At 36.8% G+C, this 144,179-nt stretch overlaps 1 protein-coding gene across 1 annotated transcript; it reads left to right on the top strand.

Moving 5' to 3' along the window:
• Positions 1-29,374: 29,374 nt before the first annotated feature.
• Positions 29,375-108,408, top strand: CLVS2 (clavesin 2). The gene is made up of 6 exons (XM_012450051.3): positions 29,375-29,465; positions 29,933-30,876; positions 43,631-43,805; positions 84,757-84,867; positions 91,177-91,397; positions 98,900-108,408. The coding sequence occupies exons 2-6, from the start codon at positions 30,488-30,490 to the stop codon at positions 98,985-98,987; spliced, it is 984 nt and encodes a 327-aa protein (XP_012305474.1). The 5' UTR covers positions 29,375-29,465; positions 29,933-30,487; the 3' UTR covers positions 98,988-108,408.
• The last annotated feature ends 35,771 nt before the right edge of the window (positions 108,409-144,179 follow it).

Genomic DNA, 144,179 nt, shown 5'->3' with positions numbered 1-144,179 from the left:
AGAGGAAAAGAAGAGTGGGTAAGAAACAAAATGCTCAACTAGAGGGTTGCAATTTATCTCCAGAACCTGAGAAAATCAAATATAAGGTAATATATTTTCTTGCCCTGAGAGATCACTTAAAACAAAATAAAGCAATTGTATGAAACAAGTGTGAAGTCTAAAGAAAACAGAGTAGATTTTTCTTTCTTTTTAAATCCACAAGCTCAAAGGAAGGTTGATAATATGTGTGGTATTTGTAGTCAATAATAGAAAAACAATTTTAATAAGAGAAAAGAGGGTATAATGAGGAGTTTTTCTAAATGTACTATATAACATTGTAGGTTTAAATAGTTTCCATGAAAAAAATAGCATCAAATTATAGTACGCTTTTTAGTCAAAGCAGCTGGTCTCATGATTTGTATATGGTTTACTGAATTCACACAACTCAAAGAGCTTTTTAAGGCACCATGTGGTTGTTCTTGTTTCATTGCACTGCAATGCTCAATTGTCTGTACAAACCATAAAAGGTTCACAACATCTAATAAGTGGAGCTGATAAGATTTTAAGGCCTTCACTCTTGCCATCTTAGTGCTATGTAACAGAGTGTGTAAAATACAAACATTTGTTTTTTTCCTTTTAAGAAATGCTGTTGGGGAACCTTTGCGTGTATCACAGCAGCACTGGGAGGATGCAGTGTGGAACTCAATTGTGGGGAAGTAGAAGGTGAGGGATGCATTGACACCCACCACTTTAATGCCAGGTACTTTTCTTTTATCCTTCCAATTTTTATTTTAGGTTCAGGGGATACATGTGCAGGTTTGTTACATGGGTGAATTATGTGTCCTGGGGTTTTGTGTACAAATTATTTCTTCACCCAGATAACAAGCATAGTGCCTGATAGGTAGTTTTTCAGTCCTCACCTTTCTCCCACCCTCCCACCTCAAGTAAACCCTGGTGTCTATTGTTCCCTTCGTGTTCATGTATATTCAAAGTTTAGTTCTCACTTACAAGGGAAGACATGCAGTGTTTGGCATTTTGTTCCTGTGTTAATTCGCTTAGGATAATGGTTGACAGCATTTCTCCCCAAGAAAATGAATATTTCCTCAAGAAAAATGAAAACATATATCAACACAAAACATGTACATGAATGTTCAAAGCAGCTATTCATAATAGCCAAAATGTAGAAACAACCAAAATGTCTATCAATGAGTGGATAGATACACAGAATATCCTAACAGTAGGATATTATTCAGTCCTATCTAGGAATGTATGGATACGTGCTACAACATGGATGAACTTTGAAAACGTGCTAAGTGAAAGAAGACAGTCACAAAAGACCACATATTATATAACTCCATTGACATAAAATGTCTAGATTAAGCAAATATAACAGAGACAGAAAGGAGCTTAGTGGTTGCCTCGGGTGAGGTGTGGGAACAGGAGAAATAGAGGATGACTGCTAATGGCATGAATGATGAAAAATGTCCTGGAAGTAGATAGTGGTGATGGTTGCATGACCTTGTGAAAAACACCGAAGTGTACACTATAAAATGGTGAACTACAAGGTGTGTGAATTATATTTCAATAAATCTGTTACAAAAAAAAAATAAACGGGAGATGAAAAGGTAAGAAAGAAAAGTAAAGGCAGAAACTTTTGGCTTTTGCCCTGAGGAATGCATACTGGCTAACTCTAGTAGGAGAAGGGGCCTCTTCTGTCCCTCATCCAGACACTCATCTTAGTGTATTCTTTTTGTCTTTGGAGAAGCCCTGAGTCTGGCTGAGGCCAGCAGATCATAGAAATCCCTCTACAGTTCCCTCTGCAGGCTGGCTGGCCATTAAATAAACGGAGGATTGTGTGTGTACAGGCCTGCAACACATCCTTTGGGACTCACCTTCATCTTTCCTGAACTCCAATACAGCACTAATGTGACATATAGTGCACATCTCTTTCCCCAGCTGTCTGCATGGCTCCTTCTCCAAGAGTGAAGGGAGGAGTATGCTTATTATACAGATAGAGTCGATTGATTTCCATTCAGTGTGAGTCATGTTTGCTTTAATTGGTACATAATCAATGTCCTTTCTACTAAGACAGTCAGTATGCTCTTTTGATGAACTGCTTTTAATTTTGCTCTGGCAGTTTGTGGATAGATTCTCAAAGGTGATATTACCTTGTTCATCTAAAACTGGAAATTCTAGATTTATAGCCACATGGCAACGTTCTGACATTAAACTCATTTGAAGAAGTATAATACTAACATTTGAAATTCTCTATGCCAGTTTCTGTATTTCTCTAATTAAAGAAGGTAATACATAGAAAAATACTAATAAAACACAGAGTCAGAGGAAATGACCATTCAATTGATGAGTGAGTTTCTATCTAAGGTTGAATTATAGTGCTTAGAATTGAATTACTAAGAGAAGATTTAAGAGTGGGTTTCAAGGCACCATTTATAGTTGAGACAAATTGTTTTCCACTACAATTTTATTTAAGAATTAATCACAAAAACAAACCAATTTATCAGGATAGTGTGAAAGATGTTTCGTCAAACATCAATGGCTTACAAAGATTTTTTTTCTCCCACTTCGGTTTTAACTGAATACAGGTAAGTAAACTATATCGTTAGTTATATCGTCTGGGAAACATTTGTATGTTACATAGATTCTATCTACAATTAAATTTATTATCTGATTAGAGGATTTTAAATTTGAAAGAAATATTAAAATGATTTAAATAGCACAGCAAGTAAGAAAAATGTAACTAATATTGGGTCTCTTAAATCCTACAATTTATACCATGTAATTTGTAAAGCTATTTATTACATGTTTTAAATTAATACTATTATAATATTTACTTAATATATTAATTGAGCTTTTGCATTTCTTTAGAAACCTGCTATATTCTCTAAACAAGTAAGCCAAATGTTGTTATACATTAATTCAACATGTATTTATCACATGACTACCTAGACAAAGCCCTAACTTTACAGAATATATGCACACTAGGGAGCAAGACCAGAAAAAGAAAAGAAAAGAAAAAAATGCATTATGAGCCTGTATCAAAGTATGTCATGAAAAAGAAAAGAGAAAAGCAGGCACTTACAGTGGAACATGATAGATGATAAAATATAAATATCATATTATAAATAGCATTTTAAATACAGAGAAAGCGCACAGATCAAACTTTGGATAGGATAGGTGCCATATAATGGGGTTAATTTTATGTTGAGTTCTAAATGATTAGTTGTTACTATAGTGAAGAAGGGTGAAACTATGTTCCAGAATTAGTGAAGGAAGTATGGAACAGAGAATGCAAAGGCTAGGAAGCAAACTGTGCAGTACTTTTGTTTCCAAGGGGTGCTAGAAGACTGGTTTTGTTGAAGCCGAGTTTGTTAAAGCTGGGTGAATAATAAGATACATGAATAGCGAAGTAAGCAGGGGTCAGATAGTACTTGGGCTTAAAACTAAAGGAAATAGAGATCTGTTGAAGGGTATTAAGTAGAAGGTATAAAATTCACTCTGATTTGGAGGGCAGGGACAGACACCACTGTGACCAGGGTGATCATTTTACCATGTGATGTTCCTGCCTCAAATCAAACAATGGCTCCCATTCTCCTTAGGACAGAATCTAATGTTCTTATAAAGTTCACAGGATTCTGCCTTTGTTTCTTCCACTCTGATGACAAATAACAGCTACACTGGAACAGACTGTTTCATGTTAAGAAGATTGGCTTCCAGAACATTGAAAATGCTGTTTCTGACCTGGGACGGGTCTTTGGCCAATACCTACACATACTTTAGATTTCAACTCAGATGTTGCTTCCTCCAGGAAGCCTTCCTTGAAATGACCTACTCTAAGCTGGTTTTCATCTACTCTGTGTCTTTGAGATTCTCTGTGCCATCACTATTATACCATTGTCATCCTATAGCATGATTGCATTTAGATGTTTGTGTTCTTAAAAAAATTGAACATGAATAAGATATGTGTATGTGTGTATAATATAGGGAGTAAGAATAACCACGCCAGCACTGTTGGAGGCAGAAGATATAATTGCAAATTTATTTGTTTCTCTCCCTAGTGGTTATACACTCTGCTCAGTAAATGTTTGTTGAATAAATGAATTGGGATGGTATACAACTGAGGCAGTGAGTTCAATAGGAGGCAGTTACAGATATGTTGTAGGAACTGACCAAGGGAATGGCAGGAGAGATGGACAGAAGTGAGCTATGAAGGAGATAAAGGGAAGAATCAACTGGACATAGGTATCAGTTGTAAGGGATGATGGCAGAATATTGGATGACCTTCGGGTTTCTGCCTTGCATGATGGTTTAATGATGGTATTAGGCACTGAAATGGGGACCTCAGAGGCCAAGTACTTATGGAGGGTCAAGATGAAGACTTTGGCTCTATGCCTGTTGCATTTTGGGGCCTGTAGGATGTACAAGTAGAACTGTGCTCAAGACCGTGGCAGGTGGGTCTGCAGCTTCACAGGATAATTTGGCTAGAAATGTGGGAGTTATTGGCATAGGAATATCAGGGGAAGTATGTAGAGTGACAGAAAAGAGCTGACGTGGCAACCCTATTGAACAAAGCATTTTAGGATTGGGAGAAGAATAATGAAACTACAAAGGTGCAATGAGGTAATAATAATAGCTAACATTTATTGTGGGTTTACCATGTCCTATAGACAGTTAAACCCACAATAAATCCAAGCAAGTGCTGTGCCATTTAATCAATCTAACAATGCAATGAAATCTATTATATCCCTACTTCTCACTTTCTCTTTCATATTTTATAGCTTTCAAAGTAATATATGCTTATACAAAATTCAAAATGATATAAATATTTAATTTAGAAGGTAAATATCCTATGTAATCCACTCTATAAAACAACTTTTGGTAAAGCATAGTGCTTATTTCTGTAATTTTTTTCTACTCTGAACATTTATGTTGCTATCAACAATTCCTTTTTTTAATAATGTGTTACTTTTGTTGCAACTTACTTTTTCCACATGATTTTAACTGATTTACCTTATATTTTAAAAGAGTTGTCTGGAATTCTCCTGTATGGATACAGTAAGCAGGCCAGGTCATGCTGCAATGAGTAATCTTTACAGTAAAGAAAGTTAGGTTTGTAGGTAAAACTAGGTTTAGAGTAAAAGTATAAAGAGAAAATGGCTGAGTGGTGAAAACTGGACTCAAAAGAGAAAAGCCAAGTAAATATCATATTAGGGAAGCCTAAAGATGACAAGATAATGTGACAAGAAAGATGGGAAGATGAACAGTGCAAATGCTACAGAGATTAAGTAAGATTTACCAAGAATTTGTTGGTGACAACCGCTAATGCATGACTTCAATGTTAATGGAGTGAGTCAGAGGACACAGCTGAGGATGAATAGAGAACGGCTAAGAGGCGATGGTTACTTTAAACAGCTTTTCAAAATGTTTGAAGAGGAGATGGAGAAAGAAGGTGGTAGTTAGAGAGGTTTATGGGGTTGCAGAAGACTACAATCAATACTGTTTTTTACAGATGATAGATTTTGAAAACCTAAAGCTATTTTGATAGCTCATCAAAATATCTTCCTTTAATTTGTAATTGAATGACTATAAAAGCATCAGAGAAGATGGGTGATTACATTCCTAAAGATAAAAATTTATACTAAATAAATGTGTAGCACATAATTTGACCTTTATACAAAGGTCACTATAGTATGCATATGAATGAAGTAGCTATGATTTTTCATCTTAAAAGTTTACTGTGAAACATTTAAGATAGAAACAGATACAAAGAGTCCTACAAGAAAATCTTTATACTCACCATACATCCTAAAATATAAAATAGTGCCAGATAATTTGAACCCTCATGGGATATCTCTTTGATCTTATCTCTCTGCCTTTACCTGAATAGTTACAAATATTATGAATGTAGTGAATCCTCTGCAAGAGGAAGTCTAAGAATATATTCTCATTTTGTCATTTTCATGGAAGTAAGATGACAGCTAATAAAAATTAGTATAATGTTGTTTTTCTATTTGACAGTATAAAAATCTCAATTTTGAGACGGTTCAAAAATATATTTTTATACAAGTAGTTAAATGGACTTTAGAGGGTGACTTAAGCCATACCCACTAAGTGAATTTTCATGTCCCATATTATCCCTCCCTGACCTCCCCAGCCCCCCACTGTCCCTCCCTTAGTCCCTCACAACAGACCCCAGTGTGTGATGCTCCCCTCACTGTGTCCATGTGTTCTCATTGTTCAACACCCACCTATGAGTGAGAACATGTGGTGTTTGATTTTCTGTTCTTGTGTTAACCAACTGACTTTTCAACCAGTCTTTCTGGGCATTAATGTGAAAGATAAAGCTTATGATATAAGCTAAAACATTTGCTTCATCTGATGCTCCTAATTCCATATCATTTCCTTATTCTCATGGTGTCTAATATAACATTTTATTCTCAAAATGACATTTTCCAGGGTAAGTCTCATAGACTGAAGTGCTTGCATCTGAACTATGGTATTCATCTATTGGAAAAGACATGCTGGGTCTCACAGCAGTCTAAGTTAGGGCAGTGGACCAGGGATGTGAGATGGAGGGAGGCCAAGACAGGACATTATTTCAGACACATCAGTGTATATTAAGCTCATTGCTCTTCCACAAGGCACTCTTCATCCATCCAGTGATTTAAATCCTGGTCACACTGAGATCACTCTGTGCCAGAGTATAGCTAACCATTTCCAGTAAGGGTGGAGTGTTCGGTTGTGCATAGAGATGTCAGTAGTTTTAGTGTTCAAAGAGAAATAGTACAGTTTTATATAAAGAGGAATTTTTTTTTTTTTTTTAATTGCATTTTAGGTTTTGGGGTACATGTGAATAACATGCAAGGTTGTTGCACAGGTGCACACCTGGCAGTATGATTTGCTGCCTCCCTCCCCTTCACCTATATCTGGCATTTCTCCCCATGCTATCCCTCCCCAACTCCCCACCCCCCCACTATCCCCCCTCCCCCGCAACAGACCCCCGTGTATAGTGCTCCCCTCCCTGTGTCCATGTGTTCTCCTTGTTCAACACCCGCCTATGAGTGAGAACATGCGGTGTTTGATTTTGTGTTCTTGTGTCAGTTTGCTGAGAATGATGTTTTCCAGGTTCATCCATGTCCCTACGAAGGATGTGAACTCCTCCTTTTTAATGGCTGCATAATATTCCATGGTGTATATGTGCCACATTTTTCCTGTCCAGTCTATCATCGATGGGCATTTGGGCTGGTTCCAGGTCTTTGCTATTGTAAACTGTGCTGCAATGAACATTCGTGTGCATGTGTCCTTATAGTAGAACGATTTATAATCCTTTGGATATATGCCCAGTAATGGGATTGCTGGGTCAAATGGAATTTCTATTTCTAGGTCCTTGAGGAATCGCCACACTGTTTTCCACGGTGGTTGAACTAATTTACACTCCCACCAACAGTGTAAAAGTGTTCCTATTTCTCCACATCCTCTCCAGCATCTGTTGTCTCCAGATTTTTTAATGATCGCCATTCTAACTGGCGTGAGATGGTATCTCAATGTAGTTTTGATTTGCATTTCTCTAATGACCAGTGATGATGAGCATTTTTTCATATGTTTGTTGGCCTCATGTATGTCTTCTTTTGTAAAGTATCTGTTCATATCCTTCGCCCATTTTTGAATGGGCTTGTTTGTTTTTTTCTTGTAAATCTTTTTTAGTTCATTGTAAATTCTGGATATCAGCCCTTTGTCAGACGGGTAGGCTGCAAAAATTTTTTCCCATTCTGTTGGTTGCCGATTCACTCTATTGACTGTTTCTTTTGCCGTGCAGAAGCTGTGGAGTTTGATTAGGTCCCATTTGTCTATTTTGGCTTTTGTTGCCAATGCTTTTGGTGTTTTGGTCATAAAGTCCTTGCCTACGCCTATGTCCTGAATGGTTTTGCCTAGGTTTCCTTCTAGTGTTTTTATGGTGTTACGTCTTATGTTTAAGTCTTTAATCCATCTGGAGTCAATTTTAGTGTAAGGTGTCAGGAAGGGGTCCAGTTTCTGCTTTCTGCATATGGCTAGCCAGTTTTCCCAACACCACTTATTGAACAGGGAATCCTTTCCCCATTGATTGTTTTTTTCAGGTTTGTCAAAGATCAGGTGGTTGTAGATATGTTGTGTCGCCTCCGACGTCTCTGTTCTGTTCCATTGGTCTATATCTCTGTTTTGGTACCAGTACCATGCTGTTTTGATTACTGTAGCCTTGTAGTAGAGTTTGAAGTCCGGTAGTGTGATGCCTCCTGCTTTGTTCTTTTTGCTTAGAATTGACTTGGCTATGCGGGCTCTCTTTTGGTTCCATATGAAGTTTAAGGTGGTTTTTTCCAGTTCTGTGAGGAAGGTCATTGGTAGCTTGATGGGGATAGCGTTGAATCTGTAAATTACTTTGGGCAGTATGGCCATTTTCACGATATTAATTCTTCCTAACCATGAACATGGAATGTTTCTCCATCTGTTTGTGTCCTCTCTTATTTCGTTGAGCAGTGATTTGTAGTTCTCCTTGAAGAGGTCCTTTACGTTCCTTGTTAGTTGTATTCCCAGGTATTTTATTCTCTTTGTAGCAATTGTGAATGGCAGTTCGTTCTTGATTTGGCTCTCTTTAAGTCTGTTATTGGTGTATAGGAATGCTTGTGATTTTTGCACATTGATTTTGTATCCTGAGACTTTGCTGAAGTTGCTTATCAGTTTCAGGAGATTTTGGGCTGAGGTGATAGGGTCTTCTAGATATACAATCATGTCGTCTGCAAATAGAGACAATTTGACTTCCTCCTTTCCTAATTGAATACCCTTTATTTCTTTTTCTTGCCTGATTGCTCTGGCTAGAACTTCCAGTACTATATTGAATAGGAGTGGTGAGAGAGGGCATCCTTGTCTAGTGCCAGATTTCAAAGGGAATGCTTCCAGTTTTTGCCCATTCAGTATGATATTGGCTGTCGGTTTGTCATAAATAGCTTTTATTATTTTAAGATACGTTCCATCGATACCTAGTTTATTGAGGGTTTTTAGCATAAAGGGCTGTTGAATTTTGTCGAAGGCCTTCTCTGCATCAATTGAGATAATCATGTGGTTTTTGTCTTTGGTTCTGTTTATGTGGTGAATTACATTTATAGACTTGCGTATATTGAACCAGCCTTGCATCCCTGGGATGAATCCTACTTGATCATGGTGGATAAGCTTTTTGATGTGCTGTTGTAATCGGCTTGCCAGTATTTTATTGAAGATTTTTGCATCTATGTTCATCATGGATATTGGCCTGTAGTTTTCTTTTCTTGTTGAGTCTCTGCCGGGTTTTGGTATTAGGATGATGTTGGTCTCATAAAATGATTTGGGAAGGATTCCCTCTTTTTGGATTATTTGGAATAGTTTCAGTAGGAATGGTACCAGTTCCTCTTTGTATGTCTGGTAGAATTCGGCTGTGAGACCATCTGGGCCTGGGCTTTTTTTGGGTGGTAGGCTCTTAATTGCTGCCTCGACTTCAGACCTTGTTATTGGTCTATTCAGGGTTTCGACTTCTTCCTGGTTTAGGCATGGGAGGAGACTACTGTCCAGGAATTTATCCATTTCTTCCAGGTTTTCTAATTTATGTGCATAGAGTTGTTTGTAATAATCTCTGATGATGGTTTGAATTTCTGTGGCATCTGTGGTGATATCCCCTTTATCATTTTTTATTGCATCTATTTGGTTATTCTCTCTTTTCTTTTTTATTAGTTTGGCTAGTGGTCTGTCTATTTTGTTGATCTTTTCAAAAAACCAGCTCCTGGATTTATTGATTTTTTGTAGGGTTTTTCGTGTCTCTATCTCCTTCATTTCTGCTTTGATCTTAGTTATTTCTTGTCTTCTGCTAGGTTTTGAGTTTTTTTGATCTTGCTCCTCTAGCTCTTTCAATTTTGATGATAGGGTGTCAATTTTAGTTCTCTCCTTTCTTCTCATGTGGGCACTTATTGCTATATATTTTCCTCTAGAGACTGCTTTAAATGTGTCCCAGAGATTCTGGTATGTGGTGTCTTCATTCTCGTTGGTTTCGAAGAACATCTTTATTTCTGCCTTCATTTCAGTGTTTATCCAGTCAACATTCAGGAGAAAGTTGTTCAATTTCCATGAGGATGTGCGGTTCTGGGTTGGCTTCTGAATTCTGAGTTCTAACTTGATTGCACTGTGGTCTGAGAGACTGTTTGTTATGGTTTCTGTTCTTTTGCATTTGCTGAGGAGTGATTTACTTCCAATTATGTGGTCAATTTTAGAGTAGGTGTGATGTGGTGCTGAGAAGAATGTATATTCTCTGGATTTGGGCTGGAGAGTTCTGTAAATATCTATTAGGTTTGCTTGTTCCAGGTCTGAGTTCAAGTCCTGGATATCCTTATTAATTTTCTGTCTCGTTGATCTGTCTAATATTGACAACGGTGTGTTGAAGTCTCCCAGTATTAATGTGTGGGAGTCTATGTCTCTTTGTAAGTCTTTAAGAACTTGCCTTATGTATCTGGGTGCTCCTGTATTAGGTGCATATATATTTAGGATCGTTAGCTCTTCTTGTTGTATTGATCCTTTTACCATTATGTAATGTCCTTCTTTGTCTCTTTTGATCTTTGTTGCTTTAAAGTCTATTTTATCAGAGATGAGAATTGCAACTCCTGCTTTTTTTTTCTCTCCATTTGCTTGGTAAATCTTCCTCCATCCCTTTATTTTGAGCCTTTGTGTATCCTTGCATGTGAGGTGGGTTTCCTGGATACAGCACACTGATGGGTTTTGGCTTTTTATCCAATTTGCCAGTCTGTGTCTTTTGATTGGGGCATTTAGTCCATTTACATTTAGGGTTAATATTGTTATGTGTGAGTTTGGTCCTGTCATTTTGATGCTAGCTGGCTGTTTTGCCCATTGGTTGATGGAGATTCTTCATTGTGTTGCTGCTCTTTACCATTTCGTGCGTTTTTGGAGTGGCTGGTGCTGGTTGTTTTTTTCTATGTGTAGTGTCTCCTTCAGGAGCTCTTGTAAAGCTGGTCTGGTGGTGATGAAATCTGTGAGTACTTGCTTGTTCACAAAGGATTTTATTTTTCCTTCACTTATGAAGCTTAGTTTGGCTGGATATGAAATTCTGGGTTGAAAGTTCTTTTCTTTAAGGATGTTGAATATCGGCCCCCACTCTCTTCTGGCCTGTAGGGTTTCTGCTGAGAGATCTGCTGTGAGTCTGATGGGTTTCCCTTTGTGGGTAACCCGACCTTTCTCTCTGGCTGCCCTTAGTATTTTCTCCTTCATTTCAACCCTGGTGAATCTGATTATTATGTGCCTTGGGGTTGCTCTTCTAGAGGAATATCTTTGTGGTGTTCTCTGTATTTCCTGGACTTGAATATTGGCCTGCCTTGCTAGGTTGGGGAAGTTTTCCTGGATAATATCCTGAAGAGTATTTTCCAGCTTGGATGCATTCTCTTCGTCACATTCAGGTACACCTATCAAACGTAGATTAGGTCTTTTCACGTAGTCCCATATTTCTTGTTGACTCTGTTCATTCATTTTTACCTTGTTTTCTCTAATCTTCTCTTCTCGTTTTATTTCATTGAGTTGATCTTCCACTTCTGATATCCTTTCTTCTGCTTGGTCAATTCTGCTGTTGAAACTTGTACATGCTTCGCGAAGTTCTCGTGTTGTGTTTTTCAGCTCCATCAATTCATTCATATTCCTCTCTAAGTTGTCCATTCTCGTTAGCATTTCATCAAGTCTTTTTTCAAGGTTCTTAGTTTCTTTGCATTGGGTTAGAACATGCTCTTTTAGCTCACAGAAGTTTCTTATTATCCACTTTCTGAAAGCTGATTCTGTCATTTCATCACACTCATTCTCCGTCCAGTCTTGTTCCCGTGCTGGTGAGGAGTTATGCTGCCTTGTAGGGGGAGAGGTGTTCTGGTTTTGGGTGTTTTCATCCTTTTTGCGCTGGTTTCTTCCCATCTTTGTGGATTTATCCGCCTATTGACTTTGTAGTTGCTGTCTTTCTGATTTTGGTAATTTTAAGTCTGCAGCAGCTGAACTCATAAACCCCCTTTGCTTCTCCCCAGGTGTTCTGGCCCAGGGGTTTAGCACTTTTTGTTTTTCAGCTGTGTTGCTACCGTTTTCCCTGCCCACAAGGTGGCAGTCTAGTCACACTCAGCCTGCAGAGGCTTCGCTGAGCTGCTATGGGCTCCGCCCAGCTTCCGTGTGAGCTTCCCTGCAGTCCTGTGAGTGTAGTTAGAACTGCTTCCGCTATGCTGGCCCGCCCCTGTAGTGACGGAGTCTCTGTAGTGGCGGGTTGTCTTGGTTACGGAAAATTGCCCCGGGAACTGCAGGGTGTTTCCCGATAGAGGACGCCCCTCCCCCACAGAGCTGGACCGTCCCGGGTTCAGCCGTGTTTCCAGAGGGGCCCTCTTTGTCCTGTAATCTCTTGGCTTGCCTCCTTGCCACAGTTCCCCTTGCTGGCCCAGAGGGGACACAGTCTCGTTCACTTTGTTCAAGGAGCCGCTGCTCCCCGCCCCCCGTGCAGGCCAAGCGGCTGCTCCGGTCCAACCAGCGGCGCTGCGAATGCGGGGAGCTTCTCCGCGCAATTAAAATCCGCTGCCCTGTGTGCCGCTGCATCAGCTGAAGCAGCGGCTCTGAGATTCCTGGCGCTCCCTTGCCCGTGGGTCTCCTGGCTTGGCTCCCTGCTTCAGCTCCCCTTTCTGGCTCAGAGGGAACTCTGTCTCTCTCGCTCTGCGCAAGAAGCCACTGCCCCCCGCTCCAGGGCGTAGGCTGAGCGGCCACTCCGCTCAAACCAGCGGCGCTGGAGACCCGTGGGGCTTTTCCTCCTGTGAGTCTCCTGGTCTGTGGGCAGTAAAAGTCCGTCTGGAAATGCGGCGTCCACTCACCCTCTGCGCCTTCTCTCGGAGCTGCAATCCCGACTTCCTCTTAAGTGGCCATCTTGGATCCGATCCAGCAATTTAATTAGGAGGAATTTTTTTTACCAGATTACTTTTATTTTCCTTTTGTCTTTTAAAACATTCTCAATTATACTGTGATTTATTGATCTTTTTACAAACAAATGTAGCTTTTGATGCTGTAAGGGACCCATTTATTTTCTTTGGAGAAACACTATTTTTAGTCTCATAATCATCAGAAATCAAATCAATAGATACAGTCATGTCTTTTGAAACAAGTTTGTATCCACTACTGGAGAGTCAATGATGAACAAGATTCTATCCTTTTTTTGAAGAAACTGAAGAGCATTGTGGATGCAAGACAAACATAGTTGTACCTGCTGTTTTTAGTTCATTTAAGTCACAGGATATTTCAAAGGCTGGAATTATAATCAAAGACACATTTAACTCAAACGTCCACAAAATTTATCTGAACTTTCAACTCTTCAACTCCTTGGTTCCCTTTCATGAGACAGGGAAATGTCTTAAGAGTCTCTGCCCTACTTCCAAAACTAGTTACAGCAATCAGATAAGATAGGTCAGAAAATTCAAATGACTGCTTCCCAGCTGGCAGGCATCCTTATTGAGCTCCTATGCGAAGTCCCTCTAGAGTCCACTCTTTATATTCCACCCACTACCACTATCGCACAGTCTAACAGGCTACTCTCCTGCAGACATTTGATCATCTGACCTGACAGATGCAGTGCCATCACCATAAGGTTGATGTTGCTAATCAGTTCCTTCCTGCTTCTGTTTCTAGTATTGATAAAAGAGGGCCTATCTTTTACTGTTAAATATTACTGTTCTTTCTTCCCCTCTGTAGCGAACTGACTTTTCTTTTTTCTTTTTTAAATTTATTGTACTTTAGGTTCTGGGGTACATGTGCAGAACATGAAGGATTGTTGCATGTGTACGCACATGGCAATGTGGTTTGCTGCCTCCATCCCCCTGTCACCTACATCTGGCATTTCTCCCCATATTATCCCTCCCTGACCTCCCCAATCTCCCACTGTCCCTCCCTTAGTCCCCCACAACAGACCCCAGTGTGTGATGCTCCCCTCACTGTGTCCATGTGTTCTCATTGTTCAACACCCACCTATGAGTGAGAACATGTGGTGTTTGATTTTCTGTTCTTGTGTCAACCAACTGACTTTTCAACCAGGGTTGCCAGAGAAAAGATAGGATATCTAGTTAGATTTAGATTTAATTTAAAAATTTTAAATTATAAGTATGTCTCTAATGTTGTATAGCACATACTTATGCTGAAAATTTTTATTTGTTGTTTATCTAAAATTCAAATTTATCTAAGCATCTTTATTTTTTCCTCTGTAAATCCTCTAACATGACATTCAATAGCCTAGAGCCCAAGTGACCACTAAGCTTTTGGTCATTGGATGTTATTCAGTCTCTATCGAGTTTACAGCTCCCTCTGCTGGGAAGCCACGCCAAATCTTTGACTATAACTGAGGCTGTGAGCTTGGAGGGATGGATGGTACTGGGAGAATGGATATGTTGGTTATAGGGGATAGTGAGCAGATCACTCTGCATGAAGTAGGGAGTATTTTGAAGATTTGGGTTGAAAAAATTTTTTTACATTAATTGTTTTACATTTAAGAAATTATTACAGCCTTATGAAGTCAATTATTCTTTGACTAATTTTGAAATCATGTCAGTATTTTATTTCTTTTATTTCATAATAAATATATATCAAACTCTTTTGTTATTCCCTTGTCTGCCTTTCGGCAAACTTGAAGCTATCTTTAGTGCCCTGTTTTGTATTTTTTAGAGGATTACAAGATCAGAAGAAAGAAGTAAGATATGATATTCAGGGGTTATAGTTCTAGCAATAGACAATTTGAAAGCAGTAGTTGGAGAAAATTGCTACTAACAGTTTAATGATGTAATATTCTTATTACGTTTTGCCTTATTGTGAGAGTTGCTCATATGTTTTTCAAAGTGACTGGACAGGCATATGCTACAAAGTTGCTGAGTTGTACTGAAGTATTTATAGTAAAGATGCCTCTTAACTTTAGCAACCAAGCAGTATGAAAATGAATCGCTCACAGTTTGGCCAAGCTGATGGCCACTTTTACAGGGCAGAGTATCCTGGTCAATATATTATGATTGGGTTTCCCTCTGGTGGTCAGCAACAAATTATCCACAGTTTCTTGAAATGTGAAGAGAAACATGTATAATTCAGTGGGTGGAAAACTAAAGTCCTATTCTGGCACATTCATGATATATTCTCCTTGAATTACAGTTTTGGTGAACTGAGGAACAATATTTGTTGGATAAGGAAAGAAAGATGGAGCCCTAAAATTTCTCTGAGATGCTGATAGGCTTCAGGTGCTTATATGGTGGGGATTGCATTCTTTGGTCACAGAATTAGAGAAGAGACATGCTCTCAACCATGATTCTAGCAGCAGTAGATTCTGGGACTTGGCTGCATGTTCAGGTAGACAGGGTGCAGCCTCCAATCCTCATCAGGGTTGAAGAACATTCTGAAGTTGGTGGGCTCATGGTCAGCGTCTGGAAAAATTGTCTATTAATAATGGGCACCTAATTTCAGATACAAGGCAATGTTCTAGCTGTTACAGGTAGATAGGCATGAGTGGGGCAGCAGATGCCTCTCCCCCGACCCACTAGAAATGTCAGGTGATGATTCAGCAATGATTCCATTGCCTCTCTCAAAGTGATAAATTGTCATCCCGCACCACAGAGAGGCGATTTCCTGATGGCCCACACCTGTAAATATTAAAATGTTAATTAAAAGCAGATCCCAGGAAAAAGCAACTTCCTGGGCATACACCTTAAGAGACAAAAATGGTGAAGTATGATCTTTAAGGTAGGTTCCACCAGAAAAATAAAGAAAGCCTCAGATGGGCATGTGTCCAACTCCCTTGGGAAGTGTGCATGCTCACTTCCCAAGGGTAAGGAGGACTCTGCTCATGCAGGCAGCCCACCCTAAGGGAAGACTCATGGGAAAGAGGTGAGCCTATAAAAGTCCTAGGATCATGGTCAAATGGGGACTTGACCTCACTCTTTAACCTTCACACACCCTCTTGACTCTCTTCCAAGTGAACTTTCTTTCCTTTCCTGTTTTAAAGCCTTTTAAATTAACTTCCACTCCTGTGCTGAAACTTGCCTTGGTCTGGTCTCTTATTCTGCTTTATGCCTCTCAGTTGAATTTTTTCTTCTGAGGAGGCAAAGGCTGAAGTTGCTGCAGAGCCTATGGATTTGCTCCTGGTAACTTGGGGTAACTTAGATCTCTTCCACCACTAACACAGCCACAGAAAGAGCAACCAGAAGGAGCAAAGCAGAATAACAGATGGCTAGTCAGTATGTAATGGTCTGGGGCATGCTTCACAACTCAGTCCTGTGGATTGAGTCCACTGTGGCTCAGATATAAGGAAGTTTTCAGGTGCTGTTGGTGGAAGTCAGTGGGGTTGCACAACTTGGGCATCTAGAAACTGGGATCGTCCCCAGAATCTCAGGTCTGAAGAATGAGAGAGGAGTAGCTTGGGCAGAAGGTATTATATAATGTCAAGAGTTGCAGACTGGTAGCCCTGCATGTGTTTTGAATGTCTGTGCAGTATGAAAAGAAATCAGGACATGGGGAGGCTGAGCATGTTCTCTAGTTTGCCACAATTACCATCAGTACTTGTGGCGTCATGCAGGCAGCTTCATATCTTCAGACACGCTGCTGGGCCCTTAATGACATTTGGGGCTATTGGTTTACACTTTACTTTTGTTTTGGTTGATCTGGAAAGCAAAGAAGGACGAGAATCTTCTAATGCAGCCAATATTGAATTCAGCTATGCAAACCTGGGTCAATCAGAGGCAGAGAAAGTAAAGTTGCTGCTGACACTGCTAAAAGGAAAACTGTCATCAAAAGTACTGTTATCAAAGACATCTAATTATTCAGCCACAGAAACTAGCTAAGCCTCACTTCAATTGATGAAGCCGACACACACACTTTGTGAATGATCAATTGTGGTGTATTGCATATAATGTGTTGCCACTATGACTTGAAGGACTGAAGTTTGAAAATTATTGACCTTTACACATAAAACCGACAGTAAAATTCCAGGTTATATTCTTATAGCTCATTTTCCTTTTCCTGATAAACTTTTCTGAGTAAAAAAATACTGGATAAAGCAAGCTTTCCAGGGATTTAACAAAACCTAAAGGCCTATTTTCACTGTGGATTTTTGGATGATGTCCTCACGTGTGTTGATATCCTAAATATGTTGAGAAAACCTGATTTGAATGGTTAAGAAAAATGGGGCTGTTCCTGAAGGGTTGCTAAAGGATACTATTTTGGTATAACAGCATTGATTTGAAAAGCCATAGTATCACTGGTAGGGCTGGTCACTATCCTAACAGGTTCTGTTTGAATTTAGAGGCCTGTATACCAGAAAACGTGACTATAGCTATAGAATCCTAAAAATAAAGTTTTGGGAAATAAGCCTTTATTAGTTTAGATAATTTACCTGCTGTATATTCTACAGTAGTGAGCTGAAAATGAAGCAAAGGGGAGAGTTGCCTAGTACAGAGCCTGCATCATAACTGGTTCTCAAGAAATATTTTGTGAAAGAATAAATGCATTAGTAAGGGACTGAAACTCCATTTGTATGTTAAAACAACATATTTTTAAAATTTCATGTGAGGATTGAAACCATGACTTATATGAGTGATTTTTAAAGTGGTCTTTAACGTATAGCAGCCTAAAACATATGAAGAAATGTTCAACATCACTAAACATCAGAGAAATGCAAATCAGAACCACAGTGAGATACCATCTTACACAAGTCAGAATGGCTTCTATTAAAAAATCAAAAAACTACAGATGCTAGCCAGGTTGTGGAGAAAAGGGAACATTTCTACACTGTTGGCTGGAATGTAAATTAGTCCAGCCACCATAAAAAGCAGCTTGAAGATTTCTCAAAGAACTCAGAACTACGATATGATCCAGCAATCCCTTTACTGGGTATATGTCCAAAGGAAAACCAATTGTTCTACCAAAAAGACACATGTACTTGCATGTTTATCACAGCACTATTCACAATAGCAAAGACATGGAATCAACCTAGGTGCCCATCACAGTGAATTGGATAACAAAAATATGGTATATAGACACCATGGAAGACCACACAGTCCTAAATAAAGGACAAATGCATGTCCTTTGCAGCAACATGGATACAGCTGAAAGCCATTATCCCAAGCAGATTAATGCAGGAACAGAAAACCAAATACTGCCTGATTCTCACTTATAAGTGGGAGCTAAATGTTGAGTACTCATGGACATAAACATGGAAACAATAGATACTGAGAACTACTAGATGGGGAGGAAAAAAGCGGGGAAGGGTTGAAAAACAAACTATTGGGTATTATGTTCACTACCTGGGTGACTGGATCATTCATAACTCAGACCTCAGCATCACACAATACACTCATGTAATACACCTACACATGAACTCCTTGAATCTAAAATAAAAGTTCAAATTATAAAATGAAACAAAATAAAATAAAAATAAATCCCCTCCTCCTAAAAAAAGTAGTTTTTAAAAAATATGACTAAGGTTGTTATCTTAACCCATGAATGAATATCCAGCTGGACAGACTCAAGGTCTTCTTGTACTGTATAAGCAACACTAGTTGCCTAGTAAGCCAGAAGATAAACAGTTTGGAAAGACACATGGGTATCTGTAACTATTGCCAGAGAAAAAGTAAACCAATGGAAATCTAAGAGAAACACTTTCAGAGGACTATTTAACTGAAGTGCAAAAGAAATCACAGCAATTGATCACACATTGAGTCAAATGTCAAAAAGAATTACTTTAAATTTAATATATTTTATTTGTAGATCACATGATGTATTTCCACAAGGAAAACATGGCTTATATCTGGAACATATCAGGGTTTTTTTTTTTTTTTTTTTTTTGACCTTCATGAGTTTCACTTTTCTTTTACGTGTTTCTCTACTGGTGGCTTTTTTGAGTGCTTAATGCATGCTGGACATGAGGGCTATGAGGCAGGACCAACAGACGTATAATTTTCATGTTTCTGGAAACCTCAGAACAAAACTTACTTGTGCTTGTAATAAAAAAACTTACTTCCAACGCTTGTAAAGTTTAGCTAATCATGTTCCACTAAAACAAACCCAGGTCCTATTGGATGATTTTTAACAGAGAGGATGCAATAACAAGATTGTCAATATTTTCGAGAACAAAACTGCTCCTGAGAAAATGAAAGGGATTCAAGTTTGAACAGTTGGTATGAAAATATGTTACAACTGAAATTACATGTCTCAAAACAAGAGCAATGAGACAGAACTGACTTTGTTCTTATCTACTGATGAGACATCACCAACAGGGTGACATTTAGTCACAGGCATGTTTGCTGCCATTGACAAGCTTAGATATAATTGCCTTCATATAAGAAATGACAACTCTGGGAGAGTCAGCAAAATAACAGTTTTCCGTATGTTTATCTATTGAAGTGTCTTCACCCTGAATAGATGCTTTATGGGGGTCAGCATTGCTTATACCAAGCTGCTGCCCAGGGGGTGAGCACATGGTTGCTGATTATGTTAAAAATAGTTGAGGTTCTTATACATCCATCCAGACCCTCATTAGTTTTTGCCTGCACACATGCACACACATAGTTATGCACACATACCCCTCCCAAATCTTTTAGGGAGTGTTTTTCCTTGAGGTGACCCTTGATGATTATTTCAATCTAGTTCTACCTGTATAATTATGTTGGAACTATTGACCTATGGGATTAAATGACTCAAGCAAATTACATCCTTTTATGAAAGCCCTTATTAAAAGTAGAGTATATCATTGCAAAATAAAATAAACAAAAAATTAATATAGATCCATAAAATGAAAACTAGTAAAAATATTTGTATATAGTATGTATTATAATTTTAGATAAAACTCTTCAGACTAATAAGATTTAATATAATCTCCTCCTTATTACTTCTCAGAAAGAAAGGAGAGCAGTACAATTTCCACTGCATCTAACTGGATATCTGGAAAGCATTTCTATCACAAAGGGACTCGCTAGATCAATTCTCTATTACTGGTTTCTTTGAAGGTGTGATATTATTGATAACACAACACTAAGATGAAATGAGAATTTGCCAACTACATCTGCAACATCTGTTCTATGCAGTGCTTTTAAAGGTAATACCCTCATTTTAATTAACTTATCTGTGGTTCTACCTAGATACGAAAAAAAGAAAGAAGAAATTGAAGTAAACATCTGGAGCTAAGCCGTTTGCCCATTAAATACAACAATGACAATGATGATTGTGAATTATTATAATGACAATGATGTTTGCCAAATTATTATTTCATTATTCTTAATGTTCCCCTGTGTTTAGGAGACTACTAGCTATAAACCCTCTAATACAGCCAGCCTCCCCAGAAGCAGAAGCCACTATGCTTCCTGTACAGCCTGCAGAACCATGAGCCAAGTAAATCTCTTTGATTTATAAATTACCCAGTTTCAGATATTTCTTAATAGCAATGCAAGAATGGAATAATACACAAAACTTTACTACTCAATCTGGATTTTGATATTGATACAGAAAAGAGTCCGATCTGAGAATTTGCCAACTACATCTGCAACATCTATTCTATACGATGCTTTTAAAAGCAATGCCCTCATTTTAATTTAACTTATCTGTAGTACTACCTACAGATAATTTTGGAATGAGCTGTCATTTGTCTGTGGGTGATACTTGCAGGTGATGAAATAAATAAGCATTGAAAAAATAGATACTAAAGGGAAAATTTAGAAATATGTTTTAATGCTTAAGTAAAATTCTTTGTTGTTGTTATGAACATATGAGCTCCCAGTAGTGATTTAATAATGCAGACATAGTTTCTTTTGGTGAAATAGTTTCTAAATTATACACATAAATATAGGTACAGATGTAGCAGGAAGCATATTCTAAAGTTTTTGATGCCCTTAGATATATTAGGGGCACTGGTCTTTTGGGTCTGAGGGCTAAACAGAGCTTATAGGAACTAAGTGTGACTATAAAAGGGTAACATGATGGATCCTTGTGTTGACTAAAAGGCTCAGACTCTTTTTTGTATCAATATCCTGATTGTAACACTGTTCCGTAGTTTTGTGTGTTAGTGCGTTCTTGCATTGCTATTAAGAAATATCTAAACTTGGTAATTTATAAAGAAAAGAGGCTTATTTGGCTCATGGTTTTGCAGGCTACATAGAAAGCATAGTGGCTTATGTTTCTGGGGAAAACTCAGGAAATTTATAATCATGGTAGAAGGTAAAGCGGTAGTAGGTGTCTTACATGCCAGGAACAGAAGCAAGAGTTAGAGGGAGGTGTACACACTTTTAAATGACCAGACATCATGAGAACTTACTATCAGGATAGTATGAAGAGGGATGGTGCTAAACCATTCATGAGAAACGTGGTCCCATGATCCAATCACCTTCCATGTGAACATGGCCCCACCTCCAACATTGGGAATTATAATTCGAGATTTAGTGGGGACAAAGATTTGAACCATATCATTTTGTAAGATGCTACCATTGGGAGAAACTGGGCTGAGGGTCCATGGGATCGCTCTATATAATTTTTAAAAACTGTAGTGAATGTATAATTTTCTCAAAATAAAAAATTAAATAATAATTCTTAATTTTAAGTTTAATTTAATTACATTTTAAACCTATAAATCTTTTCTCATACTTTTGGGATCAGCTGTCACTTGTCTGTGGGTGATACTTGCAGATGATGAAATAAATAAGTGCTGAAAAAATAAATACTAAAGGGAAAATTCAGAAATATGCTTTAATGCTTAAGTAAAATTCTTTGTTGTTGTTATGAATATGTGAGCTCCCAGTAGAGATTTAATAATGCAGACATAATTTCTTCGTGTGGAATAGTTTCTAAATATCTTGTAATTATACACATAAATATGGATAGAGATATGAAATTATAATCTCTGACATTAAAAAATTGTCTATCAGTAATAAGAAAATTTGGAAACTGGCTTAAATTATTCTCCAGTCTCATAAGAAAAAATAATCAGTTTAGATATTTTGGAGATCAATCCTCCGGCTGAGGATGTCTAGAAGTGACAATGAATATGAGCAAATCCTGCTTAATGATAGCAGACAGGTACTATGGTAGAATCAGAAGACGTTTAGATGACATAAGTCCAGTACTTGGGGCCAAGAAATATGGGACTAAGTGAAAAGATGAAACCTACATTTGTTGGTGTACCTGAAAGTAATGGGGAGAATGGAACCAAGTTGGAAAACACTCTTCAAGATATTATCCAGGAGAACTTTCTCAACCTAGCAAGACTGGCCAACATTCAAATTCCGAAAGTACAGAGAACACCACAAAGATACTCCTCAAGAAGAGAAACCCCAAGACACATAATCATCAGATTCACCAAGGTTGAAATGAAGGAAAAAATGTTAAGGGCAGCCAGAGAGAAAGGTTAGATTACCCACAAAGAGAAGCCCAACAGACTAACAGTGGATCTCTCTGCAGAAACCCTACAAGCCAGAAGAAAGTGGTGGCCAATATTCAACATTCTTAAGGAAAATAATTTTCAACCCAGAATTTTATATCCAGCCAAACTAAGCTCAGAAGTGAAGGAGAAATAAAATTCCTACAGAAAAGCAAATTCTGAGAGATTTTGTCACCACCATGCCTGCCTTACAAGAGCTCCTGAACGAAGCCTTAAATATGAAAAGAAAAACCTGGTACCAGCCACTGCAAAAGCATACCAAATTGTAAAGACCATCAGCTCTATGAAGAAACTGCATCAACTAATGGGCAAAATAACCAGCTAACATCATAATGACAGGATCGTATACACACATAATAATATTAACCTTAAATGTAAATGGACTAAATGCCTGAATTAAAAGACACAGACTGGACCATTGGTATGCTGCGTTGAGGAGACACATCTCATGTGCAAAGACACACATATGGTCAAAACAAAGGGACTGAGGAAGACTCACCAAACAAATGGAAAAAAAAAGGTAGGGGAGTTGGAAGCATCATGCTACCTGACTTCAAACTATACTATAAGGCTATACTAACAAAAACAGCATGGTACTGGTACCAAAACAGATATATAGACCAATGGAACAGAACAGAGGCCTCAGAAATAATACCACACATCTACAACCATCTGATCTTTGACAAACCTGACAAAAACAAGCAATGAAGAAAAGATTCCCTATTTAACAAATGGTTTTGAGAAAACTGACTAGCCATATGCAGAAAACTGAAACTGGACCTCTTCCTTACACCTTATAAAAAATTAACTCAAATGTTTTAAAGATGTAAATGTAAGACCTAAAACTATAAAAACCCTAGAAAAAACCTAGGCAATACCATTCATAGGCATGGGCAAGGACTTTATGACTAAAACACCAAAAACAATGGCAACAAAAGTCAACATTGACAAGTGGGATCTAATTAAACTAAAAAGCTTCTGCACAACAAAAGAAACTATCATCAGAGTGAACCAGCAACCTACAGAATGCAAGAAAATTTTTGCAATCTATCTATCTGACAAAGGCCTAATATCCAGAATCTAAAAGGAACTTAGACAAATTTACAAGAAAGAAACAAACAACCCCATCAAAAAGCTGGTGAAGGATATGAACAGACACTTCTCAAAATAAGACATTTATGCTACCCACAAACATAAGCAAAAAAGCTTATCATCTGATCATTAGAGAAATGGAAATCAAAACCACAATGAGATACCATCTCATGCCAGTTAGAATGGCAATCATTAAAAAGTCAGGAAACAGCAGATGCTGGAGAGCATGTGGAGGAATAGAAATGCTTTTACACTGTTGGTGGGAGTGTAAATTAATTCAACCATTGTGGAAAACTGTGGTGATTCCTCAAGGATCTAGAAATAGAAATTCAATTTGACCCAGCAATCTGATTACTGGGTATATACCCAAAGGATTATAAATTATTCTACTATAAAGACACATGCACATGTATGTTTATTGCAGCACTATTCACAATAGCAAAGACTTGGAACCAACCTAAATGCCCATCAATGATAGACTGGATAAAGAAAATGTGGCACATATACACTGTGGAATACTATGCAGCCATAAAAAAGAATGAGTTCACGTCCTTTGCAGGGACATGGATGAAGCTGGCAACTATTATTCTCAGCAAGCTAACACAGGAACAGAAAACCAAGCATAGCATGTTCTCATAAGTGGGAGTTGAACAATGAGAACACATGGTCACAGGCAGTGGAATATCACACATTGAGGTCTGTTAGTGGGTGGGGGGCAAAGGGAGAGATAGCATTAGGAGGAGTACCTAGTGTAGATGATGGGTTGATGGATGAAGCAAACCACCATGGCACGTGTACACCTATGTAACCAAACCTGCACATTCTGCATATGTATTCCAGAACTTAAAGTATAATAATAAAAAAGAATAAAGTAATAAAAAGCATAGAATAAACTGCTGAAAATAATTAAAGATAAGTGGAGAAAATAAATCAGGTAGAGACAAATGGCTATTACTTTGAAAGGAACAATGAAAAAATTAACAGTTAAGTTTACTACAGAAATAAGAGAAGTCAGAAAAATAGAAATAAAATATGTAAAGTATTAAAAGGAAATAGCTGCTAATTTAGAATTCTATATCTAACAAATATTTTTTAGAGTAAAAGTAAAATAAAGTGACTTTCAGATAAATAAACAATTTATAACCCTCAGATCTGTACTAAAGGACACATTACAATGTGTTCTAGTGAAGAAACAAACAGATCAATACCATATGGAAACTCAGAGATACAGGAAGGAATAAAGAGTAAAAAGGATATGTGTGGAGTTAAATCTAAAGCATTGATTCTCAAATTTCAGTGTAAATTAGAATCACTCAAAGGGCTGTGCAGAGACTTTGTGAGTTCCTGCATCTTAGGGAGAGCTTCTGATTCAGTATGTCAGGCACGGGAATTTACACTTCTAACAAGTTCTTAGGCAATACTAATGCTGCTGGTCTGGGACTTACACTTTGGGAATCACTGAGGAATACTGGTTGTACAAAAAAAGGTGGAGTTTAAAATTTATATTGAATCACAATCTACTCAAATGTGAAAAATTAATTTGTGTGGCAATGGTTGCCCTGTCCTGTAGGGAAAAAAGATGATCTTTTCAATAAACAGTCTCCATAAAATGGGACTGAGTAAACAGGTTATTCATATAGAGAAAAAAATTACTTGATCTCTTTCTCATGTTATGCACAAAACAGTCCGGATGAATTGCCAGTCTAAATGTGAAAGGCAGTAACAATAAAACTTCTAGAAGGTATACTGGAGAATAAATATCTGAGTAATTATGGGATATTCTAAGCAGGACCCAAAAAGTACTGTTCATAGGAGAAAACCTGAATTACTTAAATATTTAAAATTATGTTGATTAATAGACAAGGCTAAGAGAGTGAGGAAAAAAAAGCTATGGACTGGGAGAAGATATTCACAACATGGGCAACTGACAAAGGTTCATATTCAGAATCTATAAAGAAGCTCTACAATTCAATATTAAAGCAATCAATACCCCACTATAAACATCAGCAACATCTCTGAAATGATGCTTCAAATAAAGGATGTACCAATGGCCCAAAACAATGTGAAAACTTAACCTCATTAGTAATGATGGGAAAGCATACCCAAACCATAATGCAATAATACCTTAGTTCAAAATCAGAATGGATAAAGTTAAAATGATAGACAATAATAAGATTTGTGAGAACATGGCACAGTAAAAACACTCATCTATTGCTGGGGGGATGGTGAAACAACCATTTGGGAAACAGTTTGGGATTATTTACTAAATTTGGAGGTGCACATCACACATGACCCAGAAATGTTCAATCCTAGGTCTCTCCATGTGCACCAAAAGACATATACCAGGATGTTCATACATCACGATTCATAAGAGTTCCAAACTGAAAACAACCCAAATTTCCCTCCACAGTCGAATGGATACACATATTGTAGCATGTGTATAAAAATGCAATTCTATGCATCATTACTGAATATGAGAGAACTACATACAACAACATGGATGAATCACACAAAGATAATATTGAATAAAAGAGGTCAATGATACCATTGTATGTGAATGATTACATTTAAGTTCAGAAATGGAAAAACTAATTGTAGTTGTTTAGTTGGTAAAATTAAAGAAAACAAACAAGGATTATTTTAAAAATAAAGACCGTGTGGTTTCCTTTGTTGTAAAGAGGCCAGTGGTTAGGAGGGGCTGGGAGGGGGCTTCCTGGCTGCTGACAATGCTCAGTTTCTTAACCTGATTGGACACTTACATGTGTGTTTGGCTTGTAATATAGAAGTGAGCTGTACATATTTATATTGTGCCCCCTTTTTGTGCATATATGTTATTTAACAATAAATGGAATAAAATGTTTTAAAACATAAACTACTTACTCTACTCATTTTAAATTTAGCAGTAAACCAAGCTTTCCTTTCTAGTTGCTTGAAAACACCTGAAGCCCTTGATTTAATTATTTTTCCAAAAATGCTTTAATTAATCCTTTGTTTAGTTAATTTATTCTCATATTCCAGTTCCTACATTGCTTTGCATTAATTTGGCAAGGTAAATTAATATTGAATGAAAATCAAATGCTCTGACGTCATTTGAATAAACACCTTGTTTAATTTTAGATGGCTTTGTATATTTATTTTGTTTTCAGAACTGCGTTCAAGTATACAAGTAGAGAAAGAATAATAGTATAATCACTAATAGTTTGTAAATATGATTTAAAAATCTTATATGTACCTAACTGATGTACTCCAACAATCCTACTGGGTGACAGAGACTATTTCTATCTTATGTTTATATGTTAACATAAATCTATTTGAAGCAATTCTATTATTGGTAAATAATAAATAATAAAAATGCCATCCTTCAATATTGGTTGTATCATACCCTGGGCAAGAAAAATAAATTTTATTTTATAAATTCCCTTAAAAATATAGTCTAATATGTCCATCTCAAGGAACAAGCAATTGGTTTTTCATCAAGGTGAAATATCTGAGTTTTAACTCTATTTACAGGCTAACAAGTTAGCTGACTATAGTTCCATGGCAAACTCCTGGCTTAGAAATAGTGTCATGGAAAACTCCCGGCTTAGAAATAAAGGGTTTTGTCACTCAGGCATAGCGGGCAGTATGAGCATCTGCATAACTTGCACTGGCCACCTCAGCTCTGATTCCTACAGAGCTAAGAAGTGATACTGGCATAAACAGTGGGTGGCATTACAGTAGAGTAGCTCCTAGTTTAGGGAATTCAAATAAGCCTGCCTATCCTTTGGTCAGGAGAGAGAGATCACAGCTTTCAAGGCTTTGTTTCAGATGGAGGTACTATCTCTATCATCCAATATCTCCCAAGATTATTTACTGTACAAATACCCTTGAAAAGATAGTCTAGAAAAAAGGGCAGTTATAGTGCCTTGCTCATAAGACATGCAGAAACAGACCAGATCCAGGGAGAATTGTCTCTCCATGGTGGTGATGACTAAAACCTCCTCATACAGTTGATATGAACCATAAATTTTCTTCAACCTATAAAATATTAGACAAAAACTTTTTTCAAAATATTTTAAATGAAAACCAAAAATTTACATTGCATTCGTAATGCTTGAGAGAGTCATAATCACTTAAAATCCTAGAAGGACCTTATATATAGTGCATACATGTAACACACACATATTAACACATGTATACACACCTAAGTGGTTTGTTTTTTGCCTTCCCCATTTAAAACATATATTCCTTGAGAATAATGACTGTGTGTGTGTGTAATTTATTGTCTTATTCCGGTTTCCATATTAATTTGCATTAATTTAATTAATAAATACTCTAGTTCTGCCATACAACCCGTTTCCTTCTTTCTTCTTGTTAACACCATCGCTGTTAGAATAACAACAAAAAGTGTGCCTGTATTTTGAGGGTTCTCATAGTCATCAGAATTGAAAATGAGCAGATAAGAAATGTCAAGTTAACATGACAAAATGTGCTTGTCTTCAAGAACACCTCCTATTCACAGAATCCAGAAAAATGCCCCACACCTAGTGGGACTCAGTAAACATTAGTTACATTGAGTTAACGTTAACTTCAATTCGATACCCCATTCTACAGTTTGTAAATCAAAAGTTGTTCTTAGTAACGTGCTCAGTAATACGTGCTGTGCTTTGGAAATAGAAAATATCCCTTTCCTTCAAATCCATAGATAGTCATCTGAAGCGCAAGGACTCTTGTTCATTTATAATAATATGCAGATGCATACAACTGAAGGAAGGATGGTATGTGTTTCTAGAAATATTTTCTTTATTATGAGATATGAGTGAGGTGCCTTTTTTTCCTTTTGAGAATTATGTTTTGTTTTTGTTGTTTTTTTTATTTGCCCCAGCGCTCATTTTCATCTTCTTCAACAGGAAGATTGTATGGTTGAAAACCTGTTATTCATGTAAGTTCCTCCGGAGGCTTAATCATCAACACATTGCCTTGGAACCACTCTGGTCTTTTCTAAATTAAATATCTGTGTCTACAACAAATGCAAAAAGTACAAAATGTTTCCGTACTCCTTCTACATCAAAATTGCCTCCTACAGGAACTAGAAGATGCATGTCAATGTGAATTACCGTCTGCAACTGCTACTCTCCTGGCCGCTCTGGGGTCTTGCACACAAAGGGTGAGAGAGGGGCGTGGGGAGGCTGGAGAGCATCGCTGCCCCGCCTGACCCGGCGACGCCCGCTCCGCAGCCTGCTGGGGAGTGGGGACTAGGAGCACGCTAAACTTGGAGCTCGGGATATTTCCAGGCCACCCAAATTGCCGTCCTACCCTAGCGAGGCAGAGAGAGGAGCGGAGTGCGCGCGCGAGCTGAGTGAGTGCTTACGTCGCAGCGAGATCTGTGCTGGGATAATTAGAGAGGAGTTGGGCTGAGCCGAGTCCTCTTTCAGCAGCAGCAGCCGGAGCCGCCGCAGCAGCCCGGAGGGGCGCGCCTGACTCGGACCGCTCGGGAGAGCCCCCCGGAGAGGCCCGCGCGGCTCAGCAGCCGCCCCGCTGCGCCCACCGCCCCGGCTGCTCCGGAGGGCGCACAAAGGCGGTGGCCGCCCGAGTGGCCTTCTCCATCCAGGCGTTCGGGTCCCGCTCCCCACCTTCTCTCCCGAAGGCAGAAATGGCAGGGCCAGGAAAGGACCTGGGACAGCGGTGGCTCTAACCCTGCGATCCCCACCCCTCCTGCTGGGAGAGGAGGCGGGCTGCCCGCGGAGGATGTGGCCGCGGCCGCTCCCGAGCGCATCTTCGGCCCGGGTCCCCGCCGCCGCCCCTCTTCTCTGCTCCTTCCATCCCGCCCAGAGGAGTTGATGCCGCTGTCGCCGCCGCCGCCGCTGCTGAAGCCGCGGCTGATGGATGCCTGGGAGTGTCGCATTGCTTAGCGACCCCGCCTCCGGGTTTGCTGGTAGGAGCGGCTGCTCTTTCTTCTTTCTTGCTTTAGGGTTTTATAGAAAAGATAAGGACATTTTAAATTTTATTCTCCACAATGCCCTCCCCTTCTCGTTTTTGAAATGTGCGTTCCCAGAGAGATCCCCGGTCCTCTACCTCCCCCTCCCCTCTTTTCCCCCACCCCGCGGCAAGTCCGTGGAAATGAAGGGCTAGAGGAAGGCAGAAGTTGGGGGTGGGGTTGGGGGAGCCCACGCTGGTACCAACGCCACCAGAACCCCTACTGGTGCCTTATGAGATCACGATGTATCTCAGAGGGGAGGTGGGAAGGTGCGTTATCTGCACAGTCTCCACCTAATTGGATCACAATAATCTTAAATAAATCCCACAAATATGTCTTTTAAAAATAGCTTCTTTGAATAAGTAGAGGGAGAAATAATCTTTCTCCCCGATCTTTCTCTCTCTCTCTCTTTCTTTTTGGCAAAGATGATCTCTCTCCGCCTTGGAGCTCAGCGCTGAAGAGCTACCTTATTATTAATCACAATTTCCATCGCCACCCCTGGCAGGCGTATCCTTCAGTAGGGACTGCAGGAACATTCACAGTGCAGGGGCTGAGATGTGCGTGGGGGTTGTTTTTGTTACATCTTGGAAGAGAAGAGAAGAGGACAGTACCGAGATCAGAACCACCCGTGCCAGGTGGGATTAGGGGTGATTTGTTAGGAGAGAGAAAGTACAAGAAGAGGAGTGCGGATCCCTTCAGGGGTTCCCATCTCTTTAAAGCAAAGGGAAGAGGGAGCCAAAGTGGGGTGTTGTATTTTAGGGGGCGGGAGAAGAAGTTTACATCCTCCCTCCCGGTAAAGCTGGGGGAAAGCAGGAGCAACAGGGCACTTGATTGGACACCAAGACTATTAATTTCCTGTACGGGAGAGGAAGCAGGCAGCAGGAGGTCTGGGGGCTGGAGTGTGGTGGTGGTGAAGGCCAGATTTGCTTTGGGACAGTCAACTAGGGCTTCTGAGTGAAGGCTCCGGAACAGGCAGAACAATGACTCATTTGCAAGCTGGTCTCTCCCCTGAGACCCTGGAGAAAGCTCGCCTGGAGCTCAATGAAAACCCAGACACGCTGCACCAGGACATCCAGGAGGTGAGGGATATGGTCATCACCAGGCCGGACATTGGCTTTCTGCGCACGGATGATGCTTTCATCTTACGCTTCTTGCGGGCTAGGAAGTTTCATCACTTTGAGGCCTTCCGCCTCCTGGCGCAGTACTTTGAGTACCGGCAGCAGAACCTGGACATGTTCAAAAGCTTCAAGGCCACCGACCCTGGGATCAAGCAGGCGCTGAAAGATGGCTTCCCGGGGGGCCTGGCCAATCTGGACCACTATGGCAGGAAGATTCTAGTCCTTTTTGCTGCCAATTGGGATCAGAGCAGGTAAATCTGAAATCCAAACTTGTATTCTCCTTTAACTCTCCCATTTTCCAGAATTTACCCCGAGTAGTGTCGTGATTTTGTAGATTTGATATTTTTGTTTATTTGGCTTGGAGAAAAGAGAAACAAACTAGGAGATGAGTTTTTGGTGGGCACTCTGGGAAGAGACGAGGGCTTGTATTTTTACTTTTAAAACTTACTTCACTAACACCCAGTTACTACTGCAGCTTTAAGGTTCGACCTTAACCATATGATTGCACCGAGATCTAAATTACTTAACTTGTAAATAAAGCTTCTAAATGTTTCACCTTCTGAATAAGTTTATTGGGCTGGATAAACTAGTATGAAAATGGGGACAACTTTTCCTCCTTCTTCCTAAAAAATTTCTTAAACTAGACCCATCATCATGGCCATCATCATCATCATTCTCTCTTTGGTACTGACTTTTTTATCTTTTAAGAGTAGCCTAGTGTTCGACCAACAGCAGGTAGTTTTGTTGCTTGGGAACTTCTCTGCTTGGTGATGTGTAGAAGAAGGAATAATATGATGTGTGTCCCTTCAATGAAAGGGAGAGCTGTACTCTGTCACTGAGCATGTCGACACTGAAAATGTACACTGACTGGTGTATGTGTTCTACACCTGCCACTAATCTGAAGAATCTGTTTCCTGTCTGATGTGATTTTTCATCTTTTGGAAGGAAGTGGAAAATGTTCAGATGTGTCAGTTGGTGGACTTTTTGAGCTCATATGCTATTTAATAGAGGAGACATAATCTTCTTTTTATCTACATTATATAGAACAATGTAGACAATAACACTTCTGTATCCTCAATCGGAACTGATTTTTCAGACTGAAAGATGTGAGAAATTATAAAAGGCTCTTGTGTAAGGTAGTTTCAGTTAAGTTCAAAGTTAAATATATTTCATGGGACTTAAAAATGCTACCAGAGCTATGAATCATAAGAAGATTCTTGTTAAAACATTGGTGTATTTTTAGTTCTGTGAATGGTGACTTTCGATGCATCTAGTTAGTTTAAATAATCTCTGGAGCCACTGTGCAGACATTTACAGTTACTGAGAGGTCTTGTATGTCTTAGAGATTTCCAGATAGGTTTCTGAGTCTTGGTATCTTGGAATGCAAATTAACATTTTTATTTTTTTTCTCTAATTTTACTGTGTTTTATTTTTCCCTGTAATTCTAGGTTGAGAAGCACTCTGTTTTTTTTTTTTTAGGTAAATAGAAAGACAGACTACTACCTGAAGATTCATAAAGCTAAGAAACTCATACAGTTAGCTATTGAAAGAGAATGGAGTTTTGTTACTTACTTTGGTCAGTTAATAGAGATCTTACTCTACTTTTTATCATGTAGCTTAAAATTCTAATGAATTATGACATTTTATTCATTGACTACAATATTTGTTTAAAAATGTTTTTTTCATCATAAAAGTAAATTGTAGGGTCATGCAAACCAATGACTGTGAATAACAAAACTGAAAAATTTTACTCAAGGAAAAACTAATATTCTGTATGTCAGATTGGAACTTTGTTAATTGAGCTATAGTGAAATGGAAACTATGGAAATTTTATATTTATATAAATCTTGAAGTCTGTTAGAGATATCATTATGGAGGCAGATTGCATTCAGAGAGGCATACATATACATCAGACCTATTTTCATTTATTTCTATAAGTGCACTAATATTAATAATAATTCATAAACCTAATTAAGATGAAGTCACTTATAGTTTTCATATATATGAGAAGATAATAATTCTGAATTTATTAAAGACACTTTTAAAGTTGTCTGTCTCATGCTTCCATATACAGGGCAGGTAACTAGTAATCAAATCCTCTTCCTCTGGAAATCTACAATGGAAAGGGAGTTAATAATTGGTATATAGAATTACATTTTATTAAACTTACACATAATCTTAAATACTAGAATGTATATTAGAACAAAATGAGAAGCTGTGTTCTGTAGAAATATCCTGTCAAGATGTCTAGACTTATAATTATGAATTCTATATCTATGGTTGGCAATAAACAGGTATAATCAAGAAGTTATAGCACAACAAGGCAAAAAGGTATACAAGTGATTTAGAGCTTAGATGAAATTTCAGTTAAGTATATTAAAAAAAAATAATTCTCTCTTCCTCCCCACCTCCCCTTTATCCCAAATCGACATAACCTAATGACAGGGATTAGTGACAAACAGATCTGTCCTCTTGGCACCTTCTATAAACCTTTATCACTGGAGCATGTGCATAAAAACTTCCTTGGCTCCTGCTCTGAAACTCAAAGCACAGCTGCCTTTCTGTTAATGCCAGGATGTTACCAACCCTTCTCAACCTGAATGCCCTTCCTCTACCCCAAAGGCTCCTTGACTCCTACGGAAATCTGCCTCTTTCCCTAGATGTTTACATTACTATTATTGCTCTTTTACTTAGGTGGATATGGCACATGCTAGGTCCTCTTGTCCCTCATCCCTCCCCTGTTCTGTGAGTCAGATGTTCTCACTTTCCTGACCCTGATCCCACCAGTCCAGTGCTACCTGGATTTCTCCAGAAGACTGAATGTCTGAAAATAATCCTGACAATATTCTTTGAGTTGTTAAGTGAATCACTTGGCTTTCAACAACTTTCTTAAAAAGTAGCCTGTTTTAAAGAAACAGTGTGTGAGAAGTGTAGATGATTACATAGGTAAATTCCAGACATGAAGTAGAAGAAAATGCCTCCATTTATTTGGAAAACAGATTACTTGTAACTTTCCAACTACAAAAGGAAAAGCAAGATTTTATGAATTTTGAAAAAAAATTGTAAAGACCCCCAACAGAATTGATCTAACAAAAAAGACTATGTCATGTTATTATATTTATTACAGCACTTGAACTAGAGTAGATGCTCAATAAATATTTGAGTTGAATTGAGTTATGCATTTGTATAAAAAGAATTCTGAGTAGAGAGTTATTTGATATATGCTTTCTCCTTTATCAAATTTGTAGGTGAGTTTTCTGTGCTCCACAGGACACTGAAAACAGTAAAATTTTGTGAGACAGTGACTATAAATAAAATAGTGTCTGTTTCTGCTGCAATATAGTGCAGGTTATTTTTAGGTTATTGTAAAGAATTGGACGATCTCCAAAGCCTTTTTGAGAGACATGGCATCATTAAAAAGACTAATGTAAAATCATAATATTTATAGTGTACCCACCTTCTAACAAATCTAAAACAAATGGAAATACTCAAAGGTCAAAATGACTTTCAGTGTGGTCTGTGGTTCTTTCAAAAAAGAATAGGGCAGGCCCAGATGGCCTGGTACATTTATTGAGCTGTACCTTGGAAAAGATTCATACAATTTTATCTCCTTTTAGATTGCCTTACATAATTTCTGACAACAAAAGTAAATGCCATGGAATTAAAAACGATTTCATTGTTACACTGCATCACGAGGAGGCCTTCATCCTCCATGCATTGCAAGCTCTTTTCCTTCCTAAATGGTAGTGACCTGCTTAGGACTCAGCAAATACCTTCAAATGGTCCACACGATCTTATCCATAGAGTGTGAGGATAATGTGCCATAAAACTAGCAGAGATAACAATCCTTGAGGAAAAGAAGCATGGAAAGAAAGTACCTGGCATTCTAGGTGCTAGAGCATGCAAGCAGGTATCTAAGAAACTGAAATCCACTGTCACATAATTGTTGGAAATATTCATGAGTGAAATTCTGTCACCTGAAACATAATGATGATAGGAAGTGTGAGAGTTCACTTGTAAGTTGTGAGCCTGCAAGTCGTATTTTACTTCTCTAGATCTCATTAGAAGTATGTAGTTCGCTATACTTTAGTACAGCAAACAACCATTTCTCTGGAATATGGTTAATAGTATTAGAAACAGTAATTCTCAGTAACTCTCTGAACTTTAGTATAGCAACCATTTATCCAGAGTCTAGTTAATGCTCATTCAAAAACAAACACAGTTAGAACCAAAATGATTCTTAGTATGATGGCAGTCCAGAAAGCACTGACCACCTTGCATGGTCTTTGTCTTATCATAGTGGACACTGATTACCACTTACAGTAGTGAAGCTCTGGAAGGGACAGAAAGCAGAGTGGTCAGATATTGCCATAATCCTCTAACTTATCCTGGAATTTGCCCAAAAAAACTTGTCAGTTTGCTTCTATTGTGTGGATTTTTCATAAAAAAGAAAACATTGTATAAATGGTAGCTATTTGTGGTTCAGTTTGAATTACAATCATGCATCTATTTACTGAAATAATATGGCCAATATTCAGAATAGAAGATTATGGTGATGATAGCTTACAATTTAAAACATAGCCATAGACTACACTGATGTGCATTAATGCCAATCATAAAGCTATACTCATCTCTGGAATTGTACTAAAAAATAAAATAAAATAAATATAAACAGGAATAGATTGAAAGAGTCAAGGGCAATTATCCAGATAATTATGGTGAAATATTCGTGCTCAGCAACAACAAAAAAGCAAAAAAATAAAAAAAGAAGTTAATTTTTCAACTTGATTTTTCAAGAATTCTTTTCTCAGTTTGTTAACATATTAAATAATTCCCAACTTTTTGCTTCACATTGTCATACCTAGCGGCACAGTCAGAAGCCCTTCCCTTAAAAATTTTGGAGGCATTGCTATGCTGTCTTTTGGGTGAATACTGGTTAGGGCAAAACCACAAATGGCAGGTGTGTATTTCATGCAACTTCTGTCCCAGCAGAGCTTCCATCTTGCTTCCTTTCAGGGAAACTCTTTACCAAATCCTCTGGAAACTGCAGCTTATCCCAAACTGTACTCCTGTACATATCATGGAAAACAGGGAGGAAAAATGTTGTCCTGAGAAATGTTAGAGGAATATTGTGATGAATCTCTGTAAAAATAGGACAATCTCTAAAAACTGGGGCAATTATGCAATAATTAGTAAAATAAACCTGAAATAACAGCAAAAACTTCCAGTGCCAACTTTCAGTAGGACATTGACTAAGTCTGGTCTGAGCCAAGCTATTTTCATGTTTCAAAAGCAACTTTAAACAAGATAGAGAAGCAAAGGATTTGAGGTTACTACAGTGTCTTGAAAGGATGCCTCAAAAGAAATGTTTAAAGATATTTTAAAACATGAGTCAACAGTTAGAACATTAACAAGTTATCCTTGGTAAATTAATACATTTCCTCCTTTCTGAGGGAAAGATTAAATTCTCTTACTTTACTGAGGGCAGGTACATCGATGTCACTATTATAGTAAGTGGAGTTATTAACATGAAGGAAAGGATACTCTGGTATGTGGGATTCTTATTATATCATATAACAAACTGAGTGATTAATATTTTAGTCAAATTAATTGCAAAAATATACTTTGCTTGAGCAATTGCTAGGTACATAGAATTTTAGTAGGTGCTAGGGGCAAATAAAGACACATACTTTGTATTATTAAGTGATATGTAACCTCCCTGGGAAGAAAAAGCATGTAAAGCTGAGTAACTATCAGAAGTCATAGGCAGTTAATGAGGATACTGTTTACCAATGCTAGAAGTTGGGGATGGACGAGCAGCTGTGGGCTACTCGGTGTTGTGTAGGAAAAACAGTGCCTGCTTGTTTAACTGAATTCAACATTTATTGTTCCATTTTCATTCATTATTCATTTTAAAATAATTCTACTATCTGTGTTGTAGCAATTAAGTACTTTGCTCATGATCACACAACTAGTAAGTGAATTAGTAACTTTTTTTGTGTGTGTAGACAGTTAGCAACCTAAATCTAGGAAAAGACAAATGTCCAAAAAAATCAAGCTCTGATAATTAAAGATAATTCCATCTATGGTTTAGAAAATCTTGATTAAATGTCACAAATACAGGCAGTTAGGAACAGAATGTCAAGGTGGAAGAATAAACTTTCTGAGGGCAAAGACTTTACTAACTAGATGTTTGGTTAGCGTTCCTGGCCCTGATAAAAAGAGTTGCCTTCCAGATGTGTTTGTATTCTCCCAGTACAGTTCTGTTTTATTGTATTTTATAGTTTTGGTGGCAATAGTGCAAAAGTTTTTTCTTTACTCATCTTCTTCAAAGAAAAATATTTGGCCCAAAGATGTTTTATTTCCAGTGATTCTCTTGTTCTTGCTCACCTACATTCCTGCAGCAGTAAAACTGAAGCAAGGCTCAGACATCTAATCTTCTGTGCTCAGTGATACAAGCCAGAGAGATGAAATTTCAAGGGTTCATATTTCCTCTAGGGAGGTGGATTTAGCCATTTCTTATTGAGAGTCCTAGGATGTCTTATTGCTTTTCCTCTACCAAAGCTGCCTACTGTAGTGAGGCTGGACGGTGCCAGGGTATTGACTTCCTGATTTCCTGTCATCTGACATACATATTATGCTACCATGAAAAAGCAGACCAGGCCAGGCACGGTGGCTCATGCCTGTAATCCAAGAACTTTGGAAGGCCAAGACAGGTGGATCACCTGAGGTCAGGAGTTGGAGACCAGCCTGGCCAACATGGTGAAACTCCATCTCTACTAAAAATAAAAAAATTAGCCAGACCTGGTGGTGGGCACCTGTAATCCCAGCTACTTGGGAGTCTGAGGCAGGAGATTGCTTGAACTCAGGAGGTGGAGGCTTCAGTGAGCTGAGATTGTGCCATCGAATTCCAGCCTGGGGCAACAAGAGTGAAACTCCATCTCCAAAAGAAAAAGAAAAAGCAGACCAGCTATCTATTAATCAAACTCTGTTCTGAGTAGGAGGCACCATGCGGAGGAAAAGAGTACTGGTCCTGGTCTATGTGGCATCAGAAAGACTTGACCTCTAACCTAGGTTCCTCTTTTTCCTATGGTGATTTTGAGCAAACTTTAATTTTCTTTTAGACCCTCTGTCCTCATCTGTAAAATAACAGGAAGAAATCTAGCTCAGAGACTTTGCAATTGTTTTGAGATTAAGATAATGCATTTGAAATTGCTTAGGAAACCTTAAACTATTACCCAGATAGACATAATATTATTATTATTACCACTCAGTAATATAAAACACCTAGAAGGGTTCATCAGCTTTAGCACTAACAGTACCCTGAGGCATTAATAAAGGTAATTCTTCTCCTTTTTTCCCTCCCCCTAGCACCTTCTACTATGAAGTGCTTCAGACATTAGAAAATGTGGCTTAATGAAAACTGAGGAGTGGGAGCAACCTTAATGAAGAATTTAATAATGGCTGATTGATTTAGTGATAAAGGGAAATTGCTGGTGTCATACTACTCAATCCGATGCCAAGATGCCAATTTTTTTCTTGTTATGCTGAAAAGGTTGAAAAGTAGAGAGAAATGACCTATTTGTCATTAAGTTGATCTTTGCACTGATTGAAAGCTGTGGTAGAGGAGGAGACACTGTGAACCCCAACAAAGAAGCATAGGTCAGGTAGTCACCAAAAAAACTGCATGGCCATAAGCAGGAGAAGAAGCTTCTCTAATCTAAAAAATTGAGAGGGCCCCTGGTTGCAGGCAGGGTGCAGCCTCTCCACAGTGTGGCAGGACAAGGCTCTTGTCCTCTTTCTGGTCCAGGAATATGTTTTGTATTGCCCTTTGGGCTGTCAGAGAAGCCTTAAGTGAATGTTATAATTTTAAAATGATGCCATTATGGCACTTCAATGACTGTTGTAGGTAAAATAAAGCAGCATGGTCTATGTCCTTGGGAAATAATTGGATTTTAACATACACTATTGTATACCTATAGTGTGCAGGGCACAGTATTTGGTGCTGAAGATAGAAAGTGGTATCAAACAGTGAAAGAGTTTTAAGCTAAGCTTATATGTCTGGGGCTATAGAACAAACACTGAAGCACTAGGATTTCAGATTAGGAGAGAGAGAGGAGGCTGAGGTATCCATCAGGTAAAGACAATTTTGCAGAGCAGGGCAAGCTGGTGGTGGGCCCAAAGAAGGGTAGAACTTAGGTGAGGTGAACAGGAAGGTGGGTATTCTCTATGGATTTAAATGAAGATAAAGCATCTGAGTGTACCAGCTTGTTGGGGCTTGGATATGACAAGACCTTGATGACTGGGATGAGCCTGTGCATGGGTGTACAAAATAAGAAGTATGGTTATTAAGGGAATGGTGCAGTTTTGAAAGAGCCATGGGGGAGTAGCATTGTGTGTAGGACAATTTTTCAGGCCAATTAATGTTTTAGGACAATTAATCTCACAATAGAGGGTAGGCAAGATTTCTGGAAGAGAAAGATGGGAGAGAAAGAAAAAGACACACAAGTACTATTATATTAGGAAATAAAGCTAAGACTCTAGTAGAAAGAGTTATATGCCAAAACTGTATAAATATAAAAGGCCAGAAAAATATTTAGGACTTGGTGAATAAATGTGGAGGGAAAAAGAAGGAATATTTGAGAATGACTCTTCGTTAATTGATTAATGTAGGCAATCCCAGAAGAAAATAGGAGGCACTAAATTGAGTTACACTAAGATATTTCAGATAGCAAGGAGTCACTAAGGTGCTGATGTTCAGATGGGAACTAGAAAGATGAGGATGTTGCACAGGACTGACACAAGCTCTGGGGACATCGAGCCGTCACCAATGTATTGGCCAAGGGGATGAGTGCATGATTCGGTAACTCTAGGAGCTACTATATGATGACAACGGGGGAACAAACTCTTATTTCTACATTTGGATGATTGCAGCAGGGAACCAAAGATTAAAGATAATAGAGTGACCAGAAAAGTGGAAGGAGAAAAAGTTCAATGTAGCATCACAGAACAAAATAGAAGAGTTTCAACAGCAATGATCACAGCAAATATTTATCATTTCTATTATATGTCAAGGACTGTTAAAAACTTTACATATATTATTTTGTTTCATTTTTGTCCTCACAACAATTCTATGAAGTTAAGAGTAAGTGGTTAAAAACTACAAAAAGCAAGTATAGAATATGTGATTGTTGAAAGAGCAAAAGTCATACAATTGTAGCAGTCATAGAAGTTAACATTTACTGTTTGCTGGGTGATGCCCACTGGGCTATTTTACATTCTGTTCTACGAAGTAACTATTAGTATCACCATTTTAATAAGAGAAAATGGAGGCTTAGCAAAGTTCAGTAACTTCAAGGTGTGTGAGAACAAGCTAAGATTAGAAGAATAATCAAAGATCCCCATTTTTTTTGTTTTGTTATTTGTTAATACCTGTGAGTTTTACATTAAAAAGGACTTATAAGTTACATAAATGTGCCCAAATAATTAATTCATGAATATATATCCTACTCTGCAAGGAAAACTGATTTCATAACTGAAAAATTTCAAGAGGGATTAGATGTTTTCCTTCTGATTGCATAGGTAGTACCTAGTTGCTGTGGGTATCAAAGTCTTCCCCATATGTTGTCTCTGTATTCTAGCAGCTTTGATTCTTTTCAAGAGCAGTGGTCTACATAATCTGGTGTCAGTTGTAAAATTTCTTATCTGTGTCATGATTTCTTCTTACTACATGCTACACAGCATTCTTTTCATAAATTCAAATTTTACTTAATGCTATTTTGGGAAGCACAATCAGGAGTCAAGAGCTAAAATGATGTGCTAGTTTTGATTTATGGCTTTCTTTCAGCTTACAGAGAATAATAGCAATGGTGGAACTCACACAATTTCAATGTAAATCCCAAACATGACCATGTAGAATATTTCCTTGTAGTGACCTCTAATTTGTATATTATAACAGTTAAAATAATTTTAAAAAGGAGAGTATGGCAGGAGTCCTGAAGAGATAAAATTAATAGATGCTGCATTTCTTTGGAAGATATTTTACAGATTTTGGCAAGATCCTGTGTAGTGCTGTTCTGCTGAGGAATAGCCTGCTGAGCTGCTAATGATAATAATGTGACATGTTTGTCAATAGAGGACTCGAGTTAAGTCAAGAATGGTTTTGACCTGCCCATTGAATGCAGTTAGCGAGTACATTTTTATGTTTCTTTTTCTAAACTTCTACATTAATATGATTTATATAAAATCGTTTGATTCTCTTCTTAGAGCCAGATACCGAATTCAAAAAAGGTGGTTAGACTTATTTTTGCAAATTTTGCAAACCGACTTTTCTTTATTGCTGTTTTGGGATTTGCCTTATATTATTTCCTTTGGAATAATGATATACACATAAACATTTATGTTGATTTTGAAACAGTTTAGGGGAACCATACTTCAGGTGTGTTATTTAAACACCTTCCCTCTTGTTTTCAGTCCTTACTGGTACTTTGATTAATCTTTACAATGTCTCATCCTTCCAAAGCTGATTTCAAATTCAAATTTTATTTAATGGCATTTTGGTATTAATGCTCTTTGATTTCTTATGGATAATATAAGAATGGTGAACCTCATAATGAGGGAAACCTTTGAAGTTGGACTTTTCAAATTCTTAATTTTCTTTACCATGATATTATTATGAATTTCAGAAAGTAAAACTTTTTTTTTTTTGGTGGGGGTCTGAATTTCAACCAGAAATACAGTCTTCGCGTTTCAGCTTTCCATTGTGTGTGTTTATAGTTTCAGTATCTTAACAGTGTGTCAGGCCATTATGTTTAAAATGGAGGTAGGCCAGCCATAAAGTGACTTTTAAAGGTGTTCAGCCACATATGTTTCAGAGATTTAATAACAAGTACATAGTAGAGCTCTATAAAAAGTTTTATTATTTTATATATTCGGGTAGTTTCTTGGATGCCGTATCCCTAGGCCTTTGGGCTGTTGCCTTTTATAATAGTAATAGGCTATACTAAAGATCATCATTTCTGATTTGTACTCTGCCTAGTACACTATATGGATACCATTGTAACAAAAAGTATGCTATGTGTGTATTCCAACCAACATTTACTGAACACCTGCTTATATCTAGTATTGTGCAAAGTTGTACAAATATTTTCACCTGAGTCATCTCTTTGATGACTCTCTGGCACTGGCTCCAACCCTCCCTTAACCACAGCCAGTAAGATAGTGAGAATAGCATGAGATAGGGATAGTTAACTGATCCTCAGAATTATAAATCAGTGACATATCTAAGACCGTATGGCTAATGAGGCACAGGGCAGAGATTGCATCTTGAAGTCTTCTGACACTATGCCCTGTGTTTGATTAATGCTAGGGTTCTAAACAAGATTATCTTCCAAACTGCTGATTTTACAGATGAAGAAATTAGGTCCTGAAATGATGAGAAGTTGCCCAAAGTTCTAATGTTAATTATTCTTTCCTTTCTGAACTACTATGCTTTCTCCTAGCACCTCCAAGTGGTTTTAGAAATAAAAACAGACCTACTCCCTTGTATATCTTCACTGTATCATACTGTCTTCCTAATGAGCCCATCATTTCCACTAAATGGGAATGATTTCCACTTCTAATCCACTGTCCTCCCCATCCTACCTCTTCCCTGAGGTCCAGATGTTTTTCTCTAGCTATTCCTGAAATCTCCCCTGAATGTCTCAGGGGAAAAATCTTAAAATGCATTGAAATTGTTAACTTCATAAATTTCTTCCATAAATTTTCTGACTCCTCTCAAAGTACTGGTGTTTCTATGAATTCCCTTTTTAGAATAATTATCTGATATTTCTCTCTGCTCTGACTGCATTACCTCCTTCGCTTCCTTGAACTTAAGTTCTATATGCTTTTGATTCCAGAATTTTCAGTTTTGAGCTCTCTCCTCAATTTAGGATCCATGTTTTTCAGAAGCTTGCTTGATATATCTCCCTGGGTATATATACTATATGTTTCTCAAATGCAATAAGTTCTATTCAAAACTTGTATTTTCAGCCATTTCCAACAGTCTCTTGTTTTTGCAGTATTGACATTGATTAAAAATTTTCCATGTATTCAGGCTCCAAAGCTAAAATATTTGTGTGACTTTTTATTCTTCCCTAATCTCAGTTCTCACATTGTCATGGTATAATAAGACTGTCTAAAATGCCACTCAAATTTGGCTTCTGATTTTTGTTATTGGTTCCATTCTGTTCATTGAAGCAATGTCTTAATCTCCAGCCAGTGTCTTTCTACTGTAGTCAAGTCCCTTTTACAAGAATATAAAGAGCATTTATTGTGTTGCTGGAATGTTCCAGTAACTGTACTAAGGTGAAAAGCAGAAAACAAAACAAAACAAAAATCCAACCCTCGAATTTGGATGGCTTGTATTATAGTAGGTAAATTTCCATGACTTTTTCTACTTTTAATTATATTTATCTCCCTCTCTTTCTATCCCTTCCACCTTTCCTTTTCTTTATGATACAAACTCAATACAATTAATTTGAATTGAGTAACTTTTATCCATAGCTGTCGTGTACAGTGTTCTCATTTATTGATGATACTCACTCAAATCTCATTCTCAGTTTTTTCAAATATGAAGATATGAGATGTCAGTATTACTGGGGCATTATTGAACCACTCAAAAAGTGTGATGCCTAGTTTTGGGTTAGTTGAATGAGATTTCAGAAAATCATAAGAAGGCCTAGAGGTAATTTCAGAAAATCATAAGAAGGCCTAGATGTAAATTAAATGATTATAAAATATGAGAAAGCATTGCCATTTGTTTGGGCAGAATACATGTTAAATTTGATTATGTTCCTCGAGTACATATAAATTAAACCTGTGCCTAAAATAAGTTTTTAAACAAAATTATTTCCTTAAGATTCTGAAGGTATTTTAAAGTGAATTTTTAGTGTGCTAGAAAATATTTTATAGTTTCTTATAAAAATGGTTGTCAGACCTAATTTAGTACTTTTCTGTTGCGGATAGGTACACACTGGTGGATATATTGCGTGCCATCTTACTTTCTTTAGAAGCCATGATTGAAGATCCTGAGCTTCAAGTGAATGGGTTTGTTTTGATCATAGACTGGAGTAACTTCACTTTCAAGCAAGCCTCTAAACTCACACCAAGTATGCTGCGATTAGCTATTGAAGGCCTACAGGTAGGATATGCAAATTACCTACTTCCTTGGTCTCTTGTGTTTGACTTCTCTTGTCTAATATGCTAGAATGACAAGATGTCTTACTTACAGAATAACAAAACCAAAAAAAATTGTGGTTGTTGAGCACAAACATTAAAATACTAACTGAACAAAGGATTATAGAAGAAACACTGAAGGATGAGAGTTTGTGACACTAGTACAGTGCTCACTGTCTAAACATAAATATGGGTAATAAACTGAGATTTTTAATCTTGAAAATCAGAACAAGCAGCATTGTTTAGATTGTAATGATTAGCTATTTAGGCTTGTTTTTTGTTTCTCTTTTCCGTGTATATTAATTAGCTAAATATTTGCTTCATTATTTCATTTAACCTGGTGAATTTGGGATCTGATCAGCAATATGTTCAGCTGTTGGAAAGTCGATCAATTTGTTTTTTGGTCTCTAAGATACAAAGACCATCTTTCTGAAATTTTCTTTAGATTTCATGGTTTTTTTTTTGTGAGTAGGAGGGGCTGTCACATGGAATTTATATAGGAATAGTGCTTCTTCCAGTGAATAATATTTAACTACTTGGGAATTAGAGGATGGGAAATATATTATTATTTAGTGGTCTGTCATACATCTGCTTTTGTCAAGTTGTTTTTAACTTCCAGGATGTCCTTCTGTTCTCTCTCTTTGCTTTATGTTACTTTGCATATAATACTTAATGGAATTGATTTTAAACTTGTAAGAAATATTTGCAAGTTAATCCTTGAGTGACGTCATTCATTAGACCAGGGCGTTAATGCTGAATAAGCATAAGTCATCTAGATCTTTACTCATTAGTAATTTCTGACTGCATCTATACACACCTAAATCGATGACAGCTGACCTCCTAAAAATGGGCCACTTTTCCAGGTGCTGGAAATCTTTGATTTCTGCCTCTGGACTGAATAAGACACACTGATGTTTCTTCTTCATATAGGTTTTTCCTGATGTAGGCTTCCTGACTTGCTCTTGGTGAGTCAGCCTTGCTCCTGTCTTATCCTAAACAATGTTTTTTGAAAACGCCACAGGAACAGTTAATACAGAATGGTAGAGAGCACAAGATAATGCACATTTGCAGATGTACATGTCATATAGAATTGGTCCTAACTCTGCCCTATTTCCAGCAATGTATATGATGTTCTTCAGTGTGTGAACAAGATTGGTTACCACCCACTGTGTTACCTAACACAGAATAGTAACCTAGCCTTTTATAATTGTTGTCCCTATTTAACCTGTGTCTTCTCTTTGCACTAGGGCTAGGCTAGGCCTTCAGTTCCATGAAGGACTGGAGAACTCATGTTTTTTTCCCAAGAAATTAAAAAAAAAAAACTTAAAGAATAGACTCAGTATCTTGCTATTTTCCAACCTATTTTATGGAGTTATTTAATAATAATGTGATAAGTCATTGCAGGAGAACAAACTGACAACTCGGAGATGTTTGGGAGCTTCCTTGTTAGCCGTAACCACTATCAGAAGTTTTTTAAGTGCCACATGTAAGCACCACAGGAACTACACCTAGATTAAGCCTCTGTGCATATGTCTAGAGAAGAAAATAATCCCCATCCCTGCATGGGCCTGTGTTGGCTGCACATTTTGAGCTGCCTTCTCTCTGTTCCCCACAAATGTCTCAGTCTCTTTCTCCTTTTTCTCAGAACACAAGACAGGGTAAGCAGGATTGATTTTTCCTGATTCCTAATTAAGAATCCACCTACAAGAAGAAAGCTCTTCCTGGGAATAAATTTGATGTGTTGCTAACCTTTAAACTCATTTTTGTTTTCAGTTGAAATTAACTTTTTAATGCTATATAGTTACATCTATACCTATGTCTGTGTCTATATCTGCATCTGTGTCTACATATGTGTATCTAAAAACAATGGTAATTTTGAATAAGAATATAGAATTGCTAGAAATGTTCTGCTGTAACATGCATGATCTCATATTTAGTCTCATAGTGAAGTAACACTTTCTGACTTTTTGAATCAAGTTTCTATTTTACTTTGCATTTACTATGTGAGAAATATTGTGTACCACTATATGTTTCATTCAGAATATAAATAAACATTTTTTCAAGATCAATGTATGACCACAAAATGTTTGAAGTAAAGATACACACAGAGTTTTAGGTTGCTAAACACAGTCACAACCATACCAAGATCACCAGCTCCACAACAGTAATAAAGCCCTTCTAGTTAACCTAGTCAGGAAAATGAAGAAATGAGAAGATTTTAAATAAGTCAGTTAGAACGTATGCTATAATTCTGCTATCATGTCACTTTTATTTAGGCAAACATACAAAATACTATAGGGAATTGAACTAAAAATAAGAAAGGCTACCAGTCTGACAGCTAGAGAGAAAACTTATGTGCATTATAAATGGGATGTAACTCTGTTTTGAAGACTCCTTGTCTCTCTTCCTCTTGTGTTGGCCATAACCTATCAATCCAAATCATGAACCTGCTTTTTTCTTAAGCAAAAGAGTATTTAAAGTGACCTGGCTAGAGATAGCACTCGATACCTTGTATAAAGATACAAGAACCACTATTATAAGTCCATACATAGATATAGTATGAGATGAATTAAGAGACAATGTGGAAGGGTAGAATAAAAAATGTTCTATAGGCAGACAGATCAGGATGTGGATGGCAACCCTGCCACACATCAAATACTTGGGCACTTGTTTGAATCTCAGTCTACTCATTTATACCAATTTTCAAGTTTTATCATATTAGAAATGATACATCTTGTACCTAGCAGGTAATAGCAATGGTTAAAATAATTGATGTGGATCAGCTCGTTTTTTTCAGGTGGCATATTTTTCTGGATGTGCACTGCCTTTCTCACAAATCAGTGACTACATAAACCGTGATGAATTAAAGTTGATTGACTTTGGGAATCTGAATATTATCATAGTATTCTTTTGGTGCTCAGACTATAGATACATAGACTGTATTCTTATCTATAATTTTTCTGTAGTTAAATAGTATCTAGATATTTTTATGTTGGATGGCAAATAAAATACATTTTCATGGTAGAAGCAAAAAATGGGATTGTTTCACCTGGTGAAATTTAATCTTTGTTTCTTTTGGAAGAACCTCCAGGAATAGCTGGGAAGGTGGGGATTATGGAGATATCCTTGGCTTTGAGAGTTGAGCAAAAGTTTGCTAAGTGGACAAAAACAGCAAGGACATACTGATCAGAGAAACACTGGGGATGTACTCTGAATAATCATGCAGCTATAGGGGGCTGAAAGTACAGGATGAATCTGTTTTGACATGGCTAGAATGAGAAGTGAATTGGAAAATAACTATAGGTGAGCCTGGAAAGGCAGGCTGAAATCTGGCTCTACGGCATAAAAGACTGCATGCTTTACGGTGTGGCTTGTACTTTCCAAGTATAGGGAGGCTTGGGACAGAAAAGTGTCCTAATCACTTCTCTGCTTTGGAAAGATCCATTACATCAAAGAAATGAGAAGTTAGATCTGGAGAACCCCATACTAGCTTTGAAATAATTATAATAGTTTCATTTTATAAGGTAGGAAGTGAAACTTTAAGGAGTCTAAGATGCTTAATCAAATTTTCTCAGCTGACCTCAAGGCTTGAGTTTTGGTTGTCTGACTCCAAAGGCCAATGTCTTTCATGAATTGTGTTTCTATTGTTTCCAGGCCTTTGTCTAAGAAACAATAGAATCTCAGATCTATTGGTAGATCTCAGGTAGGCTGAGATCTAAGTGACTTCTTCCACCAATACTCAAATTCTCACATATTAATATAGGTTAAATTTATTTATTGTAATGGAAAGTGCAATTCCAACTAAAGAAGTCACAAATGGCTGCCTGTGGCTTTGGGTCTTTTTGACACCATGTGGCAGAACCATTTTCTTTTTCCAGTGAGCCATCTCCTTTAGTGACTGTCAGCCTCCCAGTTCTCCAGGATAAAGCATGGAGGCCAAGAGGAAGCCACTTTGCTGATCACCAAAGATAACTTTTATTAATATAACAACGAAGTGATAAACCATTCATAATACTGGTCCAAGGCAAGTTTGTATGCTTTCTCTGTGCAAAAATCTTCAAATGTTTTCAAATATAAAAGACAACAACCATTTTTTACCAACCAAATGTATTTCTTTGTTAGGTAAGGCATAACATCAGATATTTTTTTGTGGAAAAAAAGTATTCAGGGTAGCAAAAAGAAGAAGGAAGAAAGTATTTAGCCTTCATTTGTCAGAAAAGAAAAAGAGAAAATTGTCGTGTTAGTTACAAGAAGTTAATTGATTAGGGTAGTCATAGAAACAGGAAGTTTCTTAGAAAATCAATACAAGATTAAGTGAATGTGACTGGTGGACTAAGGTATCTGCCTGGGAAGCTAACTAAAACACAAATTGTTTAGAAATGCTTACAACTGTTTAGACTGAATTTACGATAAAGTTACGTGCTTTTTTTTTGTGGGGGGAGGGTTATTGTTGCTGTTTTCAAAAAAAAAAATGCCCCAAAGCTCTTTATTAATGAGAAAATTGGATTCTTTTATAAATACCGAATCTCCCAATTTGTAGAATTTTTAAACTTGTTTTAGCCTTACCTCTGTTTTCTGTTGCCCTCGAGACGTATTTATCTGTTTTTCTCCCTTAGCTCTGCCCTCCTGGGTCTCCTGTGCTTTTGCCTTCACAATTTCACAGAAATCCCTGAACTCCATCTGCCAATAAGTACGTAATGTAGTCAAGACATGGCTTGCTGGCAACGGGTTTGGCTGTAACAAGGGATTGAATAGCTCTTTGAATTGCTACATGAGACTCAGATGTAGGGCCATCACAAAAAGCCTAAAATAGTGCCAGATATTGTAAGAGCCCTTAATAAGTGGGACTTGTGACAGAATAAAGAATATGGAATTGATTCACTGGCCCTTTTATTTGACTCAAGGGCCCAGTGTTACCAGCAGCCACCAATCTGCTAGCTCATGTGTAAGGCAAGAAGTGCTGCTGCTACACATTCTGGCTCTAAGCATTTGGAAGCCCATTCCTACCTAGGGAATCTTGCCAAAAACAGAGGACATGCTAATGACTTGGAACATCACTGACCAAAGCTGGTGGGTGAGGAGCTCCCTTAGCTTCACTATAGCATTTGCTTCTTCAGTCCTCCAAGTCCTACCTATTTGTAATTTCTAACAGCTTTGAAATGGCATGTGTGCATGTGTGTGTGTGTGTATGTCTGTGTCTGTGTGCACGCATATGTGTATGTGTGTGTAAGATGGTTAAGGGAGAGTGTAGAAAAGAACTTAGTGAGATATTGACTAAATTAGGAATTCATAAAAAAACAAAAGGAGTCTGTGTTTTACAACAGTGCTCTTTGCAGTGGTTGTTAAGCTGCCAATAGTTTTCAGGCTTAGAATGCCTTGGACAATTGCAGAAACCTCTTGTTTACAAGCTACCTTTTAAGCTTAAGGCAGCATTATGATGCATTGATGGGAGGGGGTTGAAGCAATGCCTATCTTTCTGAAAGTGAACACACAGACTCATGAACTGTATTCATTCAGGCAGCCCGGTGGTGGGAACATTTATTTCCACATTTTGTATGCACAGGCATAACCACATTGAGAAACAGTGACAAGGGCAGTGTGTAAAAAAAGTGACATTTTGTTCATCACATGCATAACTGGCTGAGATAAGTGTGTTTCCTTTTAGTTGTTACTTAACCTAAAACAAAATGAGTGAAAACCCTAAAGTTGCCTTATTTCATGGTTTGGCTGAGAGGTTTAGTTCTCAGAAGTAGGACGTTGTAATTCTTTCTTAAAGGATGACAATAGTTAAAAGCTATATATATTATTCAGTTCAGAAAGCAGGCTAAGGATTATATAACCTTTGATAATGGATTAGATTAATTCTCTACATATACCTATGTATGCATGTATATATAATTGATGTATTTTTCTTGTGTTAAAATTGCTGTTCATTTCTTTTGATTAGTAGCTAAATCTGTTTGAAGTGTCTAGTTGAAGGAGGTGGGTGTCAACCTTGACAAAAAGTAAAATAGAGAAATGAGTGCTCTACAGTTATTTAACATTTACTGAATTAAAAAAAATTATTAATTATCAATAAAATTTAATACTTCTACACCTTCAACCACTGACAATGTGACTTGTTATAATTTTGCTTCAAATAGTCAAATAATTGAAGTAATACAAGGAAAAGAAGAAAATAACACTTTTTGGTCTGAGTCATTGAGCTAATGACAAATGGATAAAAAGTAATTACCTATAATGAAAAACTGAACAAAGCATATGAATCACACTGCATTTCATTTTACTGGCTGTTTAGACATGTCCTGAACTGGAGAACAAAAATGATGAGGGAATGCAGGCTCTCCCTTATTCTTTTCAGCAGCAGTATAAATGCATCTTGATGTATTCTTCTTTCCCAGCAAAACCTCATTTTTTTCTCTTTTCAGATCAAACCTGCAAAATGTGAACATCAATTTATCGTTTTAAAACACTAGTGTAGGACTCAATGGCATCAGGATTTTCTGTAGATACTGATAACATCAACATGCTTATCTTCTTTCTTATTGCACTTTAAGTTCTGGGGTACATGTGCAGATCTTGCAGGATCATTACATAGGTATACACATGCCATGGTGGTTTACTGCCTCCATCCCCCCGTCACCTACATTGGGCATTTCTTCCAATGTTATCCCTCCCTAACCTCCCCACCCCTCACTGTCCCTCCCCTAGCTCCCTACTTCCCAACAGACCCCAGTGTGTGATGTTCCCCTCCCTGTACCCATGTGTTCTCATTGTTCAACACCTGCCTATGAGTGAGAACATGTGGTGTTTGGTTTTCAGTTTTTGTGTCAGTTTGCTGAGAATCATGGTTTCTAGATTCATCCGCATCCCTACAAAGGATATAAACTCATCCTTTTTTATTGATGCATAGTATTCCATCGTGTATATGTGCTACATTTTCTTTATCCAGTCTATCATTGATGGGCCTTTGGGTTGGTTCCAGGTCTTTGCTATTGTAAACAGTGGTGCCACAATAAACATATGTGTGCATGTGTCTTTATAATAGAACGATTTATAATCCTTTGGGTATATACTCAGTAATGGGATTGCTGGGTCAAATGGAATTTCTATTTCTAGGTCCTTGAGGAATTGCCACACTGTCTTCCACAATGGTTGAACTAACTTACACTCCCACCAACAGTGTAAAAGTGTTCCTATTTCTCCGCATCCTCTCCAGCATCTGTTGTCTCCAGATTTTTTAATGATCGCCGTTCTAACTGACCTGAGACGGTAACTTGTTGTGGTTTTGATTTCCATTTCCCTAATGACCAGTGATGTTGAGCACTTTTTCATATGTCTGCCTCATAAATGTCTTCTTTTGAAAAGTGTCTGTTCATATCCTTCACCCACTATTGAATGGGTTTGAGTGTTTTTTCTTATAAATCTGTTTTAGTTCTTTATAGATTCTGGATATTAGCGTTTGTCAGTTGGGTAGATTGCAAATTTTTTTTCTCATTTTGTTGGTTGCCAGTTCACTCTATTGATTGTTTCTTTTGCTGTGAAGAAACTCTTAAGTTTAATTAGATCCCATTTGTCTTTTGTCTATTTTGGCTTTTGTTGCCATTGCTTTTGGTGTTTTAGTCATGAAGTCCTTGTCTGTGCCTATGTCCTGAATGATATTGTCTAGTTTTTCTTCTAGGTTTTTTATGGTGTTAGGTCTTATGTTTAAGTCTTTAATCCATCTGGAGTTAATTTTAATGTAAGATGTCAGGAAGGGGTCCAGTTTCAGCTTTCTTCACATGGCTAGCCAGTTTTCCCAACACCATTTATTAAACAGGGAATCCTTTCCCCATTGCTTGTTTTTGTCAGGTTTGTCAAAGATCAGAAGGTTGTAGATGTGTGGCATTACTTCTGAGGCCTCTGTTCTGTTCCATTGGTCTATGTCTCTCTTTTGGTACCAGTACCATGATGTTTTGATTTCTGTAGCCTTGTAGTATAGTTTGAAGTCAGGTAGCATGATACCTCCAGCTTTGTTCTTTCTGCTTAGGATTGTCTTGGCTATGCAGGCTCTTTTTTGTATGGCCATTTTCACAATATTGATTCTTCCTAACCATGAGCATGAAATGTTTTTCCATTTGTTTGTGTCCGCTCTTATTTCCTTGAGCAGTGGTTTGTAGTTCTCCTTGAAGAGGTACTTCACACCCTTTGTTAGTTGTATTCTTGGGTATTTTATACTCTTTGTAGAAATTGTGAATGGGAGTTCGCTCTTGATTTGGCTCTCTGTTAGTCTGTTATTGGTGTATAGGAATGCTTGCGATTTCTGCACACTGATTTTGTATCCTGAGACTTTGCTGAAGTTGCTTATCAGTTTCAGGAGATTTTTTTGTGTTGTTTGGAATAATTTCAGAAAGAATGGTACCAGTTCCTCTTTGCACATCTGGTAGAATTTGGCTGTGAACCCATCTGTGCCTGGACTTTATTGGTTGGTAGGCTATTACTTGCTGCCTCAACTTCAGACCTTGTTATTGGTCTGTTCAGGGATTCAACTTCTTCCTGGTTTAGTCTTAGGAGGGTGTAAGTGTCCAGGAGTTTATCCATTTTTTCCCAGATTTACAGTTTATGTCCATATAATTGTTTGTAGCAATCTCTGATGGTAGTTTGTATTTCTGTGAAATTGGTCAAGATATCCCCTTTATCATTTTTTATTATGTCTATTCGATTCTTCTCTCTTTTCTATTAGTCTGGCTAGTGGTCTGTCTATTTCGTTGATCTTTCCAAAAAAACAGCTTGATTTATTGATTTTTCGAAGGGTTTTTTTTGTCTCTATCTCCTTCAGTTCTGCTCTGATCTTAGTTATTTCTTATCTTCTGCTAGCTTTTGAGTTTTTTTGATCTTGCTCCTCTAGCTCTTTCAATTTTGATGATAGGGCATCAATTTTAGATCTTTCCTCACTTCTCATATGGGCATTTATTTCTATAAATTTCCCTCTATTCACTGCTTTAAATGTGTTCCAGAGATTCTGGCACATTTTGTCTTAATTCTCATTGGTTTTGAAGAACGTCTTTATTTCTGCCTTCATTTCATTGTTTATCCAGTCATCATTCAGGAGCAAGTTGTTCAGTTTCCATGAAGTTGTACAGTGTTAAGTGAGTTTCTTAATCCTGAGTTCTAATTTGATTGCACTGTGGTCTGAGAAATTGTTTGTTATGATTTCCATTCTTTTGCATTTGCTGATGAGTAATTTACTTGCAATTATTTGGTCAATTTTAGAGTAAGTTTGATGTGGTGCTGAGAAGAATGTATATTCTGTGGCTGTGGGGTGGAGAGTTCTGTAGATTTCTATTAGGTCCACTTGGTCCAGATCTGAGTTCAAGTCCTGGATATCCTTGTTAATTATTTTGTCTCATTGATCTGTCTAATATTGACAGTGGAGTGTTAAAGTCTCCCACTATTATTGTGTGGGAGTCTAAGTCTCTTTGTAGGTCAATAAGAACTTGCTTTAGGTATCTGGGTGCTCCTGTATTGGATGCATATTTATTTAGGATAGTTAGCTCTTCTTGTTGCATTGATCCTTTTACCATTATGTAATGCCCGTCTTTGTCTCTTTTCATCTTTGTTGGTCTAAAGTTTGTTTTATCAGAGACTATGATTGCAACCCCTGCTTTTTTTTTTTTTGCTCTCCCTTTACTTGGTAAATTTTCTTCCATCCCTTTATGTTGAGTCTATGTGTGTCTTTGCACATGAGATGTGTCTCCAGAATACAGCACACTGATGGATCTTGACTTTTTATCCAGTTTGCCAGTCTGTGTCTTTTGATTGGTGCATTTAGGCTGTTTACATTTAACATTGATATTGTTATGTGTGAATTTGACCCTCCCATTTTGTTACTGGCTGGTTGTTTTCCCATTAGTTGATGCAGTTTCTTCATTGCATCATTGGTCTTTGCTATTTGGTACATTTTTGCAGTGGCCAATTCTGGTTGTTCCTTTCCATGTTTAGTGCTTCTTTCAGGAGCTCTTGTAAGGCAGGCCTGGTGGTGATGAAATCTCTTGGCAATTGCTTGTCTGTAAAGGATTTTATTTCTCCTTCACTTATGAAGCTTAGTTGGCTGGGTATGAGATTCTGGGTTGAAAATTTTTTTCTTTAAGGATGTTGACTATTGGCCCCCACTCTCTCCTGGCTTGTAGGGTTTCTGCCAAGTGATCTGCTGTGAGTCTGATGGGCTTCCTTTTGTGACTGACCTGACGTTTCTCTCTGACTGCCCTTAGCACTCTTCCCTTCGTTTCAACCCTGGTGAATCTGATGATTATGTGCCTTGGGGTTGCTCTTCTTGAGGAATACCTTTGTGGTGGTCTCTGTTTTTCCTGGATTTGAATGTTTGCCTGCCTTGCTAGACTGGGGAAGTTCTCCTGGATAATATCCTGAAGAGTGTTTTCCAGCTTGAATTCATTCTCCCTGTCACATTCAGGTACACCAATCAAGTATAGATTAGGTCTTTTCACATAATCCCATATTTCTTGGAGGCTTTGTTCATTTCCTTTCATTCTTTCTCTAATCTTGCCTTCTCGTTTTATTTCACTGAGTTGATCTTCAATCTCTGATATCATTTCTTCTGCTTGATTGATTTGGCTGTTGAAGCTTGTGTACGCTTTGTGAAGTTCTCATGCTGTGTTTTTCAGCTCCATCAAGTCGTTTATCTTCTTCTCTAAGCTGGTTATTCTAGTTAGCATTTAGTCTAACATTTTTTCAAGGTCTTTAGTTTCTTTGTATTGGGTTAGAACATGTTCCTTTAGCTTGTTTGTTGTTACCCACCGTCTGAAGCCTGCTTCTGTCAATTCATCAAACTAATTCTCCATCCTGTTTTGTTCCCTTGCTGGTGAGGAGTTTTGATCCCTTGGAGGAGAGGCATTCTGGTCTTTGATGATTTCATCCCTTTTGCTCTGGTTTCTTCCCATTTCATGGGTTTATCTACCTTTTATCTTTGAAGTTGGTGATTTCAGATGGGGTCTGTGAGTGGACATCCTTTCTGTTGATGTTGAAGCTATTTCTTTTTGTTTTTTAGTTTTCCTTCTAACAGGGCCCTCTGCTGTGGGACTGCTGGAGTTCTACTCCAGACCTTGCTTGCCTGGGTATCACCCACGGGGAGTACAGCACAGCAAGTATTGCTGCCTGATCGTTCCTCTGATAGCTTTGTCCCAGAAGGGTATCCACAAGTTGTCAGCCAGAGCTCTTCTGTATGTGACGTTTTTTTGGTTATGCAGGGGTCTGGGAGTCACTTGAGGAGGCAGTTTGTCCCTTGTCTGCCTGCAGGGGTGCTGTTGGCCTGCCATGGGCTCAGTCCAGCTGCTGTGTAAGCTTCCTCTGGCTTTTGTTGACACAGGTAAGATCAGCTATGGTGGACGCACTTCCCCGCACTGAGCTCAGTTGTCCCGGGTCAAGCTTGAACTGATGTGCTGGCTGTGAAACTCTCAAGCAAGAGGGCTTCAGTTTGCTGGTCTTTGTGGGGTGGGACCCACCAAGCCATATCACCTGTCTCCCTGCTTTCAGCTCCTCCTCTTTCTGGGGAGCAAGGAGTTCTGTCCTTCAGGCGCTCTCAGTGCTGGTCCAAAACATCCGCCCAGATCTGTGCCAACAACCTGCAGTGCCGCTCAGATCTGTGCTAATAACTCATGGCACTTTTCAGCCTTGTGGGGATCTCCTAGTCTGTGGGTTGCAAAGGCAATGGGAGAAGTACAGTACCAGGAAGTGGAGTACCAGAGGGGAAGAGTCCCACATTCTCCGTCCAGTTGCACTTCGTGCCTTGGTTTGCCCTCCTTGGGCTACACCCACTGTCCAACCAGTCCCATTGAAATGAACCTGGTACCTTAGTTGGAAATGTGGAGATTGCTTGCCTTCTGCATTGCTCTCACTGGGAACTGTGCTCCACGGCTGTTCCTATTCAGCCATCTTGGCAGAAATCCCTCCTTATCTTGTAAATGTCTAGTCATTTCACTTTTATAAATTTTATCTTATGAACACTTAATTAAACTCTTTCAAAGTATCAGTTTAAGGGGTTATTTTCCTTTTCTTATACTTTAAAATTCTGGTACTATGTTGCCAGAATCTTAGAAGTGAGGGATTCTTCTCTCTTATCTATGAATAACACTCTTCTTTTATTCTCTTAAGATTGTTCTGAAAACTAAAATACTCTTTATTCTTTATATTCTGAATAGATTTTTTTTTTTAAATGGGCTTGGTTTTATTCTCATCTGCATTTGGAGAAGCCACAATAAACTCACAAGAGGAATGCCTCCTTGGATTTATCCTGGGATACCATTTGATGCACAATTAAAAATAGTGTGTTTCTATGGCCTGAAGTCAACTGCATTCTTAAAGACTTCGAGTTTTAAAATGTGGATGAGTATAAGGTAATTGCTTAATTTAATGATAGCTGCTCTAACAAACAAACCAAAAGGTGTATGTTGACTCAACCATCTTTCCCATGAAGTCCAAGTGGCAGTACTGCTCCTTTTGATTAGGTGGCCTATATTCTTTCCACTTTCTTGCCCTGCCATCTTCTCCATATGATTTCCAAGGCCACTTTGCTCAATTTTATTCCTTTTCCCTGTAAGGTAGAAAACAGGGAGAATCACATGTGATAGATTCCTATGGGTCAGATCTGGATGTATTGCACATCGTTGCCTTTTGCATTCCACTGGCTAGAACTCAGACAAAGGGACAATCATTATGACAAGGGAGGCTGAGAAATGAAATACAACTTAGGAAGAGGAGGAATGGGTGGACACCTTGTACTCTTTCATAATGCTGATCCTCTAAAATAATTTTGATGATTCTTCAGTTGGCTCTGTAAGGGGTGTTTTGCTTATGTGCTGTGAAAGGAAGAGTTGATAATCAGAAAGTGTTTCAAGGAACTTTAATTCCTATATTCAAGTACAAAGGAATAAATACATCATCCCTACAATTCATACTATATACTGACTGTTCTCTGTACCTGACTAGCTTTGCATAGGTAATGGGGCAAGCAATTTCTATTTATTTGTTTCAGTATAGCTATATCTCTATAACAAATGCAATGCACCTGTGATTCAATCAATTCAACTCTCCACAAATTACTCTGGCTTCTATGATGAGTATTTCCAAACATCCTGAATTTAAAAAGAGGAAAAGGTAAATGATTTCTGTATATTCTTAAGAGTATCTCCAGGACAGCTGTATTAGTCTGGGTTCTCCAAAGAAACAGAACAAATATGTAAGACAATTTATTATATAACACATTGGCTTATGCAGTTATGGAGGCTGGGAAGTCCCTGGATATGCATCCAACAAGCTTGAGGCCCAGGTAGCTGATGGTATAGGCAAAGTTGAAGTCCAAAGGCCTGAGAACAAAAAGAGCCTGTGGTGTAACTTATAGTCCAAATTCAAGTTCAAGTTCAAAGGCAGGAGATGACCAGTGTCCCAGCAAAAAGACAGACAGGTAGAGTGAGACTGTTACTCTGCCTTTTTTTTTTTTTTTTTTTCTATTCTGGCTTTCAACAGATTGGATGAGGCCTGTCCTCACTGGGGGTGCAATCTGCTTTACTCAGTCTATCCATTCAAATGTTAATCTATCCAAACACCTCACAGACACCCAGAATAATGTTTAACCAAGTATCTGGACACCCCTTGGTCTAGTCCAATTGATACATTAAATTATCACAATAGCTACACAGGTTGAATATTGCTTTATCCAAAATGCTTGATATCAGAAGTATTTTGGATTTTTAAAAAATATTTGCATTATACTTGCCAGTAGAGTATCCCAAATCTTAAAACTCAATATCTGAAATGTTCCAATGAACATTTCATTTGAGTGCCATATCAGTGCTCAAATAGTCTTGAATATTGGAGCATTTCAGATTTTGAATTTTCAGGTTTAGGATGCTCAATCTGTAGCAATATAGCTGTTGCTTTGTCTTTAAGTTAGAAATCATCCTAATTTGGGATTTAATTGCCATAAAATGAGAATAAGACATTTTAAAAAATGAGGGGGACTAACGAGTAACTTTCAGAAACAAATATTAGCTGTTACAATACTGAAAGAGTTTCAGAATAAAGTCTTGCTTCATGTGTGGATTTAGAGAAAAGAATCACTGTTAAGCTTCAGGATGTCAATAAGATTCACCATATTTATCAATATTTATCAAGTGCTTTAAAAACGTTGGAGGTTTATTTACTGTTTGGCCACATACTGAAAACATACAGAGGTCAATACAATTTTAATCAGTATAGAAATTGATAAATAGAATTTAAAATTACATTATCATTACTTAGTTATTTCCTGGTTCTTTGGTTAGTAAGAACAAGCTTTTCATAGGGCTTTTTGTCTTTATGTGCTCATAGGAGTTTCCAGTTTCTATAGCTTTAAATTTGGGATCTATGAGGCAAACCATAGGAACCAAGAAAGGTTACCACCATGCTGTTCTTTGGATATCAAGGCCCCTAGCTGGTTTGCCTTATTCTCCTTATCTTTCAGAGTACTCTTATGTTTGTTTTATATGTAATGGTCAGGGATTTTAGTTATCCTTAATGGGAGGAATGGGGAAAATTATGACCATCCCATCTTTATGGAAGCAGAAGTTAGAGCTACATGTACATTTCATCATCTAAAATGTTATCAAACTGTCTAATTTTCTAATGTTTGCCTGTTTCATTTGGTTTATAGTAGTGTTAAAAATTTATCATCGTTTGTACTGTCTGCTGTCATTTAAACTTGTGGAGGGAGCTAAGGAAAGTGTGCTTATTCAGTGTGCCATGTTGACTTGGAAGCTCCTTAATGCCTTAAAGCCAGTGATTATCTAGTTCATGATTACAAGATGATAAAAATGAAGGTCATTAGCTATTACTTTTACCTTAGAGTAATGGTCCTAGGAGATAAATTGTTCTTCTTCTACATGGTAATTGTTGTATGGTGATGATGATGGTAATGATGACGATAAAGATAATACTCTTTGATCTAAATCCCCAGAGTGGTCCCCCCATGGGGTAAAATAAGAAACAAATTTATTTCTAAAACCAAAATTCTAATGGACATACTTATAATTCTTGGCAAATAAATATAACCAGATTTGAACTAAGACTCTTAAGCTTAGAAAACCATGCTTATTTGTAGCTGGATAGTGATGCAAACAGACAGGCAACTTTGTCACTTGTTTTCAAAAGACCTCCAGGAGATACATCTGGTCAGCCTATTCTCTTAAGATGGCTAAGGGGAAACACATTCTGTCTCATACAGGACAATCATGGGTTTCTGCCAGACTGGACGACAAACTATATTTAATGATAACTGAGGCCCTGGTGTCTCAACATAAGGCGGATGATAGGCATCAAAGCAGGTTCCTACTAAATGCTAAATGTGGAGATGTAATTTAATTAGTGAAAAAGTAGTGAAAACACTCTTTTGTAAATAACAGGAAACTGTGTTCCAGTTTTATAGATATTTAGAACTAGGAAGGACCTTAACTCAAAAAGAGTAAAAGTGACTTAAATGCTGCCTAGGAACCATCAGAGGAAGCCCAGGCGGACTTGAGCAGCACCATGGAGAGCTCTCTGGAACTCAGTTGCGGTGGTGTCCTTTTCTCCTTTGCAGTTCTGGTTCTCTATAGCCATGAAGGCCTTTAAAGAAGGTCCCTCTATTAGAATAACTTGAGGTTGCTGCAGAAGTAGGGCTTTCTGCATTGTCCTCGAATCTCACAATTTATGTATTTGAGTTGCCAAGGTTCTCTCTACAAGAGTCCTTGTTTTTCATTATTCAGCTTTGTTTTTAGAGTTGATTGAATTATTTACTGGAAGCTCATGTGTTGATATTAAGAATAGAATTATCCCCTCCCTTTTCTTTTCCCTTAGAGACTTCATGTAAGGTTATTTATAACCTAATTTACAGACACAAAACATTTTTAAGTTACATACAATAAGAGAGAATTGATGTACTGTGATTTGAGTTTTATCATGAGGCCACATAAGGAAGAAAGAGATTTACTTTTTTCATCCAAGCAAAACATGATTTCTGAGAAGATCATGTTTTGATTATTTGCCTTCTTCATAAAGAGATCTTAGAGAACAATCATATAGGATATAGTCCAATCAGAGTTTTGTCTTCTCCTGACAACTGCTGGGATAGGTTAGAGTTTAGAATGAAAGCATTCCTGGGCTTAAATCTTGCCCCTGTCATGTCCAGATTTTAATTTTGGATAGAATACTTAACTGATCTAAGTCTTTGTTATCATATCTAAAAATAGGGTTAATGCCTCTTCCTGGTATCATGATGATTAAATGAATTGACATATATGAAAGAAATTAGCATGGTACCCAGTCCTGTAAGGTTAAAAATCGGTCTTGGTCATTCATTTCTTTCTTGTCCTATGCTCAAGAAGAGAATGTAAGTAAACTTATGCAACATGAAGATTAACCCTTCAGGCTGAAATATGGTTTTATATAATGTAATTAATCAGCTAACCCTGGCATGTTATATAAAACTCATCAACTGAAGTTTGATATGAAGAACATAAAACACCACCATTTTCTGAAAATAATTAAAAAAAAATCATAGGCAGTCATAGGCAGTTTTTCTTTTAGAAGTTTCTAGCCACTATCTCTGGTCTTCCAGGTTGTAAGATAATGGTTAAAATTATTATAATAGGTATTAGCTCTTTATAACAAATGGAAATCACTGGTTTGTTCCGAGGATATAAGACTTCAGATTTTCACTTTTGGGAATACCACAAACATTTTCTACTGAAATCACATGAAGAGATTTGTATAGACATGATTAATATGCACATATCTCCTCACTGTTCTCAACTAGATTAAGAGACCCTCAATGGCAAGAAAAACATTCAATTCAGCTAACTCACAAGGTGGCTAACAAGGAAGTTCATACCATTGGCTCTGGGTGGACTAAAGGCATATGGCAGAATTTTGATTATTAAAACTTTCACCTGACATGAAATAGGATAGGATTCTCTTCAGACACCATACACTGGAAGGTTTGGTTCAATATCTCAAGCATTTGAAAGATTCAGAATAAGTAATCATCGAAAGGACTATGAGAAAGATATCTAATGTATTAGAGACATACTGTCTTGAAAAATAGCAATGATAAGATTTGGAAATAATACTGTCCAGGTTGTAGCATTTTTAAAATCAGAATAAATTGGCATCCAATTAAAGTAACAAGTTTCACACTTGGAATGGCAACATAGAGGATGCCTAGTACTCAGGGAGCTTTGGGTGTAATTATTAAACCATGTATTTCTATGACAAATATAAATGGAAGACAATAAAGGTATTAAAATATTCAACCAAAAGAAATTAAAAGGATAAGGGCAGCTATCCCAATATAAACTTAGGATAGCATGACTACTTTCTTCACCTGAGCCAATTCTCAGACTCCAAACTCATGAACTGAAGAAGAAAATAGATCCCCATGAAGAAAGGCCCTGCAATTCCAAGGGTATATAGTTACTTCATCAGTTGTTTTCAAAGGGATTCACAGCCATTCACTTGGGTAACTGTACACTGGAATAAGGGGATTGCCTGGCCGTTTAAAGGTCTGTTGGGCACAGGAATTAAGTTGACTTAAATATCCGGGGACTTGGAAATCTATCGTTAAGCCCTTCTTCTCTTCACATTAGAGTGGGAGTGAATGGGTGCAAAAAAATGAATACATAGAGTGTTAGCTGTGATCTGACTCACAGTTGGTGGACTGAATCCATAGCCCAGCTCTTGGGCTCATTGTCGTTGGTCAAGAAAAAATTCATTGCTTAAGAAGGAAGTGCTTTGAGACCAGTAGCATCTGTGAGAGCTGTGATTTGTCTCACTATCCTGTTTTAAGTTCCTCTCCACAAAATAATATGAACACATTTGAGGCAAGTGAATCTGAGTGGTGTAAAGGGTGAACTCTAATGGATAATGTGGTGTGCTGCCTAGATCCCTCCCTTAAGACCAAGGCAGTTATACTTCCCGGTACCAGGAATGTTCGCTGCTGGTAGCTCAAGCTGAGTCCCTCTTTAAGAATTGCCCTTGCTTAAAGGGAGCTACTTTGCCAGAGTTTATGTCCCCAGGGAACATAAGTAAACATAAAATGATAGGTTCAATGCACAAGTACAAATACTGTGCCCCATTTCCTCCACTCTGGACAATTCTGATAAGCCACCTCAACTCCAGAGCTTTTTGTGGAGTTTCCTGTCTTGTAACTGCATCATATTTGAACGTCCCCCTCTGCCTAGTTTCTTTCTTTTCCTTATGAATTTTGCTCCTGAGATCACTCCCTGATAAAACTTCTGCAAGCAAATATTGATCTTGGCATCTGTTACCTAGGAAATGCCACTTAAAACACATAGCACTATTTATAATATTTATTATAAATTTATAAATACATTAATAATTTTAATACTGAAAAGTAGTGACCCACCTAATAGGCATATAGTAAGGAAATAGAGTGAGACAGATTTCTATGATGGATGATCTTTCCATTTTAAGAGTAATATTTGCAAAGTGTAATAATATGAAAAATGATTGTGCATAATATTAAGTGGAATATATGCAATACAAACAAATGTAAAATATTGTCACATTGATGTAAATAATACATTCAAAGACAGAAGAAAAGGCATTGGGATGGACACAATGCTTATATAAGACTAATAGGATTATGGTGAAATTTTCTTTTTTCTGCATAAATGTTTTGCTATTTGGAAAGTAACTTTTTTACCACAAAAATTTTATTTCAAAGAGACACGATATACAGTAAAAAGTAAAGCAAATTGTTTTGCAAATAAACATACAATGCACTGTGTTAAAAAGGGTAGTCTCTATTTAAAAAATAATATTAGTGTAGTTTGATGAGCAAATTAATAGAATCAGCAGCTGCAGCTGCTCATCTTTAAAAAATTATGCATTGTGAATACATATAGCTGTGATGGGTTACATTTGGGACCACAAAGGAAATTTATAGCAAGATCTGAGGGAACAAAATTATGGCAAATGTAAATATGCCTTAGAGAAAAAGATCAGGCATCTTTTGAAAAGCATATTTTATGAAGTTATCAGACTTATAAAATCCCAAATATAATGCTAATATTGTACCTGGCATGTACTGATCAGTTTTGGGTAGAAGAAAGGAAAGAAGTTGAATTCAGTCCAACAGCCATCAATAAACACCACTTAAAAATAGCTTTATGAAAATCTAGAATAAGACAGGCATACTGAAGTTAAAACAAAAAAATGTGAAAAAAATTACATCAAATGAAGACACTCATGCTTTTAAACAATATGCATTGTTCTTGTTTGTTAGTTATATTCTTATATTATTAAAATAAGTTCAACAAATGGCAAAATAAATTTTACAGGATTTTCTTTGGGTATGTGGAGAGACATAGGGAGGGAAACAGCATGAGCTAAGTAAGGTACAGAAGTGAAAATGTGTGTATTGCATTATAGGTATCATAATTAGTCTAGGCTGTCTGATGTGAGGAGTTGATGAAAGGAAGATATGCAAGATAAAGTGAAGAAGTCATCTGTTAGGTAGGGGTCAAAATGCAATGAACTTTGAATTTTACCTATATTTTATGAAGAATGGAGAATCAGTGACATCTTGAGTAGAGGAACAAATCATGAAAAATGGATAATAGAAAAATTAATGTGCCACCATTCATTTGTTTATGCTTTCATCCTATAAATACTCATAAAATGGGATCATTTCAAAGAAAAAGAGTTCAGAAAGTCAGAAGTTTAGAGACTTTCATAGCTATCCAGTTCAGAGATGCTAAAAGTCCGCATTAGTGGGGGCCAAGCGATAATGAAAAGGAAGGGAAGGTAGTTTCGTCTATGTCCTCTCCCATTCACGATTTCTTCCATCTCATTTAAATCTCTGTTTCAGCTCACCTTGGTTATCTCAGAAGACAAGGACATTGCCTTGCCTTCAGCCTGCCCCTGTTCAGTATCTCCTGTGCATGGTGATCACAATTGTCTTCTGAAAGTATGATCTCTCTCACAGTCACTCTCCCAGTCCACTGGTTTTTCTCTTCTTGTTTCTTCTGCATAGACTAGAAGTAAGGGCTCTGCCATGCTGTGTGTACCTGGAGCTCATCAGGCTTAACTTAAGTGAAATAAACCAGGAGCCTTGGCAACACAACAGTTTGAGACCTATTTTAGAATGCTGCTTAAAGAGATTCTTTGAAAAAAAATAAGTTGTTATGCATGTTAAAATCTCATGGGAAAAGGATTTGCTTGAAAAGGTTTATATTTGCATTTGCTCTGTATATGATGATAAATTGTGTTTATTATATTAATGTACTATGTACTGTGCATTTACAGAGAAGTACATTAATAGCATAATGTCTTACATGAATTTTTAATAATATTCATTTTCTTCTAAAATCTGATTAAATGTTGGTAAATCATAAGCAATTATTTCTGTAGTTTTAAGGGTTAGAAATTCACAGTTGGACAACTTCTTTTTCATTTAGACTTTCTAGACCAGTAATTAAGTGCACGTGAGTGAAAAACTGAGTATTAAAATATCAGGGAGCACCTGAATGTGATTGTTCTCATTTAATAGGGATTCTATTTCTTGGAACTTTGTGTAGAACTGTTGGCTGTGCTATACAGATCTAAATCAGTTTTAGCAGATAAGGAAGCACATGATATGTTAGATTCTGTAATGAAAAGTTTAGTCAGACATGTCTAGAATCTTAGAATTTTAGCATTTAAAGTAAACTTAGAAGTCACAGAACATCTTGTGTATATGTATACATATATATGATGGCTCATGCCTGTAATCCCAGCACTTTTGGAGGCTGAGGACAGCGTATTGCTTGAGCCCAAAAGTTCGAGACCAGCCTGGGCAACATGGCGATACCTTGTCTCAAAAAAAAAAAAAAAAAAAAAAACCCAGAAAAAACAATGTTATGCAGCTTTTGTTTGTGCACATTCAGAGCAGCTATTGTACTTCTTCACAGAGCAGCTCTTTTCATCTCTGAGTTTGGCAACAAAGCTCTTTCCTGAATTTAGTTAAAATCTTGAACACAGAATTAATGCCACTCTACTTAATGCACTGTCTTGTATGAAACAATTTTTCAAAAAGACACAGGCAGCCTGTTTCTTTGAACACTGCAAGCTAGCTGATATTTTTCACTTTTATAATTTTTTTCTCCAAATATTTATGACTTGTTTTTCCATCCCTTTCTCTTCATGACATAGTTTTAAATTAGTGTATTATTCTGGTTGCCACCTTCCAAACTCACACCATTTTGTCAGTTTATCTTCAGTGCTAGGGACTGAATGTTTGGGTTTCCCCTGCCCCCAAATTCATATGCTGAAACTCTAATCCCCAGTGGGGTCTTTGGAAAGTAATCGGGTCATGAGGGTGGAGCCCTCATGGTAAGGTTATTGCTCTTATAAGGAGAGACACGCAAGAGAGTTTACTTTCTCTCTCTCTTCCACATGAGGAAATCAAGAAGACCCTCTCCAGAACCTGACCATGCCTGCACCCTGATCTTTGACCTTCCAGCCCCCATATCTGTGAGAAACAAATGTTGTTTAAACCACCCAGACTATGATATTCTTGTTAGAGTTTCTCATACTGACTAAGATACCGAAATAGAAAAATAATCACTCCACGTGTTTTGATCCATGTGGTGCACATTTTCCAGTATTAGAAAAGTATCTTATTAAAAAGCTAAAGGCTGTGTTAATTTAAAATTTGAAATGCTCTGTAAAAGTACAAACAACATATAAAAGGAAAAGGAAGAAAAGAGCCATTAGATTTTAATTAGGGAAAGGACTGAGAAAAAAGATATCCATAGAAGGCTCCTTTGAAAGAAAGAAAATACTTTGTTGGAAGCATTATAGACTAAGAAACAGTTGATGGAGGGGACAGAGATGATCATATACATGATGCTTTGGGTATTAGGAAGCAGGTTAGTTTAGTTGTATCTTAGTATTAATGAATAAATAGGAAATGAAGTTGGAAAATTTAGTTGAGATCAAATATTAGAAGGCCATTAATGCCACTGTAAACAAAAATTAAGTTTTTTTTATAGGAGAGTTTTTGACTTGACAGGACAAGTGTATTTTAATAGATAAATCTAGCATCCCTATGCTAAATAATGGATTAAATAGGGGAAGATACTGTCACAGTTGCAACATGCAGTTGGTTCACTTTAAGTGTGTCAGGAGCCATATTTCTTACAAATATTGCCTGATGATGGAACGATGGAATTCATAGGGAGCAAGGAGCTTGGATATTAAAATAGATCGATGAAGCAATTTTTGTCAAGAGCATGGTCTGACCAGTTCTCATGCATCATCCTACATGGAGAATGGTGGCTAGACCTGAAGATGCATCACCATCACTTAGTGAAATGCTCATAACCTCTGCACACTGGACATTTAGCAAGTCATACAGAGAGAGCAGAGTGAAAGCTGTGCAAGTGCCGACTGTCAGAAAAAGAAGTACAGTTTATCACTATCACAGTGTTGTCTTGTAACATTCCGTTGTCTCCTTTCATATCATTTTTTTCTTATTTCTTTGAAATAGAATTTTAAATGGGCTGTTAATAAAAGTATGTAAATTTAGTTCTTTTTTTGTTCGTTTCAATCCATGTCTGATCTTTCATCTCATCTCTGTTCCTGTGGAGCTATTATAAGAGACAGATAAGAGACTGGATTCTTGAATTCATTGTGTAGTGTTTAATCTTCAGTGGAGTCCCAGTTATCCAAGAACCTTGTCTAATGTTCTGTTTTAATGTTTTCAGTGCTCTAGCAGGGAGAAGAAGGAATGAGTCATTTTGAAGTCAAGCTTTATGCCACCTAAAACTATTTGTTGTTCAGATTCATGTATGATTGCTTGTTTGGAGAATTGCTCATTCCCCACTGGCTGAGCATAAAGGTCAGCCTTATCTTCAGTAACATTTTCTCCAGTTCTGCTTCCCTTTATCTCTTTCCATAGCTCCAAAGTGGACTTTAGAGTCCAGCTAATATTGAAGTGGAACTAGACTGTAGACTGTGCATATCCAAATAATAGCATATACTTTCTTCTTCATGTTAATATCTGAGAGCAGCACAGTTTCTTTTTTATGTTAATATAGGAGTAACTCAGCCAAACTAAATGGAGTTAATCCTAGGGCTTTAAAGTTTACTTTGTTTGCTAGCATTAGGGCAGTGTCAAAGTACTTTAGTAAGGAAAAAAAACATATATATGTGTGTGTGTGTATATATATTCTCCAAATATATATCTCATATATATATCCTCAAATATTTATATGTATATATTCTCAAATATATATATCTCAAATACATATATATATGTGTAAAGAGAATATATATATTCTCAATATATATATCTCATATATATTCTCAAATATATATGTATATATTCTTAAATATATCTATATCTCAAATACATATATATCTCATATATATATCTATATATAAATCTATCTATCTATCTATAGATAGATAGATAGATAGATAGATAGATAGATAGATAGCTATTTGAGGCAGAGTTTCACTCTGTTGCCCAGACTGGAGTGCAGTGGCACAATCATGGCTCATTGCAGTCTCAGCCTCCTGGGCTCAAGTGATTCTCCTACCTCAGCCTCCCAAGTAGCTGAGAATATGGGCATGCACCACCACTCCTGGCTAATTTTTTGTATTTTTTGTGCAACACCATGCCTTGCTAATTTTTTGTATATTTTGTAAAGACAGGGTTTCACCATGTCACCCAGGCTGTTCTCAAACTCCTGGGCTCATGCGATCCTCCCTCCTCAGCCTCCCAAAGTTCTAGGATTGCAGGAGTGAGCCACCACACCTTGCCTGGAATCTCAATCCTGTCTGAAAGGTTAACATTACTGCTGTTTACACGAACAAATGTCGGTTCTAATTCCAGTTCACACATCTATTAAAGGAGGGGGAAATGAAGAGATGTCGGTCAAAAGAGACAAGCTTTCAGTTATGCAAGATGAATAGTTCTGGGGGTTTCATGTACAGCATGGTGACTATGTTAATTATCTTGATTATGCTGATTATTTCACAAAGTCTATGTCTACCAAAACCCTAAGTTGTACCCCTTAAATAGATATAATTTTTATTTATCAATTATACCTCAATAGAGCTGGGGGAAAAAGAATCCAATGATCTTTTACGTGGCTGTTTCCAGAAGATTGTCAGGAAGTAATACTCCAAACTCTGCTGCTAAGACACCCAGGGATATATTGGAAGTCTACGAGTAGAATATTTCTTTTTTAATTGCTTTAGTCTTCTTATGAGGAACTTGGTGTTATTTTTCTTTCTGTTACACTTAACTTGATTTAATATTACATCAAGTAAGATACTTAACTCTTCATAAAGATTAAGTAGGAGAGATTATAGTTACGAGCCAAAACTCCTTTTTCACTATTTACTGCCAATATCTTATAGTTAACTTTTCATAATATTTATTTGGAAATTATTTCTATTCTTTTAAAAATTAATCTCTCAGCCCCGTCCCTTTCTTTTCTAATTTGTCTAATTGACTTCTGGTTTTATTTCAGAGCTAATATCCTGTATTGGTTTCACTTAACTCTTGCCTTAATCCTACAGTTTCTTGTTTAATTCACCTACCTTTCCCAGTAGTTTTTGCATCTATAATGTCTGTGATTTTTTTCCCAGTAGGCTTTTATCTCATTTTCCTATTTGAAAATACTTCGAAATAATTGATATGACTTTTTTCCTTCAGTTCTCTCATTATTTGTGGTTTTCTTTTAAAAAATATTTTTCCTGTCATTTGAGACAAAATCTCAAGAGTAGCAGAGACATATATGTGTTTTCAGTCTGTCGTTTTAAATCAGAACTACCTACTTATAATGATACTTAACGTTTATCAAAGGCATTCTGGTAAAATATCTAGTATAAAAATATTACGTCAATTAGATAGCAGAATCCATGGTGGCAGGCATGGTGTCTTACAATCACTAGGGGAGTGGCAGAGAATGGCATTTAACAAATATTTCTTAAACTACTTCATCATCAGTAAAATACGATTTTTTTAACCAAAAGTGAGTGTTGGTTGTAGAGTGGGTGAATAATGCTCAGCTATAGGAGTATGTGAAGTAGTATATTCTTAGTATGATACTGAGCTCTTGTTTAATATTCAAATTTTGACATCTTTCCCATTACCAATGAATACAAAAATTATAGCTAAGTGGAGTAAGTAGCAGATTTGAAACTGTGGTAGGGTCCATGCTTACCTTGACTAACAACGGCTTGATTACATAGACCTTTAAATTTTCTGTGCCTCAGTTTCTTCAGGCATTAAATTAAGATCATATGATGACAGGTTTGTCCAAGACATTATGGGTATTCTATAAATCCAGGCCAGCAAAGATTTTTTGTCTATTGTTTCTTTATATAGGTAAGTGCTTTTTGAACTAGTTATTTCTTAGTTGTATTTTTTTCTACAAGTTTTTTTCAATGTTTAGATAATGTATCTTTGACTCAGGTATATGGTGTATCATTTTCACAGTGGCATATTAGTCATTTTTTGGTTTAAAGGAAACATTTCAGACCAATATTATTTGGTTTATGAAGATGAAAAATTTAAAATGACAAGATAATTTGTCAGCTTTGGGGGGGCAAGGAATTGTTATTTTATTAAAAATCAACTTTATCTTTTAGAGAACAACGTAAGATTATATTTGATAAGTATTTTTAATGTGCATACTGAAAAGAAGTAGATTTTGTTCTTTTTTGTCAAATTGATATGGCAGAAATCATATTAGAGAGATAAGTATTAGAATGTGGAACTAACAGAAAGATAAACAGAGATCAACAGAACAGAATAGAGGACCCAGAGATAGACATATACATATATGCCCAACTGATAATTGAGAAAAGTACGAAAGCAATTTAACAGGTGAAGTATAGCTTTTCAACAAATGTTGCTAGAAGTACTTGGAAAAGCATAGGCAAATAAAACAAAAGAAGCTCAACTTAAAGCTAAAACCTTAGGCAAAAATTAATTCAAGTGGACTATTTATTTAAATGTAAAACAGCAAACTGTAGAACTTTTAGAAAAAAATAGGAGAAAATCTTTAGGATCTATAGCTGGGCAAAGAGTTCATAGACCTGATGCTCAAAGCCTAATCAATAAAATAAAAAATTGGTAAATTGAACCTCACCAAAATTAAAAAAGATTTGCTCTGTGAAATATTCTGTTAAAAGGATGAAAAGACAAGCCACCGACGGGGAGGAAATATTTGCAAACCACATATCTGACAAAGGACTTTTATCTAGGGACATATAAAAAATCATTAAAAACTCAACAATGAAAAAACAATCCAATAAGAATATGGTTAAAACTCATGAACAGACATTTCACCAAGGGAGAGATACAGATCGCACATAAGCACATGAAAAGATGTTCAACATCTTTGCCATTAGGGAATGCAATTAAAACCACAATGAGATATCACTACATACCTCTCAAAATAATTTAATTTTTTGAAAAGTGAAAATAGTAAAGGCTAGCAAAGATGAAGAGGAATTGTCTCTCTCCTTCGTTGTTGGAAGGAATGTAAAATGGGACAGCTACTCTGGAATACAATTGGCAGTTTTCTGTAAAGCTGAACATGAGAACATATGATTCTGCAATTGCATTCTGGTACATCTAATGCATAGAAATGAAAACTTATGTTCACACAAAAACTTGTACACAAATATTTATAGTGACTTTATTCATAATAGCCAAACACTGGAAGTAACTCAAATGTCCTAAAATAGGTGAATGGTTAAAACTCTAATAGATTCATACCATAAAATACTACTTTGCCATAGAAGGAAAAACAAAAATCTTTTGATACACACAATTTTTGTGGATATCAAGGGCATTATGGTAAGTGAGAAAATCCAATCTCAAAAGGCAGCATACTGCATTGTGTACATAATTCTCAAAAAATTATCAAAATTACAAAAAGAGAAGAGATTAATGCTTACTAGGGGTTAGGAATTGAGGTCAGATAGGTTGAGTGTTACTCTGAAGGGGTAGCATGAAAGAGCCCTGGCGTGATAGAACATTTCTGTATCTTGAATGTGGTAGTGATTACACAAATCTACACAGATAATAAATTGTCTGCAAGTACATACATGCACACAGTCACAATGAGTGCTTGCAAAATTGGTGGCATGTGAACAGACTCCGCAGATTGTACCACTGTCAATTTCCTGGGTTTGGTCCTTCTAGTCATTCCATTGGAAGAAGCCAAGCAAGGGGTGCATGAGACCAGTTTTTGTAACATCCCGTGAGTCTATTAATATTTCAAAATGAAATAAAATTAATGAATCAATAGATTCAGGTACCTTCTGAATAGTGAATAGTAAAAATATACAGTCAACATCCCATTCCCAGCATTGTACCAATACAGCTTATAGCAGGCACAATAAATGTTGAATGAGAAAAAAACCATTTTTATTGTATCTTTTGAAGAACACCATGACATTACATTCAGAAAGCACTTTTGGATCATTAAAAGAAGTAGGGTATTTTGCTACTGTTTTATTTTTGGTCAAATCTACATGGCAGAGAGAATAAAAGGCATAAAAGCAGAATTCTTCAAAGTAAAATCTACCTATTTGTTAACTTTTATGAGTGAAGGATTTTTGATGCTTTTTTAAATGCGAGGATTTTTTTAGATTAATACATAAACCTTAAAATGGAAATTACCATTGGGTACACACACATGTACCAACAGAAACATGAACACGTATAAGACCCATGTTGAAGGAATGGGAAATGATGGTAGAAAAAAGGAATATTATCAAAATCAGATCCAATGACAAACTACATGGATGAGGTCAGTTAGAGTGTTGAAGATGAAGATGTCGGATAAAAGGTCTCATATTTTGTCTTCAGAAATCTCTGGAATCTACCTAGTCGAGCTACACTATCTATTATAGAGAGATTGGGTTTCTAAAAATAATACAGATTGAAATACCATAAATATGTCACATATTTCCATGTTTAAAATGACTGCATTGCCCCAGTGTCAGTCAGATTCTTATGTTCTGTAAAACAGGTTATTGAACCAGCTTTTTTCCTCCATTCAGAATTGCTTTGTTCAGTTAGGTATCAAGGGTGGGTGGGAAGGCAAGGCATGTAATCTTCTTTACTTTTACTCATGAGTTTTCAAGGAAAAAGTGAACCACACAAATACCACATACACAGCAACTGTTGGAAAGAACAGTTATTCAGAAGATCTGTTCTTCCTAGAGGATTTTATGCAATACTGATGTAGCTGGGTTGGAAATTTTTTCTTTATATGACTGAGCTCGTGGAAGGAAAGACTGCAGATGTGTGTGGTTGCTTTGATGTGAACACTCAGACAAACAGAGATGCTTGCATATCTTCCTCATGCGTATTAGTAGACAAAATACTCGTATAAACACTCCAACTCCATTGTAAAGTTCAAGAGGAAATGAAAGCATTGAATGCACAATAATGCTAGGGGCAGACAGTAAGTGCTAATCACTGACATCTCCACTCCTGTGAACTGCACCGTGGTTCAACAACTTGTTGAATATTGTTTCCTGAGAAGCTTTATTTGTTGAAGGACTTTGTAGCAACACGAAATAAAACTTCTAGAGAATAGCTTTGGGTGATTATTATTTTCCAATAAAGTCACAGGGGGTAAAGCAAAAGGAATAAGAATTTTCCTCAGGCCATCTGAATTTCCTGGTGTTTTAATTAGAATCTTCTCAAATTAGCCAAAATTAATAAGTTTCTGTAAGATTTTTTTGTAATAAATGCAAGAAAAGTTCAGTAAAATCTTTGAAGCATTGAATTGGATGTTCTTTCTTTGTATTTAGATGTACATTCATTAAGTGTTTCTGGATTTTGAAAAGAGGGCGATGATCACAAGCTGAACCCTTGCTTCCTTCTTGCTGTATTAAATAAAACTAACAGGCAGGTAAGAGAAAGTAGATCTTCCCAGATTAGCTAAACTGAGGTACCATTCCCTTTTTCTTCACCTTTTCAGGAAACATTTAGAGACAGAATGAGAGTTCCTGATCAGCAGTTTCAGACTGAGGGGCTGCCTACATGCTGAGCCCCAGTCTTGCTGTTGTTCATGTGTGCTTTTTTGAAGAACATGTGCCTGATACATCTTTAGCTCCTCTCAAGCTATCTTTATAATCTACTGCCTCACAATCCATATGGACACCACACAGTTCTGAAAGGAGGTGGTAGAACTAAAAGTGTTCTGGCAAATGATTGGAAATCATCACTCTGGCTCAGTAGCCTCCCTCTTCTCTCCAACTCAGCTCCATGATATTGGTCAATAACTTAAATTAGGGAGAAAAATGTGTATTATTATTATTTTCAAATATACAGATTACTGTAGCACTTAACAATGCCTCTACATGTATTCATGAATCTTTTGATTTATTTTTTTTTTCCTGTGTTTCTGCTTTTCTACATCTCTACCCTGGACTGAACTCTCCTAGCTCAGGAACATCTTCACGTCTGTGGTCTACGGACACTTGAAATCACATCACTCTCTCAAATATGATCCTTTTCAGTATTTAGCACAATGAATGGTCTCTCAACTAACCCAGATTAAACTACATCAAACTACTTTCAGCCATTCTCTCCCAGGTCTCTTCTGCATACAATTGTTCATGAAGTTGTAGAGCCTTATCTCACTCATATGTTCAATATGGGTACCTAGCTTTTCTTTCAGAGTTAACCCCTTGGTATGACTCAGATTCGGGCTCTGGTTATCTGCTCAGTACTAATAGCTTTGACGTGATGTCTCCAACTTCACTTTCTCTCTACTTGAAATCAAGTGAAATAGAGAATTTTGCAGGTATTTATCAAACAACCTTGGCAGGCCAAAACATAAAATCACCATTTTTAATTCTAAGAAATGTTCACCAAAGATACCCACAACCCTTATTCCATTCATATCTCCATCAGTTCCCAAGTCTGACTCCAGTACTGACCCAGCTCTGACTCTCACTGCCTTAAACCTGCTGCCCAGAGGTGGAGGACCCATGATGAGGGTTGGGGGAACCTGGCATATGGATGTCTGTGTCACACATTACTTAGTCATTTAAGAAAAGCTAAACTAAACTAAAGTAAAACTCTAGTTGCTACTGCTGGTTTTTTCTTTACTTGTGACTCAGTGTCTCCACATTAAATTGGTTGCACTAAAATATAAATATTAAAATGTGAAGTTTCTATATCAAGCCACATGCCCCTACTAAAATTAATGTTCCCACAGCACAACTTCAACATGTCACCACTCCTTTCTCAAGAACACCCAGTGCTAAGATACGTGCAAACCTTTCTGTGAGGCAGCTGGCACTACCCAGGTAGGCTCCACATCGTCTTCTCTCTCACACTTACCTTCAATTACCTGCCAAGACTCCCTCACACTTACCTTCAACTCCAGACAAACAGTAATGGCAACTGGATCCTAAAGGCGGCCTTATCTTTCCTGTCTCTGTTCCTACTGCTCCTTCTTCCTGGGGCACTCTTCTACCAGATTCTTATTGATATCCCAAGATCCGTTCCAAATGCTATCTCTTTTGTGAGTTCTTTTCTCATTCCTCCAACTTTTCGATCTCTCATTCTTTCTCTTCTTTAAGCCTTTTAACACCTTATGGAAGTTATCTTTCTTTGCTTTATGTTACTTATTCTCTACCAGAATATAAACTCCTTCAAGGTAAATACTACTTCATTCATATTCCCCTTACATTTCCTATCCTTGGGTAAGTCTTAGTAAATATTTGTTAAGTTTAATTGATGCTTAGAATGCTATACAATTTGTCTTTGTGCCGATTTTTTTTAAAAGGATGTGATATTTTTCTATTATTTATATTTATAACTGTGTATACATGCATGCATGTGTGGAGTATATTGGCCCTTTCAGAACATTTGCAAAATATTAAAATGTACAAAGAATAAGGTAAGTCATCTATTATTATACAGAGTTAACCAGGTTAATATTTTAATGTATTTTTTTCAAGACTTTTTAATATTTTTTTACATAAACTATTTTTTCCTAATTTATTAACCTAATGTTATATTTCGATTTATTGTCATTAGGAATTCTTTGAAAATGCCACTTACTGGTTCTTTGATATTACATTTTATAAATACATTATCCACTTACTCTTTTGTTGAAGTAAATTTCAATTCATTCCAATATTTTCCTAATTACAAAATGTGAAAATGAAACAAACAGTCTTGCACAAAAATTGTTGCCCAAATTAATGATAATTTTCTTGTAACTGATGTCTGGAAGCAACATTAGGGACATAAAGAGTATGTTTTGAAGTGTATTTCAATAATATTTTACCAACGTATGGTCCCTCCTCAGAATATGACAGTTCCTGTCTTGCAAACCCTCGCAGCGTTTTCATCATTAAATTCAAACTTGGCTAGTTTCACATGCCTGATGTAGGCAGGAGTGTCCTGAAATATCCATTAAGGACTTTAGCCTGATTCTTGCTGTAATTTGTTCCTCTCAGTTTCTCCAGCCTGCATTCTGCCACTTAACTCCCCTTTGGCAATTTTGGATATGAGAACGTCAGCACTTCTAAATGTGTGTTATCTAAAGTAGTTTAAAAGTCAAGTGAGAGACTCAATCCATTATTGATACACTAGCTGGAGTCATAGTAAGGCCTTCCTGCTGTCAGCTGACATATTGGGGCTACAAGCCTCAATATGGTTCACAGAAAATTGCTACACTCACTCCTTTGATTAAAAATGTCACGATTATTTGTGACCCTTGCTGTGCAATTAGTTTTAATAAAAGAGTGTGACCTAGGAACACGACAATGTCACATTTTTATAAGGCGGTAGTTTTTGCTCTGTGTTCTCTCCTGCTGTTGTACTTGATTGAGATTGGTGCTTCATAGACTGTGAGGTGGTGTGAGAATGGCTTTGTGTCACATTCTCCAGGCTGTCTTACTTCCTGATTGTATCAGGCACACACCAGCAGCAGCTGACTTAAATAAGCCCCATATCTTCATGTTGAGGGTGCGTGGCTGTGATTTGCTTCTATTATCAGCCTTCTCTGGCAGAAAAGGTAACTGATGAGAAGGCCATGTATGTTTTGCTCACAAAAGAGAGATTTTGTTGGCCATTCCGTTATGATGACTAATCATGTTACAGATTAGTTTTTAGTGTTGTTTTACTTTGGGAAATAGTTAGCTAGGTAAAGCTAGGTCTTTAGCTAGGTAAGTCTCCCTCTTTCAAGGGAGAATATTTTATATTCTACTTTAAGTTGTCTATGTTTTACTGTACTCAGGACTCAGACATTCCCCTCCATATGCAAAGTTGATGTCATTGAATCACTCATAAAACAGTCACCAAAGCTGAGAGTTTCATCCTGGTGTAGGCATCTATCTATACAAATACATTAACATTGTATAAGAGTCCAGGCTTGGGCAGGGGTTAGTTGTATTTGAAGTGCTGTTAGGCAGCACAAAGTGATCAACTGTAGGTACTGAAAAACGATAACAAAAGAATGATTTGCCAGTAATTAGAATATGCCTGAGATTTTGAGATAGCCTAATCACGTCTAGCCCACACATGTCAGACCCTGTGCATATAGTCATAATATACTCCTGTAGGGTTTTTTCTCCATAATAATCCCTTTGCTCTATTTGGTAATTCTGAGTATGTGGCTGGTACTGAGGGGCAGGGGTATCTTTGCTGATACAAACACATTATCTAATAGGTAAGTGGATTTATTACTGGAAACTGGGAGTCAAGAATGCTGTGTATTATTTCAGTATATGTATTTAAAACAGAGAAGAAAAAGAAAAAAAGGAATAACATTGTGTCCCCCCCAGGGAATCAATATATAATTGTTAATTACAAGTCAATTAAGTGATTAAAGGGGAAATAAAGTTATTCATTGTAGAACTGGACGATTTATGCAGTTTTTTTCAGATTTAAAAAAATTAAAAATTTGGAAATGATAGTCTACATTAAGATTACAACAATGACAATACCATCACAAAACTCTCATTTTCACATAGGCGGATGACAGTCACGTGCTATCTTATATGAAGCAAGTGGAACTCGTGACATGCCATGGGCCTGAGTTTTCATGAACTGGAGCAACCCTGACCCCTATGGTAGTTTTTAAAGTTAGTTAGAAGCAATGCACAAGTGCAATGAGGAGTCTGATAGGCTCCTCTACAGACTGCATAAAGGAAAACTTAAAGGACCTGATAGAAGGACAGTTCTGAGTTGCCAGGGAAAATTCCTTCCAGTCATCTTGAGTAGAAGTTAAAAACTCTCCCTGTCCAAACTATAAATAGTGATTGTAGAATCACCAAAGCAATGCAGCCAAATCCTTCTGCTTTCAAAATGTTAGTGTGAGACCTGCTGTCTCTACAATAAATGCCCGCCCACAGTTTAAAGAACACGATTCTGTAAAACCTTAAGGATCCTATGGCAGATTTTCTAGTAGTGTGCACTGAGAAGATATGTCACTTGGGCATTATCTCTAACTAACTTTAAAACAGCAGCAACAACAAACAAACCAGAGAACACCCTCAGACAGAAATGAAACAGGTAAAGCTGCAAATCTCTATAGTGAGAACCGAATTCCCTAAAAGGAGAGTGACAGGGCAAAAGAGAGATTTTCTAGGAGTCACAGTGTTGTGAGGTCTTCTTCAGCCAATATTAACACATATAGAATGGGGAAATGATTTTTTTTTTTAATAGTAATGCCAGAAAAGATATGTATGCCTTTGGGTAGAGCACATTCGGACTACATTTAAGAGAAATACATGTTGACACAATTCTATACGTGATGGAAAATTTAAACAATAGCTGACATTTGGCTGAGGGTCTTAAACAGACACTATAAAGTATCTAGCTGTGAACCTAGAACGTCAATTTTCAATTTAAAAATTAATCCTAAAAATTATCTGCATTCTAGTACATATTTGGAGTTAGGATTTTAGCATTTGAGAGGGCACAATTATTTCAAAATATATTCATATTTAAAAATCACTGTTTTAAGTGATTCATCATGATAAATCCATGCCTCTTTCTTAAAACACTTATTAAAATTAAGATACTATTTTGTAAGTAAGCACAAAAATGTAACTATGTGATTCACATGCATTTTGTTTTACAGAATCCTGATGAAGTAAAAAGCCTTTCTAAGCACTTACTTTAAAATACAGTGTTGTATATCTTTAGAGACTGATGTCTCCTGTAACAGGAATTGACTATTCATTTTTTAGCCATTCGATTATCTTATTTTCTCTTTTCTCTGATGGCAAACTCCTAATGTTAAACTACCTAGTTAGATAAAATATTATGTATTCTTGCTTTCCTACGTATCAGATTAATTACTTTTTTTTCTGGTGAAATTTTGCTTCTACACAATTTTTTTGCATCTAATCAAATTCCTTTATTTTGTGTGTGTGCCAGGACAGCATGAGATTTTAATGAGGAGTGAAAGTTAAGTGGACAGAGGTGGAGCAGCCTCTGTCATGTATACAATCCAAATTTAAACTGTTATCCTTGTATGAGGGATGAAATATTTTGTTTTTAATCCATTCATTCAAATATGGCTCATTACCAGTTATAAGTGAGGCACAGAAAAAGACATTCCAATTAGCTGGTAATTAAATAGTTTCCTGGCTGTCTGTTCTCAATTTGGCAGAAGATTCTGGTTGGAATGTTTTGGTAAAAATCTTTGCTTTCATCATGAAAGCAAGTGAATGACTTTCCTGGATCTGTCTGTCCACTAACGATAATGAGCAGTGATTTGGAACTGGGAAAAGCATGACTTTCTTCAGGAATCATAATCTTCTAGAAGATGAATAAGACATGTATACAAACAGCTAATGCAACATTCTAAAAGATGGATACAAGGTATACAAATGTTGTTCCACTATCTAGAAAAGATAGCCCCAAAAGACATATTTAGGGAAACATGGTGTGGCTAGCATGTCAAGGTAGACCAAACTTAATTTTAAACACATCTGAAGGAAGCTAATTGTAATCTCCTGAGGGAATTAGTAATACCAACTGCTACGAAATCACTTCTCTTTAAACCAAAGCACTTTCAGAAACAGTGACATTATATATGTTGTACACTTCTGAGTCATTCCCAATAACTATTGTCATAATTCCAGATGAGTAATCAAGTTTCATATCATCTGTATAAAACTTGGAAAAAAACTTGGGAGCATACATCAAGATTCTTAGAGTATTGTGTTTTCCTCTGGTTGGTAAAGTTATGAGTGATTTTTGAAATTATACTTTTTTGTATTCAAAATGTCTATAGTAAGTATCTTTTATATTTATACACATAGTGTATTCCTAGTGTCACATACAAATAATGCAATATTTTAGGTTGTAGTATAATTTTATGGGTAGAGTTATGGAATTAAACATGTAATTTCTAGGTGCTGGGTGCTACATCTTATAACTATATGCCCTTTGCTATGGGGCATATAGTAGTTGAAGCTAAATATTTCAAAAAATTATAAGAAAGAGATTAAACAAAAATATTTTAAAGGCTGATAGATTTAATTTTGAATAAGTGAGTTACACATACAATTTCTGCTTATGTTCACACTGAAAACACATCTTAATGCAACTGATTGGTTTAGGAACCTAGACAGTGTTTCTTGTAAAATGAGACCAAAGTTGTGGGTTTAATTCTCATAGAAAAGTTCATTTTGCTCTCATTTGGAGCCATACACTCTATCCTGATTGATTGTATTAGGAATTATACTGATTTATTCATAAATCAGATAATATTACTTGTAATAGTATGTATCCTGACACATAATTTTGTGTTTCATCAAAATTTGTTTAAAATTTAGAATAATATGCTATGGTTCAGATTCTTTACTTTTTCTTTTTGAATAGTTAGATATGTGAGACAAACATATTTTTGCTAGAAATATGTGAATAATTCACTGATACATACACACACATATATAATGATACATACAAATAAATTTACCCCTTAATGTCCAACTTTCCATTAATTGAAACATTCAGGCAAGTCAATCTTTGCATTAGGCACAAGGTGCTTTGCTTAAAGAAAAAAAAAAGGAGTGGAAGCAGGTGAATTGGCAAAGCATTTGGAAGTTAGGAATTTTATTACCTTTTTCAACCCATCTTGGCTGTACCCTTCCTGATTGCCAAGCTATTTTATTTCATTGTCTCCAGCGAAGAACCATGTAGACAGCAGAGTCAACGATTGGCATATTGTGTGTTGTGATTTTATTATTAGTTTGTACTTTGTAGTGCTATTTAGGGTCAAACAACTGTCGCTTAAACCGCACTATAAAACTACCTCTGTAAAACAAAAAGTGCTTGAGATAGGTGTCAATCAATTTAGAGGCTTGTTTTGCCAAGGTGGAGGATGTGCCCGGGAAAAGGAGACCCAAATCACGGTAGGATCTGTGGCCTGTGTTTCTTTCCATAGAGTGTTTTGAGGACTTCATGATTTAAGGAGGGATGAATGGACAGGAGGGAAATGGGGAAAAGAGAAAAAAAGGGGAGGAGAGGTAGTGAGATAAGGGGTCCCATTCTTGTGAGGCTTTGATTAGTGGCTAACTGAATCTACATATTACATGCGAAGGGAGGGTCTAGAAGAACAGTCAATTATGCATTCATCTCCTGCTACTTGGTAAATCTGCATTTGTCTTGGCTGGTAGAGGGATGATTTCTAATCTTGTCTTTGTCCTGGACCTGTGAAGATAAGCTGTTAATTTATATTGTGCGGATGAGGGAGGCCACTTGGGGAGACATGTGGCCTTCTATCTTGCAGCTATCTATTTGGGAACAAAAGAAAAGGTAGTTTTTTTGTGTGTCACTTGGTTTCCAAGCTTAACTTTTCCCTTTGGCTTAGTGAGTTTGGTGTCATGACGTTTGATTTTCCTTTCACTCCTTCATGGTCACTTCCACATTTGTAGGATGGGGCTAGAGGTTAATATGGTAGCCCTGTACCTAAAGGGTGTGCTAAATAATTAAGAGATATTGTGAGTTATCAGCGATCCTATTCAATGTTGTTCCCATTTTATAAATAAGGAAATTGTGGCTCAGAGAAGATAAAGAGTTTACTTAAATAGTATGTATCAAGGTCTAATCAGCGAACATTTATCTGCCTCTGTTCTGGGACACACACACACACACACACACACACACGCACATCACATTTTTGAAATTCTGGGAATATGAAAATGAATGAGGCACAGTCTGGCTCAGATTTCAGTACAACAAAACAAATCTTTTTAGATAGTTCAAGAACAAATGGATTTAATACAGAGAGTTAGTGTTTAAGGCCTCATTGGAAGAGCTTGGGCAGTGGAAGTTAAAGGAGGACTGCTGCTGAATCCTTGGTTTTGAGGCCACATCCTTGTGGAAGTGAGTAAGAGTCAAGAAACTAGTGTCCACCTTTGCTCCTGCTGTCCAAGAAGCCTCTCACCTCCTAAGTGACATCTAGAAAGAGGAAGATGGGGTCTAGACATTGCTGCAAACAATCTCTCAGCTAATAAGGTGCTTAGCAGCTGCCACTGAAATAAAAAGGTGACTGCTGCCTCCTCTTGGTCCCTTAAAACTTGCTCAGGTACATCTCACTGGCAGAACTCTCCCATTCAGAATCATATGTTTAACCCTCCATTCCCTACCTTATAGGGTATGGCATGATGTGAGTGGAAATGGATTACAGGCCAGGCACCAATAGACTGTACAGAACACATAACCTCTGCACGCAAGGAGCTCATGGTTTAATAGCGGAGGCATACAAATAAAGAGAGTTTCAGGGTCATATGGCAAGTACAGTGAGGGACCCAGGCTTTTGCTAGTGATGGCAGAGAGTGAGCTTTTATGGGTGAGAAGTGAGAGAAGGGATCAAAGAAAGCTTCCTGGAAATGATGTTTTTTGAGCTAAGTCTTAAGGGATTAATTAGTAAAACCAGATTATACTCAAAGGGAGGGAAGGCCACAGTAGGCGTGTGGGAGAGAACAAAGTTAACAAGCCGTAAAGCAGCATGATGACCACAGAACTGAAGGGGATGCAGAAAAATGACATGCAGTTGGGCATGATTAGAAGCAAGGAAGATCACAGTGAGGGAAAGAAAGAAATCAAGGACCACATTATTGTTTTGGACTTTGATGCATGAGAGGTGACATTAAGTCAGAATTTTTTTTTTTGCATTTTTTATTGCATTTTAGGTTTTCGGGTACATGTGAAGAACATGCAAGATTGTTGCATAGGTACACACATGGCAGTGTGATTTGCTACCTTCCTCCCCATCACCTGTATCTGGCATTTCTCCCCATGCTATCTCTCCCCAACTCCCCACCCCCCGCTGTCCCTCCCCTATTTCCCCCTGACAGACCCCAGTGTGTGATGCTCCCCTCCCTGTGTCCATGTGTTCTCATTGTTCAACACCCGCCTATGAGTGTTTAAGCTAAATCTACTTGATTGAAAAATCCGGGGTCTCCCTGCTCTTTCACTCTGCTTCGACTGTGATTGGGTATTGATCAAGGACCTCTAAAGATGTGTCCAAGAAAGTCCATGACAGTGTGCAAGTTATGTGTATATGTTTGCATATTCTTTTCTTTTTTTCAGGAGAGAAGAAGAAACATGACCTTGTGATTCTCAAAGTTTAAGAATCATTTGAGTCACTGAGTGTGGTAGCTCACACTTGTAATCCCAGTACTTTGGGTGGCCAAGGTGAGCGGATCACATGAGATCAGGTGTATAACACCACCCTGACCAACATGGTAAAACCCTGTCTCTACTAAAGATACAAAATCAGCTGGGTGTGGTGGCGATGCCTGTAATCCCAGCTACTCAGGAGGCTGAGGCAGGAGAATCGCTTGAACCTGGGAAGTGAAAATTGCAGTGAGCCGAGATCGCAACATTGCACTTCAGCCTGGGCAACAGAAGTGAAACTCTGTTTCAAAAAAAAAAAAAAAAATCACTTGAGCCAAGACTTTTGGCTTAATAGCTGGTGTTCATTTAGTTGTGTTCTAGAGATTGCTTCAGATAGTGCAGCAGGTTAACAATTTTTAAAGATCTTTTTGTCGTAAAGTATCAAGATGTTGGTTTCATCACAACAAAATATTTCCAGGTGCATTGCTGAACTCTCAGGAATGTGAGACAAATCCTTCTAAACCAAGCACACACAGAAATCTACAGGAGAAAAACAGGAGAGGAGTGAACCCTGGGAGGCTCTGGAGGCAATTGTTAACTACAGGAACCCAGAATTTTGGAGAACAGTGGTTTCCTGACAAAGACTAGGGTTGCATACATTGGGGGCAGGTGGGAGGCTGGATGTGAGACCCTGCATTCTTATAGATGCTACACTCTTAGGGAAAGATTAAACCAGGAAAAACCCTGCAGGCCAGGAAACCTGTAAGGAAACCTATCACTCCCATATCCAGGTGAAATAATAATTAATAATAATAATAAGGTTGTCTTAATCTCTTTATTATTTAGGTATATACTATCTTCTTTTTATTTATACAAATAAATAATTTTTAAACATACTATGCCTATATTTCTCTCAGATTCATTTTATTGTTATAATAACCTCTTGAACAAAAACCACGTTTACAAAAGAAGTAAGACGCTGGCATAAAAAGTAAAAGTTTTATCTTAAGCTATTTTAATTATTTTTTGAAATACTATTGCTTTATAGGGTATGGTTCTCAGAAATAGAAGTTGCTTTGCAAAATAAAATTTGGTAGCTCTGCAAATCAATATGCAAATGCTAGATTAATTCACTAATGCTCATATATGTCCAAAATAAAAACAAAATATTTTAATGGGATTATGCCATGCACGTTTTTGACCAGAGGCTCTTATCGAAAAGAACATTTAAATTTTAAAAATATATTTATTACGGTTCCTTTACTTTTATTTTCTTCCTGCTCATACTCTAAATAGAATTCAGAAGAATGCCAAGTATTATGATGTCACTTCAGAGACACTTCTAGTAGGTTAGTTTTTTTTTTTTAAAGAAGACATTTGTAGTCAGTTCAATGTGTAATATTTTGAAATAGTAGCAAGAATCTGTTTCTGTTTATGTAGAATCTGTTTATGTAGAATCATTAACATACTAAAGTACAGTGTCAAATATTGCCATTCATTTGGCTTAAGGGTTCCCTACGTATTTTGGAATGGGCTAGGGCTACACCTATTTAATTATGGATAGGAAGAGGAGGAGGCTGGCTTTACGTTTTCCTCCTATGAAGTGAGATCAGAGAGCTTTGATTTTCATTTAACCTTGCAAAATGCATCCTTATGCTTCTTATAGTACAATTCCATGTTTTTATTTTGCTTAAGCATGTTAAAATAAGAAAAGAGAATGTTTGTAACAAAGTCGATAAAGTAATAAGATAAAGAGAATAAAGTAAGTTTTGTGTCTGACATTGCTCACACTATAGATGATTACATAGGGATTAATTATTAATTAATAATCCCTAGGTAGGAAAATATTAATAAACATTTTTTATTTAATAAAATAGTTTTATTTAAATAGATTTTAATGTAAATATAAATAATTTAAATGAAATTCATTATTTGACAAATCTCTAATGACTTTTGTTTTTGTGTCTTGTCCTGTAATGACTATTAGCAGTTTACAGGCTTAAAATATGAACCTCCTAAAAATGCTGAAATTCTTATCAATAACCTATTCTTGGGAAGGATTTGCTTTATTATACATTATCTCAGTTACTGTATTAAACATACAGTGTTTAACGTGGTGAGGTTCTTTCTTCTTTGCTCTCCTTAACTCTACAAATAATCTCATCTAAGTATGTGAAAGAAGAAATTTGTACACCGTATAACCTTTCCTAAGCCTTCTCAGTATATTAAAGCATATTTTAATTTTTTTTCCCCCGTGTTACTCTAGGATAGTTTCCCAGCGCGATTTGGAGGAATTCATTTTGTTAATCAACCATGGTATATCCATGCCCTGTACACCGTGATCCGGCCTTTCCTGAAGGAGAAAACTCGGAAAAGGGTATTTGTTTCTTTGTTTTCTAATCCTTTCTCATCCCTCATTCAACGAATTATGATGCATAATGTGTATACAATGTTAGCTATAATCAAATATACTTCTACATTGTGTATAAATCAACACAGAAGACACTTAAAAAATCTTCCAGATCCTGTGGTTATGAACAGTATATCTGTGAATGAAGCGTTTAAAAGCTAGCTCTCCTCATTGCTCACAAAAGAAGAGGATATTTTAGCACATTTATTATATGTTAAAGCCTCAATTTAAAAGCCCCCCCAAAATCTTTTATGCCGTGTTGCTATAATGTTATTGATGAACTTACTTTGAAGTAAAGTCTAAATAAAAGTTATAATTTTATATGCTGATAAGTGGGTGTTATTTCACAGTATGTACCACAATGAATGTAGTGACATCTGTGGTATCTAATATAATTTTTTGTAATGATTATCATGATCGATCACACATTTTGAAAAGAAGCTAATGTGTGGAAATTTTAATACTTCTTTAACTTACATTTTACTTGCAGTCTCTTCAATTTCACTTTCATCTAACAATGAGGATAGTCGAAGTGCATAAAACAAAACAATTTTTCTGAGATTGAGACAATTTATATAGAACACTTAATACAATGTAGGGCACAGGTAAATACTGAACACATATTTTTATTAAAATACATCTTGATGTACATTTCACTAATTTTTGCAACAGCTCTGAAAAGTAAATTCGGTAAGCATTATCTCCTGTTTTAGAGCTGAAGAAACTAAGTTTTGGAATGGATAAGTAACCTGCTTCTCATATACAGAGAAGAAAAGTTGCAGAGCTAATATACAAACCCAAATATTTCAGCCCCATGTATAGAGCTATTTTTACCTCCTGGTGCTGTTCCCAGTTTTCAAATGATTAGTTTCACAGCAAAATACACTTTCCTCTAAATCTATATGGAAGATAAGTTTCCGTTTTTCTCAATGATCTAGAAGACACTTCAGGTAGAAACTTCCTCGTAGTGTGAAAGTGCAATAATTACATGTCCATATCAAGCATTAGTGAACAGAGGATTTACTGTAAATGAATTTGTTGAAAATGTTTTAGTAGTTTAGGAGGAAGAATTCTGTAAACAATTATAATATAGAGTAAAAATTGTTTCTACCACCAAATATCAAGCTAATTCATATTTTAGAATTCAGAAAGTGTTTTGAAGTGCCTCACAAGTGCTATTTCAAGCTTTGCTTTATGAAATGATGATCAAGTGATCCAAAATACCTTCAGGGGCTTTTAGTACAAATTATACTGGTGAATGCTTATGCAGTATTCACTCAATGCCACATGCTGTTCTCAGTGCTTTGCATACGTTAACTCATTTGGTACTTACATCACCACTTTGGAGTATATGTTGTTATGTTTCTCATTTTATGGATGGAAAAATGAGGCTTGGAAGGTTAACCAATTTGCTGTGAATCACAGCTAGCAGATAGTAGAGTAGAGCTGGTTTTGTGAATATGAGAAAGAGAGTTTCAGACAGAAGGAATAGCAAAGACAAATGTCCTTAGCTAGAAACGTGCCTAGTGCATTTGACAAACAGCAAGAAGGTAGAAAAGTTGGAGCAGAATGAGCTATGGGGGATGATGGCAGGGATGGGGTAGGTGGTAGAGGATGGGATAGGAGGGACTATGTTGTACCAGATCACATATAGACTCATACACTACTGCTGGGATCTGGGCTTTTAGAGTAAAATTTGAAGTTCTTGAAGGTCACTGAATACAGGGGTTACTTGTTCTGAAATGATTTTTAACATGATTCTGCTCTGTTGAAAACTACTGAAGAGGATCAAGTCTATAAAACAAAGGGTGCACTGCATTTTGGGGTTTTGTAATTGAATTTGACAGCTTTGACAACCTAAAGTTATGCATTGCTAGCATTATTCCAGATGGAAGTAAAGTATCTGAACTTTACCATTTTAATTAAAAGTATATGACTTGGAAATTTTCATATAAGAAAATAATTATATGTTGAAATACTTTACATTTCTACTTATATAATCAATACACAGTACAAAGCTGTGTATTGTACTTCACTGATACTTCATTGATACTCCAAGTGACTCAGCATCACAATGTTACTCACACACCTTATACTTCAGATGCTATAAGTCTATGTTCTGAAAAACTGATAAAAGAAAAAACTGAAGAAGCAGCTGTGAATCTTTTTCTACAACTTCAGGTGTGCAAGACTCATCTGCTGCTTCATGTTTTTAAATTAACTTAAATTTGACTTTGAGTTCCAACTCACTGGGCTGCTGGGAATATCGGCCTTAGCATAGGCGTCCTTTTTCCTCAAAAGCTCATCAGTACCTGGAGTCTTTCATACAGAGCCAAACTTCCCATCTGTCATGGCCACTTCTGATGTCCTCAGTGTTCCAACCAATATTAGTTCCTTCAACTATGGTCTACTTCTGCTCCCAAGCTGTCTGTGATAAAAAGGTATCTTTGTTGAAGTTAAAAGGCATCGAAACCCACTACCCTAGTGTATTCTTCAGCAAGTCAGAGGTTGTGGTCCTGCTACTTAAATGTTGATTGAAAACAGATTTTCCTACTAATTGGCACAAATTTCTTCCTCTTAGTCAATATGGCCAATTTTGTCTTCCACAACTTGGAGAATCTCAAAAGTCTTTCACCTTTCTACTCCAGATCACCTCGCATAATCTCTTTAATGGCACAATGTAGAAAAGTAAAATAAAAAAATGGAAGCATTATTCAGGCTAATTTTTAGAAAGGTTAAGGTATTCAGAGACAGGAATCAACAAGGATCAGACTTCTTGCATGAAATGGAGGAAGAGAAAAAAATATAAGGAGAGAAAAATAGTAAAGTGTTAATAAATGATGTTATTACATAGAGCTAGTGAAAACAAAGTAGAAACTTAACAGTTGGGCAACTGCAATGCATCTTTACTGCCTAGTTCAGAGATGCAATTCACATGTAAGAGTTCTAAAAGAGCATTGTCATATAATAGGCATTTTTTCAAATATATCCCGATTGGATTTGGGATACATTTTGAAGACAGCACCAAAAAGATTTACTGGCAACTTAGATGATGAGAGGAGTAAAGGATGAGTAAAATCTTGGCTTTGGAGAAATAATAGTATCACACTTAATGAATTGCCAAGACAGTATATGCATGATTTAAGTAAGGAAATTTTATGATATAATAGAAGATTAGAAGTGCTGTCAAGAAACATGATACGTAGAAAATGGATAGTACTTTCCAGGTTGGGCAGGGTTGCAGTATTAAATAGGCTTACCAAGGAAGGCCTTCCTGACAAAGGGACTTTTAAGAAGAGACTTGCAGGATGTAGGGCAACAAACCATGAGGACATTTGGGAGTAGAAATCTCCAGACAGAAGAAATATCCATCATAAATGTTCCGAGGCAAGTGCACAGTAGGAGAGCATTCAGAGTAGTTCTTATAGGGCCTTATAGGTTTATGCTAGGAGAAAGAAGTCAATGGGAATTGTGAGCAGAAAGATATGACCTGACTTATATTTTGACATGGTCATTCTGGCTGCCCTGTTGAGTATAGAGTGTAGGTGGAAGAGTGGCTACAGGGAAAACAGTTAGGAGGCTTGTGCAGGAGCACAGCTGAAAGGATAGTAGCTGTGTTAGGGGTGTAGGAGTAGAGCTAGTTAGAATGATTGCATTCCAGATACATTTTGAGGAGAGCACGAACAAGATTTACTGACACCTTAGATGATGAGAGGAGTAAAGGACGAGTCGAAAGTTTTGGTCTGAGAAAGTGATGTTGGAGAATGATGTTAACAACATTAACTGACATTGGAGATAGGGAGGAGCATATTTGGGGTTGGGGAAGATTGTGAGTCCAATTTTGAACACGTTTAATTTGCAGTGGCCATTGAATATTTAAGTGAATATTTTAAGTGGACAATGGAAATACAATTATGGAGGTCGAAAAAGAGACCTGGATTCAAGACACATATTTCTAGTGCAGGGATATTATTTTAAAGTCATTGACTGAATAAAATGAACTGAATGGAATCACCAATGAGTAAGTATAGTTAAAGAAGAGAATGTATCTAAAAACTGAGACCAGTAGGTCTCCAATTAAGATATTAGGGCAATCACCAAAAGAGACTGCAAAGAAGTATCTAGGAGGATACGAGAAACTCAGAGATGCAGGAAGAAAATGTTTCAATGAACAGAGTCATCTATTATATTCATTGCTACTGAGGGTTCAAGGTGTATAAGGACTGGAAATTGGATACTGAAATTAATAATGAGAAGGACCTGGACAAAAGTTGTTTTCAGTCAGTGATAAGAGACAAAGCCAGACTGGATTAGATTTAGGAAAAATGGGGAGAGAGTCTTTGGACTATTAATATAGACAACTCTTTGGGTGAATTTTGCTATAAAGAGGAGAGAAATAGGATAACAACCGGAGATGGAAATAAGGCCAAGAGAAGTTTTCTGTGTCTGTGTGAGGGGAGTGGAGTCAGGATGTCCTTTCTCTAATGGGAAAGATCCAGCAGAGAGAGGAAATCTGAGGATGTGAGAGAGATAGGAGAGAAATGTTAAGAAATACAACCTAGTAGGGGAGAGAGGATGAATTCTAGTGCGCAGGTGGAGAGATTATCCTTTGTAGGGTTTGTCTGTTCATTGTACTAGCAGTGGAGGCAAAATACATAGACACAGATGCTGGTGGGTGGGTTGATGTCATCTGGTTGTCCTATTTTCTCAGTGAAAGTGGAAGCAAGGCCAAAGCGGAAAATGATGCGGAAGGAGGTAACAGAGTCTTAGAGAAGAGAGAGGAAGTAGTGTGCTAGGATTACATTCACTGCTCCAAGGATTTATTACCATGACTCTTGCGTGAGTTGAAGAAGATTTCTTATGTGAACAATTCCATCTGATAAAAGTTATATATCTAATAAAATAAGGATTGCATGTGCCAGAACTTAACTTTCAAAGGAAAATTATTTTCATTTCTTCTTATAAGAAGAACACAGGGGTGCACATGTGTTTTCCTGGATATAAATACTGGCTGTTGTGCACTCAGACAGGAGAGGCAAGGTGCAAAGTTTGCAATTAACCTGGTGTACTTTGGGGAAGACGGCACCTTTTACCTCCTGTGGGTCTCATGTCATATACTCCAGGCAGCCATTTGCTCTGCCTATTTTGGCTAGTGACTTGCTGTTATCTGCTTTTCCTCTTCTATGATTTGTTGAAAATGCTTATTAATTGGTAACTACCATCTTCTGATTTTATTTGATATTTTAGAGTAATATTTCTTTGTTTTCCTATATATTTACTTCAGTGGATTCTAAAGGTACAGAAAGCAAATATGAATGTGTCAACTTATTCTTCTTGAACTGAAAAATGAAATTATTTTTGTTACTTATAAACTATAATGTTGAAATAAATATTATATAAATTTAGATGAGACAACAGTGCTATAGCAGAGAAGGCCAATCTGCAGTTTTAAAACTGAAATGAAAGGAGAGGAAAGGTAGCAATTTATGGAAAAACAAAGCTTGAGTATGTGTCTTGAATATGTCTCCAGTTTTTAAAAAAGCACTATCTAGACAAAATAATTAAGGTATGCATACAGCTTTACATTTTTAAACCATTGTTTCATTTTCTATCTGGACAGTAAGTATGGAAATCTTTAGTAGAGAAGATACTGGCAACATTGCAGAACATAATGTACTTTGGGACATGAACTTCACTCAGCCTTTCATTATGATGATGCTAATCTACTTCGGTTATTTACGTCACCCACTTTGCATTATAAAACAGTAATTTAGTGGTTACAATATTCTTATTTTTATTGATGATAAAGAGAAAACCATGCAAGTGACAGCTTTTGGGTGTAATAACTTGCATAGGCTCTGTAATTGATGAGTCTCTTATGAGAAGGGTCTGTTTTCACAGTATTCATTATACACATCATCAAATTTGCACAGCTAACACCAGGATGATGTACAGATCAGCATGCACATATTATTCTGCTCATGTCCCTGCATGTGAAGCAGAAACTAAATTTGTGGTTGCAGCTCTTTTACCCAATAATTCTCTGACCTTCCAGAAACTACTTAAAGTGTCTGAACCTCAGGATTTTGGTATGAAATATTAGGATAATAGTACCAGCCCTGCCCGTTTCACAGAGTAGATGACTGGCTTAAGTATTTTAACAGATGTGGAAAACTCATATTTGCTATTGCTATTCTTACTTCCTCCCTGTAGTATTTAGATGATATTTAGTTTCCTCTGTGTCTTTCCCTTCCTCCCGTCTTCCTGCATTTATAGATATTTTTGCATGGTAACAACCTGAACAGTCTACACCAACTAATTCATCCTGAGATCCTGCCCTCCGAGTTTGGAGGAATGCTGCCTCCTTATGACATGGGGACATGGGCAAGAACGCTGCTAGACCATGAGTATGACGATGACAGCGAATACAATGTAGACTCCTACTGCATGCCTGTGAAGGAAGTAGACAAGGAACTCTCCCCCAAGTCCATGAAGAGGTATGCTGGAGGTAGCCTGGGAGTGGGCTGGGGCCAGGGCAGGGAGAGGCATCCTGAGTCAACCTCTAAGCTTTCTCGTGTTTTTGTGTATATTTTTCTGGTGTGATTTTTAAACTCTGTATGCCCGATGATTGGATGTCTAGGAGTTCTGAGTCAAAGATAAAGCCCTTTTCTTATAGTGAAAACATTTAAAAGTTATTCTCTTAGCAGTTTTCAAATACATAATAATGATGTATTATATATTTGAAATATATAATATATATTATATATATAATAAGAATACATTATATATATTTGAAATATATAATACAAATACATTATATATATTTGAAATATATGATACATCATTATGTATTTGAAAACTGCTAAGAGAATAACTTTTAAATGTTTTTAATATATTTAATATTTAAATATATAATACATTATCATTATATATTTGAAAACTATAGTAACCCTGCTGTATGATAGATTTCCCAGACTTATTCTTCCTAATTAAAACTTTGTACTTTTTGACGAATATCTACTCATCTACCCCCAACCCACCCTGCCTTATCCCTGTGCTTGGTAACCACCAGTCTACTCTCCACTTGTATGAGTTTGACTTTTTTAGATTCCACATATAAGTGAAATCATGCAGTATTTTCCCATCATATTGTATTCCATAAATATATGCAATTATTTGTCAGTTAAGAAAAAGATAAAGTAATTCAAGGTAACCTAAACTTAGTGTTGTTCCCAATTCACAGACAGTCTAGCAGGGTCCTTGGAAGTGACGGAATCTGGTGGCTTTCAAATTGTATCCTGAGAAACCAAGGGTTTTGATGGAGTGCCTCAGGCCAAGTAGGAAGAGTAGAGAGAATGCCCATTTCCACTGCAGTGAGAGCAACTCTCCCTATCTAAGCAATTTATTGGAATTCTCTGTAAGATTTCCTTTGAAGAAAGCAACGATGCACACAAACACACACATCAGTTCAAACACTGTATTCAATAAAGTTTGTGGTCCTTTTTCAATATTTCTGCCAAGTCTTTGTCTAAAGATCTAAACATTAGTGGTATAAAGCATTGTATTTCCCTTCAGTTTTAATCTTTATAAATTTCATTGCTGAGTCAAAGTCCAAATACCTGCTTTGACTCCCACAGCACTTTTATGCCTTTTTTCTTTCAATTAATAATCTGGGGAGTTGTCAGCATGCACAAATGCGTCCCTGGCTCTGAGTTTGCATTCTGTTGCAAACAAGTAGATGTGTAATTCTCAGACTTCCCAGGCAACAACAGCCCGGGGTCCATTTGGATAACAGTAACAAATATTACTTCTCCAGTTCATTTTGCATTCACAGAAACATGGGCACCACAGCCCCTGCAAATCACTCCACACCTAGCTTAGGGAAGATGCAAGGACGTTGAACAGGTCATGCCAATGTCTGGCATCCTTCTCTGATGAAAGCCTTAAGGTCCTATCCTCATAACTCTGACTCATGGAGTAATGTGGCTGTTCTTTAAGGGTGCTCTGTTTTATGCTGCTGCCTCTGTGGTGACTGTTGTTAGTATGTGTGTGCGATCATTTCCTCTCTCCAGGCTGATGCACAAGTCCTTGGAGAGAATGGAAAGGCCAGAAACTTTCCTTGCTCAAATTTCCCACGAGTTAGCAAGTTTATATTTAAACCACCTTTAGGCTTCGTAACTACCTTCTTTTAGAATAGAACTTCTTGAGATCTGTGCTCTCCTAAGGGGTTCATGGATGGGCTCTCAAAGGATTCCGTTAAGTGCTAAAAGTTGTATGCAAAATTTTGTGTTCATAAGTATGAATGTATATATATGTCATGCATTTATTTTCTGGGGAGAAGGCATATATTGCATCAAATTCTTTAAAAGTTTTTAAAAGCAAAAGCGGTTAAAAGCAACTTCCCCTAAAAGTAGCTTTCTTCTAATAAAATAATAATCCTAATGATAATAGTTGTTATCATCTATCATTTACTAGGTACTCATCATGAGTTAGGTCCTTACTCGGTGCCTTGTTTTACATTAATTTATCGAATCCTCACAGCAACCCTGTTAAACAGATATTGCATCCTCAACGTTAACTAGTCTATATGTAGCGGAGCAGGTCTCCAGTGCATGAGGTGTGGAGTCCTTCTCATCACTGACATAAAGCCTGCCTACTCTCGATGGCACAGAGCCCCTCTCTCAGGAACTGAACTACATAAGGGTTTGGAGGCAGCTGTCATCGGTGTCCACTAGTGTTCTTCTTTGTCAGTTAATGAGGCCCTTTTCCTTCAGCCATTCCGCCTGAGGCACGATTGCTCATGTGGCCCCATCATGTGAGCACATTTTTCTCTATAACTTCTACACATCACCTGCACTCTGCTCAGCTGCACCCACCCCCTAAAAAACTTTTTAACTGCTCTTGTTGATTCCAGCCTTACCTGCTCCCCATCCCCAATTTATTATCCACATGGCAATCCAAAAATCTTCTAAAAATATAAATCAGATCATTTCACACCTTGGCTTTATTTTATTTTTTTGAGGCAGGTTCTCACTTTGTTACCCAGGCTGGAGTGCAGTGGGGTGATCATATCTCACTGCAGCCTCAACCTCCCCAGTCTCAAGCACTGCTCCCACCTCAGTCCCCCAAGTAACTGGGACTACAAGTGCCTGTCACCACGCCTGGCTAATTTTTAAAGTTTCTTTTGTAGAGACCAGGTCTCACTATGTTGCACAGACTGGTATAAAACTCCTGGCCTCAAGTGATCCACCTGCCTCGGCCTCTCAAAGCCGAGGGATTACAGGTGTGAGCCACTGTGCAGGCCTTGGCTTTATATTTTTAATGACCGCTATTCATGCAATAAATAGAATCACCTCCTTATCATGGCTTACAAGGTGCTACCTTGTCTGACCCTGCCTCCCTCTCTCCTCCAGGTATATCCCATTTTCTTCCTCTTCCCCTGCTTTTCAGACACAATAGTCTCTTTGTCGTCTTGTCACCACCACCTGGAATGCTCTTTTCCTTCATCTTCAAATGGCTGGTCCCAATCAAAGGTCAGCTTCTCAAGAGAGAGTCTTTTGATCTTTGTCACCCACCTGGTTTTAGTCAGTTCTGCTTTCTCTTCATTCTGGTCACTCCCTGTCCATCACCCTTCTTTATTTTATTCTCTTCATAGCACTTTTAGTCTGTGAAATAGCTGATTTTATTTAGCTTTATATCCGATCCCCACCCCAAAGTAAGCTTCATGGAGACCATATTGACTGTGTTTACCCTGTTCTCTGACTCTCCAGTGCCTGGAAAAGGTCCTGGAACAACAGAGGGTGCTCAGCAATTACTAATTGAATGCATGGAAGAGTGTGATCTGCTGTCCATTAGTAGTCCCGTTTAAGTGCAGTATTCATAACTGAATGGGAGACATCTGACCCGGTGTTAGTACTTGTGTTTACGTTGCAGGATAGACCTCAGTGGCTTCTTTGGGTTCCTGTTGTTGTTACTGTTGCTACTGTTCAGGCAGTCAAAGCTGACTCATATGGGCCTTCCTAAAACTGGAGTCTCTTTACTTACCAATCCATGTCCTCCTATAGTTTAGCTTTGTCCTCCGTTCACATTATTTTAATTGAGTAAGACTTGTCTTGTTAGATTTAGCCCAATCTATCCACCGTTTGTATACTGATTCTCTTCTCCAGTTAATTAGGCCATTTCCCACCCTGAACATTTTGCTTATAGCCCATTAACGGCCCCAATCCTGAGTTTCTTGCTTCTGTCATGGGCTGATTAGAATTTTAGGCATTGTTTGGTGTATGTTTGGTATCATATGAAATATTTATGATTCTATTGGAAAACTCCTGAAGAATGAGACTAAGAAAGATGTTGCACTTGATTTTCGTGTTCTGTTTGTCAGCGAATGGCAGTTTGCCATCAAGGAAAAGAGAAGATTGCTCCTGTGTTCCACGCTGATTCCCCTTGGCCTTTCTCCTTTTTGTAGTTTTATGTTGTCTTTAGATTAAGAGGGAGATAAATCATTCCAAAACCAAAAAGTTGTTGATAATTCTTCTTTTGAGTAGATGTAGCTAGATGTCTAAGAAGATGACTGTCTTTTGGAGTAAATTTATGGAGGAATGGCATAGTCATGTGTAAAGATACAAAGTTCACCAGACTCAGTATTTTAGAACTGGAGAATGTCTTTTGCCTTATGTTGCCAATGCCTATGATAGTGCCTGGCACATAACAGTAGTGAGTAACAGTACTTATTTTCATGATATGCACTTCTGATTATTGAATATTGAATAAATTATTATTGAATAATGTTAAGCATTTATTGTTACTCTATGCCAAACCCTGTTCCAATGCTCTGTATATGTTGACTCATTTGCTTCTTAAAGCTACTAATAAAGTAGTAGTATCCACATTTTATTGATAGAGAGACTGAGAAACAGGAAAGATAAGTGACATAACTACAAAGTAGTGATGTTAATATCTGTACATAGGCAATAGTATTCCAGAGCCATTTTCTTAACCATATGCCAGAATTTGTGCCAGAGTTTATAGATGCATTGTTGCCTCTGATCCTCACTATAACTGTATGATGTGGGTGTTATTTTTCCCATTTTACATAAATTGAGAACAAAATTTTAGCGAGTTTAGTCTTCTCGTGATCATACAGCCAGCAAACTGCTATTAATAGCAACTGCAGTTACGATCCACTTCTGTCCGATACCTAGTTTCTTAAACACTATGTATTGTAGATGCATGAGAAATGAATATTGGATACCTAAATCTAAACTACTGCTTTTCAAGAAAGAAAGAAAAGTTATTCATTGTGAAAACAATAGAAGCTGTGCAGAAACGCCCTGAGATGGGCTGGGCATGGTGGCCCATGCCTGTAATCCCAGCACTTTGGGAGGCTAAGAAGGATGGATAGCTTGAGGTCAGGAGTTTGAGACCAGCCTTGCCAACATGGTGAAACATCACCTCTACTAAAAATACAAAAATTAGCCAGGTGTGGTGGTGCATGCTTGTAATCCTAGCTACTTGGGGGAGGCCAACGTGGGAGGATCACTTGAAAGAGGAGGAGGTTTCAGTGAGTCGAGATGGCTCCACTTCACTCCAGCCTGGATGACATAGTGAGCCTTTGGCTCAAGCAAAACCAAACCAAACCAAACAAAAAACCCAGAAACCTCTGAGATGTATGAGTTAATGACAGACATCTCTCTCTACTGTGGCTGGAATAAATAAATTCATTAACACTTCTGATTCTGCACAAATAATCCTGTTCTGTCATAAAAGAGAGTAAAAAAACATTGGACTAAAATAACTACACATTTGGGACAACTAAATACCAAAAAGAAGAAAATTAATTATAAATTGTTTCTGACTCACTTTTGTTCTGTGCTTGAGGAATTGTTCCACATGTGGAACCAGCATTCATCATCCAACAATCTTCATATCTGTAGTGCATGACAAAAGCAAACTAGAAACTTAATCTTAGGTTGAACAGTATACTGCAATTTACAATATTTTGTTAAAAATGTCATATTCTCTAATATTTTTTCAAAAACAGTCCTGAAACACACAGACTTAGAATGTGTATATGTGTGCATGTCTGTATAATGTGTAAGAGAATATTATGGCAAATGCTTAAATTTTGTGCCTTGTACTGTCTGAAGAGTATTGGTATATACTTATGGAATATTATTAGGATATATCTTAACAATTTATATAATATATTTAATTTTATAAAAATTTTAAAATTTATTTTCTATAAAGAAAATAGAATTGCTTTCTCTATTATCTTCATTACTCTTCATTCTGAGTGCTTCATACCGAAGTTCTTTCAATATGGAAATTGTTTACTGACTATAAGTCCAGACATGAAGACCTTACTCTTTTCCAAGCCGTATGATGCACGTTGTATTCACAATAAGAAAAGAAACTGATAAAGTCCCTGCTTATGGAACTTGCAGTCTAGTGCATATCAGTTGTCAAGTTAAGACTTCAGCACAGTACATTAAATGAGACTCTTTCTCTTTTAACATGGATTCATCTGAGAGCCAATTTGCTTAATTGGGTCCTACCTAAAAACAAAGTTTAAAGTCTAATTACTTAGTGTTTTGTGCAGTTGTCTGCTTTGTTAAAAAGTATTTTATTTGCTTCAAATAAAGATGGTACTTTAAAGTAGTTTAAATGAAGATGGTTATGTATTATTGCATAATAATATGACACAAAATCTCTCTTCTCTCTGTTCTTTCTCCTTGTTGCCTTCTTTTCCTCATCCTATTCTGTCTCTCCTATACACACACACACAACTTTACTCAGGCTTTTTTCTGTGATGGGCATCTAATGCCCATTTAATATTGAGATAAAATAGTGTAAATGACACTTAGGGAACAAAATCTCTCAATATTTTAATGTTTCACCTTCATTTTCATTCCATCTTTGGAAAAGAATTTAAGTTTATTTAAATTGAGTCAGTTTATCAGTTAATTCTGTAATTATTTTTACTTAGATAATTAGTTCCGTTGCTGTTCTTTTTCATTTGCATGTGCAGTTGTGTTTTAGCTTATAGTCTTTTCAGAAGTTAATGAGGTCTGCTAAGAGGCATATTGCCACAGCAAAAGCCAATTGGCTGGAATGCAGCAGCAGGGGAAGAATTCATTACCAAGGAGAATTCTAAAAGGGCAGCTGCTTCCTAAATGCTATAGCTATTAAGATGGCAGCTTCCTGCCATGACAGGAGCATGTTTCATTGATTTTCCTCTTTCCAACTCTCATGTGGTTTCCTAATGATAAATTGAGATATAATCCCCACCTGCTATTAAAGTCATGTATAAGTGGGTTTTCAAATTATGTGCTTTCCCAATCATAACGTATTGTTGCTTAAATAAGAGGGGTTTTTACTTTTTAAAATTCTTTAACTGTTCCATGAGACTTTCAAGATTAAGGTTGATTTTATTTGGATATTACACTAGGAAATTTAATAAAAACATTCAAATTTTGATCTTTTTGTTGATATGATCATTCAAGCTAAAAAATGACGGTCTGAAAAAGAAAAGGTGCATTTTTGTTGCATTTTTTTCATAGATTTTTTTTTTAAAGACTGGAATTAAGCCTCCTGTTATTTCTTTTTAATTTATCATAATAATCATTTCACTGTAATTTTTTTCATTTTGAGATGTTTTATTGGAAAACATCTATCCTACACTAGAAAGTTTTGATATCTCAAGGAAAAGAATCTTGCTCGACTATGAAGAGCTCTTAAGCCTAGTATTGTCTATTCAAAACCATTGGTGACTCACTATTCTAGTTAGAGGCCAGAGAGGATTGTTTCCTCACTCCAGTGCAAAACATCACCAGCAGTAGTTTCTCTCTAAATGTTCAACATCCACAGTTCATAAATTCCTTGATATAGAGGAAGGGAATCCATATTCTTGGGAGAAGTAATGACAAAAAGACAGAGGAGGGAATGTCATCTGCGCAATTATCTGGTAATAACTCACTGATGTTGGCTTTATCCTTTCCAGATCCCAATCAGTAGTGGATCCTACAGTACTAAAACGCATGGATAAAAATGAGGAAGAAAACATGCAGCCTTTGCTTTCTCTGGACTAATAACTTCTCTACATCCCCTTCACGGATTAGAAATTGAAAGTATTGGTTTTCAGCAACAGGGACAACACTGTGGAGGAATTACCAGCTGGAAACTGACTTATTCATGTTAATGTAGCATAACATATAATAAGGCATCAGGCTTTCCTTGGCCTGAACCATGGGGGCCCTGAGCTGGATTTTTAAAATGTCAATAATTTATTCTGTAAGTGCCAAGTTCTTTGTAAATATAATGTAATCTTCATGTCAAGTTTGTAAATTTCGGTAGTAACTCAGTTTGGAAAAAGGTTGGCTCAAAACTCCATGCCAGTGATATGAACTATAACAAAAAGCAGAAAAGACACAATCAAAGCGAATTAAATGTAACCCTCTTTCCTATGAAGCCATATTTCAGCTATCATAGTGATCGTTTCATTGTTTTTCTCTGAAACTCTGTCAGTATTCCAACATACTTTTAATGGGCACACACAACTAAATGATTCTAGGAAATTTCATGATTAATATATTTCCTGTCTAGTGATTTTCATTTCAGAGAAATGTGTCTTAGTAACTATCATTGGACTTGCATTTTGGAGGCAAGGAATGGCAGATGAGCTGTTAAACTGAACACTTGAACTCTTCTATGTTGTTTAATTCCTGGAATCTTGTGAAAAGATGTGTTTCCTCAGTTAAGATGTAGAATTGTAAGAGAGTGGATTCTTTTTAAATTGCTGTCTTCACAATGTGCCCTTTATTCAAGACCCCATTATATTTCTCTCTAATGTACTCTAAGTACATTTCTTCCCCCAAAGCTCTTTGACCAAGAGAATGAGAACTTATATATGAATAGTGTTTTGACAGCTAATTTTGAACATAAAATTTTCCGCTTACAGGTAAGGGGCTAATTTCTAATTGTTGTGCACTGGTTAAAACATATATATATTCACACATATATATTTTTACTGAGCTCTAATAAATCCTTGATGTAACAGGATTATAAAATAAATCATAGATATTCAATGATCTTCAAGATGTTATAGATAATTACATGAGATAACTGGAAAACTATTCCACTGAAGTTAATGAAAATGAGAAATAGTGAAACTGACTTTCAGTGTACCTATTTAAGGGAATTCCAATTTAATATATAATGCAGTCTTCAATATGTGCCATCTTATTTGAACTATATTTTTCTTTCAAAGAAGCAACAGGTTTCAACATAGTGTAGGGTAGCATCAGGTGACAGCCAATTTTATTTTTCAAATTTAAGTTAATTATCTTTGTGATCCGATTTGTCCACAAATTTTTTCAGAAAAGGCTGAAAAAACACATTTAGTCAGGAGATATAATGAAATCATCTGAAGGCGTCTAAGACAGCATGCAATAGTTTATACATGGATTTAGAATTTTGCATATTTAATGTTTTATTTCATAAAATTCATACAATTACAGCAAAGTTTACAAAACTTTTATTTTAAATTTCAATGTGAAAAAAAGATTTTTATCACCCTTAATAAATTTTGAGATTGAGAGTTTATCTTTAAAATATTCTTTTGGAAGAAAAATATCTCCAGAAACTCTTGGAAACCAACAACAATAAAGGCATGTGGCAGCCTTCACACTTTTGAGCAAAAGCTTCCAAAATTTGTTAGAATTCAACAGCCAAAAATTGTAAAAGCAAGCTAAGTACATCAGTGTACAGTGTATCATGGACGGCATCCTGTGTGTAAAAGTACATTAATTAACAAAAATGAAAGACCTTAATAACGCCAACCTCCAGTCATGTGCAGAAGAATAATGAGCGTCAGTTACTCCGCTCTCCTTGTGACTTTTACAGAGATTGGAATGCACTGGGGACATGTCTGAGCAGTTCTTACCTTTGTGAGAATTCTAACCATTGATATTCTTATATTCTTGCCTACCTGACATACATTTTGTAGCTGAGGGCTTTATAGACTATATAAACTTTATGCAGTATAATCCATTGGAATAAAATAGAAACATTGTAAGTGCAGAGGGCAGAAAACATTTTATTCTCATGAATTTCTCTTGATGTGTACCATTTATTGCCAGTTTTCAGAATTCTGCCAGTTTCAGATGTCAACCAGCATTGGCAGCTTCTTTCCCCTATCGTAAAGTTAATGTCATATATAAAAATAACTAGAAAGGCATATTTTATATGTATGCCTATCTAATTATAAGTATCATTCACACTGTCTCCCGGACCCACATTTGGAAAGTTTGCATTGCATCACTGCTCATCTTTAAATGAGCAATTGAGAGTTGGCTAGATTGTGTAAAATATTTTAAAATGAACAAATTACAATGATGATGCCTTTTGAAATTACCATATCTAGTTCACTCTGTGACTAAACTCATCTTCTAGTAATGCTTGTGAACCTCAGTCAAGGGATATTCATTCAACTTTATAAATTTACCCCTCAGCACCAGGTATCTAGCACTGTTTAGTACTTTTTCCCTTCATGATATTCTGTGTCACATAGCTATGTCTATTGTTGTATAATCTATACCCTATAGTTGTATACCTATAAGCACTCCTATATCCTTTTATTTTAATTGCAATAGTATAACTCCACTCACTGCCTCTCTCTCTCACACACACACACTCTTACACACACACTAACACACTAGACTGTTTGCTCTAATTAATTTGCATCTGTACTTTGAGAGGGATTTTAGTTGTCTTGTCGCTTGAAATCTGTGGGCTTCAAAGAATTACATTTGACTTGGAATAGGCCAGTAGTCCATTTTTCTTTCCCCCTGCCTGTTCCATCTTCTATTTCTGGTGTCTTTTTTTTCTTCCAGTTATTTCAGGGGCAGCTGCTTCCAAAGCTGGTTTAAAAATAAATAACATCTCTTACCATGTTGTCAGTGACATTTGCCTGCATTTTTGACTACTATTTAAGAAGGAAGAGATTATCATGAAAATATACTCTAAGAAATATGAAGAAGTGCCTCTTTGAAAATGGAATAAAGCAGTGATACTGGCATATGGATTTTATTTGTACTCTCTTCCAAAAAGTAAATACGTAAATCTGTATTATAAAGGTGAAATATTTGAAGGATATTTGAGGCCTTTATTTGAGTATTCTCATACAGTATTAGGTCTCTGTTGTGTAAGTAAAATACACTTTAACACATGTTAATGATAAACCTGGCACTATGCTAAAACAATATACAAGTATTAAACAGTTTTGCAAGCAAGTTTTTGAAGTGGGCATGCATGATTTCTTTTATTTCAGTAATGGTTTGCATAAGTGTAAACAGAGATATTTCCTAAGTTTTTCATATAGAATATTATTTACTTTGTAGTACCAATAATTCATACATTCATAAGCAGGAAAGCCAAAAATTCATACATTCATACCTAGCTTCTTTTAATAGTGTTAACTAGGTCATATTGTTAAACGAGAAGTTTCTGTGATATTCTTGAGGGAACAGAAGTCCTATTGCATCAAGAAATTGGAGAGTTGTTTTAGATATTGGGGAATATATTTATGACTCTTCACAAAAAGAAACCTTCAGAGCCATAGAGTATGTCTTCAGGGACAGGCTTCCTTGGCTTCTATAATGTAAAGGTTTATGGACACATCTGTTGTCCTTTAAAGAAGTTACATTAAGAAAGCTTGCTGAGAGACAGTACACTCTTCTGTTGTTTTATTTAAAGGTCTGCCTTGTGTGGTTGGTGAATAATATCTCAGTTTCTTTGTGTATATTCATTAATGATTACATGAAAAGTTGCCATCAGCCATGAGGACACTTCAGAAAGATTTTCAACACACAAAATAAAATGAGCAGAGCTCTAGCATGATATTTGAACTTTCAGATATGGTATATGTACATGTTTTACAACAATAAGCTCATAGGCATATATTCCATTTTAGATCTGCTATATAAATACATAGGCTGAAACATAGTAATGTGTTTGAAATTTGTGAGATCACTGATCATACAAGAAGAGGCAGATTATAAACCAATGTATTGAAACAAAAGAAGATTGGTTAAATATGCAAGGTGCATAATTATCTTCAGTAATGAAAAGGGTTTGTTTTCTTGTTTTTGGTCTTTTAGTTGAAAAAAATAGCTTCTCATATGCTACTGAAACTATTTGACATTATTTACTACATGAAAGGGACAAATAAGTAAAAATACAAAAGACGCTTGGCTTTGTAACATTATTATATTATGATGTTAATGGCTTAGAGAACATAGTCATATAATCTTTTTTAAGAATTAAAGTTTTTATTTTATAAATATGTAGAGGCTAACCTCAGACATGAAAATAGTGCTGTGGATTCTATTATGTACTAAATATGGGAATGAATTCCCTGGGACTATGGAAAAAAATATGAAATAACTTTGTGGATTGAAACACTCAAGTTAGACCTTTTTCAAGAAGGAGGAGTGCAATTGATGCTATTGAAATAAAATTTTAGAAATCGATTAATTATAGGACTTAAATATAATCAATACAGCCATGGTAAATAGTGAAAATTGTTAAAATTTAGAAGGTGTTTTGTCAGTGTTTGACTTAGTTTCAAGTCTCAATGCAAATATTTCTGTCCTTGATAATATCAGTGCATTTATTCTGTAAGATTTGTTTTTTCCTGGTGAATGAGATGGCCCTAGGTGAAAATCAAAATAAAATTTAACAACAGCTTTAAGAGTCAGCCAATCCTCAACTACTTAAAAAAATTGCAATGAACTTTAATTCATTTATATTTAACAGAGATTCAAATCATTGTCTTGTTTCTAATCCAATTTTTCAGATTTTTGCATTTGCTTAAATGATAAGTAAAACTCAGAAAACCAAATAGTTTTTGTTTTCAAAGCTATTCAGGAAAAATAAAAGATGCCTAGAGGAAAAATACAAGTCCTTGAAGAATACTGAGCACATTATTTGCTATTTTGCTCCAACGTCATTAATTTTTAATACTATGTACTATTTATTTAGTATTACACAAAATTTGGCCTTTTGAAGGAGTTATAATTTCCAATACAGTATAATATAATTTTTGGATAGGTATACATTTCTGTTTAAGAGAAATGTATACTTTAATTTTGTATATTTTATATTTTAAATGTATACATTTATTTTGCATATGGTTGATGTTGAATTTGGTAGTCCCAGATCTGCCGCATCTATAAAATGGAGATGTCTTTAAAAAGTTGTCTAAAAATTAACAATATTTTTATTTTGAGAGAACTTGTGCTTAGCTATTTAAGTTAGGATTCCTCAAATTTTGTGATATTTGTATGTGTGGGGATCAAAGAGGAAAATATATAGTAGTTGTTTAATCAAAATGACATTCAATATTCTATAACTTCTAGCCAAACTTTCAAAGGAAAGTTGGAAAGAAGTAAGCTAACATTTTAATTACATATAGCAATGGAATGATCAGTAAATAAAATAACTAGTGTTTTCACATTTACACATAAAATGGATTAGACAAGAGATTAAATTTAGAAATTTGAATTACAGGAAAACATTGGTTTAAATAGATCCTCAAAAAGTAATCCCAGGTCAAAATATGTTGTGAAATTAAAAAAAGAATTCAGCCTGATTTGAGAAAGAATGCTTACTCACTAAATATACATTTGTGTCTTTGGTAAGTTTTTCTCACTTACCCTATCTGTGGATGAAAAGTTATCTAATAAGGTAAAAGAGACTCAATTACATTTACCTAGAACCATCTGTAAGTAGACTTCATGAATTTCTTTGGCCCAAACTTAGAGGATTTTCTTTACACAGGATCCTTGAGGTTATCCAGAATCATTATTGGTGCTCCCTCCTAAAGGCAGGCCAGGAGAACCACGATTCCAACAGTATCCACAGTGGAAATGAACCCAAGCAACCAAAAAAACACAGGGAAAGCCATTGTTTTCACTCTGGTTGCCAAAAAGTGTGTTCCTTCTTCAGGAGGACTGAGGAGAAAATATCTTTAATTATAAGCAGAAAGCTATTTCAAAATGTCAAGAGTTTCTAATATCAACAGTTAAACACTTGACAAGTGAAAAGAGGACATGGGGAAGTGATGGTCAAATCTCTGTTGTAAAGCGAATTTCCACACAGCAACATCATCAAAAACTCGTGCCTCTGAGGATTACTTGTTTCTCTAAAAATAAAATTAAATATGCTGTTTTGTTCCCTTTTTTTTTTCTAATTGGTATCACAAAATTATCAGACAGAAGGCACAAATACTTTGTTGTCATTTAAGAAAAAAATGCTATATTATACATATATGAACATAATTCACTTAGTTGCATATGATTGAAATATTTGCATGCTGGTTTATAAATTATTACCTAAAAGTTTTATGAAATATAATTATAAAGTTTTAGTGCTAGAAAATTGTGTTCTTTGTGTCTTGGATTCATGGGGAAGACTGGTAATATCCTTTACTCCTCATTCATATAGCTAACAATTTTAATTGCATGGCTAATGGATATGTGAATTTAACATTTACAAAACCAAACTTTGCTTTCACTCTGACCCTGCTTCCCCTTTAGCCTTCTCATCTCACTCTGTGTCAACCCCAGTCTTCCAGTTTCTAGGAATAAAAATTTTGAAGTCATCCTCTCTTTCCCTCCTCTTTTTCTCTCAAAACTACATCTAATCAGCTAGGTCATGCTGTTGGCTCTTTAAAATATATCCACATTCTAACCACTTCTCTAATCTTCATCATCACTGTATTAGCCCAAGTCTTATTTTAAATCTGGAATATTTTAATAATCTAAAAAATTTTCTCCTTGTTTCTAGAGTCGATTTTCAACATATTAGCAAGAGTGAGTCTCTTAAAATGTAGCTCAGATCATTTTGTTCTCAAAATCCTCTGAAAGAGTAAAAGTCAATGTCTTTATGACAGGGTATGAGAAGTGTTGACATGAAGGCAGTAAGCACCAGTATAGCAGCATACCATGGTTTCTGATTGGCCTGGCATTTTTGCCGATACTATGCAAAAATAGTTGTTAAATATTTTAATTTCTTGCTTTTGAGGATCTCTACTCCATTCTTGACTTTTCTTAGATAATCTCTTAAGAATCTCTCCTTTATCTGCTGCTGCCAAACTGTCATCTTTGCTGTTCCAGCAACTTGCCAAGCATGCCTCTACCTCAGGACTTTGGCATTTCGGTTTCCTTTGCCTCTTTCTTTCAGATATTCTCATGGTTTATTCTCTCATCTCCTTCAGGTCTTTGCTCAAATGTCATCTTTATGAGGACTCTCTTTCCCAATTTTAGATGAAACAGCCCGTGGTTCTTCACATTCTCCATTTCTGCTGTATTTCCTCTCCATAGCATTTATTGCCTGATACACCACACAGCTTATTTATTTACTTTACGTTTTCCCCCAATAGCAATGTGAACTCCACAAGGGCAGGGATTTCTGTCTGTCCGTTCACTATTGCATTACCGGTGCCTTGAACGGTGCCTGGGACTTAGCAAATCCAAAATGATTTCATGAAGGTCCTAATTTGTTTCAGCAAGTTACATAACACCAATAGTATGCATTGAAGAAGAGTTTCTTGTTTTCTTAATTTAAAAAATCTTGTTATTTATCTTCCTCTCATGATGATGGAATCATGAATCAAAAATAATATTCTCTTCTCAATTGTGTTCTCTATCCCTGAGCCTAAGTTTTAAATCAGTGTTTCAGTTTTGTCTTCAGAAGTTACTCCAGGGTCACTGGACCCTGTATGTATCCACATGGCTTACTCTTGGCGAGACTACAAGATAGCTCAGGTGAAAAGTCATTTTGAGATTAAAACTATAGGGAATTGTTCTTTATTCATTATCATAGTTAATTTCAGTTTTTAAAAAATTGCAGGAAGTTAAAATGACCATAATTCCAGTAATGGAAGCCAGTTTAAGAGAATATGACTATGTAGTTACTTTTAATGGAAAAGAGAAGAGGAGGAAAAAGGAAAGAAATCGTGTTTGTACCTTCTCTGCAACAATTATAAAATAAATAAGGAAGTATTTTGGTGTTTCTAAGGTCTTTACAGGATCTTGAAATCTATATATTATAGTCATTTAGTCTGTGAACACTTTCAACAGTTGGCTTTCATGTTATGTATCTTTAAATTTTTATGATGAAAATTTATAGCTGTGACACAAGATAATAGAAATTGCTCGTGCTCACATATATTTGAACTGGCTTTTCAACTTGCTCCCTTCTCTTTATTTTAATTCTAGCTATAATTTTTAGAGCCTTACAGTCACAATTCTTCTTAACTATCCCCAATTTTTATTTCCTATTTGGACTGACTTCTCCATAATTTTAGTAACTAAATGTCCTAGATATTGGTTCTTGGTGTGATAGGTATCTGATTTTTATCCTTTGCAGTTTAACTTTTAATCCTTGCCAAACACACGTTATTCCTTTTCCTTGGCTATATTGTTGTGCCTTTTCTAACACTGTAATAATTTAAGCCTCCTGTTTTATAGTCTCCTACCAGAACCTCTATTAAGAAGACATCGAATTTAAAGGATCAGTAGGTGATGTTGAAGAAGAAATATAACCTGAAGAATAAGGATAGATGTTTGAAAATGTGTCAGAAGTTATCCAGTCTTTTAGTAGCTTTGTGATGGGTAGGGGTTTTGTTCTGCTTTGTGTACTGTGTATGACGTTGTTAAGCAATATAGATCATGTTTCTTGTCAGATACACAAGGATATGGTAATCAGGGTTAACAGTTTGGAAAACATTCTCTAGAGAAGAGACTAATGATTCTTGCTCACAAACAAGGGAGAATTTCCTTACATTTCTTAATATTTTATCCTTGATAGTCTGTACAGTGAAACCACTTCCCTCTGTGACATCCTTTTTTGCCAACCTTTATGAATGTGTTTAGCATCACTTCAAATATAGAGTTCAAGCTCAAGTATACACAGCACATGAAAGATACTATAGTTCATGTTCTCTTAGGTTGAATTTTCTTTTTATAATTTTTTATGATTGAATCCTAAGGGTATGTTCCTTGGTAAATTGTATTAATTATAATCCATTTTATAATGGATTTAATAACTTTATAAATCATATCATTGTTACATTCTGAAAACCATTATATTAATATTTTGTTTCCTTTTTTAAAGAGAAACTGTTTTTTGATTTCTGAGGATGAATGAAATACTGTTAAATAAAATGTCACTAAATGAAATTTCAGATTCAGAAATGTGGGTGCATGTATATGCCCTTTCAGTTTTTTCATCATTAATTAAATTTCTGTAAATTTTAAAAAACATCATATAAAATGCTATGAAGAAATTTGTCATTAAAATATGGAGACATTTGAATTTGGTGCTAGAATTTGGAAGTATAAAATGCTTTAAAAACTGACTTTAAACATATATGGCTATATTGTAATGATATTTTGAATTTATTGTTGATTTTATCAAATATATTTGATACATTAGTATTATCTTGAAGTCACTAGAACTTCCTGACTTCTAGAATGACAGAATGGAGATACAAGAAATTGTCAGTTATATATAAAATCTTCCTCTTAAAGCAGTGGACTGGATTGAATGATGATTTCAGTTAATTTCATTTTTTACACTAACACATTTACTGAGCATTTACCTGTGTTCTGTATACTGGGGGTATAGGAATAAACAAAACAAAGCCTTTGCCCTTCTGAAAGTCACACTCTAGTGGAGACAACATGTAAAAAGCCAGTAAGTGTTGCAAATGCAATGAAGACTTACCAGTTTAATTGTGTGACGTCCAGCACACTGTTTTCTCATCAGTAAAATAGGGCAATAATTGTACTAACAATATGAGCTAAGTTTTCCTATGTATCCTCTTAAAACCTTGGCTCCTTCCTTTTCATGGAAAACCCCAGTATAATCTCCCCTTATCCATGCTATTTTGAGGATGGCTTTAGGGTCCTGTGGTTTCTGTCTTTCTGTCTTTGTGCTCAGAGGTGGCGGTGTTTGCCAGGGCTGTAGAGGCTCAGGGCAAATGCATCTCCTAATCAGTGCTTTTCCAGGTCATTCAGAGGTGCTGGCTCCTGCAGAGTTTTCTCTCTTTTAAGGTAAATTCCATACTCCTTTACTTCATTATAACTGAAAAATAAACACTGATTTGCCATCAGAAGACAAAAAACCCCAAAAGATTTAAGAATTCTGAAAATTGCACAATTCACTCTTTCTACTTAATTTGTTATTCTCCCTTACCCACAGACAGAACCACAACTCCTGGTTTCCACTGATGGGCTTGGGTATGCTTAATGTAATACAGCTGATTACATAAAGGCCCAACCATTGTGGTTTCAGAAGTGCTAATTTAGGTAGTATTAAAAGGATCATTTTAGCTGGTATGTGAAATGTAATGAAAACTTTTGCTTTTTGTGTGATGATCATACTATAAAACATCTTGAAAAAGCCATAAGAAAGTTTCAAAGTATGGGCAGAATACAGAAATACCATGAGTACTGATTATACTCATCAAGGAGGAGCCATGAGTAAATAAAAGTTTCTCTTATGAAGAAAACGGTAGGCAGGGTGCGGTGGTTCACGCCTGTAATCCCAGCACTTTAGGAGGCCGAGGTGGGTGGATCACGAGGTCAACAGATAGAGACCATCCTGGTCAACATGGTGAAACCCCGTCTCTACTAAAAATACAAAAAATTAGCTGGGCATGGTGGCGTGTGCCTGTAATCTCAGCTACTCAGGAGGCTGAGGCAGGAGAATTGCCTGAACCCAGGAGGAGAAGGTTGCGGTGAGCCGAGATCGCGCCATTGCACTCCAGCCTGGGTAACAAGAGCGAAACTCCGTCTCAAAAAAAAAAAAAAAAAAAAAAAAAAGAAAGTGAAAAAAACGGTAACAACCAGCAAATGATATCTGTCTTAAGGAAACAGATGTCTGTTTTTGTTCATATCGAAATATTACTATAGGAGAGTTTCTATGTTAGTGCAGGCTGGATGCCATGTTAATTAATGAACACAAAATTGTTTCTTCTTTCACGTGATTTTCATAAAGCAATATTTCAGGACATCAGTGATTGATGCACTAGATTTTTGATGGAGAAAAATAATGGAGAAAAATCAGAGCATCTATTATGATCATAGTAAAGAATCCTATTTTTGGAGGCGAGAGGTATACACACCTTTCAGATTGCCTTTTTTAAAAAAGATAAACTGTTTTCTTTATGAAGTCTTTATAAGCTTATTTCCATCATTGACTGTGTACTGAACATTTAGGCCAGTCTCTAAGAAACAAATAAAATGAGATTTTATACAACTTATTTACTGAAAGATATTTGAAAGCATTTGTTGAGAGGAAAGAATTTTAAACCTTATTTTGCCACAGTTCCTCTTTTGTCATTTAGTGGACATTGTAAATATGTTTTAACAAATTTCTCAAAAATAGCAAAGTAGGCCAGGCATGGTGGCTCAAGCCTGTAATCCCAGCACTTTGGGAGGCCAACATCGGTGAATCACTTGAGGTCAGGAGTTTAAGATCAGCCTGGCCAACATGATGAAACCCCATCTCTACTAAAAATACTAAAAGTTAGCTGGGAGTGGTGGTGCATGCCTGTAATCCCAGCTACTCAGTCAGCTGAGACAGGAGAAGAGCTTGAATCTGTGAGGTGGATATTGCAGTGAGCTGAGACTCTGTTTCAAAAAAAATAGAATAATAAAATACAATAAACTGTAGAAAAATTCAATATTTTAAAAATATCTAGAAATATCTAAGCATAAATGTTTTTAAATTTAGAATAATGATGAGGATATTTAGCAATTATATAAAATATTCAAATAAGATACTGACAAGTAATTATCAACATCTAATAAAATACACAAAATATAAATTTTCCTATTTCTTCTCACCACAAAAGCTACTTCTTTCCTTTCTCTTTCTTTCCCTTTCTTTCTTTCTCTTTCTTTCTTTTTCCCTCTCCTTCTTTCTCTCCCCTCCCTTTCTCCCTCCTTTTCTTTCTTTTTCTTTTCCCTCCCTCCCTCCATCCCTCCTTCCCTCCCTCTCTCATGCTTTCTCTTTCTTTTCTTTCCTTCCTTCCTTCTTTCATTCCTTTCTCTTTCTTTCTTCTTTTCTTTCTCTTTCTTTCCTTCTTGCTTTCTTCCTTCTTTTTTGTTTTCTTTTTCTTTCAAATAATAGATGCTACTTCTTGAAAATCCTTCAGAGCTTTAGAGATCATCAAAACCTGGCTGGGTACAGTAACTGACAGCTATAATCTTAGCACTTTGGGAGGCCAAGGCTGGATGATAACTTGAGGCCAGGAGTTTGAGACTACAGTAAGCTATGATCATGCCACGGCATTCCAGCCTGGGTGACAGAGCAAGACCCTATATCTAAAAAATAATCAAAATCAAAATCTTTAATTATATTAGTATATAAATAGAGACATACAAGGTCTGTCTTGGTAAAAGTAACACCACTAGTCAAGGGAAATACTAGTACTAGAACCAAGATTTCAACCAGTCCATTCATGCTGTTTTTGCTTTTAATAACTTTCCACTGACTCTGCTAAAACTTTTTGCATTAAATTCTGTTCTACTTGGACATGACCTCATTTAATTTTCTGCATATCATTAAATGTGCTCAGAATTCTCCATCAGTATTATATTAGGTAAACATCTACTAATGCAAAGGGGGACAACACTCAGGAATCTTTACATTGGAAACAGATTGTACATATTGACTTTTCCCAGGCTTTCAAGATTTTAGCAATCAATGGATGTAGGATGAGCTCAGTCTAGTAGGAAGATGAGATTTCAACAGGCCTGTGTCTTATTCAAATGATAGTCACTCAAGGAAGCCAACTTTCCTGGTTTTAGGAGCATGTGCTCCCTAACTTCAAGAAGAAAATTGTTTTCTCTGTGCCCTTTTCACTTTCCCTTGCAAATAGGCTTCATTTGGCTGACTAAAAGGGGAGTAGCTCAACACAAGTAGTCTACTTAGCTCTTGATTTTCTTCTCTACATTTGTCAATGACTTAAGGCAAGTAGAAGGTCAGGACGTTGACGTTTTTCTACCATTACAGCTGTCAAGCAAGTATGTAGTGTATCAGAGAGCTCTGATACTGCATGGAGAGAGTCCTTCCCAAAGGTTGACTCAGGAATTTGCCCCTATTAAATTAAGAAGTGCTTTTCTCACAGGATTTACTGCAGTAAGTTTATGGATTAGAATGTTAACACATTGGATTTTCTTAAGTCTTAAAAAAATGGAGAGAAGTTGTAGATCTTAATAAAGTGGTTTAATTTAACTATGCAAAAATATTTAATTTGGTTCACTGTAAGGTAATAAGGAAGTTCTGCCTCAGATTTTACTTGGGATTATTTTAGCATTGCTATTATTGAGTTTGGAAAAGGGCAACCTTGCAGTTACTTGGTCTCTCATTTTATCTAAATGTTTAACTGCTTTTATATGGATTTTAAAATAATGTGTGAAAACATTGTATTAGACTCACACTGAGGATATAAACATTACAGAGTCATACTCTCTTAAAATAATACATTTTAAAAAACAGTATTTATCATACTATTCTCTTCTAAGCTGACAGAAATCTATTTTAAATGGATTTCTGAGAAAAGAAATTATGGTTAAAAATAGCACAGCTCCATGCATTATACCATGTATTATAAACTCCAAATATATTAAAAATTTCTAATATTCAAAAAGAAAACCATGAAAGTGTCAGTAGAAAACATGAAAGAATGTCTTTGTAACCTTGGCATAGAGACCTTTATGCCAATGATTCAAGTCCCAAAGTTTAAAAAAAGAATGTTTCATCAAGTGAAATTAAAAATTTCTGCATGAAAAAAAATTGTAAGCAAAACCAAAAGACAATCGACAGACTGGGAAGATTTTTCAACTCATATAACAGACATAGAGCTAACATCTCTAATATATTAAAATGCTTCTAGCAATTAATAAGAAAAGAAATAAACTTAATAGAAAAATAGCTTAAACTGCTGGACACGGTGGCTCACACCTGTCATCCTAGCACTTTGAGAGGCAGAGGCAGGCAGATCACCTGAGGTCAGGAGTTTGAGACCAGCCTGGCCAACATATAGTGAAACCGCATCTCTACTAAAAAGTACAAAAATTAACTGGGTGTGGTGGCAAAAGCCTGTAGTCCCAGCTACTTGGGAAGCTGAGGCAGGAGAATTGCTTGAGCCTGGGAGGTGGAGGTTGCATTGCGACGAGATTGCACCACTGAACTCCAGCCTGGGCAACAGAGCCAGACTCCATCTCTTGAAAAGAAAAAATGAAAGAAAGAAAAATAGACAGTTAATGTGAACTCATGGTTCAGAAAAAATAAAATATAGCAGCTCTAAAATAAGAAAAAATGCTACACTATACTCAAACTATGCAGTAGTTTGAAAACACATTCTCAAAGAGGCTATGGGACACATCTTTCCCCTACCTTGTTATCAGCAGACTACATTGATACAATTTGTGTAGATGACAATTTGGCAATATCTATTAAAACAACAAATGGAAGTATACTTTGACCCACCTTTTTTCTTCCAGAAAAGCATCATTCAAACATACTTGCACATTTGAGAAATATATGTACAAGAATACTCATAGCTAAATTACAAGAAAAAAAAATTGAGGAAGCTAAAAAATGTTAAAAAATATCTATAATGTTGCCAAAGAGAGAATACTGTATAAATCTAATATAATCTGCTTAAATTGATATAGCCAATCAAAAGAATTCTATACAAATCTAATAATAGTGAGGAAATATTTTATGTACTGAAATAGATCCCAAAGATATACTACTCAGAAAAAACGTAAGGTACAACGATTGCACTATGTATAGTATAAGTAATGTTTTATGTAAAAATGTGGCAATGAGGATAAAAATAAATGGCCATATTTGCTTGTATATTCTTAAGGAAATGTAGAAGGATATAACAAGCTAATCACATTGGTTGTTTGTTGGGAAGAGATAGAAATTGAGTGGATTGGAACAAAGTGAGAAGAAAATTTTCACTTTTCTACAATTTGTTTTCATTGTTGAACTTTGTGAATGTATTACTTATTGAAAATTTTTTAAAATGACTTAATCTGTAATTATTTTACATTCTTTTGACATTGCAAATAGTTAAAGATTGTAATATATATGTGTGTATATATCCTATTAATTATATATATGTGGTATTCCATCTGTGTGTGTGTGTATATATATATAAACTGCTTTATATATATATAAAATAAACAGTTTTTATATATAAATATATAAATATTTTTTATATATAATATATAATTATATAAAACAGTTTATATATAAATATATTATATATAAAACAGTTTATATATATATTATATATAAAACAGTTTATATATATATATACACACACACACATATATATATATAAACTGCTCAGCCTAAGATACAGACCATTATCCATAGTTTTAAATCCTCTTGCATGCCTCTGATTTCCTCTTGAGGGCCTCTGATTTCTGCTTAAAGCTAACTATCCCATATTATGCTATTATTTTTATTTTTTGTATAGCTTACAAAATGGTAAGAGATCACATATTATGTGTATATCTCTAAAGAACACCTTTGCATGTTTGAACTTTACATAAATGTCTTACTATATGCATTTTTTCAAACTTCTTATATTCACTAAATAGTATGTTTTTGATTTTCATTCATGATGTTGTACTGAAGATTATACATTTTCACTCCCGTAAATTTGATTATCCAAAAGAGTTCATGTAAGCATGAGATAATCACTTCTTTGAAGAGTTTGACAGAATTCAGTTAAATTATCTGGTGTTGGTGTTTTCCTTAAGGAAACATTTAAATTATTAATCTCATACCCTCAATTATTTTAGGACTAGTATTATTTTCAGTTTATCACTGAGTCCATTTTATTATTGTATTTATTTATATAGGAATTTGACTAAATTCACTGAGTTTTTAAAAATTCTTACTTGCATTTTAAAATATTCTCTACCTTTAATAATAGGTTTGTGGCATTTATCTTTATTGCTTCTTTCTATTCTTCATATTATTAATATTTTAATTAATTTAAGCCTTCTATATATAACTCAGTTGAAATTCTTTATCTTTGATTCCTTTCACTAATTTCACTATAATATTTATTGTTTGCTTCTTTCTTGTGTAAATTTTATGAATCTTGTTGTTTTCTTTAATTTCCTAATTTGGTTCAAAACTATTAAATTTAAATCTTTCCTATTTTCTAATATTAAATATTTTGAAAGTGATGGATTTTCCCTTGGGAAATGCTTTTCCAAAAAAATATTTTACATTTTTGCCTCTGATGTTTAATTCCAGATCTATGTGGAATTGATATTTTTATGCAGTGAATGGTAGAGATCAAATATTGCTTTTCACCCTATTGAGCTAGGATATAGTGTAGCCTGAGGTAATTATTTATTATTCTGTGTTTCAAATGATCCAGGCTTGCATAGGCTTTATTCCATACCTTCAGTAGCTCTTCAAACCAAAACTTTAGGTGAAGCAAAGTAGGCAGAAGATCCAGCTCTGTGACTGTCATTAGTCTCTGATATCATTTTTGGATACTCACATCTGTCTTGTATTTATAACCTGAAGATTTCCCTTACAGTATTCCATATTGGTTGTAATTGACATTAAGTTTTCTTGGAATCACAATTGCTTCAGATAATTTATGTATTGGCATAGGCAAAAAGCTTTGTCACTTGGTGCCTGTGCACTCTTCCATAATATTAGGCAGGACTTTCTGAGGGCATGGATACATAAACATATTCAACAAGGAGTCTGTCATTTTTTCTGGATTTCTTCTTTTTAAACAATCACATATAAGAAACAAATTCCTTTTGGGATTATAGGAGGCAATGTTAACCAAAATAATCGGGTAGGATTCTTTCTACCTCTAATTTTTCAGAACCTTCAGGTTGTCTCTAAAGCAGATTATTAACAAAATTATTTTATACCTTCTAGAACAAATGGTCCAGAATTATACAATTTTCTTACACAATTTGTGTTTTATAAGATTTATGATGGTCTCTTACAAGATTTGTTGTTTGTGGCCCAACATGAAACCTATCAAACATTGCTCAGAACCCAGGGTGATTTTTAGATTCCTAAATAGTTCTACAATTGTCTGGTTAAAAAGGTTCCCAGTGGTTATTAATAATACGAATAGACTAGAACAACCGATACTTATAAAAAAAATAAGGGACAAACAATGATAACCATGTGAGTGGATACTCTAGAATGGTGGTTAAGTAGTAGCTCAGATCAGAATCTTGAGTTTAAGTCCTTTGTATTACTTTATTAGGACTAATGCCACAACAAAATGCCAGGGACCAGGTGACTTAGACAACATAAATGTATGTCCTCACAGTTCTGGAGTCTAGAGCCCAAGATTGAGGTGTTGGAAGGGATTTTTAATCAGGATATTCTGCTTTTTAAAGAATTCTAATTCATAGAGATTTTGCAATTTGTGTTATACTGTGCAGCATATCAAGCGTGTTATGTATGTTTTGCATAATCTACCCAATTAGATTAGCTATTTAACTGCTAATGGAAATGATCTTAAGTCATTTTATATTAATACAAAATTTCTCTCTGTTATGTTTATTTACTGCAATGTGGCTTTCACTCTTGCCATACAATGTGTCAGTAAAAGCTAGATCTGAAATACACAGAAGGTCTATCTCATAAAAACAGTTCTATCTACATATTTTGACAGATTTTTAGTGCAATGTAATGACTAGTGATGTGAAAATTATGATGTGTGAATGCCATTATTTCTATATCAAATGCAAAGCAAAATAAAATATATGAATTGAAAATAAGAATGGATACTCTCAAAAAGGAGATTAATATTGGAAGTTTGTATATTAAATTCAAGCCTCTTAGAAATAATCACCAGGAAATGGCTTCTAATGTTTTGTGAAAATAGTACAAATGTGGCATGTGCATTACATGTGTTAGAATTTTTTAAAGAGTTACTTTTTAACCAAAATCATTTTATAGGCTGGGCATGGTGGCTCATACTTGTAATCCCAGAATTTTGGGAGGCCGAGGTGAGCAAATCACTTGATGTCAGTAATGTGAGACCAGCTTGGTCAATATGGTGAAACCCTGTCTCTAGTAAAAATACAAGAATTAGCCAGGCATGGTGGTGCACACCTGTAATTCCAGCTACTCAGGAGGCTGAGTCAGGAGAATTGCATGAATCCTGGTGACTGAGGTTGCAGTGAGCCGAGATTGAGCCACTGCACTCCAGCCTGGGTGAGAGTGAATAAGACTCCTTTTCAAAACAAATTTTAAAAATCACTGTATAAAAGAAGAAAAGTATGAGAAAACTGTCTCTAATGTTTTGTTATTCATAAACAAGTGGGTTTTATTAAGGTATACATGATCTCTGTTGCATGGAAGAGTCTCTGGCTCTCTTTTCTCTGGACAGGCTTGGTAAGTGAAATGGACAAAACGCATGGCATGAGGAGCATTTAAATGCTCATCTTCATCCTTATCTCTTTTAATTTAAGAAGAGCTCTTACACTGGTTTGTCTGATCTTATCATATTACTTATTCTTTCTTTGTCTGATCTTATCATATTACTTATTCTTTGAGATGACCTAGTGAAAGAGATGTTGAATAGATTTCTGGGAACTCTAACAACTGAAGCAGACTGTTACTTGGTTGATTAGATTAACCATATGCCTCCTACCAGTTTCCCATAAGTAAATAGTAACAGATATTTTGAAAAAAATTCAAGAAGTATAAAGAGGGAGATGAAGAAATATATAAAATAAAATTTTAGTTGATTAAAAAAAATTTCTGGATAAAGCCCTCTGGAATGAGAAGTAAAAAATAGCATAAAGTAAATCATTTGATTCTTTCTATAGCTAGACAGGAAATATAAAGGGCAAATCAACTGGGAAACTGCTTAGAGAGATGTTCTTTATGGGACGTGAAAACATTAGCATATTTTGAACAAAATTTAAATTGACCTAGCTCTCACTCCCAAGAGGTGGGGATGGAGAACATTGCTTGATAGCACAATATCTCACTTGGGTATTTTTGCAATTTACATGACAAAAGGAATTTGGCAGCCAGTCACAGTCAATGGAAATTCTGAAAACCGATAATTCATGGTGCAGTGCTATTTATGGGACATTATTCCTAATTTTAAACTCTTTACCTCCCATGTGATTCCTGATTAGAAAGAAAATGCATTAAAATACTGAAAAAAACAAACCATAGAATAGAGAGTTTTTGATAATTTTTTATAACATTAATCCTGCTTTTCCCAATTATAGTAAATCAGTGAGTCCGCTTGATATATAATATTTATGAATAGAAAACAAGATATTCATTTATAGCAACACGTGCAAGCAACACAGCTAGAATGCGTATGATACTTAAATTTTTTAAATGAATACCTGAGCAAACAAGAAAATAAAGAAAATATTTAAGATAAAATGAGAGTACTGAAGCACTTGCATGATACTAGGTGGTGGGTTTGTGGAAGGGAGTCGGGGGAAGTTGGTGAAATTTGCTGTTTTTAAGTCTGAGAAAAGGGTGACAAATCAGAACTGAGATCTTACAGTAAGGTAGGTCCCACAAATGTATATACGCACAATAATAGGGTAGAATAGAAAGAACCCACTTACCCCCACAGGTAAACTCACCCTCATAAGGAGGCTGATAAGCCTCAGTCTGGGTTCTAGTGTCAAACATAAGTCTCTTTTGAGAATTCATAACCATGGACCTCCGCCTCGCTCATGTGAACTATAGGTTCCAATTTATACTACATGAGTGGTCCAGAAAACCATAATCAGAAACCCTATTTAAAAAGTAGTCCCAACTGACGGCACCCGGAAGATGTGTCAAAAACAAAAGCACAATTCTGAAGACATGGAAAACCCATGTTCCCAGGATTTCCACATAGAAAGGCTTCCTGAATAGAAGTTCACCATGCAGTTTTAAAATCCAGGAGAAACAAATTTACCATGAACAAGAATCAACAGATACAAGAAACTGTAAAAAGCATATCACCTCCCTGAAAGTTTTAGATATTAAACATTCAAGGATGATAATATAGGTAAGTGTTCAGTAGGACAAAATAAGTCGGTAGGACTTATTTATTCAACATTCTTAATAGATTTACACACTTGTTTTTGCATTCTGTAAATTAAGGACTTGAATATGAAAGTAAAACAAAAATTTTAGAAGAAAATACAGAAAACCTAATGCTAGAATAGGAAAGAATTTATTCAATCCTCCTTCCAAATAATTATGAAGGAAGTGAGAGGTAAGTTTAATTATATTAAAATCAAAATTCCCTATACAGAAAAAGATACCACAGATAAATGATAAACTAGAGACTGGTGAGTGCTTTTTGTGAACATATCCAACAAAAATTTGAATCTGGAATATATCAATAACTTCTGAAAATAAAAAAGAAGAGGTAGATAATGCAGTAGAAAAGTGAGCAAAGCATTTAAGAGAAAAATAAGAAAACTGAATTGCTGAAAAATACATAAAGAATGCTCACTAGATATCAGAGAAATATGAGTTAAAATAACATCATGATAATATAGCACACCTAAAGAGTAGGAAACTCCAAAATATTTTATAATACCAAATTTTGCTGAGGTTTCTGGAGAGAGTATAATTAGTGGCACATTTTTGGAAAGCAATTTGGCAGTATCTAATAAAATTGGAAACATGAAATCCTTTCACTCTCAGGGGTATATTCTAAAGAATTTCAGCATGCACATAATGAGATTAGGTACAATATTTCTTCCTGTGGTATGATTTGTAATAGCTAACAAATTGGAAACAATCTCAACATTCATCAAGGAAAGAATGAGTAGTTGCATTGTAATATATTTCACCCTGGAATGCTATACAAAAATTGAAATAACTGGTGCTACATGTATAGAAAATTTTGGAATGATACCTATATTATGATGCAACTTTTATAAAATTTAATAATAAGAAAAACAGTCTATTCATATAAAGCAGAATTATAACAACATAACGAAGTCAAAAATTGATTACCTGTGGGGAGGGAGAAAAGGAAATATGATCAAGCAGAATTTAAAGTAGGCTTAAATATATTTATTTTTAAAAAATATGTATTTTTTTAAAAGAATTGTCTTAATTTCCTTTAAGTTTTGATCAAGATGCATGGTGGGGTAAGTGAGTCTTTATTATACTTTAAAATTTCCTGTATGTTTGAAATATTTCACTATAAAAAGGAATGTCATGATTTTGGTTTACTCAACCACTATATAAATATCGTCCTGATAATTAAATATTTTTTGCGACGTTCCATTCTGTTAACCACCCCAAAAGGCCCACATGTGTTCATGTTTTTCAGGCCCTGTAAAATATGGTTACATGAGGCCCAGGTGCCATTGAAGGTGTACTCTGTGTAAGCTGCTTATAGTGTAGTGTTTAGCTATCTCAGTTCCACTAAAGAGAGTCAGAGAGGTTGATCCTCATTAAATGACTAGCCTGCGAGACTGTTTTTATGTACTGAATTGTGTTACTCCAAAATTCTTATGATGAAGGCATAACCCCCAATATGACTGTGGTTGGAAATAGGGCCTCTAAAAATATAATTAATGTTAAATGAGGTCATAAGAGTAGGGCCCTGATTTAATATGACTACTCTCCTTATAAGAGCTTCTTATAAGGGACATGAGAAATGTACATATGCAGAGGAAAAAGTCACAGCAGGACACAGACTGTCTAAGGAGCGAGACTTCAGGAGAAACCAAACCTCCCAAACCTTGATCTTAGACTTCCAGGCCTTAGAGCTGTGAAAAAAAAAAAAAATGTATTTTTGTTGTTATAAAGTCAATGAGATTGTGGTACTTTGTAGGATGGAGTTTTGTGACATGAAATTTTGTGACTTGGAAGCCCCAGCAAATAAATACAGCTATTATAGCATGGAAAGATATGAGATTGAAAGCCCAGAAATAGATGAAAGAACAGACATAGACATGTTAATTAGTCTATGAAACTGAGGATATTAAAGGAATACCAAATGGCCTTTTCAACAAAGTTGCTGGCAGTATCAGATTGCCTCATATAAACATTTCCAGCAGCCTCAGGTGGTCCGTGACCTTATTCTAGCATCAGGTGATTGTCAGCATGGCTAAACACCCAAGTGTAAGTCATGTCTGCAAGTAGAAATACATTTTGTTTTAGCTATTGTTACAAATAGTTTTCTTTGTTTTGAGTTTTATACTTTGCTTGTATTATTTCTCACATATACCCTATAATTTCTGCCATATTAGTAATGACTCCAAGGTTTAGTGTCCAACTGCCTAATTTAAGTCCATTTCTGTTGTTAAAAATTATAAACTATAGGGGAAAAAAATGAACAGAAACAAACAAACAGTACAACCAGGCCTTCAATTGGCTTTGGCTTCCATTATTTTAATGATACGTTAGTCTTTGATTTTCTAAAAACAATGTTAGTGTTACCCATTACTGCTTCTTATCAGACTTGAGAAAATTATGTCTTTATTCCTTTTGGATAAATGGATTGTTTTGAACTGAAAGAGATTTGAGTAAAGGGGCATGCTGAAGAGAGTTAAGCCAAGGGAATGACTATATAAGAAGCATGAATGATGGTAGTGACAGCTAAAACAACATTGGATTACTATGGAGATAAGACAATTAATATAACACCCATAATAGTTTCTACCAGTTTTTCAGCCCTTATCTTACACCTGGTTCTCTGCTCTTCCTTTTATATTAAAACCACCCTATAGAGTGGATACTAAAATGAGCCAAAATTCTCAGATGAGAAAACTGCCATTTAGTGACATCAATTAATCTGCTCAAGGACAGTGTCAGGATCTGAATCCAATTCTTTCTCATTCATAAACCTAGGACTTTGTCTTAGTCCATTAGGAATGTCATAACAAAATGCAACAGATGGGGTGTCTTATAAACAACAGCAATTTATTTCTTACAGTTCAGGAGGTTGAGAATTCCAAGATCAAGGTGCCAGCATATTCAGTGACTGATGACGGCAAACTTTCTCATAGACAGCTCTTCTCACTCTAACTTTACATGGCAATCCATAGGGGAGTCTCTCTAAGGCCTCTTTTATAAAGGCCCTAATCTCATTCATGAGGTTTCTGCTCATCTGACTTAACAACCTCCCAAAGTTCCCACTTACTAACACCATCATCTTAGGGTTGAAGATTTGAACATATAAATGTTGAAGACGCATAAACATTTAGATTATAGCAGTGTCTTTAACCACTACAACATACTGCTTCACAAAAGACAGATATTTCTTTAAAGAAATTAGAGAAGTCAACGTGAAGCATTATAATCTAAATCTGTTGTACATTATCAGCAGTCAGAAGAGAGCAAAGCTGAAGACTGCCTCTGCCTTGCCCTGCATAGTTTCAGGACACCTTGTACTTCAACTCATGTTTGCTGATGATTCAGTATGGCTGACATTTCCATGACACACAAATTAGACCACAGAAGCAAGGCTCTCACTGAGTTGGAGTGGGCCCTCAAGGTAGCGTATACCAATCAGATCTATTCTTGGAGGACTCCATAATCAGATTTGGGAGGTCTGGAAGGAGCCCAGACTTTCTATTCAGCAGGAGTGGGCTGAGATTCAGCTGTAAATAGAAGAGAAAGGCTGCCATAGCAGTGGAAAATAACTGTGTAGCCCTGGCTTGTCCATTTTGCATAAATGCAGCAATGATTCATCTTTGAGTTGATAAACATGTTTTCCTAAGTGAAAGTCAGACAGACAGGATGTGATTCCTAGCTAGAAGGGCTTTATTGCTAAAGGATTATAGAAAGAAGCCACTCAGCCTATGCCTTTGCCATGCTGGAAATAGATTTGTGCTAGGGGCACAATTTTTCTTTTCAATGAAATGCAGATAAGGGGAAATTCTGGCAGTGTATTGCAGAGGGTCTTTTTAGTCTGATTTTCCTTTGAGTTCTCATAGTGAGACAGGTCCGGTGTCATATTCAGGGCTCACATTAAGAATACAAGAAATGCTCGCTGACTCATTGACATAGTCACCAAGGTATCCCCAAACCTCAAGGGAAAAAAAAGACCACAGACTCAGGATTTGAAAATATGGATGACACTGTAGACTCAGAATCTATGTGCAGAAAAAATCTAGGCACATAGCCACCACATGGATGCAAGGAAAATACCACATCTCGGTTATTAAGGCCTCAAGTTTACTTTATAGGTTCTCATTTACAAGTACAACCCAAGTTTACCATCATCACCACATACCACTACAGACTTTCAAAGATCACTTTATAATTATCAGGGGAGAATTATAAGTCAATTATGACTGATTGCTCTGTAGGGTATGTAAACAATTAAAATCAATGGGCATGGGGAACCCAATTCACTGCTTCCCTTGTGACAAGATTCATTTCAAGTCACCCAGGACTCAACAAACATGTATTGGGCTTGTAATATTTGGTGGACCCCGTCTGGTTGCTGGGGTAGAAATATGAATAAAAAGCAGCTTTTACGTTTGAGGCCCTTGCAACCCAGTAAGGGAGACAGAAGCACAAACACAAGTTAGTGTAATGTGGAATGAGAAATGTAGAATTAAAAAGTATGATGAGGAATCGCTACACTATCTTCCACCATGGTTGAACTAATTTACACTCCCACCAACAGTGTAAAAGCATTCCTATTACTCCACATCCTCTCCAGCATCTCTTGTCTCCAGATTTTTTAATGATCACTATTCTAACCGGTGTGAGATTATATCTCAGTGTGGTTTTGATTTGCATTTCTCTAATGACAAGTGATGATGAGCATTTTTTCACGTTTGTTGGCTGCATAAATGTCTTCTTTTGAAAAGTGTCTGTTCACATCCTTTGCCCACTTTTTGATGGGGTTATTTTTTTCTTGTAAATTTGTTTAAGTTCTTTCTAGATTCTGGATATTAGCCCTTTGTCAAATGGGTAGATTGCAAAAATTTTTTCCCATTCTGTTAGTTGCTGGTTCACACTAATGATTATTTCTTTTGCTGTGCAGAAGCTCTTAAGTTTAATTAGATCCCATTTGTCTATTTTGGCTTTTATTACAATAACAAAGACTTGGAACCAACACAAATGCCCATCAATGATAGACTGGATAAAGAAAATGTGGCAAATATACACCATGGAATACTATGCGGCCATAAAAAAGGATGAGTTCATGTCCTTTATATATATATATACACACACACACACACACACACACACACACATACATAAATATACATATATTTTAATTGCACTTTAGGTTCTGGGGTACATGTGCAGAACATGCAGGATTGTTGCATAGGTACATACATGGCAATGTGGTTTGCTGCCCCCATCCCCGTCACTATATCTGGCATTTCTCCCCATGTTATCCCTCCTCAACTCCCTACCCCTATTGTCCCTCCTCTAGCGCCCCCAACAGACCCCACTGTGTGATGCTACCCTCCCTGCGTCCATGTGTTCTCATTGTTCAAAACCCGCCTATGAGTGAGAACATGTGATGTTTGATTTTCTGTTCTTGTGTCAGTTTGCTGAGAATGATGGTTTCCAGATTCATCCATGTCCCTACAAAGGACACAAACTCATCGTTTTTTATGGCTGCATAGTATTCCATGGTGTATATGTGCCACATTTTTCTTGTCCAGTCTATCATCGATGGGCATTTGGGTTGGTTCCAGGTCTTTGCTATTGTAAACAGTGCCACAGTGAACATATGTGTGCATGTGTCTTTATGATAGAAAAATTTATAATCCTTTGGATATATACCAGTAATGGGATTGCTGGGTCAAATGGAATTTCTACTTCTAGGTCCTTGAGAAATCTCCACACTGTCTTCCACAATGGTTGAACTAATTTACACTCCCACCAACAGTGTAAAAATGTTTCTATCTCTCCACATCCTCTCCATCATCTGTTGTCTCAAAATTTTTTAATGATTGCCATTCTTTTTTATTTTTTTTTATTTATTTTTTTATTGCATTTTAGGTTTTGGGGTACATGTGAAAAACATGCAAGGTTGTTGCATAGGTGCACACGTGTCAGTGTGATTTGCTGCCTTCCTCCCCGTCACCTATATCTGGCATTTCTCCCCATGCTATCTCTCCCCAACTCCCCACCCCCTGCTGTCCCCCCACTCCCCCTAACAGACTCCAGTGTATAGTGCTCCCCTCCCTGTGTCCATGTGTTCCCATTGTTCAATACCTGTCTATGAGTGAGAACATGTGATGTTTGATTTTGTGTTCTTGTGTCAGTTTGCTGAGAATGATGGTTTCCAGGTTTATCCATGTCCCTACAAAGGACACGAACTCATCGTTTTTGATGGCTGCATAATATTCCATGGTGTATATGTGCCACATTTTTCCTGACCAGTCTATCATCGATGGGCATTTGGGTTGGTTCCAGGTCTTTGCTATTGTAAACTGTGCTGCAATGAACATTCGTGTGCATGTGTCCTTATAGTAGAACGATTTATAATCCTTTGGATATATACCCAGTAATGCCATTCTAATTGGCATGAGATGGTATCTCAGTGTGGTTTTGATTTGCATTTCTCTAATGACCGGTGATGATGAGCATTTTTTCATATGTTTGTTGGCCTCATAGATGTCTTCTTTTGAAAAGTGTCTGTTCATATCCTCTGCCCACTTTTGAATGGATTTGTTTGTTTTTTTCTTGTAAATCTGTTTTAGTTCTTTGGAGATTCTGGATATTAGTGCTTTGTCAGATGGGTAGATTGCAAAAATTTTTTCTCATTCTGTTGGTTTCTGGTTCACTCCAATGATTGTTTCTTTTGCTGTGCAGAAGCTCTGGAGTTTAATTAGATCCAATTTGTCTATTTTGGTTTTTGTTGCCAATGCCTTTGGTGTTTTAGTCATGAAGTCCTTGCCTATGCCTATGTCCTGAATGGTTTTGCCTAGGTTTTCTTCTAGGGTTTTTATGGTGTTAGGTCTTATGTTTAAGTCTTTAATCCATCTGGAGTTAATTTTAGTGTAAGATGTCAGGAAGGGGTCCAGTTTCTGCTTTCTGCACATGACTAGCCAGTTTCCCAACACCATTTATTAAACAGGAAATCTTTCCTCATTACTTGTTTTCGTCAGGTTTGTCAAAGATAAGATGGTTGTAGATGTGTGGCATTGCCTCCAAGGCCTCTGTTCTGTTCCATTGGTCTGTATCTCTGTTTTGGTACAAGTACCATGCTGTTTTTATTACTGTAGCCTTGCAGTATAGTTTAAAGTCAGGTAGCGTGATGCCTCCAGCTTTGTTCTTTTTGCTTAGAATTGACTTGGCTATGCGGGCTCTCTTTTGGTTCCATATGAAGTTCCAGGTGGTTTTTTTTCCAGTTCTATGAAGAGGGTCATAGGTAGCTTGATGAGGATAGCACTGAATCTATAAATTACTTTGGGCAGTATGGCCATTTTCACAATATTGATTCTTCCTAACCATGAACATGGAATGTGTTTCCATCTGTTTGTGTCCTCTCTTATTTCCTTGAGCGATGATTTGTAGTTCTCCTTGAAGAGGTCCTTTACATCCTTTGTTAGTTGTATTCCTAGGCATTTTATTCTCTTTGTAGCAGTTGTGAATGGCAGTTCGCTCTTGATTTGGCTCTCCTTAAGTCTGTTATTGGTGCATAGGAATACTTGTGATTTTTACACATTGATTTTGTATCATAAGACTTTGCTGAAGTTGCTTATCAGTTTCAGAAGATTTTGGGCTGAGATGATGGGGTCTTCTAAATATTCAATCATGTCATCAGCAAATAGAGACAATATTGCTTCCTCCTTTCCTAATTGAATACCCTTTATTTCTTTTTCTTGCCTTATTGCGCTAGCTAGAACTTCCAATACTATATTGAATAGGAGTGGTGAGAGAGGGCATCCTTGTCTAGTGCCAGATTTCAAAGGGAATGCTTCCAGTTTTTGCCCATTCAGTATGATATTGGCTGTTGGTTTGTCATAAATAACTTTTATTATTTTGAGATATGTTCCCTCAATACTTAGTTTATTGAGAGTTTTTTGCGTAAAGGGGTGTTGAAGGTTGTTGAAGGCCTTCTCTGCATCAATTGAGATAATCATGTGGTTTTTGTCTTTGGTTCTGTTTATGTAGTGGATTACATTTACAGTCTTGTGTATGTTGAACCAGCCTTGCATCACCAGGTTGAAGCCTACTCGATCATGATGGATAAGCTTTTTGATGTGCTGTTGCAATCAGTTTGCCACTATTTTATTGAAGATTTTTGCATCTATGTTCATCATGGATATTGGCTTGAAGTTTTCTTTTCTTGTTGAGTCTCTGCTAGGTTTTGGTATCAGAATGATGTTGGTCTCATAAAATGATTTGGAAAGGATTCCCTTTTTTGGAATAGTTTCAGAAGGAGTGGTACCAGCTCCTCTATGTATGTCAGGTAGAATTCAGCTGTGAACCCAACTGGACCTGGGTTTTTTTTTTTGTTGGCAGGCTATTAATTGCTGCCTCAACTTCAGCCCTTGTTATTGGTCTATTCAGGGTTTCCACTTCTTCCTGATTTAGGCTTGGGAGGGTGCAAGTTTCCAGGAATTTATCCATTTCTTTTAGGTTTATGGTTTATGTGCATAGAGTTGTCTGTGGTAATCTCTGATGGTAGTTTGGAATCAGTGGTGATATCCTCTTTATCATTTTTTATTGCATCTATAGGATTCTTCTTTCTTTTCTTTTTTATTAATCTGGCTAGTGGTCTATTTTGTTGATCTTTTCAAAAAACCAGCTCCTGGATTTATTGATTTTTTAAAGCATTTTTTTTGTGTCTCTATCTCCTTCAGTTCTGCTCTGATCTTAGTTATTACTTGTCTTCTGCTAGCTTTTGAGGTTTTTTGATCTTGCTTCTCTAGTTCTTTCAATTTTGATGATAGGGTGTCAATTTTAAATCTTTCCTTGCTTCTCATATGGATATTCATTGCTATAAATTTTCCTCTGGACACTGCTTTAAATGTGTCCCAGAGATTCTAGTACGTTATGTCTTCATTCTCACTGGTTTTGAAGAACATCTTTATTTCTGCCTTCATTTCATTGTTTATCCAGTCAACATTCAGAAGCCAGTTGTTCAGTTTCTGTGAAGTCATGCAGTTTTGAGTTAGTTTCTTAATTCTGAGTTCTAATTTGATTGCACTGTGGTCTGAGAGACTGTTTGTCAGGATTTCCATTCTTTTGCATTTGCTGAGGAGTGATTTACTTCCAATTATGTGGTCAACTTTAGAGTAGGTGTGATGTGGTGCTGAGAAAATCTGTTTTCTGTGGATTTGGGGTGGAGAGTTCTGTAAATGTCGATTAGGTTTGCTTGGCCCAGATCTGAGTTCAAGTCCTGTATATCCTTGTTAATTTTCTGTCTTGTTGATCTGTCTAATATTGACAGTGGAGTGTTAAAGTCTTCCACTATTATTGTGAGGGAGTCTAAGTCTCCTTGTAGATCATTAGGAACTTGCTTTATGTATCTGGGTGTTCCTGTATTTGGTGCATATATATTTAGGATCATTAGCTCTTCTTGTTGCATTGATCCTTTTACCATTATGTAATGTCCTTTTTGTCTCTTTTGATCTTTGTCGGTTTAAAGTCTATTTTATCAGAGACTAGGATTATAACTCCTGCTTTTTTTTTTTTTTTTTTTTTTTGCTCGCCATTTGCTTGGTAAATCTTCCTCCATCCCTTTATTTTTAGCCTATGTGTATCTTTGCATGTGAGATGGGTTTCATGGATACAGCACACAGATGGGTTTTGACTTTTTATCCAATTTGCCAATCTGTGTCTTTTGATTGGGTCATTTAGCCCATTTACATTTAAGTTTAATATTGTTATGTGTGAATTTGATCCTACCATTTTGATGCTATCTGGTTGATTTGCCTTTTAGTTGTTGCAGTTTCTTCATTGTATAGATGCTCTTTACCATTTGGTACGTTTTTGGAGTGGCTGGTACTGGTTCTTCCTTCCCATGTTTAGTGCTTCTTTCAGGAGCTCTAGTAAGGCAGGCCTGGTGGTGACAAAATCTCTGAGTAATTGCTTGTTCATGAAGGATTTTATTTCTTCTTCACTTATGAAGCTTAGTTTGGCTGGATATGAAATTCTAGGTTGAAAGTTCTTTTCTTTAAGGATGTTGAATATTGTCCCCACCCTCTTCCTGCTTGTAGGTTTTCTGCTGAGAGACCTGCTGTGAGTCTGATGGGCTTCCCTTTGTGGGTAACCCAACCTTTCTCTCTGGCTGCCCTTAGCATTTTCTCCTTCATTTCAACCCTGGTGAATCTGATGATTGTGTGCCTTGGGGTTGATCTTCTTGAGGAATATCTTTATGGTGTTCTCTGTATTTCCTGGCCTTGAATATTGGCCTGCCTTGCTCGGTTGGGGAAGTTATCCTGGTTAATATCCTGAAGAGTGTTTTCCAGTTTGGATTCATTCTCTCTGTCACATTCAGGTACACCTATCAAACGAAGATTAGGTCTTTTTCACATAATCTCATATTTCTTGTAGGCTTTCTTCATTTCTTTTTACTTTTTTTTCTCTAATCTTGCCTTCTTGTTTTATTTCATTGAGTTAATCTTCAATCTCTGATATCCTTTCTTCTGCTTGATTGATTTGGCTATTAAAACTTGTGTATGCTTGGTGAAGTTCTAGTGTTGTGTTATTCAGCTCCATTAAGTCATTTATATTCGTCTCTAAGCTGTTTATTCTCATTAGCATTTCATCAAACATTTTTTCAATGTTCTTGCTTTCTTTGCATTGGGTTAGAACATGTTCTTTTAGCTCAGAGAAGGTTGTTATTATCCACTTTCTGAAGCCTGTTTCTGTGAATTCATCAGACTCATTCTCCATTCAGCTGTGCTCCCTTGCTGGTGAGGAGTTGTGATCTCTTAGAGGAGGAGAGGTGTTCTGGTTTTTGGTGTTTTCATCCTTTTTGTGCTGGTTTCTTCCCATTTTATGGATTTATCTACCTGTTGTCTTTGTAGTTGGTGACTTTTTGATGGAGTCTCTGAGTGGACATCCTTTTTGTTGATGATGAAGTTATTTCTTTCTGTTTTTTAGTTTTCCTTCTAACAGTCAGGACTTTCTGCTGCAGGACTGCTGGAGGTGCACTCCAGACCCTGCTTGTCTGGGGATCACCTGTGGCAGATGCAGAACAGTAAGAGTTGCTACCAGTTTCTTCTTCTGTTATCTTTGTCCCAGAAGGATATCCACCAGATGTCAGCCTGAGCTCTTCTTTATGAAGTGTCTCTTTGGATATACAGGTATCAGGGAGCTGCTTGAGGAGACAGTCTGTACCTTATAGGCGCTCAGGTGCTGAGTTGTGAGCTCCATTGTTCCATTCAGAGCTTCTGGGAAGGTACGTTTAAGTCTGCTGCAATGGAACTCATAACCGCTTTTTTATCCCCAGCTGCTCTTCCCTGGGAAGGTGGGACTTTATTTATAAGTTCCTGACGTGCTTCTGTTTTTCAGCATGAGTTTCAGGAGACTGAATTCATGATGATTTCTTCTTTCTCTGCCTTTTCATATTCTGATAAATACTTAAAATAATCTTTCCTTTAATACTCCTTTTAATGGATAATTCTTACTTATTTTTTCAGCTCCTATATAATCTGCTCCAGGAAGCCTTCCTTGAACATTCTGAATCTGGGTTAGTTCTTCCCTTATGGGTCTCAATGTTATCCCACATATATCTTCATTATACCAATTTTCCCATGTATTAAAGTTGCTTAACTTTTTCTACATGAAATTGCAAGCTTTTGATAGGCAATCACTGTGTCTTACCACAGTATTCTTAATGTGATATACTTAGAAGATCCCCAAATGTTTGTTAAATCTAATGCAACAGAATGAGAAAAAGAAATAAATGTAATTCCTTAAAGTCAGATAAGGGACTCCTCTATAGCCAAGGTCTGGATGGTTTTAAGCAAGTAGGGCCTTTCCTTTCTTCAACATGACAATAAAGTTAAATAGTTGAAGTGTGTGGCCAGCATATAATGGAGTAAAGGACAATAAATTAGCAATACATGACAACATTTATATGTGTTTGGAAAAAGAAGTCATTTTTAGGAATAAGGTCATTAGCCTCTCAATGGTCCCCTTTCATTTCCAAGAAGAGAGAATCTTTGAAGTTTAGGTGTAAATGGTGCCTGTGACAACCTAAGATAAATATCATTATCCGTATTTGTCCCCTAAAACCTTAATAAGCAATAGTTACTCCATACAGAAAATAGTGAAATTTTAATGGTTAACAGACTTTTCAGGTAACCCCTATTGGAAGAAATATAAGTTTATAGTTAATCTGCTAGAAACAGAAACTCATTGACTTGGATTGAAGGTAGAGATAGAAGTATGGTACCTGGATTTTAGCTCTTACACCTCACTATCTACACTGCAACCGGTTACCAAGTCATGTTGATTCTGCCTGCTAAATAGTTCTCAAATCCATTTATTTTTCTATATCTTCTTCCTTAATCCTAGATTTGTGGACTATCTCAATAATCTTTTATTTGGTTTTTCATATTTGACGCATTCTTTTGAAGTGCCAGACTGAGTGTACCAATCCTAAAATTAAAACCCCTCCAAGGCAATCGTCCTAATGTTTTGGGATTAGATACAAAATGTGTAGTGTAGATCCTGCACATTCTGGTCCCCAGCAGCTCCTGTCTGTGTTCTCCTTCTTGCACATTTTTACTGTTGCCCACACAATCTCTGCCATGGTGACTTTCACAAACTACTTCTCATTCTTAACATTTTCTTCATCTGTGTGCTTAGAAAATATCTATGGGTTTTCTATTGCCATCTAAATTCACCACAAATTTGGCAGCTTAAAACAATAGTTTTCAAGAGTCAGGAGTCTGGGCATAACTTACTTGAGTGTTCTGCTTAGGGGCTTACAATGTTGCAATTAAGATAAAAACCTGGGATACGATCTCATCTAAGCTTTGGGTGCACTTCCAAGATCAATGGTCATATGTAGAATTCAGCTCCTTGTGACCACAGGATTGAGGACTTCAACTCCTAAAAATCACCACCATTCCCTGCCACACGGGTCTCTCCACAGCATGGCAGTTTGCTTCTTCAAGGCCAGCAGGAGACTATTTCTGCTCCTTCAAGTCTGAATTCTAGATCCTCCTTGAAAATGCTGACCTCACTAGTACAGATGCAGTCAGGAAAAACTCCCTTTTGAGTAATTTAAAGTCGACTGAATAGAACTTCCATTACATCTGCAATATCCAGAAAATGTGGTGAATTCAAAGGCCTCTGGTCATTGAAAGAACCCAAATCTCCTCAACTCTTGTCAATCATTACCTTGCAGAAATATGGCCCAGCAGCCCTATCTAATTTTTCGGATCAGCCAGGAATCCAGACTTATGTGCTTGCGTGTGTGTGTGTGTCTATTATTCAGTGAATGTGTTTTCCAAAAATTGATATGTTGAAGCCTAATTCCCTGATGTGATAGTATTTGAAGGTGTGGACTTTGGGAGGTAGTTAGATAATAAGGGTGAAGCCCTCATTAATATTTGTGCCCTTATAAAAGTGATTTCAGAGAGTTCCTCTCTTTCTGTTATATGAGAATAGAAGGAGAAAACAGATATTTGCAAACCAGGAAGAGTGCCCTTACTATACACCATATCTGCCAGCACCTTGATCTGAGATTTTTTCCAGCCTCCGGACTGCAAAAAAATAAATTTCTGTTGCTTAAATATTCTGTTTTAGTAGTTCAAAGTGACTGACACAACATCTGAGTATAAAATATTCTGATTTACAAATGTTCTAATTAATTCAAATAATAAAAACTCTCCCCAGACCAATACTAGGCAGAATAAATAAATATATTTGCAGTCAAGATTTTTCCTTATGCTATTACTTTGAAAAATTTCAGTAATTACTCCAAAATTGTAAGTGATGCATATTTTTAAAAATATATTTTTACCCTCATAGACTGTAACTCCATGAAACCTGAATTATATATGTCTTACTCATTTATATATTTCAGCACTTAGCACACTGAGGAGACATAATGAATGATCAATACATATTTGTTGAGTGGATTAATAAATGGAAAGCTTGTGAATTCTCAGCAAAATAGACCTGGGTTAAAATTTTAACTTGCCAACTAGGCAGTTTGATCTTTGAAGAATTGTTAACACTCTGACTCTTACTTTCATTATGTACAAAATGTGATTATATATAACTACTAGTTTTATTGTGAGGACTAACTGGAATAATGAATATAAATTACATAGGACAGCAGTTTCTCATTGTAGGATGATTTTTCTTTTTTAGAGATGGCTCACAGATACGAGTGAATGAGCGTACAGTATGTTTTGGCACTAAATACTTCTACCATCTACTTTTGCACAATTTATATGTTTTAAAGTTACAGTGGTGGATGGTCTTATCAAATTCAAGTGTTATATAGGACAATTAAGTATGTATGTTATATATACACAGAAGATATATATATATACACATATATATATTCATACACACACACACACATATATATATATATACACACATATACACACACAATTTACATATCTCAAAGGCTGATAGTTTTAGTTAAGGTAAGACAGTTGGATCTTTGGCAAGGAGAGCAGGGAAGGGAGCAGGGAGCAGGGAAAGATGTGGTGCTGCAGGAGAATGAGGCCAGTATGATGTTGTATGCAGAGCTTCTTCTCTACCTCCCACATAGAAAGTATGAATAGGAGCTACTCTCTAGTAACAATATTCCTTTGAAATATTTTCAAAGAAAATGAAACCACAATTTCTTCCTACCTGCTTTATTTCACAAACACTATCAGAAAGGGAAATTCCTATTGTACCTAGTGGATGCATTAAATTCTGGACATTAGTATTGTGCTTTTTTCCAGGTATATTTAAAGGTATTTTCAAAAGCAGACAATTATAAATAGCTTATAATTTATTATTATAGGGTTGTAAAATAAAGGGACAAAAAAAAAGCAATGTCTTCTTTTAAAGTAATGAATGCTTTAGTTAAAATGATTAGATAAATCCACATGAGCAAAGACAAAAAAAGTCACAAGAAGCACTTCTGCAGAAAGATCAGTCCAGCATTTTAGTAATATTCAATGATATTGTCCTTATTTCATTTTTTAGGCTTCTATTGTGTCTACAGTGGATGCTATTTTATTTTGTTGTACATCAGGAGATGAGAATGTGCTTAAGGGAGTTTGATCCAATGAGTATTACATTGCTGACCTTTAGTAAGGAACACACCAAATGAATTCAAGAGTAGAATTGAAATATATTGGTTATACATAGCAAATATTCTAAAGGTTCAAGAGTACCAAAAATTTAACTTTGTAATTATAAGCAAATGCATTATAAGATTTTATAATCTGAATTGTTCATAGCTGTAGGGAATCATTTCAACAAATGATTCTTAGGGGAGAAATACAATCAAATGAAGCTGAACCATGTAACAAAATTAACAATATGCACTTGGTGAACTCCTTCCTACTAAATGTATTAATATCATCAAGACAATGTCTCCTACCATCTGCAGAAGCAGTTAGAACCTACAAGAGTAAATAACTCCCACAATTGTTCAATTTATTATTACCAAACTTGTAAAATTATTTTATAAGTTACTTCTTAACACATTATCTTTTATAATCATTAAAAATGTTGCACTGCTATTTGGTGTACTTTTAAATGTAGATGCAAGAAAAAATAATCTAGCTGCAAAATAGACTCAAATACCTTTCTGCTTTTTATGTTTTTCAAGGTCATAACAATTCAATTTTTACCTTTTGCAAGTACTACCCTGGAACTAGACCAGAAAAATTTTTTTTGATTACATAAAACAGGACAGATTTGAGATTAAGAAATAGGAAGTTTAACACATGTGGACTTTGTTTTACATAGTAAATGTATTTCCGAAATTATATATTTGTGTGAAGCAAGCAAGGAGTGATTTATGTATGTAAGTGGTAGCTGGTAGCTGATCTTATATAAGTAAATGATATTGCCCAGGCAACATTAATATCCATCCTAGTGCCAACAGAGATGTCCACATTTATTCCTTAGTCAGTTAAGAAGGCATGCTCTCAGTGGCTTTTGCTTGATTCACAGGAGGTTGTAGAAAATATCTGCTGCTGGCCAGGCACAATGGCTCACGCCTGTAATCCCAGCACTCTGGGAGGCCAAGGTGGTGGATCACGAGGTCAAGAGATCAAGACCATCCTGGCCAACATAGTGAAACACTGTTTCTACTAAAAATGCAAAAATTTGCTGGGCTTGGTGGTGCATGCCTGTAGTCCCAGCTACTCGGGAGGCTGAGGCAGGAGAATCACTTGAACCCGGGAGGAGGAAGTTGCAGTGAGCCGAGATGACACCATTGCACTCCAGCCTGGTGAAAGAGTGAGACAAGAAAGAAAAAGAAAGAAAGAAAAGAAAGAAAGAAAGAGAGAGAAAGAAAAAAGAAAAGGAAGGAAGGAAGGAAGAAAGGAAGGAGAGAAAAAGAAAAGAAAGAAAATATCTGCTGCTGCTCTAAGCTAACAGCTGATAATTTTGGAAGGAAACTCAGGTGGTAAGCCACTTCAGTTTTGCTCCAGGAGCTTGAAAATATGGCAGTCTTCAATCCTGTGTATCCAGATCAGACCATTCATTGTCTTAACATCCTTCTTTGTGTGCTTTTATCCTGTCATTCATTACTTTAGACAAGGACTTCACTCCAGTTTTCCCTTCTTCTCACATCATCATCTTTTCTTCTCATTGGATCATTCACATTAACAAAAATATGTACTGTTGTTGTTTCCCCACCTTCAAAACAGAACAGAAAACCTCCTTTGACCTCACATTCCTTTCCAGCTACTGCTCAATTCTCTGTTCTCCTCCTAGAGCAGATCTCTTTTAAAATACTTTCGGTTTTTACAGTCTCCACTTACACACCTCAGTTGTTTTCTTGAATTCATTCCAGATTTTTATCTCCACCTTTCTACAAAAATTGTCACATCAAGCTCATATCAATAGCCTCCATAGTAGTAGATCAATAAATTCAAATTCTAGCCTTCATTTTTCTTGATTTTTCAGAAACATTCGAAGTAGTCTCTCCTTTTATTAAACATTGCCTTGTCTTGGCTTCTGGAAGAATGTTCTTGTTTATTTTCTATTGTTCTGCATGGATTAAATTTATCTTCTTCACAACTAAACATGTCAAGCTCCAGGCTTAGCTTTCAGCTATCTTCTTTTCTCTAACTGAATTTATGCTCCTTCATTCTCAGGATTTTAATATCATTTAAATATGGATAACTGTCATATTCATGTCTTCAACTCTGACTTGTCTCCTAAGCTATAGATTTTTATCTCCAAATTTATACTTGTTTTTTTTTTCCTTTAAGATAGGCAATACTTATCCCAAATTAGCTTAAGTTAAAATAAATTTTTGACAATTGTCTTTCAAATCTATTCATCCTTTAGTTTAAAGTAGTGGTTCTGGGGAATAATTTTGTCTCCCAAAGGACATTTGGCAATATCTGAAGATACTTTCAGGTGTCACAACAAGGGATGTATGCTACTGACAGCTATATTCAATATCCAACCAAAGTGTAAACCTTTATTCTCCTCTTCCTCTCACCTTCATGTCCAACCCATCGGCAAACCTTGTCAAGTCTATTTTGAGAATATATCTGGAATTCCTCATCAATTCCAGTGTTACCTCTCCATTCTATTCCACCATCAACTCTCACCTGGATTAATTCACCTCTTATACCAACTAGTTTCCCTTTCTCTACTAGTGTGGATGAAAATTCTACATATTAGCCAGAGCACTCCTTTTAGAACACTTAGGAAGTGGCTTCTTGTCTATCTCAGAATAAAATTCAAAGCTTTTACTTTTCTTCATAGCCTGTTTGCATTTTTAAAAAATTATTTGTCTCATTCTACCAACAATATAAGCTTAAAGGAACAGTGACTCTGTTTTGTTTATTGCAGTATTCCAGAGCCCGGAAGAGAATAATATACATAGTAGGTACATAATACATATTTATGGATTGAATAAATATCCACAAGATAAGTGTATTAGTCTGTTTCACACTGCTATAAAGAACTGCCTGAGACTGGGTAATTTATAAAGAAAATAGATTTAATTGACTCACAGTTCCACATTGCTGAAGAGGCCTCAGAAAAGTTACAATCACAGTGGAAAGCAAAGGAGAGGCAAGCACCTTTTTCACAGGATAGCAGGACGGAGTGAGTACAAGAAGGGGAAATGCCAGGTGCTTATAAAACCATTGGGCCTCACAAGACTCTCTCACTATCACGAGAACAGCTGGGGGAAACTGCCCGCATGATCCAATCATCTCCCATCAGGCCCCTCCCTGACATGTGGGGATTACAATTTCAGATGATATTTGGGTGGGGACACAAAACCAAACCATATCACTGAGTCTTGCCTGATGACCCAGTTAGTAAGTATCTTCCAAACCCTCCTGAATGGACAATACTAACTGCAGAGCAAGCCATAAGGTTATATCAGAATGTGCTTTAAAAATATCATCTCTTAGTCAAATAGAATGGTGGTAGTCCTATGGTAGTCCCCCATTTAAAAAGATATTTCATGTCTTATGAAATTCAAGTTCTGGGGATACTGGTATAGATTTCTAAAAAGTCTTTCAATCTGCCTTTCTCTTTCCACAACTCTAAATTACAACCAAATTCTTTCTGGTATAAGCTACTACAACATCCTCCTGACAAGTCATTAACTAACTTAAATTCACTTTTTCCTGCATTAAAAAGCATTTGAAAACTAATTCACTGCTTGTCAAAGTAAGAGAAAGAGTTTCTTTTTGACATTGAAGTTCTTGATGATACAAGTCCAAATAATTTGTCCAGTTTTAGTTTTCACTGTTCCTTCAGACAGATTTGCTCCTGAGCAATTCTAGGTTACCTTTTAAGTCTATGTATTTGAACTCCATGTCTTCACTTAACCTGGTCTCTCTAGGTAAAATGATGCAATTATCTCTTACTATCTGCAACACCTCACCCTTTGATATTCTACATAATTCTTTTTTCTAAATTAATTTATTTTTTTGATTGTACTTTAGGTTCTGGGGTACATGTGCAGATCATGCAGGATTGTTGCATAGGTACATACATGGCAATGTGGTTTGCTGCCTCCATCCCCCAGTCACCTATATCTGGCATTTTTCCCCATGTTATCCCTTGCCAACATCCCTACCACCCCACTATACCTCCCCTAGTCCCCCACAACAGACCCCAGTGTGTGATGCTCCCCTCCCTGTGTCCATGCCTTCTCATTGTTCAGCACCCACCTATGAGTGAGAACATGCGGTGTTTGATTTTCTGTTCTTGTGTCAGTTTGCTGAGAATGACGCTTTCCAGATTCATCCATGTCCCTACACAGGACATGAACTCATCATTTTTATGGCTGCATAGTATGCCACGGTGTATGTGTACCACATTTTTCTTGTCCATTCTATCATTGATGGGCATTTGGGTTGGTTCCAGGTCTTTGCTATTGGGAAGAGTGCCACAATGAACATATGTGCGTGTGTGTCTTTATAATAGAATGATTTATAAACCTTTGGATATATACCCAGTAATGGGATTGCTGGGTCAAATCGAATTTCTATTTCTAGGTCCTTGAGAAATCTCCACACTGTCTTCCACATGGTTGAACTAATTTACACTCCAATTCTTGAGGTTCATTTAAAATGACATTTTTTCCCCTTATAAATCCTCCCCTATATTCCCTGAGAAATAACTTTCCTTCCCTTGAATGCTATGGAGCTCGATTAGTACTTTCTTTATGTTCTAGTATCCCTTCAACCAGGCATTGAAACTTACAGATTTTTCTTTTCTCTTTGATGGCATATTCTTAAGGAAAGTTTTTTTTTAATTTTTATAACTTTCTTAGAACTTCCAAAATATATTTTGATTTAATATAATAACCTATAATGTGTGTAAACTTCACATTTTCAATAGTGTTGTAAGTTTCTTGAGGTCTACAATTGCACCAGATATTTTTGCATTGGATGAACTGTCTTTTTAATACCATCATTCCTAGATTCATAGTAAAAGCTCAATAAGCAATTATTGAACAAGATGCCTGAAAACTTAAAATTCGTAATGAAAATAAGAGTTGCAAATATATGCATTTTATACCTATGATGAACTGAATTCCAAATTTTGTTTGTACAGAAAGACAAAATACAAGACCTTGCTGTTTTCATTTATGAACATTTTAATTTACATTGTTATTTTGATGGCATTAGTTTTCCTTTTAACACAGCTAAATAAAACTCTTTTTTGGACTCAAAAATTATCATTATCCTATGAACTGGTTGTATGGAATCTTTCCCATGTTGTTTGCTGTCTTCTCCCTGATAGGATAATGTTGTAACCGAGCTAGTCACAGAGAAGTGCCACACTCTGAGTTCTAATTCAAGAGTCTTTTATTAGCTGGTGACCAAGAGATGACTAACACTCAAATTTCTCTTGGCCCAAGGAAGGGGCTTTATTTCCCTTTATACCTTGAGTTAGGTAGGAGAGGGGGAAACTAGCTGAAGTGGAATTTTACAGAAGCAGAATGAGCAGGTTAGAGGGATGTGGTTGTAGGCAAGAGTATTTCCAAACAATCATCAAGGGGGATTCAAAGAGAGTTATTCACAATAGCAGGTGTGCTTACCAAGCAGAATGTAGTTACATTGGTTATATGGTAGGATGAGCACAGAGTCAGTGTGACATAAGCACAGCGTCGCTGTAGCCCAGTTATGCACCCGAGGGAGACATGGCAGAGAGGGAGAGGCAAAAATGGAGTTTGCAGCTAAGATGAAGTCAGTTAGGCTATCACATTCATCACTTGTGTTTTTGGGAGTCAAAGCGTTGACTCTTTATAGTTACAACCAAGGGGTTATAGTGGCTTCTGAGATACATAAGTTTGACAGAATTTATGCACTATCTTATGAAAGCAAGGAGCCAGTTTAGTATGCAGGGTCCAAAGATTAAGCCTAATAGGAGGAGAAGAGGTCCTGCTAGCCCAGTTATTAAGGTAGTTAACCACGGGCTCCAGTTAAACATGCTTTTGCACCATGAGGTATTCTTCTCTCCCTCCCATTGGCATCTATCTAAATTGTTCTGGACCTTTTGGAGGGTGTCTTTTATGACTCCAGACTTGTTAGCATAAAAACAACAGCTTTCTCCCAGTTCTGCCCATAAACCTCCTTGGGAGAGGAATACTAGATCTAAGTGTTGGCGATTTTGGAGAACTACTTCAGCCAAAGTTTCTACTTGGGCATGTAACATTTTTATGGCAGACTGGATATTTCTTAAATCAGAGTCTACCTGTTGAGTTAGGGATGTTAGTCCAGTTTTCCCTTGGACCAGGGCTGCAGTGCCAATGGCTGCCGATCCAGCCACGCTGAGACCGGCTAGGACAGGCACAATGAGAGGGACACCTTGACAAAACCTCAAGCGTAGCCCCAGAGGAGCGAGGACATGTCGTCCTTCTGGTCCGCTGTACACGTAGACCTGGGGAAGCACGTGGACTAGTACGCACAGGACAGGTCCAGGTTCAGTTCTATTGATGCAGCGGGTAAGGCCCGAGGTGCAGGCCAGCCAAATATTGCTGGGTGCCTGGTAGGAGACTGAAGTGTTTAAGGTAGTAAGTAGAGACTGGTTACAGGTAGCCTGAAAAGAATAATTAGATAGTTTATACCCATTGCTGATTAGGCAGGTGGCATTTCCAGCAATATCCCCTAGTGTAAGGGAATGAGGGAGTGTCTGGCAGGCCAGAGGACCGGAATTGAGAGGGGCCTCAACTCCTACTCCAATATAGTATGGGGGTTTGGCCTTTAGGCATAGCCAGCAATCCTGAGCCAGTTGAGGCTGGTTATCATTAAAAAGGTGATGTACCCCATTTAGAATGGACATTAGGCTGGATTTTAGGTGTTCGTGCTGAAACTGAGATGGAGGAGCTGGGACTGGCAATGGGGCCATTGTGCGGCCTGAGCTGACTTAGTTAGGGTGCAGATGGAACATGGGGTCACCTAAATCAGTCAAAGGTCCTATTTGCTTGGGCTTACAAAGGTCCTATTTGCCAGGGGACCAGAAGTTTCTTTTGGATGGTGAACATAGATCCAAGATCAAATCCTGGGACATACAGCCTAAATCCCCAGGACATGCCGTAATACCAATGAGTTAAATTGGGGTTATGGACGGTTAAGACATTAGGGTTGCAATTTCCCTTATAACCATTTGCTAGTAGGTTTGCAAGCTATGGAGAGGGTTGAGGATTTGGTGAATCCTCCAGAATAGGTGGCCAGGGTTACACAAGACCAGTAGGGGCAGAAAAACTCATAAACTAGCTGGCAGCTGGTATTGGGGTTGTCCCCTGGACACAGGTAGAAGTCAAAAGACTGAAGCCCTTGTTCAGCCTCACCAGATTCTCCACATCTGGTGTATTGTCCAAATCCAGCAGTGAGGTCGACAGCGCCCGCTCTGAGATGGATCAATTGTTCATGTGACAAAACTCGGTTTGGGGAGTAGAATTTAGGAACAGAGCACATAAATCAAAGATAAGGAAAACCCGGTTGGGTGCACCTGCTTCCCATGAGGTATTAGCAAGCACACACCCATTTCTGAAGTCAGTGAGGAGAAAAGAGTAGATGGGGGCAGAGGGCATAACTGTAGGCAACAGGCAGACAGAGAGAATGATGATGAGAACTAACTGGGGGATTTTACCCGACTCAGGCATAGCTTTAAAGGACCTGATCTGGACTGTGAGACCCGTGTTTCTTTTTGGTTCTTGTTGGCCTTCTTGATGCGGGATTGGTGGATCCAAGCAGGAATGCCGTCAACCTTCGGGGCTGTCGGGGTGGTGAGGATGATGGTGTGAGGCCCTTTCCAGGCAGGGGTGAGTCCTTCTTTCTGGAACTTTTTGACAAACACCAGGTCACCAGGATGGAAGGGGTTGTAGGACCCAGTCAGATCAGGAATTGGATTAGGGTGTGCTCCCCGAACAAGCGGCTGGATGATGTCCTGAACCTGTTGGAGAGACTGTAAGTACTGTAATAATTTAGCTTGGGATATTTCTGCTAAATGTATATCCCTTAGCCTTGGCAGTATAGGCAGAGCCCTCCCATACATGATTTCAAAAGGAGAGAAACCTGCCTTATAAGGAGTGCATCTAACACTAAGAAGGCCTAAAGAAAGGATGTTTGTCCAATTCTCACCGGTCTCTAAATTTGTAAGAGTATTTTTTAAGGTGCAATTCTTGCGTTTTACCTGTCCAGAGCTCTGAGGTTGGTAGGCACAATGGAGTTTCCATTGAATGTTTAACACCTTTACTGACTGATTGGGCTATGGACCAGGTGAAGGCTGGCCCCTTACCAGAACCTATAGCAAATGGCAGCCCATGTCGAGGAATGATTTCTTTGAATAAAAATTTAACTATTATAGAGGCAGTTTCGTTTCTGGAGGCAAATGCCTCAGTCCATCTAGAAAAAGTGTCTACCATCACCAGGAGATACTTATATTCCACCCGGTGTGGCTTTACTTCTGTGAAGTTTCTATTTCCCACCTTTCTCCCAGACTGCATCCCCAAAGACAGTGGCCCAGTTTAGGTTTTGGACCTTGCTTGGCATTTACCTGAATGCAGACCGTACAGCCGTTGGTTACCTGGCTGGTCAAGTCCTGGAGATGAGGAATTTTAAAATGACCCCGTAAAAGTTGAGCAGATCTGGTTCCTCCTAAATGGGTGGTGGAATGGATTTGGCCAATTAGGGCTCATCCAAGTGACTCAGGCAGTAGGATTCTGGAGTCTGGGAGGATCCACCATCCGTCTTGATTTTTATTGGTTCAGAGAGTGATTGCTTGTTCTTCCTCTGGGGGGTAGATGGGGCCATTCAGCAGACTAGGAGAAGGGAAGGAAATAGCTGTTAACAAAGTTAATGGGGCAACTGAAAGTGTAGCCACTTCATGGACTGCAGAGTCTGCCTTTTGGTTTCCTCTGGCAACAGCTGTGTTTTCCTTCTAGTGCCCTTTGCAGTGGATAACTGCCACCTGGTGGGGAAGCCACACAGCTTCCAGTAAGGCCAGGATTTCGTCTTTGTTTTTAATAGTTTTTCCAGTTGAGGTGAGTAGCCCGTGCTCTTGGTAAATAGCTCCATGGACATGTACAGTGGCAAAAGTATACCGACTGTCAGTATAGATGTTAATGCATTTGTCCTTACCCCACCTGAGAGCTTGGGTGAGGGCTATTAATTCAGCTTTTTGGGCAGATGTTCCAGCCAGCAAAGCCTGTGCCCACAGGATGTCTGTTTCTGTGGTGACAACTGCCTGGGCTTTTCTTACCCCTGGCTTATGAAGCTGCTACCATCAGTGAATACAGTGGCATCTGCTTCCTCCAAAGGCATGTTCTGAAGGTCAGGCCACTTCCTCCAAAGGTGTGTTCTGTAGGTCAGGCCAACCAGTTTCCGTGATCTCCAACAGTTCATTGCAATCATGAAGGGGGGTGGCCAGGTTGAGGTCAGGCAGAAGGGTGCCTGCGTTTAACCACTTGGAAGGGGAAAAGGTTAGGGGAGGCTGATTTAGCAATAAGCTTTGATACTGAAGTATATGAGTATTGGACATCCATTTTCCCGGAGCCCCCAGCAGCAGGGATTCCACAGCATGGGGGGCCGTAAGAGTCAGGTCCTGGCCCAAAGTTAGCTTGTCAGCCTCTTGAACTAGCTGGCAGTGGCTGCTACAGCCCACAAGCAAGTAGGCCAACCCGAAGCCACAGGATCCAGTCTTTTGGACAGGCAGGCCACTGGGCATCGCCACAGTCCCAGAGTTTGGATGGGGTGAGTACCCCCTTAGCTATGCCCCAGTTTTTATGAACAAACAAATAGAATGGCTTAGACATGTTGGGGAGAGCTAAAGCAGAAGCATTGGTTAGAGCTTTTTTGAGATCTTGAAAGGCCTGCTCCTCAGTCTCTGTCCAGACCAGCTCTCTGCTTCCACCAGTCGCCGCATATAGGGGCTTCGCTATTTCCGCAAACCTGGGAATCCAAAGGCAGCAATAACTCACTGCCCCCAGGAGCTCACGTGACTGTTTCTTTGTGGTGGGAGTGGGGATTTGCAGGCTGGCCTCCTTTTGGGCATTGGTGAGGGCTCTTTCTCCTTTGTTAAGTTCATACCCCAGGTAGGAGACCTTGGAATAACATAGCTGAGTCTTTTTGGCTGAGATC

The sequence above is a fragment of the Aotus nancymaae genome, unplaced genomic scaffold (genome assembly GCF_030222135.1).
Source record: "Aotus nancymaae isolate 86718 unplaced genomic scaffold, 86718_ANA_hifiasm-v0.15.2.pri h1tg000040l, whole genome shotgun sequence".
Taxonomy (NCBI): Eukaryota; Metazoa; Chordata; class Mammalia; order Primates; family Aotidae; genus Aotus; species Aotus nancymaae.
This window is presented reverse-complemented; position numbering and strand designations above follow the sequence as displayed.

Bases quoted from the DNA above. Each gene is read 5' to 3' on its own strand.
- CLVS2 (XM_012450051.3), top strand. From the start codon at position 30,488: ATGACTCATTTGCAAGCTGGTCTCTCCCCTGAGACCCTGGAGAAAGCT. The intron at 43,806-84,756 runs GTAGGATATGCA...GTGTTACTCTAG, and splicing joins TAGCTATTGAAGGCCTACAG to GATAGTTTCCCAGCGCGATT. The intron at 84,868-91,176 runs GTATTTGTTTCT...CTGCATTTATAG, and splicing joins AGGAGAAAACTCGGAAAAGG to ATATTTTTGCATGGTAACAA.